Source organism: Hippopotamus amphibius, chromosome 16, assembly GCF_030028045.1.
Source record: "Hippopotamus amphibius kiboko isolate mHipAmp2 chromosome 16, mHipAmp2.hap2, whole genome shotgun sequence".
Classification (NCBI taxonomy): Eukaryota; Metazoa; Chordata; class Mammalia; order Artiodactyla; family Hippopotamidae; genus Hippopotamus; species Hippopotamus amphibius.
Genome location: NC_080201.1, coordinates 59,646,178 through 59,771,054, shown reverse-complemented (window position 1 = coordinate 59,771,054; position 124,877 = coordinate 59,646,178). Strand labels below are relative to the sequence as shown.

The 124,877-nt window shown below is 50.2% G+C and overlaps 10 protein-coding genes across 21 annotated transcripts; all 10 read left to right on the top strand.

Annotated features, from left to right (window-relative positions):
- The first annotated feature begins 7,597 nt into the window (after window positions 1-7,597).
- On the top strand, window positions 7,598-15,652 carry CTU1 (cytosolic thiouridylase subunit 1). Its single transcript, XM_057710672.1, has 3 exons — window positions 7,598-7,649; window positions 11,141-11,685; window positions 13,901-15,652. Exons 2-3 carry the CDS (start codon window positions 11,178-11,180, stop codon window positions 14,428-14,430), a joined length of 1,038 nt encoding a protein of 345 aa, XP_057566655.1. The 5' UTR covers window positions 7,598-7,649; window positions 11,141-11,177; the 3' UTR covers window positions 14,431-15,652.
- An 11,847-nt stretch (window positions 15,653-27,499) lies between these two features.
- On the top strand, window positions 27,500-31,991 carry KLK14 (kallikrein related peptidase 14). The gene is made up of 6 exons (XM_057713001.1): window positions 27,500-27,627; window positions 27,768-27,829; window positions 28,660-28,831; window positions 30,301-30,554; window positions 30,795-30,931; window positions 31,488-31,991. The coding sequence occupies exons 2-6, from the start codon at window positions 27,790-27,792 to the stop codon at window positions 31,641-31,643; spliced, it is 759 nt and encodes a 252-aa protein (XP_057568984.1). The 5' UTR covers window positions 27,500-27,627; window positions 27,768-27,789; the 3' UTR covers window positions 31,644-31,991.
- A 4,480-nt stretch (window positions 31,992-36,471) lies between these two features.
- KLK13 (kallikrein related peptidase 13) lies at window positions 36,472-48,682 on the top strand. 5 transcript variants are annotated; one of them, XM_057712986.1, is made up of 7 exons: window positions 36,472-36,648; window positions 36,910-37,016; window positions 41,488-41,575; window positions 44,738-44,921; window positions 45,237-45,505; window positions 46,926-47,062; window positions 48,476-48,682. In XM_057712986.1, exons 2-7 carry the CDS (start codon window positions 36,930-36,932, stop codon window positions 48,662-48,664), a joined length of 954 nt encoding a protein of 317 aa, XP_057568969.1. In that variant the 5' UTR covers window positions 36,472-36,648; window positions 36,910-36,929; the 3' UTR covers window positions 48,665-48,682. The 5 variants fall into 5 exon arrangements, with proteins under 5 accessions (XP_057568969.1, XP_057568971.1, XP_057568972.1 ...); XM_057712988.1 differs by lacking the exon at window positions 36,910-37,016; XM_057712989.1 differs by lacking the exon at window positions 36,472-36,648 and having other exon boundaries at window positions 36,733-37,016; window positions 44,738-44,947; window positions 45,237-45,294; window positions 46,879-47,062.
- A 7,388-nt stretch (window positions 48,683-56,070) lies between these two features.
- On the top strand, window positions 56,071-66,838 carry KLK12 (kallikrein related peptidase 12). Of its 4 annotated transcripts, none has more exons than XM_057712996.1 (7): window positions 56,071-56,202; window positions 61,919-62,153; window positions 62,344-62,399; window positions 63,189-63,369; window positions 64,259-64,518; window positions 65,430-65,563; window positions 66,456-66,838. In XM_057712996.1, the coding sequence occupies exons 2-7, from the start codon at window positions 62,125-62,127 to the stop codon at window positions 66,609-66,611; spliced, it is 816 nt and encodes a 271-aa protein (XP_057568979.1). In that variant the 5' UTR covers window positions 56,071-56,202; window positions 61,919-62,124; the 3' UTR covers window positions 66,612-66,838. The 4 variants fall into 4 exon arrangements, with proteins under 4 accessions (XP_057568979.1, XP_057568978.1, XP_057568980.1 ...); XM_057712995.1 differs by lacking the exon at window positions 56,071-56,202 and adding an exon at window positions 58,081-58,294; XM_057712997.1 differs by lacking the exon at window positions 56,071-56,202 and having other exon boundaries at window positions 61,691-62,153; window positions 64,262-64,518.
- Window positions 66,839-67,628: 790 nt separating this feature from the next.
- On the top strand, window positions 67,629-72,384 carry KLK11 (kallikrein related peptidase 11). 2 transcript variants are annotated; one of them, XM_057712990.1, is made up of 6 exons: window positions 67,629-67,841; window positions 69,569-69,643; window positions 70,081-70,237; window positions 70,576-70,841; window positions 71,376-71,512; window positions 71,920-72,384. In XM_057712990.1, the coding sequence occupies exons 1-6, from the start codon at window positions 67,784-67,786 to the stop codon at window positions 72,070-72,072; spliced, it is 846 nt and encodes a 281-aa protein (XP_057568973.1). In that variant the 5' UTR covers window positions 67,629-67,783; the 3' UTR covers window positions 72,073-72,384. The 2 variants fall into 2 exon arrangements, with proteins under 2 accessions (XP_057568973.1, XP_057568974.1); XM_057712991.1 differs by lacking the exon at window positions 67,629-67,841 and adding an exon at window positions 67,850-68,748.
- Window positions 72,385-73,909: 1,525 nt separating this feature from the next.
- On the top strand, window positions 73,910-77,865 carry KLK10 (kallikrein related peptidase 10). Its single transcript, XM_057712992.1, has 6 exons — window positions 73,910-74,056; window positions 74,505-74,609; window positions 75,240-75,423; window positions 76,139-76,413; window positions 76,602-76,735; window positions 77,313-77,865. The coding sequence occupies exons 2-6, from the start codon at window positions 74,519-74,521 to the stop codon at window positions 77,463-77,465; spliced, it is 837 nt and encodes a 278-aa protein (XP_057568975.1). The 5' UTR covers window positions 73,910-74,056; window positions 74,505-74,518; the 3' UTR covers window positions 77,466-77,865.
- A 2,854-nt stretch (window positions 77,866-80,719) lies between these two features.
- KLK9 (kallikrein related peptidase 9) lies at window positions 80,720-87,009 on the top strand. The gene is made up of 5 exons (XM_057713002.1): window positions 80,720-81,731; window positions 81,906-82,062; window positions 84,337-84,602; window positions 85,691-85,827; window positions 86,246-87,009. Exons 1-5 carry the CDS (start codon window positions 81,689-81,691, stop codon window positions 86,396-86,398), a joined length of 756 nt encoding a protein of 251 aa, XP_057568985.1. The 5' UTR covers window positions 80,720-81,688; the 3' UTR covers window positions 86,399-87,009.
- A 724-nt stretch (window positions 87,010-87,733) lies between these two features.
- KLK8 (kallikrein related peptidase 8) lies at window positions 87,734-92,834 on the top strand. 3 transcript variants are annotated; one of them, XM_057712998.1, is made up of 6 exons: window positions 87,734-87,861; window positions 88,291-88,368; window positions 88,873-89,032; window positions 89,235-89,494; window positions 91,348-91,481; window positions 92,638-92,834. In XM_057712998.1, the coding sequence occupies exons 2-6, from the start codon at window positions 88,299-88,301 to the stop codon at window positions 92,791-92,793; spliced, it is 780 nt and encodes a 259-aa protein (XP_057568981.1). In that variant the 5' UTR covers window positions 87,734-87,861; window positions 88,291-88,298; the 3' UTR covers window positions 92,794-92,834. The 3 variants fall into 3 exon arrangements, with proteins under 3 accessions (XP_057568981.1, XP_057568983.1, XP_057568982.1); XM_057713000.1 differs by having other exon boundaries at window positions 87,804-87,861; window positions 88,269-88,368; XM_057712999.1 differs by lacking the exon at window positions 87,734-87,861 and adding an exon at window positions 87,881-88,073.
- Window positions 92,835-102,319: 9,485 nt separating this feature from the next.
- On the top strand, window positions 102,320-106,710 carry LOC130838645 (kallikrein-7-like). 2 transcript variants are annotated; one of them, XM_057712060.1, is made up of 6 exons: window positions 102,320-102,478; window positions 102,787-102,910; window positions 103,379-103,538; window positions 103,663-103,904; window positions 104,128-104,264; window positions 105,914-106,710. In XM_057712060.1, exons 1-6 carry the CDS (start codon window positions 102,389-102,391, stop codon window positions 106,067-106,069), a joined length of 909 nt encoding a protein of 302 aa, XP_057568043.1. In that variant the 5' UTR covers window positions 102,320-102,388; the 3' UTR covers window positions 106,070-106,710. The 2 variants fall into 2 exon arrangements, with proteins under 2 accessions (XP_057568043.1, XP_057568042.1); XM_057712059.1 differs by having other exon boundaries at window positions 102,325-102,478; window positions 102,784-102,910.
- A 12,564-nt stretch (window positions 106,711-119,274) lies between these two features.
- Window positions 119,275-124,531, top strand: LOC130838669 (kallikrein-7-like). Its single transcript, XM_057712107.1, has 5 exons — window positions 119,275-119,375; window positions 119,837-120,002; window positions 120,267-120,508; window positions 120,732-120,868; window positions 122,499-124,531. Exons 1-5 carry the CDS (start codon window positions 119,303-119,305, stop codon window positions 122,652-122,654), a joined length of 774 nt encoding a protein of 257 aa, XP_057568090.1. The 5' UTR covers window positions 119,275-119,302; the 3' UTR covers window positions 122,655-124,531.
- The last annotated feature ends 346 nt before the right edge of the window (window positions 124,532-124,877 follow it).

Below are 124,877 nucleotides of genomic sequence, written 5' to 3'. Positions count from 1 at the left end.
GGCACAAAGTATATGCTGAACACAGGCTGGATCCCTGAGCTTTGAACAGAAAGGTCCTATTGGGAATTTCTCCTGACTCTGGAGGTGACCAGCATCAGAGCTCAGTCCTTGCATGCTGGTGTCCCTCCTGGAAATGCCCACCCACCCAGGCTTCACCTGACTCTGTCTTGGAAAGCCAAGCTCATCCAGTTAGTGCCTCATCCAGTTCTTTGATTTCTTTCCACCAAGGCTACTTTATGAAGTGATTGCCATGATATATTCCTTTCTTTGCTTCAGTGCTATTGGTGAATTTGGGGATCATGTTGTTTCACTCATCAGGTGGCCATGTGATCACTTAGGAACCTTCCTCAGTCGTTTGGTTTGTCTCTATGGGGGGGGGGGGGGGAGAACATGAGCTGCTGCTTGACCCCTATATCAACCCAGAAGCCCAACTTTTGAGTTCAGCTTTCAAAGACAGAGGCAGGTGAAGGCCAATTGGGAAAGCATTTCCAGGAGGGACAACCCCAGCATGCAAGGACTGAGCTCTGATGCTGGTTACCTCCAGAGTCAGGAGAAATTCCCAGTAGGACCCTTCTGTTCAAAGCTCAGGAATCCAGCCTGTGTTCAGCATATACTTTGTGCCAGCTGCTCTGATAGGATTTTACTCCTGTAAACTTGTTCACCCTCAGTGAAGATCAACTTGGCTAGATCTCTCAGAATTGGAACATATGAAGCAGCTACCATTTTGCTTTTAGGAACTTATCCCACAGACATACACATACATGTGAAAGTAGATTCCTTGCAATGTTTCTGTTAGTGGATTAAATGGATGCCATGACTTTCCACGAATAGATGATGCATGCAAAATCAGAATCCATCCATGTAATGGAATGCTCTACAGTCACAGAGAAAAAAGAGGTCAGTTTGTGCTACTGGTATCCATGAACTATTATCTTTTAGGTGAACAAACCAAGGCTCAGAGCAGCATATGGACACTGGTTATTTCCTGCCAGGGAACTGTGCATGTCAGGAGAGACTCTGCTGAGCATTTTGAATTTTGAGCCATGTGAGTATATTATTTGTTCTAAGGTACTTAAATAAACAATTATTAGGGAAAACAAAAAGAGGGGGCAGGAGAAGCCATCAAGACAAGGATGATAAGGGGCTTTGGGAAATGGGTTCTGCTGTGTGAATGTTGCCCTGTTCTTGGGGAGCTGAAGAGGGAGTGGACACGTCCTAGGGGAGTGAGGGGCTGGTGGGGACAGCTGGACACAGTGGCCATTGGGGCTGAGGAGGGGGAGGGACCACTGGGTTCCCCTAATAGGAGGTCTCTGGTCACCAGGGTGGACCCAGGATGAGGCAGGGACCCAGCCCAGCCCTGAGCTGGAAGCAGCCCTGCTCCCTACAGCCAGGGAAGGGACTCCTTCCTACCTGTGCTGTTTCCTTGGAAGACAGTCATGGTCAAGCTCAGTGGACAGTCTGAGACAGAAAGACATAGCAGATCCACGTCAATGGTGAGGCCTTGGTGGACATGGGCCCTGTATCTCCAGGAGCTGCATAAATGGGGAAAGGGTGGGGGTGGGCATCCTCCCGAACCCTTCCAGGCTGGATTCTGGGAGCTGTTGTCCAAGGCCCTGACACCCCCTTCCCCACTGCTCTTAGGACCCCTTCAGGGACCCAGGCGTCCTGGTCCAGTTCTCACAGGACATGCTGAGGTGGACAACCCTTGTTGTGGTCACTTCAGCTCCAGGCAAGTTCACCTAATAGGTGAGCTTGGTACCATGGTTCTGGGGCTGTGGGGTAAGTGAGCACTGAGGAGAGGAAGGTCCTGGGGATCACGGAGGTGAGGGCAGCTGGTGTCTGGGAGTAGATGGGGGGCATGCCCCACTCATAAGCCCAGGGCGCAGAGCAGGTCAGGTTCCCGGGGCAACCAGATTTTATGGTCCCAGAAACGAGGATGTGGGGCATGGGATTCAGCGCTGATGAGGAGAAGGGGAGACGGGTGGATTAAGAGGAAGGTTAGAGGTACAGCCCCAAGAGAAGCCTCAGGCTTTGGCCCGGCTCCTCCCTCTGAGCCCCCACCTAATTTACCCCTGACCCCCATCTCAGGATGAGTGTCTTATCCCAGCCCTGCCCGGAGACTTCTAAGGCCCTCCCCTGTGACGTCTCCTGGATCCTGCTCCTTATCCATTACATGCAAAGAGAACAGATTATACATGTAATTCCATTTCCTTACTCCTTTCTTCATCCTAAAAAAAATATTTTCCATTGTCCCTCCTCCTGACATCTCTGATGTCCAGGGAGCATTTGGTCTGGTGGTCCCCAAGGAGGAGGAATCAGCCCTGAGTTTCCTTCTGTACTTTATGATCTAGATTGTTTGTGGCCATTGGAACGCCCCAGTCTGTATCTTGGAACCAGTAGCCATGAACTCGGGTAGTCAGTCTAACATGGCCTGGGATAGGAGAAGGGGCAGGGCACGTGGACGCAAGCCCCTCCTGCACCATCACCAGCCCCCGTACTTGCAGTGTGTAATCCTTCCCCAGCTCCCTCTGGCCCTCAGCCCCCCTTCCTCCACCAGAGCAGAACCAGCAGCAGCAGCAGGATCTCCCTCTTGTTTCTCCTCCCCATCACTACACCCCACTCCCTCAATAAGCCCCTAGCCTCACTTTAATGCCATTTGGTTCCTTTTCTCTGCAGTTTTATCACCTGAGCATGCCACCGTTAGTACTATGGTTTTGCACTTGTTTTTCTTAAGACTTGGTATAAAGAGAAAAAATTGCCATCTGTTTTCTTCCATTCAGCTTCATGAATCTGACCACCCCGTATCATCCCCTTCCCAGAACCGTTACCCATAAGCTGTGGGTAGGGTCGGTCCTGGGATAACTGAGAAGGGAAGGTGTGGGGTCTAAGCATGCAGGGTACACCCACACCATCACCGATTCCTGCATTTTCAGCTGGTATCTCATCCTGCAGCCCCATCCCACTCCTGGGGCCTTGGCCAAGTTACTCTCTCCTAGCAGGAGTGGTTACAGCATCTCTGTGCTCAAAAGGGCTGAGCCATGCCCAAACTGTTTCCCATGGTCCCCAATTTGCAAAGAAAAGCAGAAGAATTGGAGGAGACACAGGGAAGCCACAGAGCATCTATGGTGTGTGAAAGAGGAACTTATGACCACAGGCCATCAGAGCTAGGAGGACTTTTAGTCCCACTTATTCAATTTGCAGAAGACACTGACGTCCAGAGTGGGCAAGTGAATTGTCCAAATCACACAGGGGCCCTTGTCTCATGCACCATGGACTGCAACAGGGAGACACTTCATCATCTTTGCCCAGGATTCATTGGGCTGGGTGATAGGAGGTGTATGTTAATATGAGAGGGAAGGGGCTTCCCTGGTGGTGCAGTGGTTAAGAATCTGCATGCCAATGCAGGGGACACAGGTTCGAGCCCTGGTCCAGGAAGATCCCACATGCCGCGGAGCAACTAAGCCCGTGTGCCGCAATTACTGAGCCTGCGCTCTAGAGCCAGCATGCCACCAATACTGAGCCCACGAGCTGCAACTACTGAAGCCCGCACACCTAGAGCCTGTGCTCCACAACAAGAGGAGCCACCACAATGAAAAGCCTGCACACCACAAGGAAGAGTAGCCCCTGCTCACCACAACTAGAGAAAGCCCGTGCCCAGCAATGAAGATCCAACACAGTCATAAATAAATAAATAAATAAATAAATAAATAAAAAACAAAAAAAACGAGAGGGAAGAATTGTCAATTCTTACCATGAGGCAAGGGAAGAAATTTCAGTCATTCATCAACCATCTACACTATGCCTTCAGGTTTCTAGTAAAGATTCAGCTCTTGCCTTTGAGGAAACTAACATCTGGTTGGGGGACAACTGGGGTTACCTGACATTTCCAATGCCATAGAGAAAATTCCTGGGATGGGCGAAACAAAGGCAGGGGATGGGTGGGGCTCTCGTTCTTCTGGACTAGAAGGTGAGTTTTCAAAGAGGAATAGGCCAAGTAGACCTAGTATAGACTTCCAGACACTCACAAGGGATGTGACTACTTCAGATGATCGTGGACTTTCAGGTACTATGTTATCAATCTCACTCCCTCTCCCACAGTGCTGAGGATCCTCCACCAGCTACCAAGTCCTGTGCTCTGTTTGTGATCAACCTTACCTCTGCCCCAGCAGGGGTCGGGCCTCTGCCCAGGACGTGCTGTGGCTCATGGGGACCACGAGGAAAGGGCCATGCCGCTGTCCGTGGTGCTGATTCAGAGTTGCGCGCTGCTGACTCGAGACGTCTGCAGCTCTGGGGCGGGTGGAGCCGGGGAGTTGATTACAAAGCACAGGGACCTTAGGTCTGGATTCAGGAGGGTCAATAAGTCAGATATGCTGGGAAGGGCCCAGGTCTACCTGGGAGAAGGGACTCCAGGGAGAGGAAGATGCCTGTTTCTCCTCCTTGGCCTTCTAGCAACCCTCATGAATGTCCTACGGAGAATTCTAGGCTGTTGACACCGGTCCAAGCACAGGGAAGGTGAAAGCTTTGTGCTAACCCTTTACATTTATGGTCCCACTTCATATTCTGAACATCCCTGACAGAAATGGGTAATCCCCCTCATCAGACAGAGGGTTCAGCTGACAGACAGATGAGTAGCTGTAGGTAGTAGTCTCCAAAGACCACTCTGAACAATCCTGCCACTCCCTTCTGCAAATATGGTTATCCTTTTATTACATAATGGAATTTATTATGTCTTCCTCTTGAATCTGGATTGGGCTCATGACTGCTTTTACCAATAAAATGTGGAGGACAAGATGTCCTGAGACTAGTATGGCTCAGATATTAAGAAGGCCTGGCAGCTTCTGCTCCTGCGTCATGGATCCTTGGGTGTCTGTGTAAGCAATCCAGCGGGCTCTGATGGAGAGAGATGCTACACAGAAATTCACAGAAATTCTACAGCCAGAGTGTGGATAATTTTTGACTCACCCTCATATAATAATAGTGAGAAGTATTCATAATTCTAATTTACTACTATATTTTGGGAAAAAAACGTTAAAATGTCTTCTCATAAGACCTTACTAGCTATAATTTGTACTTATTAAACAGAATGTTTATATCTAGGTCTTGGGGAGACCAGCTGACTTTCTCTCATTCTTGAATGTTTTTTAAAATTAATTAATTAATTAATTAATTAATCTGCTGCATTGGGTCTTCATTGCTACACACAGGCTTTCTCTAGTTGCAGCGAGCGAGGGGCTACTCTCCATTGTGGTATGAGGACTCCTCATTGTGGTAGCTTCTCTTGTTGCAAAGCATGGGCTCTAGGTGCGCAGGCTTCAGTAGTTGTGACATATGGGCTCAATAGTTGTGGCTCACGGGCTCTAGAGTGCAGCCTCAATAGTTGTGGTCACGGGCTTAGTTGCTCTGCGGCATGTGGGATCTTCCTGGACCAGGGATTGAACCCCTGTCCCCTGCATTGGCAGGTGGATTCTTAACCACTGCACCCCCTAGTAAGTCCCTTGAATGTTAATTAAACACCTACTCTATGCAAAGCACCGTCCCACACATGAGGTTACATGGTACCATAGTATGGTCTATAACACCATCAATACCAGGTCCAGCTTCCCAGAGCCAAGGACATTTGATTACCATCTTGGTACACTCCTTTATTTTTTTTTTTTCTGGGCATTTGTTTCCCCTATTATACTGGTCCTATTGGAAGTATGATTTTCTGTTGTTCTATTTTATTTTTCTGGGCAATTGCCTAGTCTTCTAAATTTCATTCTCACTTTTTTTTTAAAAGAGGAAATGTGCTATATTTAATAAATCTTTCAAATGAGATTGAGCAAATTACTTTGCTTCCACTTTATCTTGAGTGAAAGTGGGTTGTTTTTGTTTGGTTGGTTGTTTTTTGTCGCACCACGTGACATTCGAGATCTTAGTTCCTGTACCAGAGATTGAGCCTGTGCGCCCTGCAGTGGAAGCAGAGTCTTAACCACTAGACTGCCAGAGAAATCCACGAAAGTGCTTTAAATTCACCACCTCTGGAGATTCATTTTACCAGTTCTTTCTAACTTGGCAACTGGAATAAACTTTCTAGAACAAAGATCACTCTTTGTGGGTGTTGTTAATTCAATTTGACTTCACGTAAGCCCTATGAGGCGGGTATTGCTATTATCATCTCCATTTTACAGATGAGCAAACTGAGACAGTGCATGTAAAGTGCTAAACACGGTGTCTAATAACTTCTGGTTGAATTTCTTTTTCCTGATGCCCTGGTTGGCAGTGATTGAGGTCAGCTTCCAGAGTTCCTAACACCCATGTCAAGCTTTGCCACCTGTATTAACTATGTCTCTCTCATCCCCACCTGGAAGAGGGCTCAGAGGACCGTGACTTCGTTTGTGTCACCAGAACCTAGCACAGGGCCAGCCTGGCACAAGGAGACCTCAGGAAATGACCATTCAACAAATGAACCAACGAACCAGTGATAACCAGAACTGGCCCATGAGCACCCTTGACGGTGCCTTCATGGAGGCCATCTCATCTTAAACTAAGGCATCATGGCTCCCCTGCCATGAGGAAAACATGGCCTCCACCGTGTCTGTCATGTCCCTCGTCTCATCACTCAGCACAGACCCGCACACTCTGGGGCTGTGCACCTGTCTTGGGATTCCTGAGGCTCCGGTCCCGTCACAGTCATGACCTTTGTGCTCCGGTTTGGGGGGATCTGGGTTTGGAGGGGATCTGGGTTTGGGGTCCCTGAGTTTCAGTTTCGGAGCCCCAGGATCTCTGGTCTCCTGCGTCTCAAAGATGTGAATCTTTGGACCCCCCTTGGCCCCCAGATTTCAGTTTCAAGGGCCTGGGGGGATGGAGTCTCCAGGTTTCTGGGTTGCGGTGGGGGAGAGGTCTCGGGGGTCTGGGTCTCTGGAACTCTGAGTCTCTATGACACCGGGCCCAGGGACTAGTAGGATTCAGGAACTGAGTCTTTGGAACGCTCAGTCTCAGCGGTCGGAGTCTCTAGGGCTGACGCACGCGCATAGACCTCCGCTCGCACACGCTGCGTCTCAGCATCCGACACGCTCACGCGCACGTTACCACCCGTGCGGGGCGCGCGTAGATCCGCTCCGAACCCCTACCCTCAGACCCTTTGCCCTGCGCATGCGCTCTCTCCTCCTTTTACACACGCGCGTAAACCCCGCACTCCCACCTTCAATTCCCAGCCGCAACCCCACATCAAACGGTAAAAATAATATGCTCTATAGCCTTTCTAAAACCCTATAAGAATCCCACAAAAGCAGGTAATCCGAATACAGCCACTTCCCCTTTTAAGCGTCCTGCAAGTTAACATCACTACCACGGCAAACAATACACGACCGGGGCCCCGCGTCCATGCGCAGGCGCAGAAAGAAACAAGGCAGTGCATTTTGGGAGCGGCAGGCGGTGCAGGAGGTGGAAAAGGGGCCGCAGGGACTTTTGGGAATTGTAGGCCGAGGGCCCAGTAACCAAGTAACCACTTACGCTTCGGGTGGAGCTGTTGCATGGGGTTCTGGGAGCTGTAGGCAAGACAGACCCCAAAGCCTTGTGGGAGTCGTAGTCTTCGGAGCCACTTCCGTGCCGGAGTTCCGCGTGCTAGGCAGTTTGGGCCATCCAGCACCGTACCGCGTTCTACCCAGGTGAGTATTTCCTCCCCAAGTTGGTCGGCTCGTGAGCGCCCGCTCTTTGTTGAGGTGCCGTGTGAGGGTTGAGGGTCTCTCTGGGGGTGGTGACACTCGCGTCCGATTTCCCAACGCTTGTATCCCAGAGGCCTTCTGACCGGGATTCCCACTTTGGGCACTGCAGTCCGGCCTGTCTCTTGCCCGCCCACCCCCTCCCCCAGGTTTAGATTCGAACAGTTCCCTGCCCCCGCCTCCAGCTGAGTACGTCCGGGAGGTCCCTACTCTGTCCTGGAACCTCTGTCTTGATAGAATGGTGTTACACACTACCCGTCCTTCTGACAAGGCTGCGATTCGGAGGCATCCCTGGGGGCTGGGTCCCGTCTTCCGGGCGCATTTATTATTCCCTCAGCCTGCACATCTTTACTGAGCACCGATCCTTTGCCAAATCCCGTGCGAGGCAAGGGAAGTCAGTGGTGGCCGAAGCAGACCCTGTGTCTGTCTTTGGTGAGCTCACAGTACTGCGGGGGAGACGGGCCTGTCACCATGAAGGGCACCGTCATGTCCGGTTGGGATGCAGGCATGCAAGGGACTCTGCGAGCCCAGAGGAGGGGCCTGACCCAACTGGGGTCTGTAGAGTCTTCGAGGGGAAGCTGCTTAACAGACACTTCAAATCTGACATGTCCAAATGGAATTCTGGTCAGCGTGTCGTGTCGTCCCCCCACCCCACCCCCACCCCCTCGCCTAAATGGTCCCATTATCCTCCCAGGTGCTCAGGCTCAAAGCTCCAAGTCATCCTTCCTTCGTTCCTCTCTTTCTTCATGACCCCACCCTCCACCCCAATCCAAGTCTTGTGCAAGTCCCGTGGACCCTATCTTCAAAATAGATCCAAAATTCCACTTTTTCTTGTCATTTTCACTGCTAGCACCCCAGTCTAGGCCACCATCATCTCACTGACTATTGCCACAGCCTCCTCCCTGGCCTCGCTGCCTCTGCTCCTGCCTGCCACGCCTGTTCCCCACACAGCAGCCAAAGGGAAACTTTTAAAACCTAAGTTAGATTGTATCCCTTCTTTGTACAAAACCCTCCCATGGCGCCCATCTCTCTCTGAGTAAAATTAAAAATGTATCGTGGCTTATGAGCCTCTGACAATCTGCACAGACTCATCACCTGCCAGAGTCCTCCTCATTCAGAAGGTTGACTCCCAGGACCAAGTGACTGTAGATTTAGGGGGAGAAGAGAGAGGAGTCCAGGGTGACTTTATGTCCTGCCCTGGGGAGGAGCTGGGAGGAAGTGGTGGTGCTCTCAGGAGACAGGAAACAGCTGGGCAAGAACAGGTTTCTCCCTGGGGGAGGGGTGGCAGGTGACTGGGCAGCTAGGATCCCAGAGGACCAGCAAGGATCCTCAATGGGACATTTTTGGGACCTGCCCGATGGACATCATGATTCAGAGTCACCCACAAGGAAAATGAGCTGGGCAGGACCTGAGAACCATGGAGAGGGCTCTCCAAAAGAGACTGGAGGCTGAGCAGGAGGCAAACCAGGGGAGGGAGGGAGAATAAAGTCAAAGCTGGGGTTGGGATGGCGGGAGTGGGGGGGGAGTATTTCAGTGGTGCATTGCTCAGCTGTGACAGACGTGCTGAATGATCGCAGCTGATGGGTCCTGAGGGCCAGGACACGGAAGAGTACTCTGGGCAGAGGGAAGAGTAGTGCTAACACTTTGCTGGGTAGGTGTTTCCTGGGATGTTGGAGAGTAGAGGCCAGAGTGGCTGATGGAGAGTGGAAAGTGAGGTCATAGAAAAAGGGAGAGTCATCAGCCGTAAGCTTTTACGAAAGTGAGATGAGATGCATGGGAGGATTCAGGGAAGATACTGGCATGATCCCACTGGCTGTTTTGTGGAGAATTGTGTGTGTAGAGGAGGGGAGGGCAGGGAGACCAAAGAGGAGCCTCCTGCAGTATCCAGGAGAGAGACATGGCTCAGACTAGGAGTGGAGATGCTAAGGAGTGTTGGGCTTCTGGATCTGTTTTGAAGCTACAAACAGGATTTGCTCCGTTCTGGTTGGGCACATGGGGTTTGGGGTTTGAGGTCTGAGGACGATGTCCCAGGTGCATCTTCAATGGCGCATTTGGAGAAAAGGTTGGGACTTGACATTGCAATTGGGAGTCACCCCCAGGGAGAGTAAGAAGAGGGATGAAGAAAGAGCAGTTCAGGGTCCTGGACCACAAGGCTCCTGCCCTGAGTAGCTGGAGGGATGGAGCTGCCCTTTACCGAAAGAGAAGCCGTTTGGGAAGGGGAGTCAGGAATCTGGGTTTTGAGGTGCTTGTCAGATGTCTGAGTTGCACTGACCCCTAACTGGTGTTACACACAGTAAGCATTGCAAGTCACATAAAATGATTCCACACATGGTGGTAAATCCTAGAAAACAGGGTGACCTGCTCAGAGGCTACTGCTCTAGTCCAGCCTGGAGGTGATGGTGTTTTGGGGAGGAGGGACTCAGTGTGGTGTGTTTTTATGGGTTCCCCAGGCAGGTGGGTCCAAGGAGAGATGGCTGGAATTTTAGCTGGGTGGGGAAGGAGGAGGTGAGAGGGCAGAAAGGAGTCAAAGATGGGCTGATCCACATCTTGATAAGGCCACAGAAGCTTTCAGGAGATTCTGAGACCACAGGAATCGTGGAGGCTCAACCCCCTGCCCCAAACAGAAGCAGCTCCAGTTGACCTCCTTGGAGGTATGACCGGTGCTGCCTCTGTGTCTCCCTGGAGCAGATGACTGCCCTCAGGACACATTTCTAGAGACAGTATCCCACCCCCACCAAAGTGAAATCCAGTTGGTCTTTCTTGTTCTTCCCCTTCCCCTAGCAGAGCTTCAGTCCCCTTGCCTCTCTCTGTTCTTAGACCACTGACGCCTCCAAAGCTCTCTGAACAGCCCTGGAAGCCCAGGTCAGTGGTAACGACCCTGTCCTTCTGATCAGGGCTGTAAGAGGGATGGCCTCCCTGGAGACTGTGAAACTGGTCCTTGATATGCGTCTCCATCCCTCCAAGCAGAATCCGACCTAATTCTGAGTATAACTTGCCTGTCTCTCCTTCTCCCCTCCACCCCGCCAACCAGCTCCCTCTCTCCGTGGTGTGTAATGGGTATAATCTAAGAAGGCTTCCTGGAGGCACTAACCTCCTTAAGCCGGAATACAGTTGATCCTTGAACAGCATGAGTTTGAACTGCTCCACTGAAACTCAGGTTTTTGTTTTTCCCCAATAAGTACCTACAGTACTACACCATCCGCGGTTTGGTTGAATCCGAGGATGTGGAACCGGGAGGATATGGAGGGCCTACTATAAAGTTATGCAGATTTTGGCTGCGCCCCTAACCCCCGCGTATAACCCTCCCTTACTCTGGAAGAAGCCTACTTGGCCCGCACTATTTCTGGCGGGGACACTACCGGGGCAGCCTCTCTGTAGACAACGACCCCGCAGTCCGGAATCCACGTGTAACCCGCCTCCCCTCTCTACCCATCCAGGAGAAGCCGACCCCGGCCACCTCGCCAGGACCCCGTGATGCCCGCACCGCAGTGCGCCTCCTGCCACCAGGCGCGCGCCGCCCTCCGCCGTCCGCGCTCGGGCCAGGCGCTGTGCCGCGCCTGCTTCTGCGCCGCCTTCGAGGCCGAGGTGCTGCACACGGTGGTCGCGGGCCGCCTGCTGCCGCCCGGCGCCGTGGTGGCCGTGGGCGCCTCGGGCGGCAAGGACTCCACGGTGCTGGCGCACGTGCTGCGCGAGCTGGCCCCGCGCCTGGGCATCTCGCTGCACCTCGTGGCCGTAGACGAAGGCATCGGCGGCTACCGGGACGCGGCGCTGGCGGCCGTGCGGCGGCAGGCGGCGCGCTGGGAGCTCCCGCTCACCGTCGTGGCCTACGCAGACCTCTTCGGGGGCTGGACGATGGACGCCGTGGCCCGCAGCACGGCCGGCACCGGCCGCAGCCGCTCCTGCTGCACCTTCTGCGGGGTGCTGCGGCGCCGGGCGCTGGAGGAAGGGGCGCGCCTCGTGGGAGCCACGCACGTCGTGACCGGTGAGCGCAGGCGCCGCCCGGGAGGGGTGTGGGGGGAGGGACGGGCACTGTAAAGGGGCTGGGGCGCATGCCCCAAAAGGGGTCATGGAGACTAGGGGAAAGGAACCCAACAAGGAACAGGAAAAGGGGTGTGCGCATGCTCCGGCATGGGGTGGGAGCCGGCAGAGGGTTCATGCTGGGGTGGGCTGGGCTGGGCTGGGCTGGGGCCGGAGGAGACCGGACGGGCTCTGTCAGGGATGGCGCTAGGCAGGGCATCACAGAGACTTAGTCTTGGCCACCATCTGGGTCTACACGGATCAGCAAGGAGGGTGGGAGATGGGAGAAGTGAGTGGGTAGGAGTTAGTCTCTGGGGATTAGGTCTTTGGTTCTTAACTTATTTTTAATTGTCTCTAATACTCTTCGTCTCACGGCCCCTAACTGTCTCTCTTCAGAATCCATCTCTCTCTGCAAAGTATCTCTCTGCCTCTTAACTCCTCTTTCTTATTGGCATCTCTTCTCTTGATAACTCTCTTTTATTCTCTCACTTTCATCCATTCCTTCAACGAACCACCGGGTTTCTACTAAATGCCAGATCCAAGCTGTTATATATATATACACACACATATAAAATATGTATTACACATATATATTATATATGCTGTCATCATCGGACTAGGACTGAGAATACATCTATGCACAAGACAGACCGGACATAAGCCCGAACCTTTGCACAGTTCAAATATAAAATGATAAACAATCATAAATGTTACTGAAAAAAATTACATGGACTATGTGAGCAAAAAGAGGACCTTATGACGTGGAGAGAGGCGATCAGGAGGTTTTCTGAGATGCGAGGGCTCAGGGTGAGAGGTGAGGAGTGAGGGTTGGGGCGGGGGGGTGTTATTCCAGGCAGAGGGAACCATCTGTGCAGAGGCCAGTCTGAGATGCCCCAGGAAGACCAGAGAGTAGGGGAGGTGAGGCCCGAGCAGTGGGCGGAGCTTGGCTGAGGGCCCTTGTGGCTGTGACGCATTAATACCTGATCCTTTGAGCAGTGGGGAAACCAGTGGTCCTGACAAGAAGACTGTTTGAAGTTCACTCTGGCAGGGGTGAGACGCTTGAGTTGGAGGGGCAAGGGTGGAGCAAAGGAGATGACCTCAGAGGTAGGCAGCTGCAGTGGTCCAGATGAGAGATGATGGTTGTGAGAATCAGTGCATTTTTTTATTGTGTGTTAAGTATTCCCTTGCTTTCTCCCTGGTCTCTCTAGACAAAGATAACACAAAAACACTGCAGTGCTGTCAAAGGCACTTGTGTCAACAACTGCTAGTTTTTGTGACTGCTGTAACAAATTACCACAAATTGAGCAGTGTAAAAACAACACAGATTTATTAGCTTGCAGTTCTGGAGCTTAGAAGTCAGGCAGTGGTCTCACTGGGCTGATAGCAAGGAAGGTTGGCATTCCTTCTGAAGAGTCTACGGGAGAGTCCATTTTCTTGCCTCTTCTGGGTTTGAGAGGCCACCTCCTTCCTCGACTCCTCCCTCCAGCTTCAAAGCCAGCAGCCAGGGGCTGAGTCCTTCTCCCCTTGCACCATGTGAACTTGCTCTGTCCCCACATCTCCCATCCTGACCCTTTCACTGTAAGGACCCCTGCCATTACCCTGGGGCCCAGCTGGATAACCCAGGCTGCTCTACCTATCTTAAGGTCAGCTGTTTCGCAACCTTCATCCTGTCAGCAATCTTTATCTCTTCTGCCATGGAACCCAACATATTTTCAGGTTAGGGGGTGGTGGAGAATTCTGCTTACCATGAAAATCCTCTTTCCAGTCTCCATTAAATGCTATTTTGATTTCTTTTGGGGGGTAGAGGGGTGCGGCTTGTGGGATTTTAGTTCCCCCGACCAGGGATTGAACCCAGGTCCTGGGCATCGAAAGCGCTGAGCTCTAACCACTGGACAGCCCTGAAGTACACTTTCAGTTGAGAGTGAAATGATACTTGTAGCGTAAAGCGCTTTTACTCACCGCAGGAAAGGGCACCTAACAGGGGGCCCGGTGTGCAATACGTGGGGGGCAAATGAGGGCACCCCAGGTTGCTCCACGCGAGCCCGGGTGTGTTCCCCTCTCCCTTCTCGCGGGGCCCACCCGCAGCCTCCCCCCGGCCGCCCCACGGTGCCCCGGGGGCTCGTCCCGCGGCCCCGCCGGCCCCCGCGCCCCCTGCTCACCGGCTGCCGTCTCTCCCCCAGGACACAACGCCGACGACATGGCGGAGACGGTGCTCATGAACTTCCTGCGGGGCGACGCGGGCCGGCTGGCGCGGGGCGGGGGCCTGGGCTCGGCGGGCGAGGGCGGCGCCCTGCCGCGCTGCCGCCCGCTGCAGCTGGCCTCGCAGAAGGAGGTGGTGCTGTACGCGCACTTCCGCCGCCTCGACTACTTCTCCGAGGAGTGCGTGTACGCGCCCGAGGCCTTCCGCGGCCACGCGCGCGACCTGCTCAAGCTGCTGGAGGCGGCGCGGCCGTCGGCGGTGCTGGACCTCGTGCACTCGGCCGAGCGCCTGGCGCTGGCCCCGGCCGCGCGGCCCCCGCCCCCCGGCGCCTGCTCCCGCTGCGGGGCGCTGGCCAGCCGCGCGCTCTGCCAGGCCTGCGCGCTCCTGGACGGCCTGAACCGCGGCCGGCCCCGCCTGGCCATCGGCAAGGGCCGCCGGGGGCTGGGCGAGGGGGCGCCGCCGCCGTCCGGACCCCCGACGTCCCCGTCCCCGCCCGGCCTCGGCTTCTAGAGACTCCGGGTCTGCGCTGGGATCCGACGACGTGGGAGCGCGGGGCCGCCCGAAAATGACACCGTGAAGGAACCCGGGTTACCTTAGCCCGGGCATCGGGGTGAGGTTGGGAAGGGGACGGAACCCGCTGCCTGCGATCCTGCAGAAGCTGGGGCTCTGGGCTCCTGGGGATGAGCCCGGGACTCCTGGGTGTCGAGAGGAGAAGACTGAACAATTCCTGAGCGAGTTGGGAGTTAGGGGGCTGTTTGCGTGTACCTCTGTGGGATTCTGGGCGTGCTCAGATAATCCTGACCTTCTGGAGCGCCTACTGTGTGCCCGATGTTTCATGTTTACCTGTAGTGGGGTAAACAAAACCACATAACTTGATGGGCACGTCAGTTACAGCAGTCATGATGCTTCTGTGTGAGCACCGTGCATACTGTAGGCGCTGGGCCATCTCATTTCAGCCGCACCACGATCTCATTGGCTGTAGCCTGAGGCCCATAACTGGCCTGAGGTCGCCTCGCTGGAGCCCCGACTGGAGGCTCACAGCCAGGTCTGCCTGGGGCTCTTCAAGACGGTGGATTTAGTCCTTACCCCCCCACCACCCGAATCCCCGTGTGATGGGTGGGGAAACCGCTGGGTGGCTCCCCAGACCTCAGATTTCTGGAGGCAGAGCTGGGTGAGCCTGGGTCAGTGACTTAACCTCTCTGCTCTTCCATTCCTCTGCTGAAAATGGAATCAAAGCCCCCTACCAAAGCACTGTTGTATTTGAGAAAAGTGCTCAATAAATGATCTCCGACTTGGTTGTTCATATTAGAGTTTGGCCACCAGGGGGCTCTGGTTTCAGGGTTGCTTCCCTGCCCATCCAGACAGGTGTGAGGCTCCTAATCTTCCTGCCTGAGACCTGGGGAGACTTGGCCTCCTCAGTCCCTCCTCAAGCTTTGCTGGGCTGGTCCCTTCTCAGGAGTGCCCTCGTTTCCCATCTTCCAGCTCACATCCTGGATCCAGGGGCCTCCTGGAAGTGTCCCTGATTCCTCCCACCCTGCCCAGCCCAGAACATTAAGACTTTCCCAAACCCCAGCCCCTGGGTCCTGTTCTCTGGCCACCCCACACTCTTTGGGTCTCGCTTTTCCTAATTAGATTGGGCTGGAGGGCAGGGACCAGCTGCCCCGCCTCCCTGTGAGTTAATTGAGCATACGGTCCATTATTCATTCAATAAACGTTTATTGAGCACCTCATCTGTGGCCCACGTACCAAGTGCTAGGAATACTGCAGTGAGCAAAAGACAAAAGCCCCTGCCCCCGTGAAGTTCATAATCTGGAAGAAACAGACAATAAGCCAATAAATTTCTATAATGTCAGGTAGTGATGAATGCAACCCACAAAAACAAAGCAGGATAAAGAGAGAGGGAGACAGCAAGAGCCAGGAACCATAGGGGTCAGGGCAACGCCTCTTTAAGGAGGTGGCATTTGAACAGAGACCTGAATAAAGCAAAGGAGTGAATCATAAGGCCATCTTGGGGAAGAGCTTTCCAGGCAGAGGGAACTGCCAATGCAAAAACCCAGAGGTGGGAATAAAGTTGCTAAGTCCAGGGAACAGCAAGGAAGTGTGTCCAGAGCAGAGCAGGCAGGGAGAAGAACAGCAAGAGTTGAGATGTGGTGGTAGCCAGGTTGGGTCCTGCAGGGTCTCAAAGAGGCAGGAACTCATTTACATTTTCTAAAGATCCCTGCAGCTGTGGTGGAGAGAACGGGCTCTAGGGGGTGCTAGACGATCACCGTCAGTGGGAGTGATTCTAGTGCACCAGCACTGCGGAGCACTCCTCCGTTGCGTTAGCTCAATGTTACGATGGACTGCGTTTTGATCCCCAACTTTACAAAGGGTGAATTTTGGCTCAGAGATGTGAAGTGACTTGCCCAAGGCCACACAGCAGAAAATCAGTCAAGGAGCTAGGGCTCTTGACCCTTTTTCCTATGCCGCCCGCTGGAAGCCAGGGGACCTTGTAGCCACTGATTCACCATGTGGTTTTGGGCAAGGGACTTCTCTGTAACTGAGTTTCTCCCTTCACACCAGGAGGTGGGTGGGTGGTTAGATTTCTGTTGTGGTTTAGAGTAGCACTATCCAATAGAAATATAATGTGAGCCATATGCATAATTTAAAACTTTCGAGTAGCTATCTTTTTATGGGGGGGAGGGGAACAGATGAAATTTTAATAATATATTTTATTTGACCCACTATATCCAAAATATTACTATTTTAACATGTAATCGATATTTTAAAACCGTGAGATATTTTACCTTCCTTTGGTACTAAGTTTTCAAAATCCAGTGTGTATGTTACACTTAACAATCCACCTCCATTCAGGTTCGACCACAGTTCTGTCTCAAGTGTGACAAGAAGGCCTCGAGTGGAAGCTGGGGAAGATGCTGTTCTCGGCTCCAACCACAAGGGGTCACTGTTAACACGCCTTGCATCGGGTGGCCATGGCCCGACCGCAGAGCAAGATCTCTTCCCTTCCGCTGCCTGGTTGGGGAGCTCTGCTCTTTCCTCCCACCTCCCCACTGGTCCCCCCCCTGGCCTGAGCCAGCCTCCAAGGGGGAGAGACACAGCCTGGCAGAAACCTGAAGGTCCCCTATGAACACTGGAAACCTTCCGTGACCTCAAGATCCATGTGTCCATTCATTCATTCATTCTGCAGATATTGATTGAACACTCGATTTGTGACAGCAGTGAACAAAACAAAAACCCGCCCTCGTGGGAGAGGCCAGAAGAGGAGGAGAATAAGTAGAATATGTAGTATGTCAGATGGTAATACGTTGATAAAGCCAGGGATGGGGAGCATGCCACGCATTTTAGTAGGGTGAATAGGGAAGACCTTGAAGAGAAGGTGACATTTGAGCAAAGACCCACACAAGGTGAGGCAGCTTTGTAGGAAGAGCGTTACTGGCCGAGGAACAGCATGTGCAAACTCCGAGGGAGGCAGGGGAGTGGTGGAGCGGGTGAGTGGAGGAGAGAGGTAAGAGGGTGCAGCTGTGATTTTGAGGCCGAAGCCACAGAGATTTCTGAGCAGAGGAGTGATAAGAATCATCCCTTCATTCATGCCGCAAACATTTGCCGGCACCTCCCAGGAGCCAGGCCCTGCACGAGGCAGGGGGAACACAGAGCTGAGTCAGCCCCAGCCCCTGCCCTCAATGGGCTCCCTGTCTGATGGGGGAGGTGGCACGGACCGACACTGGCAAATCAAGACCTGAAGGGATACGTGTCACCACGGGGATTAGTAAGGGCACAGGGGAGCCCAGAGGTGGGGCGGGTAACTCAGCGTGGGGCGTCACGGAATGCCTTCTGAAGGCGGTAGTGTTTAAACCAGGACCCAGAAGGTGAGTAAGAACGAGCACTGGGAAAGGGGTGGGAAGGGGACAAGCGTGCAAGTGTGTCTGAGCCCAGCGAAACTGCTGCTTCCGGTGCCCGACGCCTGGGGAGGAGCTGCTGGAGGTGGCCAGTGCCCTCCCCCACCCCAGGAGGGCCAGGATGCCATTGCACAGGGCAGATTTTCCGCTGGGGTGATGGGACACCGGGAAGGGTTTACAGCAGACGGGCCTCACCCCCGGTGTCAGAAGGAGCCTTCTGGGGCTGTGTCTAGGAGGACTGGATGGGGGGGGCGGGGGGTAGGGGGGCGGAACTTAAAGGCCAGGAGGCCAGGGAGAAGCCAAAACCATAAGGGAGTGGGAATGGTGGGAATAGATATGAAGGCTATTTAAAAAGCCTGGAAATCCTACTAAACTCTAGGGTGTGCTTTCTAAGTGTAAGAGCTACTGCATAAACCCCCCAAAACTGTCAATACAAGAGAAACCTCTCCTACACAGACTGAACAAAAACAAAGATGTTTGCCACTTAGGCAGATGGCCATCGTGAACACAGGAGAGTCTTGTTGAGGGAGAAAGCCATAGTAAACGTGGAGGGTGGGGCAGGGCTGTTGCTGAGGCAGGATGCCCTAGTCAGCATGGAGCAGGGCTTTGGCTGAAGTCCAAGGCCTTGGTGAAACACAGCCTCTACGTAAACACAAGGGGTCCTTTATACTTACCGAATGTCTGTGAAAGGACCAGGGAGGGTTGATGAGGCGGGAAGCCCCACACCTTAGGGTACCATCCCCTGGAGTCAGGAGCATTCTTCCCTGCAAGGATTTGGAACCTAAACTCAGAAAGATGGGCTTCCCCATCTTCCCACTGTGTGTACTCTCCCAGGGCTAGGTTATTAGAGATGACTGTCAGGTCTGAAGATGCAGGGGCACTGGGTGCAGAGATTCTGGGGAGAAGAAGCCTCCCGATAATCTCACTCTCATTCAGCCTGTTTTCATAGAGCCTGTGCACATGCCAGGTGCCGTGGGCTCCAGGGATTCAGCAGTGAACACGTTAGACAAGGTCCCTGCCCTAATGAAGCCTCAGTTTGAGGGAGAGAAATGTTTCTTTGTTCCATAAATGTTTACCGAGCACCTACTATGTACCAGGGAAAAGAAGCAGAGAAAGCAGGCAAAACCCCCTGCCCTGTCAAAGTTGGCACTCGAATTGGAGATAGACTACACAGAAGAGGAAGTAAAACACAAGAGCCATCTGATGGTGATAAGTGCCATAGAGAAAAAACAACAGCAATAAAAAAGGAAGCAAACACATAAAGCAATTATAGATTGAACTGAGGCATAGAAAGAAAACCAACAAAGGGCGGAGATAGAAACTAGAAGGGAATGTCTGCTCTAGAGAAGGTGATGGGTCATGGGCAGAGTGATGGGAAGCGTGTCCAAGGCAGAGGGAACAGCAAAGACAGGCCCTAAGGTGGGAAGGCACCTACCAGGTCACGAAAGTCAAGGAGAAAAAAATATATTAAAAAAAATTAAAGAAAATCAAGGAGGGACTTCCCTGGTGGCGCGGTGGTTAAGAATCCGCCTGCCAGTGAGGGGAACACAGGTTCGAGCCCTGGTCCAGGAAGATCCTACATGCTGTGGAGCAACTAAGCCTGTGTGCCACAACTACTGAGCCCATGTGCTGCAACTACTGAAGCCCACGCACTGAGAGCCTGTGCTCTGCAACAAGAGAAGCCACTGCAATGAAGCCTGTGCACCACAACGAAGAGTAGCCCTCACTCCCACAACTAGAGAAAGCCTGCGTGTAGCAATGAAGACCCAATGCAGCCAAAAAAAAGAAAAAATAAAGGAAGTCCAGGGGGCATGAGAATGGTGAGGTGGGAGAGATGGACATAGAGCCAGACGCAGAGTGCCTTGGAGATGTTTAGGTTTTATTATAATTGCAGCAGGAAATCATAGATGGGTTTTAAGCAGGTTTTAACATGATCTTTTTTTTAAAAAAATATTTATCTTATTTTTGGCTGTGTCGGGTCTTATTTGCAGCACGCGGGATCTTTGTTGTGGCATGCTGGCTCCAGAGTGCATGGGCTCTGTAGTTGTGGTGCATGGTCTCTCTAGCTCATTAGTTGCCCCATGGCATGTGGGGTCTTAGTTCCCAGACCAGGGATTGAACTTGTGCATCCCCTGCATTGGAAGGCAGATTCTTAACCACTAGACCACCAGGGAAATCCCTTAACATGACACTGTTTTATATTTTAAGAATGCATTGGCTGCCAAATGGAGAATGGACTTAGTGTGGGGTGGGAGTAGGATGAGGAACGGGGTTTGACTATGGAGGCAGAGAGACTAGCTTGGATGCTATGGCACCTGTCCAGGTGAGACATGGGGGTAGTTTGGACAAGGGTGAGTGAGAGGAAGTAAGCGGGTGGATTCCATGTCTATTTTGGCACTGAGGTGACAGGAATTGTCAACGTGGGAACTGGGAGTGCGGGCTTTTGACAGAAGGAACCAGGGAGAGGATGGTGTCATCACCAACAAAGGGAAATAAGTGATTGATGATGGAGATGGAGGGAGGTGGGGCGGAGATGTTCATTGGCTGTTGCTGGGGCATCAGAGGCATCCAGCTGTGCAGGCAGCAGCTGCCTGGCACGTAGCAGATACAGGTGCTGACTCAGAGCCATCTGAGAGGTTACCCGGAGAGAGACACATGAGATCAGCAGCAGAGGGACATAGAGTCAGGGGACTGGGGTTCGAATCCAAGCCCCACCACTTGCTTGTTGGGCAACTGACCTCATTTCTCTTTCCTCATCTGTAGAATGGGAGTGATTGTGTGCACTTCGCAGGGCCAATGGGGGAATTCAGCAAGACGTGGCACTTGGGAGGTACTAGAGAAACTGCCAGCCAAGAGCTGACAGGGGACAAAAGACAAAGGTGAGGGTCCGCTGGGGTTTTTTTGTTTGTTTTTGTTTTGGTTTGGTTTGGTTTTGATTTGTTTGGGGGCTTTTTTGTCTTTTTGTTTTTTTTTTTGTTTTTTAGGCAGCCTGTGGGATTTTAGTTCCCCCGCCAGGGATCGAACCCGTGCCCCCTGCCGTGGAAGGGAGAGTCCTAACCACTGGACTGTCAGGGAAGTCCCAAGGTGAGGGTCTATTTGCACATCCCGGAAATGTTCTCTGCACGAACTCTCACGCCGGGACTATTCCAGGGGACAAGGATCCAGCAGAGAACTCCCTGCCCTTGATGGCATGGAGACAGATTTGGAGACAGAATGGTGTGGCGTAGAACAGCCCGATAACCCAGGTTCCGATCCCGGCTAATGCCATTTGCACAAGTGACATCTGTCTGAGACCCAGTTGCCTCATCTCTAACGTGGTACCAACGCTAACCCTAATCCAGCCCTAACTTCATAAAGCTCTTGTGAGGATTAAATATGATAATGTATATAAAGTCCCTAACAACCTGCCAGATTGCACGGTCAACGGAGATGGAGACAGGCATTTGCTGACAGGGAGTCAGGAGCCCCCAGGAGAGAGGACCTCCTGGTTTCACAGTCGCTCAGCCTCGAGGCGGCCAGAGACCACCTCCCCTATCACCCATTCCCATGCTCACACCCTGACCCCTATCTCCATCCAGAAGAGCTCCACCTCTAAAACCACAAGATCCCACATCCCACTCCCTGACCACAGCCTCCGATGCTTCCAGAGCTCTGCCATACCTGTTTTTCCACCTCAGACACACCCTGACCATCCTCCTGCAGCCCCCCCCACAAGCCCCTTCTGTTTGCACTTCCTTTACCCCCACAATCCACCCCTTTACCCTCCCCCCCTACTATCCTCATCTCCCCTGTCTCAGCATCCCTTCCACCATCACCCAGCCCTGCACGTGGCTGCTGTTTGCTGGAGGAAAACAAAACAAACTCATCCAGGTGCTCAGAGGATGCCTCTTTAAATTCCTGATCACCAAACTCACCTAGGACCCTACTGGCCATCCTCATCTCCCCAACCGGGTGCCCCTGGAGATAAGCTGGCCAGGGCCTCCAGGTCTCCCTGGCCTGGCCCCCCCCCAACTTCCGGCCACCTGACCCACACCCCACCTGCAACCTCCCCCACCCTTTCCTTCTTCCTTTCTGGAACAATGGAAGAGGCGTCTTTCCTCTTGTCTGGATTAATCCCACCACTCCGCTGGCAGTTGCACCATCCGCCCCTTTGTTCTCTGGCATCCCTGCGGTTGTTAAGAGCTCTCCGCCTGGGTTCCAATCATGGTGCCACCACTCAGCTTTGCGTAACCTTGGATGGGCGTCTCCACTTCCCCATCTGCACATGGATGATAATAAGAGTACCTTTCTCACAAGACTGTGGGAAGGGTTTGGTGAATTCATTTATGAAAATGAGTTAAAACAGTGTTTGACACATAAATTAGTGCTCAGATGGAATTGAGGCTCAAATTACCTTGGGAGGCAATAGAGAGGATTCGGAGAGTCCAGGAGTTTGTACGCTTCTTCCTTTGCTTACCAGCTGGGTGACCTTGGACAAGCCACTTCCCCCACCCCCAGCCTCCGTTTCTCAGGCTGTAAAATGGGCACAAGATGGTACCTAGCCCATGGAGTCTGGACTTTCCATGACCTCACCGCCCTCATTTCTATCTCTTCTCTCCCCTGGCTCATGCTGCTCCAGCTACACTGGCCTCCTCACTGGTCCTCAGACACATCGGACTTCCTTCCACCTCAGGGCCTTTGCACATGCTGTTCCCTCTGTCCGTAACAGCCTTCCTCCGATATCCCTGACGATCTGTAGGTCTTTGCTCAAAGATCATCGCAGTCAAGATTCCCCTGACCCTGACCTCCTCCCTGCTTTCTTATTCTTCTTAGCACTGGTAGTTTGTAATATTATACGTTGTATTTATTTAACTTTCTCATGCTTGATTGCCTTTCTTTCCACAATGTAAGCATCAGGAGGGCAGGAATCTCTGTCTGTTTTGTTCATTGCTGTATCCTCAGCACTTAGAACCGCGGCTGATACTTAGTAGGTGCTTAAGAAATATTTGTTGAATGGAAGGAAGGAGAGGGAGGAAGGGAGAGAGGAAAGGAAGAGGGAAGGAGGAATAAAAAAAGCTAATCCACATAGAGAAGTTGCCTGAATACACAAAATGTGGCCTATCCATACCATGGTGTATGATCCAGCCTTAAAAAGGAAGGAAATTATTGGAACTTCCCTGGTGGTCCAGTGGTTAGGACGCCTTGCTTCCACTGCAGGGGGCATGGGTTCGATCCCTAGTTGGGGAACTAAGATCCCGCATGCATGATGTGGCCCAAAAAAAAAAAAAAAGTTGTAAACAAAGGAAGGAAATTCTGACATGAACCTTGAGGACATTAGGCTCAGTGAAATAAGCCAGACACACAAAAAGTAATCACACAATTACTACATGATTGCACTTATATGAAATACCTAGAGTAGTCAAATTCATAGAGACAGAAAGTAGGATGAGGGTTACCAAGGCCTAGGGGAGGGAGGATGGGAAGCTGGTGTTTCATGGGGCAGAGTTGCAGTTGGGGAAGATGAAAAGGCTTTGGAAACGGGTGATGGTGATGGTTGCACAACCAAGTTGAATATACTTCATGCCTCTGAACTGTACGCTTAAAAATGATTTAAACGGGGACTTCCTTGGTGCCGCAGTGATTAAGAATCTGCCTGCCAATGCAGGAGACATGGGTTCGATCCCTGGTCTGGGAATATCCCACATGCCACAGAGCAACTAAGCCTGTGCGCCACAACTTCTGAGTCCATGAGCCACAGCTACTGAAGCCTGCGCACCTAGACCCCATGCTCCGCAACAAGAGAAGCCACCGCGATGAGAAGCCCGTGCACTGCAGCAAAGAGTAGCCCCCGCTCTCCACAACTAGAGAAAGCCCGCGTGCAGCAACGAAGACCCAAGGGAGCCCAAAGTAAAATGAAAAAAATAAGTGACTTAAATGGTAAATTTTATGTCATGTATATTTCACCACAATTAAAGATTTTCATTTTTAGAAAGTTTTGAACATTAAAAAAAAAAAAAAGGCAGAAAGAAGAACATAGCACAGCCCCCAGTAAACTTGAGTGGATTTTGTTTTTGTTTTTTGTTTTTGTTTTCTGACAATTTAAAGTCAGAAATTTATTTTTTTAACTTTTTATTTTATATTGGAGTATAGTTGATCAACAATGTTGTGTTAGTTTCAGGTGTACAGCAAAGGGATTCAGTTATACATATACATGTATCTATTCTTTTTCAAATTCTTTTCCCATTTAGGTTACCTAATGTTGAGGCGAGTTCCCTGTGCTATACAGTAAGTCCTTGCTGGTCATCCATTTTCAGTAAAGCAGTGTGTACATGTCAATCCCACACTCCCTAACGATCCCTGCCCCCAACCCTTCCCCCCCGGTACCATAAGTTAAATGTGAGTGTTTTTGTGTTTTCCTCCCTCGTAACCAGCCTTCACTGGTCACACACCCATCTCCTTGCCACATCTAAGAGTAATTTTTGCCCAGGGTCTCCTCTGCTCCATGCTCCTCTCCACCAACTACCCGGCTCCCACTCCATGAAAACTTTCTTTAAAACCTCCAGTCCCGGGACCTCCCTGGCAGTCCAGTGGTTAAGACACCACACTTCCAATGCAGGGGGCACAGGTTCGATCCCTGGTCAGGGAACTAAGATCCCATGTGCCCTGTGGTGTAGCCAAAAACAAAAACAAAAAACCCCCTCCAGTCCCAGTCGCCACCTCGCTGTGTCCAACCCCTGTGCCACTTCCTGCTTAAAATTTATCTCAACTTCCATGATGCCATCCTCTCCTGATTTCCTTCTAGCTCTTTCATGGCTCCTTCTTGGTCCCCCGCTCCCTAAGCTAGGGGTCTTCCTTGGGGTCCTGGGCAGACACCCCGGTCTTTCCACTCTATACAATCCCCCCATGTGAGCTCCACAGTGCTCTGGTTTCCAGCTCCATCATCTGTGTCAGTAACACCCCACCACTGTCTCTAACCAGACAGCTCTCCTAAGCTCTGGCGCTAGGTCTGCAGTGAGGACCCTAAGGGCTCTTCTCTCCCCTGCTCAGCATCACCGTTGGGTCACTTCTCCCTCTAGCACTCTGAGATCTGCACCATCCTCCTGTCTGAAGGTCTCTACTCAGAGCCACCCTCCTTCCTCCCACCTGACCTTACTCCAACCACCCCGCTCCCGGTGAACTCCTACTCATCTGCAATACCCGACTTAGCCCACCCTCTGGGAACCCTTTTCCCACCCCCGGGACTTCATCAGGCCCTTTGACACTGCCCCCCACACCCCCATCAGAGCACACATCACACCGGACTGAGTTTCCTGTTGCCTCTTAGGCCTTTCCTGCCAAACCGTGAGTTTCTTGGAGGCAAGGACTGTGGCCATATGTTCATTCATTCTTTCCTTCGTTCATCAAATATTTTTTTGAGGACCCCTGTCATGGCAAACAATGCTGTGGTGGGTGGAGTGGGGAGCAAGGCAGCCCAGAGTGGAGTCTGGTGGGAAGGGAGTGAATAGCCTGGCAGTGACACTATGGGGCTAGGGGCGGGGATGAAGAGGATAAGGCAGTTAACCGAGCCCTATTTGTGGCTGCATCCCCAGCACTGTTCCCCTTGGGCTCCCTGGGGTTCTCTGAGGCCTTCTGTTTAAGCCAAGTGTTCTTTCTAGGAAGAGGGAGGTCTCAGGTTTACCCAGGCCAGTCTAGGTCAGCAGAGGGTCCCCGTGAGTCCCTCAAATCACAGCCTTCTCCTCAAAAGGAGGAGGGGCGGGGCTTGTGCTTGCCAGGAATTTCTGTTTCTCTTTATTTTGAAATGATGATAGACTCACAGGAAGTTGCACAGAGAGTACAGAGTCCCGGTACACTCCCGCCAGCTTCCCCCAGTCCTGACGGCTCAGATAACTGCAGTCCAAAATCAGAGCCAGGACATCGACCAGCGCACCGAGCTACCACTGAGACTGCAGGTTCATTCCGTGTTCATTGTTTACGTGCATCTATTTGCCCACGTAGGTATGTGCACGTGTGTCTCTGTGTCATTTTATCCCGTGTGTAGATCTATGTAACCACAACAGCATCAAGATGCAGAGCTGTGCCCTCACAGAGCAGCTGCCCTTGCCACCCCATGCCTCGTCCCCAGGGAATTCTTTCTTGGCAGAGGGGCTTCTGTGTGTGCATCTCGCCCTTCTGGTTTACCAGGGCCTGAGCCAAGACCTTCGGCTCAAGGCAGCGAGGCCCCTCAGCAGACTGGCCCTCCCAGTTCCTGGGAGACAGACATGAACCGGGAGAGGCGGGCGTGTGGGTTCTGAGGCACAGAGCTACTCCCTAAGAGCACAGACCGGCCCAGAGGGAGAGGGGAGGAAAGTGATTTGGGAGCCAGCCCTGGGGTTGCTGAGAGAGAGAGAGCACAGAGAGGTGGCCTCCTGAGTCACTGTGTGGTGGTCCGGATGGGCTGCCCAGGCCCAGAGACAAATCGCAGTCATTAAGGCATTTAAGAGGCTGGGGGAGAGGCTGAGGGCGGCGGGCCCAGCCCAAAGCTAAGATGGGTCCCCTAAACCCAGGCCCGCCTCGGGCTGCCTGGACCCATTCCTCATCTCATCACTCTGTCTCTCCTGCTCTCTCTGGGTCCCTGTCGCCCTCTCTCTGGGTCCCTGTCGCCCTCTCTCTGGGTCCCTGTATCCCACTCTCCCCTGACCTCTCTGCAGAGCCTGAGTTGGGGGACACCAGTGCTGCCCTGACCCCCGCCCCCACTCGCTGTTGGGGCCCCTGCTCCCCCACCTCTCAGGACTGCGAGGACCACAAGTTAGAATTAGAGGGCGCTGGAGATGGGAGCGCCTAGCCCCAGCACCTCCAGTCTCCTGCCAGCTCCCATGCCCACCCCCTTGCCCCTCTCTCTTCCTGGGTGGCCGTCATCTTTCATCTCTGCCTCCTGGTCTCCTCTTCCGCAGTCTCCTCTGTGTCCCTGCCTCCACCTCCCCATTGTCCTCTGCCTGTTCCTGCCTTCCTCCTCACTCTTCCTTATTTGTCACGTCTCGCCCTCCTTCCATCATCACTGCTATTATTCTGTATGAGTGTGTTTGGAGGGAGGGGTACGTCTTCCTCTTTTTTCCTCTCTTCACTTTTTTCTCTTTCTCTGTGCTTGTTTCTATCCTGTCTTCCCCTTCTCCCCTCTGTTTTTCTGCTTCTGTCTCTCACTTTTCCACACTCATCTCTCCATGAGTCTCTGTCCCTGTGTCCTGCCCCCACCCATTTTGTCTTTTCCTGTCTGGCTCCCCGTACCCATCTATATTCATCTCCTGCTCTCTCTCCATCCCCCTAAATTCTCTCTGCCTCTGACATCTCTCTCTCTCTGGCCTGTACTTCTCTTACTCTTTCTCTGCCTCTCCACCTTCACATGCTACTTCTCTTACATTCCCTAGCCTCTCTCTCCTCCCGTGGCATCCTCTCTGTCTGCCTCTGTTCCTCCCTCTCTCATCCCCTCCTTGACCCCCACACACCCCGTCCACCCTGCCCTGGGGTCCCCCTCCCTGGCTTCCTACCAGATTGTAACACCTTCACCCACCAGGCAGGCAGGTTCTCATTAACAATTGTGGCTGCTTCTCTGGCCAGAGAGGAGAGGGAGGAGATGGGATGGAGATTCTGGAATGGAAACTAGGCAATAAAAAAAAAAAGTCAGAAGGGTGGAGGAGCAGGGCCAGCTACTCAGACCAGGGATAAAAGGCCTCCATGAGTGGCAAGGAAGCAAGACAACATCCCCACACCTCCAGACAGGAGACATCAAGGCAGGACCTGAACCCTTCTCAGCATCCTCCCTCCAGCCACCAAGGAGCCTCCAGACCCTGCCCTCCTGGTCTCAGGCCTCTCTTCTGTCCCTCATCCTTGTCTCTAAGGGTCTTAGTCTCTGTCTAAGAGGCTCTCTCTCTCTCTCTCTGACCTGTAACTTCTGGATCACAGCATCCTTAACTCTCACTTTCTCTCTGCATTTGCCAGAATCCAACCCCCAGTCCTCAGAATGTTCCTCCTGCTGACAGCACTTCAGATCTTGGCTGTAGGTAAGACAGCAGTGGGGCCTGGACTCTAAGAGATGGGGAAGGGCCCTGGGGACCCGAGATGCTCACGAGTGACCAGGTGAGAAGGGGTGGGGAGTCGTTTGGGGATCATGGCGGAGGAGCGTGCTGGAGGGGAGCCTAAGTTCTAAGTTGTGGAGGTGTTAGGAGATTGCAGGGTCCAGAGAGTTGTAGGAGATAGTGAGACGTAAATGAGGAATTGAGCAGAACTATCAGGTCTTGACTGGGTCTTATTAGAAAGGACCGCAGGACACTTCTTGATTGTGTTAGGGGAAGAACGAATATGGGAAAGGTAACCTGTTGTCAGAAAGGATGGTGGGAATGATGATGAGGTGGTGGGCTCCTGGCAGGGCGTGTGGCGTGGCATGCAGAGTGCGTGTGCAGAGAGCTAGTGGGTCCTGGGGGTGCATATTGAGGAAGAAGTCTGGGAAAGGGACAGGGAGCCCCCTGAAGGTGTTGGAGGATTACTGGGTGGAATTGTGGTGTATTGTGAAAACTAATGGTAGAAAACATTCGTGGGAAAGGAAGTAGATGTATCAGGACCGTGGATGAGGTGGCCCTGGGATCCAATAATAGATATTCTAGAGATGTCTGGGGGTTAGGGGGTGTCAAAAACTCCCTGGTTGTGTTGGGACAGTACTGGGGGCAATGTCGGGCACATCTCACATAGGGTGAGGTAGATAAAGGTGGGTGGTTTCAGGATTAGGCAAAATAGGGGGATCTGTGGATTCCGAATATCCTAGAGAGCTGGGGGTGGGTGGAGAGCATTCGTCCATCTGCGTTCCCCAGTCCACTTCACCCTTGCCTTCTCCTAGCCACGGCACAGAACCAAGCGAACGAGACCAGGATACTTGGTGGCCACCCGTGCGACAAGAACTCCCAACCATGGCAGGCAGCCCTACTGGCAGGTCCCTGGCGTAGTTTCCTCTGTGGAGGGTCCCTGCTGTCTGGCCAGTGGGTCATCACCGCTGCTCACTGTGCCCGCCCGTAAGTCACCCCCTCCTTATTCTTCTGTCAAGTGTATTCCAGAGTCTAGCCCTGTGTAGAACCCAGTGTAGTAGCTGGATCCTGGTTTGGGGTCTAGATAAGAGCCTAGCACCACAGACCTAGCTCAGAACATGGAATCCAGCCATAAATGTCGAACGCAGTTTAGATTCTAAAAGCAGATTAACCATTTAGAACCTATACACCAGCTTAGAGTCCCACACAGACTCTAGAGCCTAACACACAACCCGAGATCCATCCAGAAGCCAAGCCCTACATAGAGTCTAAGATGAGGAGCCCGTCCCAAAGTGGTAGTTGAATTCAGGACACAGTCTACCTTCAGAGACTCAGGACCCACCCCTCTCAGAACACTTCCTGGAATCCAGAGTCAGGTTCAGAACCCACAGTCCAGCCATAAATCCAGGAACATGCTTACAGCACAGAGCATAGGATAAAGACAGAACCTGGAGCTTGTTCTATGAGGGTGAGTCAAAAATTATCCACACTCTGGCTGTGTGACCAACAGAAGTTTTAATATAACTAGAGTGCAGATGATTTTTGACTAATCCTTGTATATCCAATGTTTAATCCAGAGTCTAATCTACAGCTCCTCTTTGAGCAGCCTAGAATCCAGACCTCAACCCGCATCCACATCCCAAAATAAAGACCGTAATCTAAAGCTTCATATAGAGCCCTTCCCAGATTCTAGACCTAAACCTGGACCCCAGACCCCAGACTAGAAGTCAAAAAGTCCAGATAAAAGCTCACTCAGTCCGCATAAACCAGATCTAATGCCATAAACTGAAGTTCAGTGTAGAACCTAGGGCCCAGAATCTAGAACATAGAGCCCAGAATTGAAACCAACATCTAGAACCTGGGATCCAGACTATAATCTGGAGCTCCATCTAGAACCCAGAGCCGATCTGAAGTCAAGTGCTCAGACCAGAGTCTAGAACCAGAAGTCCAGACTTTTGCCTCGAAACTGGAGCTCACACAGTATTGAAAGTATGCTATCATCCAGACTCAATCTAGAACCCAGCTCCTATCTTAGAGTCATAAGTTCAGGATGTCCAGAGCTCCAGGGCCAGGCTAGAACTCTGAAGCCTACTTGAGAATATTCATTCTGATTTAGAGCCTAGAGCCACAGCCCAGAGTCTCACTTAGGACACAGAATATTGATCCAGGCACAGACAGACCCTAGGATGGAGCCAAGAATGCCCACCCATCATCTTATACCCAAGTCAGGAGGCAAAGCATAGCCCACGAGGGGAAGGGGAGGATGGTAAGACTGGATCCAGAGAGAATGCCCAGGCAGGGGGAAAGGGTACAGGAGGCCAGGAAACAGTCTGCAGTTAGAGGGAGGGTTAGACTTGAAGGAAACTCATCACCAGGGAAGGCAGTGTTGCTGGAGGGCGGGGAGGAGTCTCCGGGTCAGAACCTGAGCCGCACTACTCCTGGGGGTCATGGGCCAGGATTCTTCGAGTTGCCCTGGGCAAGCACAACCGGAGGATTTGGGAGCCCACAGAGCAGGTGCTGCGTGTGGCTCGCCAGGTGCCACACCCCCAGTACAACTCCCAGACCCACAATAACGACCTGATGTTGCTGCGGCTGGAGCGGCCCGCGCGGCTGGGGAAGGCAGTGAGACCCATCGCCGTGGCCAGCGCCTGTGCCAACGCGGGGACCTCCTGCCTGGTGTCGGGCTGGGGCACCACATCCAGTCCCATCGGTGAGGAGTCCTGCGTCAGGAAAGGGGGCTGGGGGCCTGAGTCCTGGGTCTGAGGGGGGAGGGGGCGGGGGCCTGAGTCCTGGGTCTGAGGGGGGAGGGGGCGGGGGCCTGAGCCCTGGGTCTGAGGGGGGAGGGGGCGGGGTCTGAGTCCTGGGTCTGAGGGGGGAGTGGCTGGGGGTCTGAGTCCTGGGTCATGTTGGAGGGTAGACTCCATTGTAACCCCTCGGTGCCCCCCACCAGCCAGGTACCCCAACATTCTGCAATGTGTGAACATCAACATCTCCTCGGATCAGGAGTGTCGGCGGGCCTACTCTGGAACCATCACCGACGGCATGGTCTGTGCGGGGGTCCCCGAAGGCGGGAAGGACTCCTGTCAGGTGAGGCCCAGGAGACAGCCTGGGCAGGGGGATTGTTTGGGGCTGGGACTTAGGTACGAAAGGACCACAGGAGCATGAAGATCAGGGGACCCCCCCCCCACCCAGAGACCTAGAGAGGTTGTAATAGCCAGTCTGCCTCCTCTCTGTTTGCCCTTGGGTATTGGACCTGTTTCCTCACCTGTCCCATGGGGGCAGCAGGTCTTCGTCGGGGGAATGAGATGAGCTAGTCCACTGCTGTCATCACATATGGGTACCTGGAAAGCCCTCTAGAGATTTTAATCCATTCCAAAACAATGGCTCCAGAGGCACACCTGGAAACACACACATAGTTTTCTAGAGCCCGAGATGAGATGAAGAGGGGCTCAGGAGACCCAAGGGACAGAGACAGAGAGGGAATGAGTGACCCCAACGCCCAGGGGCTGAGATCTGCAGAGCCCCTACCGGGGGGGCGGGGGTCTCAGCCCACCCCCGGCCCATCTTTGCCTCTCGGGTTCTCCATGCCCACAGCTCTGGCCGTCTGTCTGTGGATGTCTCCATCTCTGTCTCTCCCCCTCAGGGTGACTCCGGGGGACCCCTGGTGTGCGGAGGAGAGCTCCAGGGCCTCGTGTCCTGGGGGATGGAGCGCTGTGCCCAGCCTGGTTACCCCGGCGTCTATACCAATCTGTGCAAGTACCAAAGGTGGATCCAGGAAACCATGCAGAGCAGATCATAGCTGATGTGACAGAATATCACCTGCCCACATGCTTTCCAAGACATTGCTCCTCCCACTCAAGACCCAGAGATCCCAGCCCCCAGCTCCCCATCCCTCAGACCCATGAGTCCAGGCCCCCAGCATCCTGATCCTGACCCCTGGCTCAGAACTCCCCTCTCCCAGAGCAGTTCCTTCAGGGGTCCTCTCCACACCCCAAAGCCTCCCCGTCATTATTCAAGGCACCCCTAAGACACACAGAGCAGGAGCATGAGGGCAAAGGAGCTGATCTGGCACTATATTCCGAAAAAGACAATTTTCAAAACTTTTGATGTCTCTAAAAACCAGATAAGTACTACTAATAAAGTTTTAACAACCCTAAATTCCATTCTCCAGTCATTTAATTCACCCAACAGATATGCACGCAGAGGTCCAATGTTGCCCAGTGAGGAGCCATGTTCCAAGGTGCGTGGTGTCCCCTGAGGGTCTGCCCCCTCACCACCCACTGTACACGGTATGGTAGGAGGAAAAGCCCCAGCCTTGCAGTGTGACCCTGAGCAGGACTGCCCCTCCCCCAGCCTCCCCTGGGAGGCCTGTGAGCAGGGACTGCTGAGGTCCAGGACCACGAGGGCAAAGACCTACCTTGTTTCGTGGAAAACACTATGTGGATGAAGAGGTCCTCTTTTTTTCCTAATCAGATCTCAAGTGAGGAGAGTTAAGTTAATCACCCTCTTGAGTTCAGGTCCTGACAGAGCCCTGCTCTCATTTTACTTATTTCCATTTGTCATCCCTGGCTCTGGGCCCCCTCCCTCCGCACAGGCACCAACAGAGCTGGCCTTGAATCCTCGGAACACCTGCGTTGTCACACTGTGTTGCTTGTGATTTACATGAAATCATTGTGTTATGAACCTCATTCTCTCTCTTACTTTCATTCAAGAATGACTGTTGGGCACCTACTGTGCGCAAGGCATTGGTCTACTTATAGGGTACCTGCTATGCACCAGGCATGGATCTAGGTACTGGAAGTAGGGCTGAGAACAAGCCAGACAAATCCAAATGCTTTCATCCCAGAGCTTACGTTCTAGCAGGAGGTGACGGACAAGAAACAGTAAACATAATTGAAAAGTAAAGTAGAGAGTCCCTATGAATTAAAAGGTCATTAAACTTGGGCTGGGTGGCAGCTCTTGTGGGTGTACCAGAACCAGCTCATACTAGCCCATGGGAGCCTCTTGGCAAGTTTTCAGGAATTTTGAAAGCCGGTTGCTAACCATAGCCACTATTGGAAATTAAATTACATAAACTTACAATTAAATAATGTATACTTTATAAAAGTCAATACTCAAAACTCATCAATTCCTAATTATTTTTACTGATATCTATGCTTTGAGGCTATTTATGTCTGTCATGTTACAGCTGTAACGGTGAGCACCTGCGCATCCCTTCCCGATTCCGTGTCCATCTTCTTGTGGTTCTGTGCGTGGATACTGCGGGACTCAGATACAGTAGAAGGCTGTATGGCCATGTGTGGTCACCTGCTCTGCTGTGGGGGACAGCCCAGGGTCAGAGAGTTCTGAGAGGGCAGGTCTGGAACCCGCCTGACTACAACAGCTCAAAAGATTCCTGGAGGGGGAGGGGGGGGACGGGGGTATAGAGCCAGTGTTTTATAAAAACTATAAATGCAGCATAACCTTTAAAAATTGTGAATCACTATATCGCATACCTGTAACTTATATAATATTTTACATCAACTATCCTTCAATTAAGAGAAAGAAAAACAGACGGGAAAACAAGACTGCTGGGAAGTGGAGACGGTACCTTTCGTCTATCACCATGAGAGCCAAGGTGACACAGACACACCTTGGGTCTCATGTGTAGCAGCCACACAAGCTCTGCGGAGGGAAGGAGTTGAAAGCAGCCGTGTCCTTGAGTCGCTCTGAACCCCCAGACAGATGAGGACACAGACCATGCTGTAATTCTTGGCCTGCAACCTTCTATCAAGCTAAGGACAAACAGTTTAAAGATGACTTTAATCTGATTTCCAACTCACCTTCCCAGCTGCGACAGTTGCATACCCTGTTTTATTACTTCTCAGATGCACATCCCTTTCCCATTTTTACCTCCTCTGAAAGCAGGGAGGCATCTTATAGCTAGCTGAAAGCGTTATGTCTCAGCATGATGCCCTAATTTAGTTGACAGCTCCTTTTCCTTTCTCAGTGGTATACAAAATAATAGCGCCAATACAATCAAGGCATTTTAGATCTGATGAAATTGGGTACAAAGGAAGGTGGGTGTGAGTGAGGAGTCAGGTTTCGGTCTTAAGGCGATCTTATTCCGCCAAGGGTGATGGGATGTTATTTCACACCAAAATAGTGTGTTAACAGCCTATCCACGTGGCGGTCTGCCCATCTGTTCTATTACCACTCACCACAGTGTCTCCTCAACCTGTGCTGTCCAAGGTGGTAGCCACTAGCCACACGCAGTCATCTAACTTTCAAACTAAAATTAGCTAGACTGACTATGCATAATGATTGCATTCCTCGGTCGCACTCAACACATTACTGATGCTCTGTAACTGTGTGTGGCCGGTGGCTGCCACATTGGACTGTGTAGATGAATAATTTCCACCACTGCAGAAAGTTCTACTGGCCGGGGCTGCTTGAGTCTATATACCCTTGCTCATAGCGTGGTCCAGGCAACAGCAGTCTCGGAATTATCAGGAACTTACTAGAAGTCAGAGTCTAGGACCCGACCCCAGACCAATTGAACCAGAACCTGCATTTTAACCCCCAGCGGATTCAACGCTTATTAGAATTTAAGCAGCACCACTCCATGGTATATGTCCACCATGTTTAATGACCCAGTCCCCCAGTGATGGACACCTAGTTTCCTTCCGCTACCCAAGCAATACTGCAATGACCATTTGGGGGCAGGCCCCTTATATAACTATAGAACACTTCTCTGGGATATTCACAGGAGCAGGACCACTGGACCAAAAGCCTTACTCTTAATCAATTTCACCAAGTACTGGCAAGTTTTTGCCCAGATAAGGATTCATATCTCTCTGCACCCTCAAAAATGCCTGTAGTTCATTCATTCAGCAGAATATTCATTGAACCCTATTATGTGCCAGTTACTGCTCTAGGAACAAAGCAGATAATATTGTTGCCCTCTGGGAGCTCACTTCTGGAGGAGAGGCAAACAAGGGACACGTAAATAAGTAAAACATGAAATATTGGGAGTTCCCTGGTGATCCAGTGGTTAGGACTCAGTGCTTTCACTTGCTGGTGCCTGAGTTCAATCCCTGGTTAGGGAACTAAGATCCTGCAAGCCTCATGGAGCAGCCAAGACACAAAAACAAAATAAAAGAGAAAAACAAACATGAACTATTACAGATGGAGTAAGTTCTCTGGAGGAAAACAAAGCAGAATAAAGGGATAGAGAATGTTAGAGGAAAGTTATAATTTTCAGTGGGTTTTGCAGGGGGTGGTTAACTCAGCAGGACTATGTTGTCCAAACCCTGCACATTACAAAGAAAGGTTTGGCCCTTGCCTAGCCTCTGGGAGATGACCTCTAAGTTCTTGGAATATTCTGTCTAATAACAGTGTCTTTCTTTACCTGAGTGCCTTGGGCCATGCCAGACAGTCTATCCCAAAAAGGTGATTTATGATGGAGGTCTTGGGGCATGTTTCACCTGTGGAGGAGGTGGAAGCCGTGCAGGCAGACAGCCATGTGCCTGTGTGACCAACACCAATAGAAAACACAGACACCAAGGCTCAGGTGGGCTTTCCTGGTGGGCAATACCCTGTACGTGTGGTCACGCGTTGTTGCTGGGCAAAGTAAGCGCTGTCTATACCACTCCACTGGGAGAGGACGGTTGGAAGCTTGTGCCTGGTCTCCCCTGAACTGGGCCCTGTGTGCCTTTTCATTTTGCTGTAATAAACCAAAATCGTGAGTACAGGAGCTTTTCTGAGTTCTGTGAGTCCCTAGTGATTCCCTGAACCTGTCTCAGGGATCCCCAACTACAGAGGTCAAGAAAGTCTTCACGGAGAGAATGACAAGAATGGAAGAAACCAGGCAGACATCTGGTTTGGAAGAGGGCTCCAGGAGTGGGAATTAAAGTTTTGAAGTTCTGAGATGGGATTGTGCCCGGCATGAGAGGGGCAGGAGAAGAGGAGGGGGAGGGAGAGATCAGAAGACTACTGGGGCCAGATGATCTAGAGCCTTGTCGGCCACCATAAGGAAACTTGACTTTCACTCTGCGTGAGGTGGGAGGCACTGCAGGTTTTCAAGAAGAGGAGCGACCGGCTCTGACTTACATTTTAAATAAAAGGTCACTCTGGCTGCTGTGTCGTAAACAGAGTGTAGGCAGACAAGGACAAAAACAGGGAGACCAGACAAGAAACTTGCAATAATCCAGGTGAGAGATGATGGTGGCTTGGAGGGACCATGGTGGCGAGGGCGGAAGGCATTGAGAAATGGTCCTATTCTGGATCTATTTTGAAGGTAGAGCTGGCAGGGTTTGGTAACAAAATGGATGTGTGGGGTGTGAGAAAAGGAATTCAAGGGCGAGACTGAGGTTTCGACCAAGGAATAAAAGGATGAAGAGACTATTTACTGAGAGGATCAAGGTTGTAAGAGGAGCCCATTTGGAACGTGAGAGGGGTGGAGGACAGGAGTTCAGTTTTCAATGTGAATTTGTTGAGTAGGCATTTGGATGTGAAGTCGAGAGTTTCAGAGCAAGGTCTGGCTGGAGACATAAAATTTGGGAGTCGTCAGCATGTAGTTGGTATTTAAAGCCACGAGAGCAGATGAGATCACCAAGGGAGTGTGCGTAGACAGAGGAAAGAAGAGGGTCAAATGCTCCAGCATGTAGAGATTGGGGACATGAGGAGAAAACAGCACCAGGCACGGACGAGAAGCAGTCAGTGAGCTATGAGGAAGACCAGGCGGGGGTAGTGTCTCAGCAGCTGAGGAAAGACTTTGAAGGACGAGGGAGTGATCTGCTTGCTAAACACTGCTGATAACTCAAGTAAGATGAACCCCAATGAGCTTGCTACTGGGTTCAGCAACATGGACGTTATTGGTGCCCTTAAAAGAGGCACAGCTGGTGGAGCAGTGGGGGCGGAGGCCTGCGTGGAGTGGGCTCAAGAGAACAGGAGGAGAGGAATGCCAGACGGGACGTGTAGCCAACATTTTGGAGAACTGCAGCCAAGGGGAGCAAAGATTGGGCCAGGGGCTGAAGGAGAGCGTGAAGGTTGAGAGAAGGTTTTTTAAAAAATTCTTTTCATAGAACGTGGGAGAAATGGTAGCATGTTTGTATGTGAATGGGGAAGAAAAAAATTGATGATGCAGGCGAGGGAGCAGAGAACTGCTGGCTGGAAGAGTGTCCTCGAGGAGGTGAGAGGGGATGGGGTACCTGGCACAGGTGGAGGGGTCATCTATGGAGGTACATCTATAGAGATGGGAGAGGAGGCAGAGGATGTGAGCACAGATGCAGGTAGGTGGCAAGACTGACCTTTCTAGTTTTTGCTATTCTGATGGGTGCAAAGGGGAATTTCATTGATGTGTGAGAAAGATGATGACTGGGGCCAATAGCCTTAATAACATGGACCCGGCTCTAAAGAAGAACTCTCCTGTCTCAATTTCTTGGGCATCTTTCTCTCCAAAAGCCCAAGTCTGATTTCTCCCCCAGGTATCTCTGTGTCTTTCTACTCATACATCGTCTTGCCTTTGTCTCTCCCTGCATTTCCTCTGCCCTCTCCCATCCACCTTGTTTTTCTATCTCTGTGTGTTTATCCTTTTGGGTCTTTCTCTTCTCCCCCTCCCTTCATGCATCGGGGCTTCTGCTCTGGGCCTGGGTGTGGGGCCAACTTTCTCGTCTCAGCCAGCACTTCCAACCAGAACTTCCAGTTCCTGCTTGACAAAGAACCCCATTTTCAAGCCAAGCGAGGGTGGGGCTCCCGGGAACCTCGGGCTGCCTCCATCTCCAGCTTTAGTTATTTAACAAGCATGTTTGTGGCCCTTGATTGGTGTCAAACTCTCCTCTAAGCATCTTCAAATATTAACTCATTTAACCCTCCTCTATGAGGCAAGTGCTATTGGTAGCACCATTTTACAAATGGGACACAGTGGCCATGTCACTTGAACTCAACTCTGAACCACGAGGAACACTGTCTCTTTTTCCAGTCCTTTCTCTTTCTTTCTCCAGCCCTTCTCTCTGAGGGGGACAGACGCTGATCTATGAGCCAGTACCCCTGGATTTGGTTTAATTGGCATGAAACTTTCAGCCGCTCACTGCCCCACACGAGCTCCAGTCGCCTTATTGATCAAGTGAGGGGATGGAACATCCCCAGTCCTTGGTGGGTCTATGACCTCGCTTCAAAAAGCATCAGCCAATCATAAGCCGTAATATCAGTGTGGATCTGATACTCACCCCTCAGCAAATACCAAACCCCTACTCCAAGTTCCAGCCCTTCCCAAGTGAGAAAGGCTTTTTCTGGAAGTGTGGACCCAGGTCACAAGAGGGCACAGGAACCGTGACTTCCCACACAAGCCTGTCACCTCACTTGACCTGGCATCCTCCCTCCTGCCACTCAGCCTGAACCCAACTCAACTCAAAAAGAGTGAACTCAGTCCCTTCTCTGGGTCCAGTCCTGGGAGGTGGGGTAATTCCAAGGTGGGGGACGACAACAGACTTTCTGTCTCCTTGAGAGGCACTCACAGCTGTGACCCAGCCTACTCCCACCAAAACCCTACCCCGACACAGATACTCGACCTCACGTCTAGTGCTTATTATCAATGTCAACGCACAACACCAACTCAACTGTATTTCAACACTGCCCCATCCAAATACTCAATCTTGGCCTCATCTCCAGCCCCAACCCAACTGGACTCTGTCAACAACATTATTCCCAGACCCTCCCATCTACAACTTAATCCTATCCCCAAAACCAACTCCCGCCCCATCCTCACCCCAGGTCCACTCTCTTCCCCAAACTCACCTGCATTCCCAGTGAAGTCATCAGACATCCCTCCCACTACCATCCTAAGCCAGACCACAAACTTTTCTTCCTAGTGTAGGGAAAAATTGTGAAAGACTTTAAGATGGACCCAACAGATATCATCAATGGAAAACTGGATAGCTTATCTGATTATATGGGGTCTCAGCTTCTTTTACTGTCCTTGAGCTACTTTATAACTCTGAAAATGATAAGTAGTTGATAGCAGTGCAAATGATTCTTGTCCGTAACCATGCAAATGTTTTGTCAGGTGAAAGTACAATTCCCTCCCCTCCATATAGAATAAGCCAGTTTTGCATCTATTTGTTAATTCACTTCAGCACTTCTTACTGCCTCTATGTGTGTGGTTCTTTGTAACGTCTTACTAGCTCCGTCACTTATTAATGAATCCAAATAACATCTTTGACATACGTTCATTTTATCTTTTTAAATTTTTTTCAGTAAATTCATTTTATTTATTTATGTATTTATTGGCTGCGTTGGGTGTTTGTTGCTGCGAGCGGGCTTTCTCTAGTTGCGGCAAGCAGGGGCTACTCTTTCTTTGCGGTGCACATGCTTCTCATTGCAGTGGCTTCTCTCATTACAGAGCACAGGCTCCAGGAGTGCGGGCTTCAGTAGTTGTGGCGCATGGACTTAGTTGCTCTGCGGCATGTGGGATCTTCCCAGACCAGGAATGGAACCTGTGACCCCTGCATTGGCAGATGGATTCTTAGACATATGTTTATTTTATAGATGCAGGAGCGTCCCAGTTAGATACTATTTAAAAAACTTTTAACACTAGATTTGACCCTTATGTACAAACTTTATCTCCCCCAGTATGGACCACACCAGTTTTGAGAGGAATCCTTACTCCACCCATCTTAATCCCTTATCCTTATCATGATACCACTGCTGTCTCTCTTTCCAAATTTCATCTGGTCCCCATCTCTGGCTCTCTTTCAAATTCTGACCCCACCTCTGTCCTCTCTAATCCCTAATCCTGCCCCCTCCACTCCCTAGGATTAGCTCACAGCTCCACCCAGTCACTGTTCCAGTAGCCACCTACTCACTCCTAAAACACTGTCTCTTCCTCCTTCCTCTTCCCCCTCATCACGGCCCCCAGAGCTTTCTGATTCCTGCTTCTCCCCCTCCACCTACATCCCCATGAACTGTCTCACCCCATCTGGCCCTGCTCCTAAAAGGCCATTTATCCAAAATATTGGGACCTTCCTGGTGGCGCGGTGGTTAAGAATTCTCCTACCAACGCAGGGGGCACAGGTTCCAGCCCTGGTGCAGGAAGAACCCACATGCCGTGGAGCAGTTAAGCCTGTGCGCCACAACTACTGAGTCTGTGTGCTGCAAATACTGAAGCCTGCACGCCTAGAGCCCATGCTCTGCAACAAGAGAAGCCATCACACTAAGCCCACACCCTGCAAAGAAGAGTAGCCCCTGCTCGTCACAAGAGAAAGCCCTAGGGAAGCAACAAAGACCCAACGCCCAACACAGCCAAAAATAAATTTAAGAAAAGAAGAAAAAAAAAAGAGAGAGAGAACAAAATATTGCTTTCCCAGGTCCAACCTCTGGCCACATCCAAGTCTAAGTTGATGTTCTATCCACCTATCTGAAGATTCCCTTCTTGTGTCTGACTAGGGGAGGAGGGACAGGTAGAATAAATTTGGGCATCCCTGCGTTTTCCAGAAGAACTAGGGCTGGAGACGGAGTTGGGGCTGGAGATGAGGCTAAGAACTAGAACTTAGGTGTGTTGAGTTTGATGCAGAGAAATAAACGAAATAAGGCTGTTGAAGGGGATGGGTCTGAGGGATAGGTTGACGGTAAGGGGAATCATTAAAATTAGTTGAGAGATGGTAATAGGGTGGAAAAATGGCCAAGTGGAAGCTGATGTATATTGAGAATATGCATAGGGTTGGCGGGGGGCAGGTGAGAAAGTGGGCTGGAAAATAGGTTGAGGTTAGGGAGGGCCCTAGGGATTTTGGGTGGGCCAGGGGTGGGAACTGGGCTTTTCCCTTCCCTCCAGGTGGGTCTTGCTGCCTGAAAGTTCACAGTAGGCTCAACTCGGGCTTGGGCAGAACCAGACCTGGGTCCCAGCTTGTCCTGGAAGCTCCGCCCCACGCGGAGGGCCAAGCCCAGGCTTGGGGGTGCCTGGCAACAACCTGCTGAGCCATTGAGGGTGGAGAGGGGACGGCCAGCAACAGGGAAATGCTGAAGGCCCTGGGGGAGGGAGTTCAGGGGTTAAAAGCCATGGGTCGAGGCTGAAGTTGGAGGCAGCTGGCAGCCGAAGCTCTTCACCCGGGGTCCTTACCCAGGTAGGATGCGCCTAAGGCAGGAGCAGGAGCATTGGAAGGGGGGAGTGGAGGGGAAAGAGGGAGACAGCTGAGTCAGGGAGATGGAAACGGACGCCAGGGACTCAGTTACAGAGACAGAAATCTGCAGAGATGTTCAGAGGTGAAGCATGGCAGAAAGATACGATGCTCAGATTTAGACCGAGCGCCTGGGATCCACCCTGAGAGGGGAGAACGGGGACGGAGACGGTGGAGAGGGGCGCGAGAGTGCACCAAGGACCTAGCTCGCTGGAGGGCAGGGGCGGAGAAACTGACTACCCTGGGTGAAGGGCTGCAAGCAGGAGCCCCGGGTGAGGGAGGTGTGCAAGCTGCCCCTCCCACCGCTTTCCTGGGACCACCCCCGCCCCCTCCCCCCCACCGCACCCCCCACCCCCGCCAAGAATGGAACTTGGGGAGGGGGTTGCAGATTCCAGGGTCAAGGTTTTCAGAGTAAAGGAGAGGACATTCAAGACTGGGAAACGCAGAGCAGGGAGCTCTGGCCAGCTCTTAACACCCCCTCTAACTTCCCAGGCTCGGCCTGCCCTGCCCCCCCATCACAAAGTCACCATGTGGTCCCTGGCCGCCTCCATCGCTTTCCTGACGGCGACCTTGTCAAGAGGTAAGAATGCGCGGGGGTGTAGGCGGGGTGGCGGCTTCAAACAATGGGAGGAGGGGTGGGAGGGGGAGTGGCAGCCGCGATCTCCGTCCCCCCGCCCACTGGGGCCGGTCCTGCGGGGACACAGGAGAGCTTCCTGCTTGTCCCTGCGTGACCTGGTATCCCAGCTGGGGTCAGTCCCCTCTCCCTACCAACCCCAGACCCCTCCCAGTTCAGATGGGCTCGCCCTATTTTTAAGGCTTCGAGATCTTCCGCCCCAGCTGGTCGGCTGCTTGTCCTACTCTGCACTGGAAAGCCCACCCCCAGAGACCCTCCCACATTCAAGGCCTCCCCAGAGTTAGAAGAGACAGACACGGGTTCAAATCCTGACGCTGCTACGTCGAGCAAGTAGCTTGGCTTCTTTCTTTCATCTGCAAAATGGGAAGGTTAGGTCCGTACCACAAAGGGTAGTTGTGAATATTGAAATGTAATGCAGGTCATGTGCTCAGTACGTGGCAGCTAGAAGGGACTGGAAAGTTAGTCGTTATTACGACGTTATTGGTAGTATTCTGGCTCCATTCTCTAGCCTTTCCAGAACCTTCTAGATTGTTCTTTAATCCCTGAGGAGACCACCCCCCAAGCCTATCTGATTCTACCCAGAGTTGGTCCCCAAAGATTCCTCTCTTCACATTTAAGTCCCCTTTCCCTACCTTTGCAGGCACGTTCTCTGCAAACTCCACTCACTCATTCATTCATTCAACAAACATCTGAGTACGAGGCACTGAGCTGGGTGCTGTACAAACAGAAACACTGTTCCTGCTCTCAGCACCCAGAGCTTAGCGGAGACGTATGAAGGCATCATTCAATTACCCAAATAATTAGATAATAACGAGTTAGAACTGTGACGCGAGGTGATGGCTTCAAGGAGCCAAGCCAAAAGCCCAGAGACGTAATGGCAGCTCCTGGCCAGGAAGGGCCCCCGAAGGACTTGATCCTTGAGCTGGGACCCGAAGGAGGATGGAGGGGTTCTCAGGCACCTATCGCCACCCTTGGCCTGAAGGTGGGGTGGCTTCTCTCCTTTGGGGACCCTCCTAGGACTCGCGTGTCCCCACCAGGGTGCCACGCCCTGGGGCTAGGACCTCCACATGCATCCTCTCGTGGAGTCCTTAACAGCCTTATGAGGTAGGTGCACTACGATTAGTCCAGTTTCACAGCTGAAAAACCCGAGACTCTGAGACAGCAGGGTCCTGCCCCCACGTCACCGGCAGTGCCTGAGTCAGGATCCTAACCCACGTCGCCTGCCCTGTCCTCCACACCCTGGGCGTTACGCTCTGGCAAACTACCTGAGTTATTTTCACCCTGATGGTCTTCGTAGAGGCAACTTGTTTTCTTTTTTAGCTTAAAACATATTTGAAGTTTATAGCACTGTTCTAAAGGAAAAACAGCATCTTTTGCGATAAATAAGAGGTAAGAGAGAAAAATCAATTCTGCACAATGAACAAAAACAACGTCTATTGGATTGGACCACCTGAAATTGCCTATAGTTGACCCTTTTTGAGCCCCCCCAAAATAGCAGTTGCAGATGGTTCAACTTAATGTTGGGGTTGCCAGCTGAAGGCAACCTTCTGCTTCCTCCTGGTTTTAAAAGGTGAACTCAGCAAGACAAGAGAGGTGTTAAAAGGATGTTAGCACCATCGTGAAACTTTCTCCTGACAGAATCAGGTTTGAAAACCCTCAGTTTCTGAGGGTGCAATTAATAGCCGTCCCCGCTTACTGAGCGCTTGCTCTGTGCCAGGTCCTGTTCGTGTCTTGGATGTAGGATCTTACTGAATCTACAGCTACCCAAAGAGAGACAAACGATTACTTTTTCTTCTTTACAGCTGAGAAAACTGAGGCTGGAGACTTGCACCCAGCCAGAGAGTGGCACATTCAGGATTAGACTTTCTCTGTCCCTGTGCTGACCGCTGTGCCTCCAATGCGAGGCACAGTGCCTGGTACACACAACATTCATTGCTTGAGTACCTGCTGTGTGCCAGACATTGCTAGGTCCTGGGAATGCAGCACTGAATAAAGCAGTTAAGCTGCTTGTGGTCAGTGCAGATTACAGTCAAGGTGAGGAGATTAAATGTAAACAAAGAGAAAGAGAAAGGAGCTGTGATTGTAGCTATGATGAAACTCAACTGGGGGGAGGTCATAGGGGATGACAGGGGGCAGGGAGGTTAGGAGGAGAAATATTAGACCAGGTAACCAGGACTCTGGGATGGCCTCTCTGAGAAGGTGACATTTGAGCTCAGCTCTCAGAGTCAAGAGGGACATGCAACCTTTAGATTCGGAGTACCATCCAATAGAATATTTCACATATATAATGTCCTATATCTGTGCTGTCCAATGTGGTAGCTACTGGCCATGTGGGGCTATTGAATATTTCAAATGTGACTGGTGTAACTGAAGAACTGAATTTTAAATTTCATTCTAATTAATTTAAATTTACACAGCCCTATGTGCCTAGTTACCATATTGAACAGGGCAGGTCTAGCGAAAGAGCTGACTGGAAAGAAGCAGCAAGCACAAGGGATGCTGGTGTGTTTGAAGGACAGGTCCATGAGTCTGGAACAGAGTGAGTGAAGAGGAGAAGTGGGAGAATGGGAGATGGGGTTAAAGAGACTAGCAAGGGTCAGATGATACAGAGTGCTGCAAACTTTGAATCTGGGAGTGGTTAGCCTATGAATGGTATGTAAAGTCGTGAAGGCACTCAACAAATGTGTGTTGAACGGAAGGAGGGATGGATGGATGGAAGGATGGATGGAAGGATACTGCCTAGATAGATAGGTAGGTTAGGCTCACTTCTACCTCCAGAAATCAATCCCCATGGTGGACCAAGAGAGAAAATTCAGGTAGGAAGAAAGTCAGGCTTCTGCCTACCTATCACAAGCATCCTCATTCCATGAACTCTTCTTTTAACCTCCAGTGGAGGCTTTGGCACTTCTACAGAAAAGGACGTCACCTCTTTGCCCTGACTCATCTCTACTGCATCGAAAATGGCAACTCCCAGAGGCCAACAAATGAATCATCTGTTCCTGGTTACCCAGAGCAAAATTCTGACTCTCTTCCCAAGCCAGGAACCACACCACCAGGCCTCCTTTCCCCGTGAACCCCAATTCTCTAATATTTCCTCTTCTTCATCAGGCATCTCTCAAGAGTATCTCAAGATTCTCAATAATGGGACCGATAGACCGCTCCCTGGTGGCTACCCCTGCAAACCCCACTCTCAGCCCTGGCAGGCAGCCCTATTGGTGGAAAGGCGGCTGCTCTGTGGAGGAGTCCTGGTCCATCCCAGATGGGTCCTCACTGCAGCACACTGTCTAAAGGAGTATGTGGGGGCCAAGGAAACATGGGGTAGGGATGCAACTGAAACTGGGGTAGTGGGTGGGTGGAGCTGAATTTGAGGATGAGGTTGGAATTGGTTTGGGATGGGCGTGGGGGTGAGAATGAAGTTTGGAGTGGAGATGGGGGGGGTTGTATGGGAATGGATTTGAAGTAGAGGATTTGAATGCAGCTGGAGTTGAGGATGTGGAAGGAGACATGGCTGGAGATGAGGAAGGTGGGATGGGGAAAGGTTAGATGGGGGATGGGAATGGAAATGGGTTCCTGGGCTCCTCTAATCCCTCCCTTCTTGCACCTACAGTGGGTACAGAGTGTACCTGGGCAAGCATGTCCTGGGGCGTGTGGAAGCTGGAGAGCAGGTGAGGGAGGTAGCTCGATCTATCCCCCACCCTCTATACCAGATCAGCCCCACCCACCTGAACCATGACCACGACATCATGCTTCTGGAACTGAAGTCCTCGGTCCAGCTCACCAACCACGTCCAAATTATGCCCCTCTCTCACCACGACTGGCTCCCCGAGGGCACCTGCTGTCGGGTGTCTGGTTGGGGCACCACCACCAGTCCCCAGGGTATGCACCCACACAGGTGGCCTGAGGTCTCATAGAGTGGCCAGGGAAACTGGGGGAGACATGGGAGGGTAGGTTGGAGGAGGAGTTTTTATAAATAAATATAGATTTAGTTGTACTCGTGATAAGTCAGATATCACATATATAATATATAAATTTATATATATCCTTTATGTAAATATAACAATATAAATATATAAATATATAGAGTTATACAATTTTATATATAATATATAATATATAGTTTTATATATCCTTCATAGAATATATAAGTATAAATGTATATAAATATAGTCACATATAGTATGTTATATATCACATATAGGATATAGTTATATATCCTTTATATACATATACATAGATTGATGAATATAAAGTTATAATGACATATAATGTTATATACTGTATATAAAATTATGTTTCCATTATATAAATATATAAAAATTTATAAATATATAAAAATATATACTATATAGTATATGTACGTGTTATATTTATATGGACATGCACAATAATACATCTGTATATAAAAACATAAATTATAGAAATTAGATTTATTTCCTAAGCTGTAATGATATATTTATGTATTTATTAAATAGATTTGTGGGATGTCCCTGGTGGTCCAGTGGTTAAGACTCTGTGCTTCCACTGCAGGGGACACAGGTTCAATCCCTGGTTGGGGAACTAAGATCCTGCCTGCTGTGCGGCATGGCCGAAAAGAAAAAATTTACATTATATGTAAATGTGTATTTAAATATATAAATATATCATTTATAATTTAGAAAATAAATTTAGTATATTGGTTATATTTATTAAATATAATAAAGTGTAAATAAATATATCTTTTGGATATAAATTTTATATATATATATGAATCTGAATATAAGTTAACCTCTATAGCAACAAGAGCCCTTTGCATCTACTTAGCGGTACTTAGCTCTCCCCTAATCTCATTTCCATTTCTTTCTTCCTAACATGTTCCATCCTTCTTCCCACCACTCCTTCCTACTCTGCCACATCTCTTTTCATCCCTCCTCCTCCTGATGTTTTCCCCATCTCCAATTCTCTCTCACCACCTCTGCCTTCCTGTCTCTTTCCAACACCTTCTCTCTGTCTTTCCCCATCACTTGCTCCACCTCTCTTCTCATCTGCCTCCCCATTCATGTCTCTTAATGAGGTATATTTATTTATTCCTATCCCATTCCTCTCCATCTTTCTCTCTACTCCTCATCTTTTCTCCTACATCTCCCCCATTCCTCTCCACATTTCTGTCTTCCATCACTTTGCCCAGATACATATCCCATCTTTTCTCCCATCTTTCTCTTCCCATCTTTATTTTCTACAAACTCTCTGCCCACCCAACTTCCACCCCATAGCCTATCGAGAACAGACATCCTTAGACCTTCCTCTCTCTCCTCCTTAGTGAGTTACCCCCAAACCCTCCAATGTGCCAACATCGAGCTACACTCAGATGAGGAATGCCGTCAAGTCTACCCGGGGAGGATCACACCCAACATGCTTTGTGCCGGCACAAAAGAGGGTGGCAAGGACTCCTGTGAGGTGAGGCCAAGGGGCGGTGGATTGCCACGCCAGGATGTGGGGACAGATGCTTGGGGGGAAGGATTTGTTTCCAGTCTTGGATGAACCAGTCTTCGTGAGGTGAGATATCCCCTAGCATAGAGGGTCAAGATAAAAAGGGGGTACCCATGGCTGGCAAAAAGAATTCATCTTAAGGCTGGGCTTTGACTGACAGTGGCTGCCCAAGTCCTTCTCTTGAGATATATAAACGTTGGGATTCCTTTGGTTGCAAGTGACAGAAACCCAACACAAACCAGCTTAAGCAAAACCCCGTCTTTTGTGAGTGAAAAGTCCAGGGTGTCTTGTTTCAGGCTCGGGTGGATACAGGTGCACAGTTTGAGTCTGTCTCTCTTTAACTCTCAGCTCTTCTTTCTTTTGTTTCGGCTTCATTCTCAATTAAACTTTGCCCATGCCATAGCAGGATGACTCCAGCAGCTTTGGGCTTACATCCCACCCTCTAAGGAACCATCTTTGAAAGAGAGGACATCCCTTTTCCAACTGTGTACATAAACTGTTTGAACATGATTCTCACCAGGCTGACTTAAGTACAGCTGACCCTTGAACAACACAGGTTGGAACCGCATAGGCCCACTTATACTTGGAGGTTGTTTTCAATAGTAAATACTACAGTAAATACACAATTCAAGGCTGATGGAATCTGCAGATGCAGAACCTCAGATACTGAGGCACAGTGTATGTAGAAGGCCAATTATAAGCTGTAGGGGGAGTTTCACTGTGCAGAGGGTCAGAGTGGTTGAGAGGGCATTCCCCAAATGAAAAAATCAGGAGGCTGTCATCAAAATAAGGGGAAATGGTTACTACATGGGCAAAACAAACAAAAACAACATATGTCCGATAGTGGGGGCTTCTTAGATTGAGTTTCGGTTTTGTGGGAAAGATATGATAATGAACTAATGATATGAGACTTATCAATTAGTAAGGCTCCCTCTCCCTGTGCCCAGAGGGAGAAGTGGCAGTACCAGTGTGTTGCATACCCTACCAGGAGCGTGGCTGGATTAACTCAATAGTAAGATGACACCAAGGAACCATAAAGTTGAAGCAGGGTTGGGAGGTGAGGAGGGGTACACGGAGGGATTTGGGGTCAGAGAATCAAGAACAGGGGTATGAGGTAAGCCACCAGCAATTTAATGAGACTGAGGAACAGAAAAACAGGGAGAGGCACAGAAGTGTCTGTCTGTCTGTCTCTCTGTCTCTCTGTGTCTATCTCTATCTGTCAATTTCTCTGTCTCTCTTTTCTTGTCTCTCTGTGTTTGTCTCCTTATATGTGTTTCGTTGCTGTCTCTCAACCTCTCTCCATTTTCCTCTCTTTATCTCTGCCTCTGTGTGTCTCTGCTGTTGTTTAGGACCCCCTCCCTCTCTCTTTCTCCCACGCAGGGCGACTCCGGGGGTCCCCTGATCTGTAACGAAACACTCCATGGCATCATCTCCTGGGGAGACTTCCCGTGTGGACAGCCCAACCGGCCTGGAGTCTACACCCGAGTCTCCCGGTATATTACATGGATCCAAGAAACAATACGAAAACGGAAAACTCGGGAGCAGAAATGGACCAAGGGCCTACAATAAAAGTCGGGTTGGCTTACCTGCCTCCTTGCTTGGTTTGCCTAGCCCGTCTCTGTCCCTCCCAAAGTGTTCCACTTGAACCAGTGACCCATGTTCTCAAAATACCCAGTCCTAGCTGACATTACGTGTTTCAAAAGCATTCAGTCACTTTCAGCATCGTGGTCTCCTAGATGTTGCATCCCTGAAACATCCCATTCCCCTGAACGTCCCAACCCAGACAGAGTTCCAGATCTCCCAACTGTTTCAGCATAAACCTAGACCACCATCTGAATAGTCTATCTGTAGAACACGTAAATACTTCCATCAGCCCACCTCAACAATATTCTATGTCCCATAAATGAAACTTCCTTGACAACACCCTATACCCCTTCAAGTATTTATTTGTTGCCAATATTCTAGATCCTTCTATGTTCTGTGCTGAAGAGGGATCTAGACTCCCAAGACATTTCTTCCTGAAAATATTCTCTTGTGTGCAGGATCGTCTGCCCTGACAACAGTATATGCGCCTATGAGTCATCACAACTAATGATGGAGTCTCATAATGGTTCATTCTTTCAAATGAACATGGGGAAATTCCTGGAGACATTTCTGGGTCTCCCAAATTGTCCCCTTCCTACCTACATTCCACATTCTGCCAATGTTCCCTATCTCTGAATCCTCATGCCCACTAAACATCAACAGCACTCTAAACTCTAGGGTGCTGGGGTTGAGTATCCCAAAGGCCCTCCATGCCCTATTGTACACCAAATACTCTGATCTTTTATCTTATCCACAATCCTTTTTCAGGACCCCGTGCTGCTGCATCTCTGTCTATGACTCCTAAACGGAGTGGATAAATGCCCAGCCATGGGAATCCCTGCTTTGTGTAAGTCATAAAACACAACCTCTGTTTTCTCATCTGTAAAATGGGGCTCATAATTTTCTTCACAACATTGTTATGAGGATAAATGTTGAGCACTTACCACTATTATTATTTGCACGGTTCCGTATAAAATATTTCCTTAGGCTATTAACAGCCCCTCAAATTCACAGTGCCTAAAATGCTTTTCTCAGCAGACATTTATTCAGTGTTGATCATGTGCAAATACTCTCCTGGGTGTTAGTAAATATTATTTTGTTTATTTATTCATTCAACATTGGTATCTATCACAAGTCAAGCACTGTTTGCAGACACAGATAATAAACAGTGAATTAAACAGACAAAAACTTCTGCCTTTGTAGAGCACACAATCTTTGCAGAAGCACACAATTAAAAAGGGTGTATAAAGAAAAAGACAGTCAGGTGGTGTTACAAGCCATGGGAAAAAAATTAAACAGGGACGAAGAGGGGGGAATATTGAGTTTGGGAAGTGGAAGGAGTTGCTATTTTAAATAGGATGGTCCAGGGAACTCCCCTGGAGGTCCAGCGGTTAGGACTCAGCGCTTCCACTACAGGGGGCATGGGTTCGATCCCTGGTCGGGGAACTTGGATCCTGCATGACACATGGCATGGCCAAATAAAGAAATAAATAAATAGGATGGTCTGGGAAGAAGACCTAACTGAGATGCTAAAGTTTAAAGAAAGACTGAAAGGATGAAGAAAGATAGCCTGGTGCATATCTGGGGAGCAGCGTCCCAAGTGGCAAGTATAGCAAGTGCAAAGGCCCTGAGGCAGGAGCCTGACTGGTGTAGCAGATTAGTGAGGATGATGCAGAGGTTGGTGTGGAGTGACTGCAATAACCCAGGTGGAGGGGATGGTGCTTGAATCAGGGTGACATCCTCGGAGGAGTGAAGAGTTCAGATTCTGGATCTGTTTGAAGGGATCGCTACACAGTGTCCGCTGATATCAGTTGGAGAATGTGAGAAAAAGAGGAAGGTAGAGGATGACGCCAAGGCTTTGGCCTGAGCAACCAGAAGGATGGAGCTGCCATTTGCTGAAATGAAGGTGGGGGCGGGGGAGTGGGGATTTGGAGGGACAGTTTTGCAGGGAAAGGTCAGGAGTTTTGGTTTTGAACTGTTTATTAAATAGCCAAGCAGCAATAACCTTGGCCCTCAGGGGAGTCACAGAAAGTAAACAAATACACAAACTAAATAACTGCAAATTGTGGTGATTTATGTAATAAACGTGATCCATGAAGGATATAAACAGGGCTTTGGGTTAAAGAATTAGGGGAGAAAGCTATTTTGAGTACTGGGGTCAGAGAGAGCTTCTTGAAGGAGGTGGCATTTTGGCTAAAGATCCTGAAAGGTGAGAAAGAGCCACTTTTGCAAAGAATTGGCTGGGGGAGGAGGGGCTACCCCTGAAAGGAGGAGCCACTAGGGCAAAGTCCCTGAGGTTAACCTATTCCAGGACCTGTGAAGAGGCCAGTGTGATCTTAGAATAATGGCCTCAGTAGGGAAGGAGATTGGAGGATTCAGCAGAGTCACATACAAATGCAGGATCTTTTTAGGCTGTGGCGCAGAGTTTGGTCTTTCTTCCAGTGTGATGCTGAGCCCCTGAGTGTGGCGAACGTGGGAAAGAGCGTATCCTTGTCGACCAAAAAATAATCAGTCGATCTAAGAAAGAAATGGAAAATCTTATTCGAGCCAAATTGAGGATTATAACTCTGGAAGAGCCTCTCAGAAAGCTCCACCCATTGGAGGTCAGAGCACATTTATATAAGGTTTGGAGACAGAGGGCTGTATGTTAAATGACTTATTATTGACAGTTCACACAATCCAGATCTACTGTGCAAAGCAGTCGGTCATGGGTCATCCTGGTCCCTTGGAAGATTAAGAAGTAAGGTTATCTCCTAAGGAGGCCTGGTTAATGCAGATGCAAAACACACACTAAAGGGGAAGTAGGGGACTTCCCTAATGGCTCAGCGGTTAAGAATCCACCTGCCAGTGCAGGGGACACGGGTTCGATCCCTGGTCTGGGAAGATCCCACGTGCCTAGGAGAAACTGAGCCCGGGTGCCACAACTAATCAGCCTGTGCTCTAGAGCCCGTGAGCCACAACTACTGAGCCCACGTGCCACAACTACTGAAGCCCACATGCCTAGAGCCTATACTCTAGAAGAGAAGCCACCACAATGAGAAATCCATGTACCACAAGGAAGAGTAACCCCCACTCACCATACCTAGAGAAAACTCACGTGCAGCAACAAAGACCCAATGTAGCCAAAATAAATCAAACAAATAAATAAATAAATACATTTTAAAAAATAATAAAGGGGGGGGCCCAAATGGGCAGAAACAAATTTTATGTTTAAATTTTTCTCATCTTGTCATAAAATGTGAATTTTATTTCATCACAATCATCCTGGCTTTGGGGTGGGTGAGGAAGACAAGGGGGTTGGGGGCATGGAAGCAGGGAGACCAACCCGGGGCAGACAGCAATGATTGGGTGGGCACGGGCCATGGCAAGGCAATGGCTTGGATCAGGAGAGATGAAAAGACGTGCAGGGATTGGAGAGACAGTTTACAGGAACATCAAAGAAGCCCAGTGCTACAGCTGATATTCATAATAGTTATGTGTTGTAAAGTCACCGTGAGCACTGAGTTAGGGATACCAAATCAGTGCTCCCAGGGGACATACCAGGTTAGTTTCCAGTGAACCTCTGGTCAAAATGTTTTCGTCAACCAATCAATACATCAACTGGCTTTATGTGTGTTTCTGTTTAAAGACACTTTATTTACTATATGCATTGTTGTTTCACTCACATTAAACTCATGGCCAACAGCACGATAACTTGTGCCTGAAGGAAGTTCACGTAAGCCGTGTATGTTTTCTCTGCAAGGCACATCACAGCCTTCTTGCACTTAGGAGCACTAGCCAGTGAAATCACCAAGAAAAAGCAGAAAAATGTAAAAACATGGCACTAAGTAGTGAAAAGGACACTTGGTTGTGGTGTGAGAGCTGAACTGAAAAGGCAGAGTGTTACTTTGTTCAGTCCTCGGTGGACTCAAACTTTCACCACTCTGGGAGTGTCTGCAAATGACCATAAAAATCCCTCGAGTACTGGTTTTGGGTTTACCAATAGATTTTAGTGAGTAGACAAGTTCACAAATACGGAATCCGTGAATCTGAGGATCAACTGGGGGTGAAGGTGAGGGACATATCAAGGGTGGCTCTTCCATCATCCCTGGTTCCTTCAGGAGACTGTATGTTTGTGTTTAAAAGCAAAAGAAGGTGGGACTTCCATGGTGGTGCAGTGGTTAAGAATCCACCTACCAATGTAAGGGACTCGGGTTTAATCCCTGGCCTGGGAAGATCCCACATGCTGTGGAGCAACTAAGCCCGTGTGCCACAGCTAATGAGCCTGAGCTCTAGAACCCGTGAGCCACAACTACTGAGCACACGTGCCACAGCTACTGAAGCCCACGTGCCTAGAGCCTGTGCTCTAGAAGAGAAGCCACTGCGATAAGTCCACTTACTGCAAGGAAGAGTAGCCCCCACTCGCCACAACTAAAGAAAGCCCGCCAGCAGCAGCAAAGACCCAACACAGCCAATAAAAATAAATAAATAAATTTATTTAAAAAAAAAAAAAAAAGCAAAATAAGGTGAAGTCCAAAGGATCTGGTTTGGGATGGAAGGATCTTTATCTTTCAGGAGCTTCAGTTTCCTCATCGAATCCTAACAGGACCTACTGTGCAGAGCTTTTGGGTCGACTGAGTGAAAGACTGACATCTAAAGGCTTTGCACCCAGCAACTTCTGAATTAAGGAGCTTTGTCGATGGAGAAGAAGCATGATGTAGTGAACCACATTGTTCTGGGGCCAGATTGCCTGGGTTTGAATGCCAGCTTTGCCACTTCTTTAACCATGTATATTGCCTTCTCCATGCCACAGTCTTCCTGTCACTCAAATGGGCATGACAGCGGTGCTGAACACCAAAAGGCTTAAAGACCTAAAAGCTGAAGGTCAAACTATAAAGTTAATAGAAGATAATGGCCGCAAAAAAATTTTATGGCTCAGGGATGAGGCGGGACTTTTTTAAAACTTCATGTCTAATCACAAGCAAAACTTGTTTACTTTGGTTATGTCAAAGTTAAGGATTTCTGTTCAACAAAAGACGACATGGACAAAGTCAATAAGTGGGTGACAACCTGGGAGGAGAAATTTGCAACCTGCAATATTGATCCAGGATTGCTATCTCAAATAGCAAGGAAGTCCCACACATAAATAAGAAAAATGTTTGAGAATATGAATGAGATTTGTAGAGGAGGAAAGCCCCCAAAAAATGATATGAAAAGATGATCAGAGTCATGAGTTATCTAAGAAATGCAAAAACAAATATCACTTTATATTTATTAGATGGATTAAAAATCTTTAAATAACCCCAAACATTGGCAGGGATTTAGAGATACAGGAACCCTGGTGCACAACTGGTGTGAATGTAAATTGGTGCAGTTATTTTGGAATGTAATTTGGCACGCCTTGGTCAAATTAAATGTATGCGTACCCTAGGACCCAGCAGTTCCACTCCTGGATGTCTGTCCTAAGGCAATGATTGTCACAAAGGGGCAAATACAAGTGGTCCATCACTGATCTGTTTGCTATGCTGTGAATTGGAGGAAAGCTGAGTGTCCACTAAGGGGGTTGTGGATGTCAGGATGTGGTGGAGACCAAGAAGGAGGACTACACAGCACTTACAAGCAGCAGATTAGATGTGCACATAACAACACAAACAGAATCTTAAAGGTATAGTGCTCCCAACTACAATGGTAAAAGGTAAAAAGAATGACTATACTAAGTGCTAGTGAAGATGTGAAGCGACTGGAACACTAACACCTTGCTGGTGGCAGTGGAAAGTGGTACAACCAATTTAAAAAATTTGGAGTCATTTCTTATCAAATTAAGCATACACTTCATAGGTCATCCGGCAATTCCACTTCTAGGTGTGTGAACAAGAAAAATGAAAAACATGTCCACACAATGACTTGTACGTGAATATTCACAGTGGCATGATTTGTAACAGCCAGAAACTGGAAGCAACCCAGATATCTGACAATTGGTGAGTGGATAAACAAATTGTGATGTCTCCATACTGTGGAATACTGCTCAGAAATAGAAAGGAATGAATTATTCATAGATAAATGCAAAGACACGGATGAATCTGAAATGCATTATGCTAGTGAGAGATGCCAAATAGTTGTATGATGTTCTAAAAAAGGCAAAGCTATAGTGGCAGAAAGTAGATCAGTGATTGCCTGGGGCTGGGGTGGAGAGGGGAGTTTTTGCAAAAGAAACGCAGGGCAGCTTAAGGATTAGGGGGGTGGCGTACTTCCCTGGCACGGGTTCCCTGGTCAAGGAACTAAGATCCTGCATGCTACAGGGCACAACCAAAAAAAAGGAAAAAAAAAAAAAAAAAAGGATGGGGGAAGGTGGGTGGGACTGTTCTATATTTTGGTCATGGTGGTGGTTACGTGATTGCATCCAATTTCCAAAATTCACCAAACTGAATAGCTAAAATGAAGGATTTTATTTTATATAGATAATATTTTATTTAAAAATTAAAAAACCAAAAAAAAGCACAGTTCTGAGCTAAAAAAAAAAAAGCATAAAAGTATAAGCTATGTACCACAACACCATTGACATAAACTAAAAGTACATAAAACAATTACGATTTGTTTTGTACACAAAACTATACATGATTTGTAGGAACACATACTAATGAGAAAATACACGACAGTATGACTGTACTAAATGCTACTGAACCATACACTTTAAATGGTTAATTGTACAATGTGTAAATTTCAAGTCTTTTAAAAAAGCTATATGAGAATAAATACAGTAAGAAAAGATACACAATAATAAAGATAGTAACAAAAGATACACGATAATAAAAGCAATAGCGAAAGATACATAGTAACAGAAATAATAGCAAAAGACACAATAATAAAGACAACAGCAGAAGGAAATGAGAGTAAAAGGAAATAAAGAAGGAAAACAAGAGACGGGCCTAATGCATTCAGTTCTCTCCATCTGAGGATTAGGAACTACCTCAGTATATTAATAAACAAAAAAACATAGCACCTACTTCAGAGGGCGCTTGGAAGGATTAATTTAATATGTGAAAGCACTCAGAAGAACACCTGGTACTAAGTGAATGCTTACTAAGTGGTAGCTGTCATTAATGTTATTGTTAATCCTATTATTGATGTCATTGTTATGATGTGGTCTCCAAGGCCCCAGTGCCAGAGCAAGATGCCTTGGGTGGCAGCTGGGTATGTGAGAGAATGGAAGGCAGCCGCCCAAATCCTTCCGGTGGAACAGAAGATAATGACATAGCTGAGCTGGAGATTCTGACTGCCAACAGAATTTTAATCCAAGAAGCCAGCCAGGTAGGAGGCTTCTCAGACCGCCCTCCTCCCTCCCGCCTCCAGGGACTTTGCAGCTGCATGCCTTCTTCTTCCTGTTTTTGCCCAGGGGAGTTTTAATAACAATGGGATCCTTTGCAGGAAGGAATTTGGAGGCTGGTGGAGGGAGAGAGGAGGTGAAAAGTCTGGGGAAGAGACCAAAGCAAAGAGAGAGAGAAGTGTCAGAGACAGAACAATACTTCCTGTCATTGATCCAGCAGGTAACGCCCTTTCATGTCTTTCTCCCAAGATCCCTGTTGGGGGAATAGTAGCTCCCCATTGTACAGAAGTGTAGACCTAGACGAAGGAAAATCCGCTGGTGAGTTGAATCCACCCAGGCTGATGGAGACACATTCCTGTACCTCTCCTCTGAGACTATCCCCAGGGACATCCCCCTCGAGTCCGGAAGGAGGGTCCAGACCACGTGGAGCCGCTGCCCCATTTCTGAGGCCTTGTTCAAGGGACTAGGCTGGACTTAGCAGGTGAATGGGAGCAGTGGGCCCACAGTTCCATTCTAACAAATTCAGTGCTAAGATGAAAGAAGCAGACAGGTTGTGAGAGGGTTGAGGAGGTCAGAGACCCAAGCTGGGCTCTTTGGAGGAAGGGATAATGAAGGATAATGTTGTAGCCATCCCACAGAAAGAGGATGGACTCCCCCATCTAAGAGTTGGTTCAGATGTTGAGATTCGTGATGCCACACGTGGGGACTTCCCTGGTGGTCCAGTGGTTAAGACTCCACGCTTTCACTGCAGGGGGGCACAGGTTCAGTCCCTGGTGAGAGAACCAAGATCCCATATGCTGCACGGTTGCCCCCTGCCCCGCCCCTGCCAAACAAACAAACACAAAATGATGCCACACGTGCACCAGAGGGTCCGTTCTGCCTTGGTGGGGTAACTGCAATTGGCACCATGAGTGGGCATCTAGGTAGGACCACCCCCACTTTGCCCACTGGAAAAAAAGAACGCACAACCTAAAAGTTGAGAATTATGTTTGATTCAGCAGACATACTGAGGACTTAAGCCTGGCAGACAGCCTCTCAGAGAGCGCTGAGGGACTGTTTCAAAGAGATAAGGGAGCAGCCAGGCTATACAGGAGTTTTTACAACAAAACCAGGCAGTCAGAACATCAAGAGATGACTGTTCATTAAAGAATGAAAACAAACATCCCCCGTTACTGAATTTAATGCTTTTCTATGTATGGGAAGATGCAAGAGTCTGGGCTCATTGAAATCATTCCTTTGATAGGCACCTCAGCTATGCAGAGCCAGTATTGTTTTTGTCCATCCTGATCGCCTCGGGGTGCACAGTTGGGGGGTAGGGGGGTGGGGGGTGGCTGCAGTGGCTGCTGGCTTGATGGCTTGATGGCTGCAACATCCTTTGTTTTCTTACATGGCAGGTGACATTTTTTGTCCACACCCTCCAAGGTCTTTCTCATCTTGCTGTCTGGCTCACTGGCCCTGCTGCCAGGCATTGGGAGCTGTGCTGCTTGGTGCTATATTTGCCGAGAACTAAGGAGCTTCTGTTGTAGACTTAACAGACCTAAGTCAGAAGTTTCCATAGTTGGAGTTCAGGAACAGGGTACGGGGCCCTCCTTCAAGGGGCCGTATGGTGTGCGTCTCTCGCTGGGACCTGTGCGCCTCTCTGCTCCCCTGAGGTCAGAGGGTGGGACTAAGTTCCCACCCTCCAATCAATTGGTTTGTTCCCCTAGCAACCAGCCCCCCCCCATTTCCTCCCCCATCACATCACTTCATTAACATAAACTCAGATAGGGGTACTGAGATTCATTATGAGTAACAAAAGATGCTCCTCTTTCCCCTACCACTTGGGACATTCCAAGAGTTTTTAAAAGCTCTGTGACCAGAATCCTGGAAGAAAGCCAAATATATACTAGGGACCCACAGGAGGGCTGTGAGCCAGAGAGGTGCAGGGTTGGCTCTGGATGTAGAAAGACCGCTCTGGGGCTGTCTGGGGTGGGGGTGGGGGGGGTAGGTTAGAGGGGGAGGGAGGCTGGAGGCTGAGAATCCAGGTAGACGCCTTTGTTGAGGGTCCAGGAGGAGGGAATGAGGCCAGCTGGGGCCAAGTTGGGGCTTGAGAGAATTGGAGGCAGGAGGAACAGGGCTGAGGAGCGGTAAGGAGGAGGGTAGTTTCTGGATTCAGCGTAATCAGCAGGTGGTGGAGCCTTCTTGAGATGGAGAAGCCGGGGGAAGATGTAGAGTCCATGGAGGACACAGAGTGGGATGGGCCCAGGAGGTGCAGGAGGACAATGGCTGCACAGGGCCGGAACTCAGGAGACAGATTCCAAAGACGGGGAGGGGTAAGTGTTTGAAGCCATCTTGGGGGAGGAGAGGGCATCCCAGAAGAAAGAAAAGAAGCTGGATCCTAGAGAGAATCAGTCTCCCAAGGGTCTAGACAGGGACTAGGTGGATGGTGGAGAGTGTGGGGTCTGAGAACAGGTCGGTGGGGACAGACGGTGAAGTAGGTTTAGATCATCCAGGAGGCTGTTGGATGCCCAGGAATGAAGCTGGGGAGAGACCTGAGAACCAGTCTGCCCCAGATGACAGACAAAACTGTCAGGTGTATACAATCCATGCAGAGGAAATGGCTTAGAACAGAGCCCTGGGAACACCCTTGTTTGTAAAAGACACTGATGGAGGAAAAAGAAGGCTTATTCGTGAAGGAGGCCGTGAAGGAGAGTCGGGAGTAGGAAGGAAACCAGAAATGCATGATGTCCCAGGAGGAAACCGGGAGAGGAGGGGTTGAGTAAGACAGGGACAGACAGGGGACCGTTGGATTGCTCAATGTGGAAGTCTCTGGAGACAAAAAAGACTGTGGCTGTGGGGCGCAAGCCGTGGCAGATCTCTATGGAGAAGTTTTGCTGGGAAGGATGGTTGAAAAACAAGGCAGTAACTGAGAGGGGGTGTGGGCTGCTGGTTCTGCTTAAACTCTATGGCCCCAGCATCACCCAGCAAAGTATTAGGTACACAGGGCACCGCAAAATGTTTACTGAGTGAGTGAATGAATGAACGAGACAGAAATAGCGTGAGAGAGAAGCGAAGACTTAAGACTGCAGAAAGAAAGATTCTGCTGTCCAAGTCAGCTTTGAAAATTCCTTCTCTGTAAAGCAACAAATGGAAAAAGGCAATTTTAGTCATGTCTCCATTTAGCATACATGCTAACCCCACCCATCTTTTTGTTTGTTGTTTTTCTTTTTTTTTTTTTGAAGTGTAGTTAATTTACAATGTTGTGTTAGTTTCAATTGTACAGCAAAGTGACTCATATATACAGTGTGCTTACGTTATACAGTGTATATATTCATGTATATAGTGTGTGTATGTGTTAATCCCAAACTCCTAATTTATCTCCTCCCCTCTCCCCATGCATTTTTTTAATTTTTTTATATTTTTTAAATTTATTATTTTTGGGGGGGTACACTCCCCATCCATTTTTTTTATTTTTTTATATTTTTTAAATTTATTATTTTTGGGGCGGTATACTCCCCATCCATTTTTTTAATTTTTTTATATTTTTTAAATTTATTATTTTTGGGGGGGTACACTCCCCATCCATTTTTTTTATTTTTTTATATTTTTTAAATTTATTATTTTTGGGGGGGTACACTCCCCATCCATTTTTTGTTGCTTTGTTTGATGACCCTAAGAGGAAGGGATGGGTAGACATTTAGCTTCCTCCCAGCCCCATTTTTCAGATGAATAAACTGAGGACAGAACAAGAGCGTGTCCCAGTGGCCCCCAGTGAGTCACAAGATGAGCTGAGGTTTCAGACCCAGTCTCTATGTTTCCAAAAGCGATCCTCTTTCTTTGAAACCTGCAGCAACATTTATACATTTGTCATTCACACATATACTTATTTGTTAGTCATTCTCTCGTTCATTTATGTATGTGGGTAATGATTGACGATACAAGATTTGGAGCCCGTCTGCTTGGGTTCAAACTCCAGTTCTGCCTGTTACCAACTGTGTGACTTTTGACAAATGGCTTCATCTAGTTGTGTCCCAGTTTCCACTGATACCTATGACAGTATCCATGTTCTGGGACATCACCCCATGTATTGGGATGCCTGAGCTCTTTTTAGGAAAGGGCCTTCACAGTCAGCTTTTTTTTTTTTTTTTTAATATTTATTTATTTATTTTGGCTGTGCTGGGTGTTAGCTGTGGCACACGGAATCTACATTGCGGCATGCAGGATTCTTAGCTGCAGCATGTGGGATCTTTTAGTTGCAGCGTGCAGACTTCTTAGTTGCTGCCTGCCGACTCTTAGTTGCAGCATGCATGTGGGATCTAGTCCCCCGACCAGGGATCGAACCTGGGCCCCCTGCATTGGGAGCATGGAGGCTTAGCCACTGGACCACCAGGGAAGTCCCCATAGTGATGATGCCCAAGGGTAAAGCGTGAGGCACAGGGACTTGAGAGCTCTGGGGGCTCCCTGGGGGAGGTGGCAAAGGTGCTCTGGGCTTTTTCTGAAAGCAGGAGGTCTGTCATTTTTGAGTCTCCAGCTACAAAAAGGGATTGACTTACCCAGAAGCCACAAGCTGCAAGTCTGTGTGTCAAAAGAGAACCATGAAGCAGTCACTCCCATTCCCACTACCTGCAGCCCCAGGCAACCAGTAACCTGCTTTCTGTCTCCAACAATTTGCCTTTTCTGGATATTTCATATAAATGGGATCCTACAGTTTGTGGTCCTTTGTGACTGACTTCTTTCACTCCACACAGTGTTTTCAAGGTTCATCCATGTGTAGCACACATCAATACTTTGTTCCTTTTATAGCTGAATAATCCTCCATAGCTTGGATAGACCATATTTTATTTATCCATCCATCAGTTGATGGGCATCAGCTTAACGGGTATGGGGTCTCCTTCGGGGGTGATGAAAATGTTCTGGAATTAGATGGTGGTGATGGTTGCATAACATTGTGAGTGCAGTGAAATTCACTGCATTGTAGGCTTTGAATGGTTCAAAGGGGACTTCCTAGGTGGCACGGTGGTTAAGAATCTGCCTGCCAATGCAGGGGACACAGGTTCGATCCCTGGTCCAGGAAGATCCCATGTGCCATGGAGCAACGAAGCGCATGTGCCACAACTATTGAGCCCATGTGCCACAACTACTGAAACCCTTCCCGTGCTCCACAACAAGAGAAGCCCGCACACCACAATGGAGAGTAGCCCCCACAACTAATAAGTAAATAAAAATAAAAAATTTTATTTTAAAAAATAAATAAAATGGTTCAAAGGCTGGATTTCATTATGTGAATTTCACTTAAAAAAGAAAAAAAAAAAAAGGATAACAGCAGAAAGAGAAAGGGATTCTGTCCTGAATCTCTTTCATTCTCCCTGTTTCCTGTCCCCTGTCTCTGTCTTCCTCGGTGGAAGTCCCTATGCAAAAAACTTTCACGGAGTTAGATAAATTGACCGCATATAATAAGACCTGTGCTCTGAAAGCAGGGACCAGAGTTGATCGCGCATTTAAAAACTTCAGTTAGAACCAGGCTTCCGTGGATCCCAGTTTGGAAACGCCTCCATCTCCCCTATTTGGAAACCTCTTCCATTTCCCCCTCTTATTTTCTCAGGCTCCGTCTGCCCTTAGTTTCCCTGACTTTCACTTTCACCCTCTCGCCCCTTCCCTGCACCACTCGGGGAGGAGTCCCAGGTATCCACCTTCCCCACCCTCCCTGAAGCTTCGTCACTGGAGTCGGGGACGATCCCAGATCACCTTGAGTCATTGTTCTCTGGGCTGCTGGCTGGTTTGGAAAGGAGGGGAGAAGGAGAGGGGCTGGGTCTTCCCTCCAAAGTCTTCCTGGGCCCGCCTCCCCGCTTCCCCTCCATTTAACTGCAAATCTCAATTGTGTCATTAGCTGAGAAGAGTTTCTGCGGGATTAAAGGGTGCCCCACCCCATTCTACCTTTTACCCTTCCCCCAACCCAGAAATCGCATGAGCTGGCACAAAGAGTTAAAAGCTGTGTCAGCTGCCGGTCTGGGACAGACAGACGGAAGAAAGCTTGACCGGTGACTGAGAGGTGGACAGTGGGAGAGCTGACTGGCAGGGTGGCTGACAGATGAAAAGACAAGCAGGTAGGTGGCCAGGCAGACAGACTGCAGCGAGACCGACAGGCTGAGACTGCAGCAGCCACATGGAGGAACCAGCAGGCAGAGAGACAAGGTAAGGAGGGGGCAGGCAGTCACCGGTGAGGGGGTGACACTCAGGGGATGGGTACAGACAGGGATGGATGGGTGGACCATCCCCTCCTCAAAGAGTTGCTGGTGGAAGGGATGGGGAAAGGGAAGGTCCATTCCACAGGGAAAAGGAGGGTCCATTTGCTATCCCTGAGATGCTCCATCTTTTCCCCCAGAACCTGGAGGTGGCCCACTATGGTGTCCAGCATCTTTTTGTTCCTATGTTTTATTGGTGAGTTCCCCAGAAGGCAAGGAACCCTCACGAGGATGCCCCGCACTGAGGAGGGGAGGGAGGCTGCCTGACTCTAATGGCTCCATTCACCTCCATCTCCAGGGGTCCTAGGCACCTCTCTCCCTGTATCCTCTGATCCATCTCCCTATCTCTCCCTGTCACTATGTCTCTGTGCGTTCTCTCTCTCTCTCTGAATCTCTATTTCTCTCTGATCTTTAAGCATCTCTCCCTCTCCCTGAGTCTCTTTAGGTGTTTCACTGTGTCTTTATATATCACTGGCTCTGTGTCTCCCTGCCTCTGACTCTCTCTCTTTTTCCTGCCTCTTTCTTGCTCTTTCTGTATCTCTCTTTCTAACTGATCCACAATCTCTAGGTTCCTGACTCTGTCTCTCTGGCTCATGCCCCTGTCCTCAGGGCTCAGCCACAAGGACACAGGGAAGATTTTTAAACTTTATTATGTTTAATTATTAATTAATTAAATTTTTGGCTGCGTTGGGTCTTCATTGCTGCGCATGGGCTCTTCTCTAGTTGTGGCGGGCAGGTGCTACTCTTTGTTGAGGTGCGCAGGCTTCTCAGTGAGGTGGCTTCACTTGTTGCAGAGCACGGACTCAGTGTGCAGGCTTCAGCAGTTGCAGCATGCAGGCTTCAGTAGTTGTGGCTCGTGGGCTCAGCAGCACGTGGACTGCAGGGCATACAGGCTTCAGTAGTTTCGGGACACGGACTTAGTTGCTGCACAGCATGTGGGATCTTCCCTCACCAGGGCTCAAAACCGTGTCCCCTGCATTGGCAGGAGGATTCTCAACCACTACACCACCAGCAGATTTCAACACAGAGAGGATTTTTAATGGTACAGTGTGTGTCCCTCACTCGCAGCCTTGGCAGGTGGCGCTGTTTCAAGGTACTCAGCTGCGCTGTGGGGGGGTCCTCATTGACCGCAGGTGGGTTCTCACAGCTGCTCACTGCAGTGGCAGGTAAGCCCCCACCTGGGTCCCTCCCTACTCAGGGTAGGAAGGGAGAGTGATGGGGAGGGGAGCTCTGGGGGAAGAGGGCTCACAGGAGTAAGGAGATGGTCTTGCAACAAGAGGATCTGACATTAGACAAGAAGTAGGACTTCCTCACGATGGGCCTGGGGTGGACCTGGGTGGGGAGCGGTGAGGTGGAGGGCAGGGGAGGGTCCTGGAATCTGCCCACCCACCCCCTACGTTCCCTCGTGTCCCACTTCCTTCCCATATAGCATGCATCAGCAGTCTAGCATCCCCTGACCCAGCCTGAGCCGTGGGCCCTTGTCTGACCCAAACTCTTTGTGCAACTTCAAAGGCCATATCTGATACTTATCTGGGCCTCAGTGGTCCCATCTGTAAAATGAAGGGATTGGGCTTTGTAGGTCTGATGCTCTGAATTTTTTTTTTTTTTTTTTTCAAAAGGGAAGTTTCAGACATGGAGAAACAGATTTGGGGACAGGGAGAGAGAGACATCAGCAGGACAGACAGAGTCCACTCGCTACTCCTCCATTCATTTAGTTGACAGTGCTGACAGCCCAGGCCACCTGCTGGGTGGTGGGAACAGGGCAGTGAATAGGACTCACGGATGTCCCTGCCCGCGTGGACATCACCAGCTAAGAGAATCAGAAAGAGGCACAGATGCAGTGGCATGGAGAGGAGAAATAGGACGAACACTAGAAATGGAAAGATGGCAATGGAAATAAAGACCAAGAGATGGGAAGAGACGGAGAGAGTGGGACCAAGGGAATGAACGAGCGAGAGAACAGCCATCAAGGAACAGAGCAGCAGAGAGAGGCAGGGGGGTCTGGGAGCCCCGGGCCAGCCCACCCGCCACCTGCTGAGGTGCTGTGACCCCCAGCAGGTACTGGGTGCGTCTGGGGGAACACAGCCTCCGCCAGCTGGACTGGACGGAACAGATCCGGCGCAGCGGCCTCTCCGTGACCCACCCCAGCTACCAGGGAGCCCAGCAGAACCATGACCATGACCTCCGGCTTCTGCGACTGGGCACCCCTGTCATCTTGACCCGCAGCGTCCAGCCCCTGCCCCTGCCCACGACCTGTGCAACGGCTGGGACCAAGTGCCTCATCTCGGGTTGGGGCACCACCAACCACCCATGGAGTAAGGGGCTCCCAGGGTCAGATGTTAGGATGGGCAAAAGTTTGGGGTATAGGGTGAGAGGTCAGGAGCCACGCCATCTCAGGGGAAGGATGGGTAAAGGGTCACACATCAGGACTCATGCTTTGGGGTCTGAGATCATGGTGCATCAGGAGTCTTGGGAGTTAAAGTGGTTAAGTGGTTGGGTATGGAGTTGGAAGTCATAGGCCAGGGATGTGGTTAGACGTCAGGATGATGTCAAGGGTCTTCTGACTGGAGCAAGAGACATATGTAAATAGGATCTTGGGGTCATGGGTCAGGGACTCTGGTGTTAGTCACTGTAGACTCGAGATCACAGGATCTAGATGTTGGCCACAATCAGAGGATGGAAATTGGGATTTGATCAAGGATCACTGGTCTGGGACTGCCATAAGGTTTGGTGGGTGGAGCCAGAGGTTAGGGGTCTTGGAGTCTGAGGTCAAATAAACTAGGATCAGAGGACACTTTGGAGTAGTGGATCAGTGGTTTGGAGGATACAGAGCTGAGGTTGGAGGTTAAGGTGAAGACAAGGAACATGGGGCCAGGAGAAAGAGAGAGAGAGAGAAGACACGAGGCCAAGTTGGGATCAAAGGGCAATAAGATTGAAGGTCAAGGGTCACGGTAGCTGGGATTGAAGGAGAAAGTCAGGTCTGGGTTCCTCGTATCTGAGTTGTAGGCTAAAGGTCAGGGACACTGTGCCATTGAATTGAAATCAAGAGCCACTGTGTAATCAAGTCATAATCTGAAATTTAGAGGTTGGAAGATTGCAGTGGAGGTGATAGGGAGAGGTGGGTTATAGACTTGTATTGGGCTTCCCTGAGAAGAGGGAAGTGGCCTCTTTTGGGGAGATGAGGGAAGATTTGGGGGATCCTGCAGCATCCATCTTCCATCCGCAGACCAGTTGCCAGACCAGCTCCAATGCCTTAACCTCTCCATTGTCTCCAATGAGAACTGCCAGGCAGCGTTCCCCGGGAGAATCACCCAGAACATGGTGTGTGCTGGCGGCATCGCTGGGGAAGATGCCTGCCAGGTGAGCGACTGCAGGCAACACCCAGGACAGGAAGTGGGGGGGGGCGGGGCGGGGGATAGGGGCGTGGAGAAGCCAAGTCAGGGAGTCAGGGAAAGAGGATGGGGCGAGAGATAAGGTTCGAAAGGAGAGGCATAGAATGAGGGAGGGAGAGCCAGGGAGTGGAGGACAGAGAGAGGGAGGGCGGAAACAGAGAAGGAAAGATGGGTGGGGCACAAAAGGAGGCGAGGAAGAGACAAAGAGAGGCGATGGGGGAGGGAAAGAGGTAGCCGGCATTTGGAGCTCAGGCAGGTAACCGGCTGTCTCTCCAGTTCGGAATCTTCCCCATACCATCCAGTTGGTGCTGGCCCAGGTGAGAGTGAGAGATTCCAGGATGGAGGAGGAAAGGGGGCTGGAGGACTCTCTCACCCTGTAATTCTGCGACCTTGTCCTCTTGGTCCTCCGGAGAGGTGGTTGGCCAGGGACCCAGCCCTTGTCCTGGAGAGAACTCTTAAGGAGCCCCACCCTCCTTCTCTAGGATTGGTCACTGGTACCGGTGCTCTCTTCCCTCATTGGTCAGGGGCCCAGCCATTTTCCATGAGCCTGCATGGAGTCCCGCCCTCCTTCGCTGGGACTGGTGCCTGTGCTCTCTTCTCTCGTTGGTCAGGGCTCAGCCATTGCCCTTGGAGGGAACCCTCTACCCTCCTTCCCTGGGATTGGTCCCTAGGGACAGTGTGTTCTTCGCAATTAGTCAGTCATTGCTGTTGTCCTCTGGGAACCTGTATATGGTTTTTTCTCTGATGACAAGGCTTGGAACCAGGGTCCTCAAGGCCCAGGAATAGGTGAGGGGACAGGAGACTGTGGAGAGAGGATTTCTCCCATATTCAGACCATGGTCCTTCTCCTCTGCCTTCCAGGGTGACTCTGGGGGTCCCCTAGTATGCGGAGGAGTCCTTCAGGGTCTGGTGTCCTGGGGATCCGTGGAGCCTTGCGGGCAAAAAGGCATCCCAGGGGTCTACACCAATGTTTGCAAATACGTGGACTGGATCCGAACGGTCATGAGGAACAACTGACCTGCTTCCTCCCCCTTCGTGCCTGAGCTTGGGGGCCGCTCTGACCCTCAGAGTGCCAACACCTCCTCCATCATCACCCCTAGCTCCCACTCTTCTTGGACTGGGGATCTTCTTCCCGGAACTCCAACTCCAGCTAGCCCTTCTAAGACCTACGGTTGGAGGAGGAGGAAGTTTGTGACTGTCTGGAATAAATATAACTGGAGGACGGGCTGTGTCTGTCTATTTGATATCCTCCTGCTGGTCGAGGTGGGAGGGAGACCTCATCAGTCACCCTATCCACAGGTGTAGAAATAGAGATCAGAGAGGGTGAGGGTTTTCCCTCAGGGGCCACACAAGAATGGATGAGAGAAAGTCACTTATAACAGTAAAAATAAAGGCCAGGTTTCTCCATCTTGCACAACAGGAACACTGCCTAGCGCTTATAAGCTTTTCAAGGGCCCATGAAGGACTTGAAATGGGGTGGTGGTGGGGACAGGATTGTTGGCTACAAAACACCAAATGAAAACTGCCGAATCAAAATTCCCTCCCATTCAATTAAATGTCTATAAAATGTCACATTCTTCCAACTCGCCCACTGCACCTTGGCTCAGCTGGAGTTGAGCATGCATTATACGTAATGTGGGATGTGGGTTTGTTTTAATGCATCTGCAGTGATGGAGGGTGAGGTGCAGCCTTGGATAACATGAGAACGCAGCCTAAGTCTTAGAATAGTTCTGCCCACCTCTTAGGTTCTGTCTTCCCAGCCTCTCCCAGGAGTTGCAAAAAGAATTTCTTCTACCCAGTGAATGGAAGGGAAATTTGAGATGGGAGAGGGTGAGGGGTGACCATGACAGCCGTGGGAGCATTTGCGGTGCCTGGTGCCTGCTGTACGTGGCTCTCCTGGAGCCCTCATCCCACCCCCCTGAGGCAGGGCTGTCACCCCCATCTCACAGATGAAGAACCTGAGCCTCACCTCACCCTCACGAGGGGTGGAGTCCCTCGTCCCACGTCACTATGGTAGGGAGAGGCAGTGCCGGCGTTTGGGGCCAGGGCTGGCTGCTGTCAGAACCCAGGCCTACTCCATGGTCTTGCTTCACATCTCATTAGGGGAGAGAGGAGGGCAAGACGGGAAAGAGATCTCACTGATAACCAACAAGCCGGGAGAAGTAGGGATCGTCACTTGAGTTTTGCAGATGAGGAACCTGAAGTGGCTCAGGTTCAGGAAGTCATCGGAACGAGATCACAGAGCGAGTAAGTTCCGCGGCTGCATTCTGAGGACCCTGGGGTTCCTGGCAGCGTAAGGGGCTGGGAGAAGGGAGCAGGGGGAAGGTCTGGCAGAGAATTGAAGCCCCAGAGGAGCCCTGGGGGTGATGGTACCTGCCCAGGGCCGACTTCCCTTTCCTGGGCTTAGATCCCGCAGGCCCCAACCTGCCTCCCCCACACTCCTGCCTGCCCCTTGGGCCTGGCAGCAGCCCCACCTGTGTGGCACCTGCGTCTCCCACCCTGCTCCTTGGAATGGTGAAGGGTGCGGGAGCCCAGAGGGGCCAGGATCCCATCTGGGCTGGGACTGTGGGGAGGGAGCAGCAGGGACAGGAGATCAGAGAGGCTGGGAGATGAGGAGGACAGAGAGGGATTTAGACACAGAAGTGGAGGGCGGCAGAGCAAGAGACAGAGATGGAGGGAGACAGGGACAGAAAGACACAAAGAAAGATACAAAGAATTACAGGAGACATGCACAGAGAGACTGGGAGAGAAAAACAGAGTTAGAAAAAGAGAAAAGGCACAGAGACACATAGGGACAGAAAGAAAAAGGACACAAACACACACGCACACAGAATTATAGGAAGGCAGGAGAGATAGAGACAGATTCAGAGTAACAGGGAAGGATGCAGACAGACGGATGGACACAGAGGTGGGGGGAAACAGAAAAGCAGAGAGAAGAGGGGCTTGGGGAGGTGACAACGGCAGGTGGACAGCACCTCCAAGGCCTCGGGAGGGAGGGCGCCCCACACCCCGCCCCGGGCAATAAGGCAGGGCTGGGAGGTACCGTCATCCTGGGCCTGTCTGGGTCCACCCCCTGCCTGCTCGCCTTCCCGGTGCCTCCCCCTCCGGGACCCAGCCTGCCTCATCGGCCACCACTGCAGGGCCCCCAGAGCCCGTGAGTTGGGGAGGGGAGGGAAGGTTCCCCTCCAGGCACCTGCCCTGCGGAGTGTGCCAGGCAACTGGCCGGCATCATTTCTTCTTCTGCTCTGCATTTCTTGTGTCTGCTCTGTACTTCTTGGGGCGGGGGGACTGTTTCTCTCTGCCATGATCTGTGTCTCCAGCAGGCTGCCCCCGCAACCTCAGTGTCCTCTGACCCCAGCTTCCGTCACTGAGTCCAACCCTCCACCCCCAGCCGCACTGGCCAGAGCAGCCGAGAGCACTGGCCCTTGTGGTGACCAGCCCTGCCCTGCTCTCTGACTGTTCTTCAAAGGAGCAGGGGTTCGGCAGGGTGGGGGCCCGAATGCTGTCCCAGGCTGAGCCCCCTACTGTACGCTAGGTAGCCCTCAAAGGGCTCACACCATCCTGGAGGGGTTCCTGAATGGGACCCAATTCCCTTTAACCTCCCACCCCCAAGCTCCTGGGGCCTGGCTAAGTCTCGGGTGGGCAAGAAGGAAAACATTTCCCAGACTACACCTATGAGGTCCTGTGGCTGACTTAAACAGGGCCAGCCTGCCGCCTGCCCTGGGCAGAGCCCTCCCAGCAACGTGGCTAAGGGAGGTTCTAAACCGGATTAGGCCCCTGCAAGGCCACCCTCCGTACCAAAGATCTATTTCAGAAGTTTGGAGGTTGGGGTGCTGTGAGAGCCGGAGTATTCCCCAAAGCTGGTTGTTTCTCCCTGCGGGCAGCCGGAGCAGGCAAGGGGGAGAGAGAGGCTGTGAAGCAGCCCTCAGTCTCCCCCGGAAGTGATTTGGCCCCTTGCTCCTCCTTGTTCCCAGAGGAACCTGGGGCCTGCCCTCCCTCCCTCCAGGCCACGATGGCTCTGCGGTGGGTCACGTTTGCTCTGCTGACAGGTATGCTGGGGGATGGGATGGGCAGGGACCTCCCTATGGAATCTCTAGGATTCCCGACTTTCTATGTCTAGACACTGACAGAACTGATATTAAAAACATAGAATAGCCCATAGGGCATCTGAACGGCTATATGAGCCGTAACAAGGGCGTGGATGCCCCTTGCCATCTAAAGGTGTAATCCCTTTAGATCTAGAATGGCCAGAGGTCAAGGAGGGTCCCAGAGCAGGGGATGGGGCAGCTGGGGTGGTGTGGGAGACACTTAGAGAGCTCAGGACAGTGGCTACTGACCAACCGGGGTGTGGAGGGATTGCAATCATCTAACACCTGGCCTGTCCGTTCAGTGCATCCCCGTGGAACACCAGGCTGTGGTCCTCCTCCCCCATTTCTGGGAGTCCTCTCATGCCCGAGCCCCCTTTTTTTGCCTCCACCCCCTCTAGGGCACGTAAGGGGAGAGACCAGGATCATCAAAGGCTACGCGTGCCCTCCTCATTCCCAGCCCTGGCAGGCGGCTTTGTTCCAGAACACACGGCTGCTTTGTGGGGCAACCCTCATCGCCCCCAAATGGCTCCTGACTGCAGCCCACTGCCGCAAGCCGTGGGTGCGGGGGCTGGAGATGAGAGATGGATGGAGAGGGGCTTGGGGATGGGGAGAATGTGTATGGGGTGGGGAACGTGAAGTCAGAGATGGGCACTGATGATGGGGATTGGGTGGCGATTGAAGATGGAAGGATGAATGATGTCAGAACTGGGATGGTTTTGGGAATGGGGTTGGATGCTGGGCTGGGGATAAGGTTTGGGTGGGAGATGGGCATGAGGTTGGACGTGGGGCTATGTTTCTTCATTCTCGTCATCTCTCCCCCTCCCCCCATGTCTCTCTCCATGTCCTGTCTCTCCTTCCCCTTCCATCCCCAACCACCGTCTCTCTCACTTCAGCCGATATGTCGTTCATCTGGGAGAACACAACCTCCGGCAAAGGGATGGCTGTGAGCAGATTCGAACAGCCACTGAGTCCTTCTCCCACCCACACTTCAACAACGGCGTCCCCAACAAAGACCACCGCAACGACATCATGCTGGTGAAAATGGCAACCCCAGCCTTGATCACCTGGGCTGTGCGACCCCTCACCGTGTCATCGCACTGTGTCACTGCTGGCACCCGCTGCCTCATGTCTGGCTGGGGCACCACGTCCAGCCCCAAGTGTAGGGGCTCCAGACGGGAACATGATGGGGCGGGGGTGTGGGGTGGGGAGGTGGTTATGATTGTAGAAGGACATAGGGAACCAGAGGAAACTTCAAAGATGAGATTCATAGTGATATAAGGGGGCTACTTGGAGGTGTCAGTAGTGGGATAAGTTGAAAGGAAGAGTGGGAAAGTGAGGGCTGGGGAGGGTGGAAAACAAAAGTCTGGGCCTTGGATTCAGACAGGCATGGATGTGTAATTTCAGATCCACAACCTGCTAGTTGTAGGACCTTAGGCAAGTGGCTTGACCTCGCTGAACCTTGGTTTTCTTCTAAAATGAGAATAATCACACCCACCTATAGGGCTGGATTAGAGATAATGTTTATAGAGCAACTGGCATAAAGAATTTTACTTGATCGCATTAATGTTGCTATTGTTGCAGGCAGAGAGGTGAGTTGGCTGCAAGCAAGAAGGACAGGACCTGGATTCAGAGCGAGGTCCCTCGTTCTCTGCTGGGCACTTATTTTCTGTACCCCCTCATGTCATTTCCACAGTACACCTGCCCCATACCTTGCGATGTGCCAACATCTCCATCATTGGGCACAAAGAGTGTGAGGCCGCCTACCCCGGCAACATCACAGACACCATGGTGTGCGCCAGCGTTCGAGAAGAGGGCAAGGACTCCTGCCAGGTCAGAGGTCAGGGCCTGGCTCTCCAATCACATTTCCATTCCCATCTCCAGCCTCCACTGGGTCTCCATCTACATCCACAATCTCACCCACAAGCTCAACGCCACATCCCCCTGCAACCCCAAATCCATCTCCACTCCCAGTTCCCATTGCTAACCTAAACACAGTTCCCAGCTCCATTCTCATCCCCACCCTTATTTACAACCCCAGCCATCCCCAAATCAATTTTCGAACCTAACGCCGTCTTTATTTGCTCCCATAACTCCAACCTCATCCTCAATCCCACTGCCGACCCCATCTTCAATCTCTGCCTCACTTCCAACACCATCCCTAAGGCCGTGCCCAACGCTTTCGCCTCTCCTGAGGCCCCCTCTCCGCTCTAACTGGTTCTCTTCCTCCCCGTCTCCAGGGTGATTCTGGGGGCCCTCTGGTCTGTAACGGGTCTCTTCAGGGCATCATCTCCTGGGGCCAGGACCCATGTTCTGTCAGCAGAAAGCCTGGTGTTTACACAAAGGTCTGCAAATATGTGGACTGGATCCAGAAGACTATGGAGAGCAATTAGCCAGGACCAGCTCATCACAGCCCAATCCCTTCATCCCTACTCGGGGCTGTGGTTCCTGTTCATTCTGTTAGTAATGAAGCCTGATCCAGGACCCCTTTATGTACCTTTCTGGGGGCCTTCTTGACTATGAGAGATGCTGTAGCTTAATAATCCATTTGGAGTTTGGAGTTAGGAGACCTGGGCTCTACTCCTGCCTCATACGAACTTGTGACTCTGGGAGTGAAAATTGTTGTTTGGTTCACTGTTGTACCTCCAGTCCCAAACACAATTCCTGGCACACACCAAGGTTTCAATAAATATTCACTAAACAAATGAATGTTTTGGATGCTTACTATGTGCCAGACCCTGGTCCAAGGGCTTTTAGATGTATCAACTGACGTAATCTTCACAAAACCCTATGAGGTTGGTACTATCATTATTATACCCATTTTGCAGATGAGGAAACTGAGGCACAGAGAAAGGGAGCCACCTGTTCATGGTCACACAGCCAGTAAGTAGAAGAGCAAGGAATCTGAAGCAAGGTGATTTGTTAACTACCAAGCAATATTGCCTTGATTATAACTCCTTTCCTTATCTGTAAAATAGTGCCTTGAAAGGTATGATAGCACATTAAGTCAGTCAGCCTGCACACAGTTAAGACCCAATAAAAGGGAGCTACCATTGTTTTCTTTCCAACCTCTGCAATAGGCATCAAGACATGTGCAGGTCAATACAGTAGACACTAACCACATCATCAAGACATGTGCAGGTCAATACAGCAGACACTAACCACATATGGCTATTTAAATTAAAATCTCCTTGGGACTTCCCTGGTGGTCCAGTGGTTAAGACTTCTCCTGCCAGTGCAGGGGGTGAGGGGTTGATCCCTGGTTGGGGAGTTAAGATCCCACATGCCTCACAGCCAAGAAATCAAAACATAAAAAAACAGAAGCAATATTGTAACACATTCAATAAAGATTTAAAAAAGTTAACAAATACAAATAAAAAAATAAAATCACCTAAAATCAGAAATGTAATTCTTCAGTTACACTCACCACATATCAAAATCTCTAGAGCCACAAGTGGCTGGCGGCTACCTTGTTGGATAGCACATACAGAGCATCTCCATCCTGGCAGAAAGTTCAACTGGATGGCGCCGAGCTGGACAACTTCTGGAGTTAACTCACTTCTCACTGAAATGAAGGAGTCAGCTGAAGTGATGTGGATGCCCTTGTAGCTTTTGGCCTCCTGTGATTCATGGGCCTGCGTGTCACCTGAAGACATGCAGATGGCAAGAAGGATGTGAAGTGACCAGACATGATGTGGAAACTCCCCCAATACACATGGGCTAGTTGCTGGGACACACAAGGACACTGCTCCGGCTGTGGATGTGGGCTCACGCACAGAGCATCCCTCTGGGTCTGCATCTGCCTCTCCCCTCTCTGTGTTTTCTTTTCCTTTTTTGTGTGTGTCTCTTGCTCCTACTCTTTCCTTTAATCTGTTTTATCTCTCTGCCTTCCTCTTTCCAGATCAGCGTTCTGGCTTTTCTCATTATGTCACTCTAGGTATGCATTTCCCTGTTTATTTATTTTCCTCTCTCTCATTTACAATCATCTGTCTCCAACACTATCCCCGTGACCCCAAGGGTCCCTGGGGGTGTGGCACCCCCTCTCCCTCTCTCCCCATCTGGAAAGACTTCTCGGAACAGGGGACCTGATGGGGAATCCCCATGAAATCCAGCTCCTAAAAGGGTGTTTCAGGCACTGGGAGAAGCCTGTATTCCTGGGCCCCTCCCAGAGTAGGAATCTGGGGCCCAGGTTGGGTGCCAGCCTCACCCATGGCATAATTAGGGAGAAGGAAAGGGAGGGGATAAAGCCCTAGGGGGAGGGTGGGGAAACGGTCTCTTGGGGTTAAAAGGGAGGGCCTGGCCAGGGGTCCCTGGGCAGAGGATTCCGGCGGCCCACTCGGCAGGGCTGAGGCACTTCTCCTCCTCGACAACTCCCAGGTGAGCGACAGGCACCGCACCTTGGTTGGGGTGGGTCGCGAGAGCATAGGGGGAGACCCTCGGGGAGCGGGCAGGAGACTTGTTCGAGCCTCAGTTTCCTTATCTACGGGAAGCACCTCTGAGCCCCGAATCCCCAGCCCACCTGGGAAGGAGGGCGAAACCCGAAGTGCTGAGAGGCTGGCCGCTGGGACAGCCCCGGCTGGGAGAGCGCTCCCCTCGGGCGTAGGGAGGGCAGGAGGACGCCAGAGGGGCGTCGTTAGGGTAATTGCGCCCATGACGGCTCTTCAAGCCCGATTCGCCCGGCCGCCCACTCCCTGCGCTGGTCGGCCGCAGGTTAAAGCGTCCCCGCGGGCCGGGGCCGCCCAGGGTGGATGGACGGGCAGGGCAGGGTGGGGTCTCCGACCGGTCGAGCGTTCTGAAGCGCCCCCCGTCCCTCCCCCTCCCCCAGCCCAGGTCCCAGCCATGAGACCCCCACGCCTCCACCTCCCCGCGGCCTCCGGAGCTCGGGGCCTCGAGAACCTGCTGCTACCGCTCCTGATGGCTCAACTCTGCGGTGAGGCGGGGGCGACAGGGCTTGGAGGGAGGCGCCGGGGACCGGGGGCGATGGGAGGGTGGGCTCTTATCTCCAAGCCCGGCTCTCTTCTCTCCCCTTGGGACCCCAGCACGCACCCACAGATCCCGAGAGGCCCAGCCCCGTCAGACCCGCCCCTCGTCTAGCTCCGCCCAAGGCATCCCGCCCCCTTCACTCCTCCAGGATCCCTACTCCCCCTTTCTCTTCGCCGCGTCCTTTCCCCGCCCCTTCTTACCCCGCCTTATTTTATCCCAAGTCTTGCCTTATAGCTTTTTTGCCCTCGCGCCTTTGTCCAGCGGGTCGCCTTATTCCCACCCCTACTTTCACTCACCCGGCGTGGTGTTCTATCCCCGCCCCGGACACGCCCCTTCAGTCCCGCCCCGTTCTAGCCCCGCCCCCTCGCAGCCTAGCTTCTTTGCATTCCAGACCTCTTCAGGCTTTCGGTTCCATCCCCGCTCCTCCAGACCCAACCTGTTAGGTCTCCTTACCCCATTTCCACACACACCCTCGGGTTCAGGCTGTGCCCCGTCCAGTGGTCCCACTCGGATCCCAAACCTAGTGCTTGGCCTGCTGTTCTGCCTGCTCTGATCTCCACCTCCTTTCTTTCTCCAGTCGCGGAGGCTCTGCTGTTCCCCAGAAACGACACGAGCTCGGGCTCCGTGGCCTCCAGCGCCCCGTGCGCTCACGGCTCGCAGCCCTGGCAGGTGTCCCTCTTCAATGGCCTCTCGTTCCACTGCGCCGGAGTCCTGGTGGACAGGAGTTGGGTGCTCACGGCTGCGCATTGCTGGAACAATAAGTAGGGGGAGCTCCTCAGGGACGCTACGGAGGGGCTGTGGAGGCAGGCCCCGGGGAGCGGACGGGAAGGGCTGGGGCTCTTGAGGGTATGGAACTGCCAGCTCGATGTGGGGTCAGTCCTGGAGGGCTGCCTGTAGGAAGAGTGGTGGGATTGTGCTGTGGCCACGAGGGGGCAGTGTGGTCTTTCTCAGCGTTTCTGGGCCCATCCAGAGCCACTGTCTAGCTGATTCTGCTAGGGTTCCATTTAGATGTAGATAGTTGTGGGCACCAGACAGAAGTCAGGATCTGGTGTGGCTAGGACTTTAGAACTAAAAGAAATTGTTCACCTCATGAGTACCCACCGAAGGAGGAAGAAAAGGGTAGGTTTACCCAGGTAGACCCTGTGCCCTCAATTCCTGCAGAACTTAGGGACCCAAAAACTTGATCACTCCTCCCCATGTCCCCGCAAATCAGGTCTCCATCTCCCTTCTCCCCTACGCACTCCTCCCTCAGACCCAGGAGTCTGGGTCCCCAGCCCCTTCTTCCAGCAGATCCAAGAATCTAGGTCCCCAGACCCTTCTCCCTCAGACCCAGGAGTCCCAGCCCCCAGGCCCCTCCCCTGCCAGGACCCAAGTGTCTACCCCGACCCCACTGCCTGTACCCTCCTTCCCAGGGACTCAGGGTTCAGTCTCAGTCCCCATGAAGGCTTTGCATCCATACGGCTCTTCCCTCCCCAGGCCTCTGTGGGCTCGAGTTGGGGATGACCACCTGCTACTTCTCCAGGGCGAGCAGCTCCGCCGGACCTCTCGTCCTATTATCCATCCGAAGTACCACCAGGGCTCAGGCCCCATCCTGCCACGGCGAACAGACGAACATGACCTCATGCTGCTGAAGCTGGCCAGGCCTGTTGTGCTGGGGTCTCGAATCCAGACCGTACGCCTGCCCTCCCACTGTGCCCGGCCCGGAGACCAGTGCCAGGTCGCTGGCTGGGGCACCACAGTCTCCCGAAGAGGCAAGAGCTGGGGGGCCCTGGAGCCTGTATCTCAGGGAAGGAAGACGAGGTGCCCAGACTCCTGGGCCTGAGGGAGAAGGGGTTGGGAGCCTGGGCCCTGGGATGGGAACAGTCTGGGGATCTGGACTCCTGGGTCCTGGAGGATTGTGGGCTGGTCCCCAGGATTACCTGATGTTTTCTCCCATCAGTGAAGTACAACAAGGGCCTGAGTTGCTCCAGTGTCACTGTCCTGAGCCCTAAAGAGTGTGACGTCTTCTATCCTGGCGTGGTTACCAGCAACATGATTTGTGCAGGACTGAACAGGGATCAGGACCCCTGCCAGGTAGGAATTGGCCAGGGAGGGTCCCTGACTCATGGGAGCAGCATAGGGAGATTATGGGAAAACAGACATCCCCAACCCCATAGCCACTCCCAGCCCAATTTCATCCCCATGTCCAGCACTATCCCATTTCTACCCCAACGTATATCCCATGTCCAACTCTACCTCCTCGGGTCCACCTTCTCATACCCAACCCTGTCTCCATCTCCAGCCCACTCCCAAGCCCATCTGCAGTCCTAACCCCCTCCCCACCCCATCCTCCACCATATTCCCATCCTCAAGCTGTTCCTAAACCCCTACCCCAGCCCTGTGTCTAGATCCAGTTCCAGCCCTCACTTACCATGAACTACAATTCCAGCTTCATCACATCTCCATTCTCACCCCCATCCAACACCCCTAAACCCCAAGTCCAACTCTATCCCCACCCCATCCCACCCCCAGCCCCACCCCAATCTTATCTTTATCCTAACCTAGCTCCATCCCTACCCAACCTCTCCCTTCCCCATCACTATCCCAGACTCCCAAGTGGCAGCCTTTCCATCTATGTATTTATTTGATGTGTCCTTTCTCCCTCCCCAAGAGTGACTCGGGTGGCCCTCTGATCTGTGATGAGACTCTTCAGGGCATCCTTTCATGGGGCGTTTACCCCTGCGGCTCTGCTCAACGTCCAGCTGTCTACAGTCAGATCTGCAAATACCGCTCCTGGATAGAGAAAACCATCCGTGCCAACTGACCCAAAGGCCTTAAAACTCCTTCGCCATCTCCCCTTCCTCCTTCCTCCCCTCCTTCCTCCGCAGACAGCTGGACTCTCCCCCTGCCCCACTCAAACTTCTGCCACCCATCCACACCTGCTAACATCTCTCTTCTTCCCTCATGCCCCCTGCCCACTACTGTTCTCTGCCTGCATTGAAGCCAAGATGCAGAAAGTGGTGGCAAAGTTTTGTTCATGAGAAACGAGGAAGCCAGTGGTCACTAGTCTCTGAGAGAAGTTATCAGTCACCGAACCTGGCTTCCTCCGCTACTCCCTGCGGTGTTACCTTGGGCAAGCCAAGCATCTTCTCTGGGCCTTAGTTTCCTCACCTGGAAAATGGGAACAATGAAGTGCCTACCTCATAAACGTACTATGAAGAGACTGTAACGTGCGTGTGTAGATTGTTACAGTAATTGTCATGGAAAGTATTAACATGGTGGGTGGTGAGCTCTGACTAAATAGCAACAGCTCCTGGTGGGAATGTGTGTGATTTTTTTGTCCTGGGGAGAAAAGCACAGGGGTAGCCTCCAATCCCAACCCCCCATACCATCCCCAACCCCCCCATACCATCCCCATCCCCATCTCTTGGGGCTGATGGGAGCATTACATGCCTCAGCCTCCTGTCAAGTTCCATGAAGAACCTCTTAACCACTTCCTTCTTCCGTCCCACTGTTTCCCATGTCTGGGTCCACCCAACACCCGTTCCTCCTGTCCCAGGAGGAACTGAGCTGTCTCTGAGTCATCTGGTACCTTCTGTGCCTTCCTGGGGCCACCGGAACCCAAGGGACCTCACCCTGCATCCATCTCAGCCTCTAAGACTAGAGGACCTCACCCACCTCAGTTGCTAAGTTTATGCAAAGAAGCTCTCTGGAATTTAGGGGAAATCTTTTGGTTTCTTTGTTAGATCCATCCCCATCCCCTCACCTACAACCAGCTCCAATTCCAGCTCTACCACATCTCCATTCTCATTCCCCGATCCGGCACCAAGACACCCCAAGTCCAACTCCATCCGTTCCCCCATCCCAAATTGGCTTTGAGATTTTGCCCTGAAAATTTGGGAGGAGAGGTTCTTGTCCTCTCCCTGAAACTGTCTCTGTGTAAATATTCCCATGCTAGGGGCTGTTATACACAGAATCCAAGCAAAGCTAACAGAAGTTTGGGTGTCTCTACTTAGCCTGGACTTTGGACCAGTAACATAAACAGAACACATGCACAACAGAAATTTTCCATCCAACACAGGTTGTTTTTGTTTGTTTGTTTTTTCTTTTTTTCTTTCTTTTTGGCTTAGGTTTGTTGGATTTTAGTTCCCCGACCAGGTATCGAACCCAGGTCCTCAGCAGTGAGAGCACAGAGTCATAACCACTGGACCACCAGGGAATTCCTTGTTTCCCCTTTCAAACACCAGTTTATTGAGCACCTGTTGTAAGGCAGACCCGGTGCTGGGTGATGGGAACACAGTCGTGACCACAAGGTCTCTGCCACCACAGAGCCTACAGAAGACTGGGGCACAGGGTTTGAGCAGAGTCTACACAGCTCTCTTCCACTGACTATTCCCCCACCCCTATTAGCACACCCAGGAAATGTCAATCAGGCATAACAGCTGAGTTTATCATGCAAGAATCAGAAGCAAAGTAGGTGGGAACTCGACAACTCGATTCACTTTTAAAGGCAATTCATCCTTTCCTTTAGTCACATCATACGTGTTTATTGAGCTGTGTCCTACGTCAGGTCCTGAAGATGAATCAGACTGGGCCCTACCCTCAAGGAGTTGCCAGTCATGTCAGGGAGACAGGCAAGCATTACATTCTTGTCATTCAGGTCTCAATTCAAATGTCACTTCCTCAAGGAGGCCTTCCAAGATTGCCCTGGCTAAAGGGGTGTCCCCCTGTACTTCTCCACCCTGGCTAAATGGGTCTCCCTCTGTACTTCTTCTCCCTGGCCACTAATCCATTGCTCTGTTTATTTCTTTTGCAGCACTCATTATAGCAAAAATGATCTCATTTATATGTTTACTCCATAATGGTCTGTCCCCTCCTTCCCCTCACCCAGTCAATGCAGGCGGGGACTCTGATTTATTCACTGTGGTTTTCTAAGCACCTGGTCTGGTACCAGACACAGAGAAGGCATTCAATACATTGCTGAATTAACAAATAACACAAATTGTTCAGTGCTGTAACACAAGGAGGCACAGGGTGCCCCAAGAGGGCCTAAGGATTCCTCCTGAAGGAATCGGGGAAGGCTTCTCAGATGAGGGGACATACACATGGGGTTTTAAAGGATAAGTAGGAGTTCACCAGAAAGGAAATATATTTCTGCAACTCACTGTGTGACTTGAGCAAAATACTTGAATGCTCTCTCTACCTCAATTATCCCCACTATGAAATAGAGACTGGTTAGACTCTTGTGAGAATTAAATGAGAAAACATACATGAAATGTTTACCCAACTGCCAGGCTCAGAGTAAACAGTCAAAGCTAGCTATCAACATGTTCTATAAGGCAGTTAGTATGGCATTTAGCACATAGTGGGTATTCAGCCCCTGGTCTCAAGGACCCCCAGTCTGCAGACGGTATAAGGCAACTGAAGCCATGGGTGATATATATTGTGATGGAGGCAGTGCAGGGCTCTCTAGGAGAGGGACAGGCATATTTATTGAATATCTACCACAGTTGTGTTTCATATGTGTTAATTCACATAATCTTCCCACAACCCGAGTTATTATTGCCACTTAATACATGGAGCAACTGAGAGAGGTCCACTGACTTGCCCAAGGTCACACAATAATTACCAGCTTTGACGTTTGGACCCACATGGTCCAGTTCCAGAGTCCATGCTCCAAACCAGCTATATCATGGTGAGGTGTACACATTCAAGGGAAGCCCAGATCCAGCCTGATAAGCAGGCTTACAGCAACATAAAGTAGAAGAGGCCAGGGTGGAAGTGCCCAGGGTGGAAAAGATGGACTTTGCCTGGAGAAATCAGAGAAGGCTTCCTGGAGGAAGGGGCATTTGGGTTATATCTTGAAGGATGAGTAAGGATTCACTGGGGGTAAAAAAGGATATGGAGATCTCCTGAGGCCTCCCATGAGCCCAGCCCTGAACAGGGTGATACAAGGTACACAGAGATGAGTCAGATCTGGGCTTGGTCCACCAAGGGCTGCCCATCTGGTGAGAAGGAAGGATGGGGAGAGAGAGGCAGGGAGGAAGCGGTGATGGGAAGGACAATTGAGGGGAGGAGATGGGTGGAAAAAAGACAAAACAAGACCATGTTCTCAGGATTTAGCCAAGATCTGGTGGCATTAAGAGGATGGGGCAAGTGCTGGAAGCTAAGTTGGGCACCTGGATCCTTGGGGTGGTGGGGATGTGAAAAAGGAAGTAGGTTATGAAAAGAATGAGTTGGCCAATTGGAACCATATTTCTCAACCTACTAGGAGAGGCCTTTGTCCTCGTGGAAAGGGGCCCAAATCCCCATGGCAGGGAGGGTTCTGTGGGTGTGTTCACATGTGCAGCTCTCTTTGTAGTCTCTGCCACTCCAGGCAGGGTTTCTGTCTCTTTCCTTTTCTCACCCTGCATCCTTCAGTGTCTTTATCTCCCTCTGTTTTTTGTTTTGTTTTGTTTTGTTTTTTCCTTTCTTCCTCTTTCCCTGCCTCATGCCAGCCTGCCTGCTTGCTTGCCTTCTTCCTTCTGAGTCCTAACGCTTTCTTCCACTCCTCGTCTGATTTCTGGGAGGTCCGCCTGTGTAACCCTGCAGCCTGCCCAGTGCCTTGGTCCCAGCCCACTGCAGCTACATTCAAGATTAACTTGCTTCCATCTCAGGACTCCACCTTAGGGATCTTCCTCCTTTTCCTCTTCCTCCTCCAGACCACAGAATATCCTGTATCTAGAGGCCTGCAACCAGAAGTCAGGGTGAATGAGGGCTCCCCCCTCTGGAGAACCCCAGAAGGACTATACAGCCCAGGGCCTCTCCCCCATTTAGCCAGGGCCCTGATGCTGCAAGCCACCAGCTCACCCTGACAAGGGGTCCCCATGTACCGTTTTCCTTCCCAAGGCCCCCAGCCAAGGCTCCTGGGCTTCCCCCTCCCCCGGGACATTTCCCAACCCAGATTAATCACTGGGGCGGCCCCAGGGAGGAGGAAGATAGTATGGCTTACCATAAAGAAGCACTGAGGCGGAGTGGAGGCTCAAGGACCCAGGCACCCCAGAGGTCATGAGGCTGGGATTCATCTGTGCTCTGCTTTCTCTCCTGGAAGGTGAGGTTCCTGCCATCGCCCCATCATGCTGCCCTTCCATGGCCCCCCTGCACCCCTCTACCATGCCCTTTGTCCACCAGGCACCCATGCTTGCCCTCCAGGCATCCCGGCGTCTGTCCTCAGCCCTCCCACCTGGCTCTTCACCAACCCTTCTGCCTCCCACCCCCACCCCAGGGCAAAGCTGGGCAGACACCCGGGCCATCGGGGCCAAGGAATGCCACCCCAACTCACAGCCCTGGCAGGCTGGGCTCTTCTTCCTCACCCACCTCTTCTGTGGGGCGACCCTCATCAGTGATCGTTGGCTGCTCACAGCTGCCCACTGCCGCAAGCCGTGAGTGACCTGGGCGGGCCACTCTGGGGAGGGGGCTTGACTTGAGGTCAGGAAAGGGAGGGGGGCAAGCGGCCCCGCAGAGGATGGAGGGAGCTGTGGGCAGAAAGGGCTGAGCCTCCATTTCTGTTCCCCAAAGCTCAACTCTTTGGAATGACAAAAAGCCATCTCTCCAAATTTTGGCATCCTAAATAATCTGGTTCTAAGAGTGTAAATTTTGAAACTTGGACTCTTAGAAGCCTAGACTCTGACCCAGAAAAATGCAGAGTCGTAGACTCCTAAAACCTTGGATCCAGGCAATTTTACATTAGCTTCACTGAATTGTAGAATCCCAGATTCAGGGACTGGTAGAATCTGAAAAGCCAGGAGCAGCGCCATCCAGTGGAGATATAGCCCCAACCACATAGGAAAGTTTAAGCTTCCTAGCAGACACATTAAAAAGGGTAAAGAAGACATGAGTAAAATTAATTTGAATAATAGATTTAACTTGCCATACTCAAAATACTATTTCAACATGCAATTGATTTTTAAATATTTATGAATGACAAAGTTTAGTCTTTTTCTTATACTAAGCCTTTGAAATCAGACATGTATTTTACACACATGACACATCTCAATTTGGACTAGCTACTTTTCAAGTGCTCAATAGTTGTGCTGGATAGTGCAACCCTAGAATCTTAGATTCAAAGTAGTCTAGCTAGGCTCATTGAGTACAGAAGCTCATAGTGTTAGAATCTCTGAATGACAGTATCCTAGAATACTGTGATTTGTAGAATTCTAGAATCTTGACCCAAGAGAACTCTAGGAGCTTATATTCATACATGTCTAGAATCTGGTGGATTTAGTATCCTAGCATGCTATCATTCAAGATTTCTAAAATCCCCAAAGTTTTAATCAAGAGAATTCTAGAGTTTCAAACTATTTGAATCCGAAGTCCTTACATTTGTAAAATCAAAGATTTCTAGAATTCTAGAATGATGAAATTCTAGTCTTATTGCCCCAGAATATTAGAATTCTAGATTCTTTGTGTCCTAGATTTGATTCAGATAAGTTAAAAATCCTAGACTTTTTGATCCAGAGAAATGGAGAACTTTAGAATCTCAAATAATAAGATTCTAGAACTTGAGCCTCATAGAATTATAAAATCGTGGATTTCTAAGATGTCAGAATCTTAGAATTCCAGAATCTTAGGTTCTGGGCATTCTAATAGAATTCTAGAATCTACCTGATGCAGAAATCCTTTTTATCATATCTGGGGAAAGGGGCCATCCCTCCTTTTTGATATCATTCCCTCTAGGAATGAAGCACAGGGGCTGTATAGGATGCTGTGTGAGAATTTCCCATCATGCATCACTCCCTACTAGAGCCTCTTTTAGCTCAGGCCTGTACATCAGGCTAAGAAAAAAATGTTCAGATTGCAGCCCCAGAGACAAGGGGAGAAGTAAAAATATGGAGGTACAGGTGATTCAGGGGCATGGACAAGTTGGGGCTGGGGGTGCGGTTGAGACTGGTTTCCCAGACACAGAACCAAGGCAACAAGGTGACAGAGGGGGAAAAGATAGAACCAACACCTCATACGCCTCAAACCCTGAGTTCTCAGTCATTAGCCTGGTCCCTAATGTCAGAGTCAGATGCTGGGGGGATGGACATGTCGATCCCCTGAGGGTCCCTGGCTGTCTAGGGCATGAACCCAGAGCAGAACAAGTGGACTGGAACTGCAGTGAGAGGGCTTGAGACTAGACCTCAGGAAGACATGCATAGAGAGATGAGGGATTTGGCAGACAGATAACCCCAACTTGGGGATTTTCCACATGCCACCGCTTCTATACATACACACCAAAACACACAGAGCCACTCCCCACAGAAACCACCAGACCTGTGGGGGCAGGGGGTGGGGCTACTTATTGTTGGGTGGTAGGTGGAGCCTCCACGTGCCTTTATGGTTCCAGGGGACTCAGGTCAACACAAAGGCTCTAGTTGGGGCAGAGAGGAAGGTGGTTTACTTGACATGGACTAGGAAGAGGTGTGAGCTTTGGGGGAGAGCTATGAAGGTAGAGGCAGACAAAGGGATGGAGTGGGAAGCAGGGGCTCAGAGAGGGTGTGTGCCTTGTTTAAAATCACACAGCTCTCTGGGTCACATATAGAGGATAGTGGTCCAGAGAGGGTGTGTGGCTTATGGAGAGTCACACAGCATCCTGGCGGACAGAAAAAAAAGAGGATGGGGCTGAAAAGATACCTCACCTTCTCCCACCTTGACCTCTGAGACCTGTCCAACAGGTATCTGTGGGTTCGCCTCGGGGAGCACCACCTCTGGAAATGGGAAGGTCCAGAGCAGCTGTTCCGGGCCACAGACTTCTTCATTCACCCTGGGTTCAACCAGGACCTCAGTGCCCAAGACCACAATGATGACATCATGCTGATTCGTCTGCCCAGGAAGGCATTTCTGGGACCTGCTGTGCAGCCCCTCAACATCACCCAGACCTGCGTCTCCCCTGGCACCCAGTGCCTCATCTCAGGCTGGGGGGCCGTGTCAAGTCCTCGGGGTACAGCCTCACCCACCACACACAACCTTATGTTTCATGCCAGGGGTCTGAGTCCCCTCTCTATTTCTGTCTCTGCTTTTTCACTCTGCTTTTTCATCTCTATGTTCTATCTATCTATCGATTATCTATCTATCCATATATGTCATCATATCTAAATGCTATAAATTATAAGATGCATCATTATTTTACAACCCACTAAGAACGAGAAAAAGAAGAAAAGGTCCCATCCATCCTTGTATGACATCATTTACTGGAGGGCACATCCTGATTTCAGAGATGTTTCCATATCAAAATATATGCATCTTAGAATTGAAATAAGGTCTACTTCACTCAGTCACAAATTAGCAAATCCATTAGTCAAATTTGGCTTCCCACAGCAGTACTGGTTTTCAAAGTGCCTTGAAAAAAAAAAAAAGAAATCCTCAGTTTGTTGCTGCCAGCATTAAAACCTGAGAGGTTTTACATAAAAGCCAAGTTACAGGATTCGCTTGAAAAATTCAAGACTGGCAATGCTGGGTCCATATCTCTAAAATGATGATCATTGTTGGGCAGAATTACTGGAGGCTGCTCCCTTCAGACAAGATACAGGTTCTTTGGTCCACTGCAGTTCACCCCAAGGGCTGCTGTTTCCCTACACAGCCCCTCCCCCCACTTTCCCTCTATCTCTATCTAGTCTCTCTAAATCTTTATCTCTGTCTCTGTCAATGACCATCTCCCTATAAATGCCCCCTCCCCTTTATTTCACTGCTTTCTCCCTGGATACCTCTGGGTCTGTTTCTCCCTATTTCTTCATTGCCTCCTCTGAGAATCTCTTTCCCCTTCAAAAGGTCTCTATGTCTCACCAGGGTCCTTCTTTGACCCCCTGATATCTCTTCTTGTCTCTTGGCTCTCTGTGTCTTCCTCTTTCTCTCTCTCTTTGGCCCTCTTCCCCTCATATCCATCTGTTTCTCTTCTGTTGCTTTGTCACCTCCTCTTGTTTCTGTCTTTGAGAGTCTTGTGTTGTGGCTGCATGGGTCCACGTGGGGAGGGGTGTGCTGGGTGTGATGGAGACAGCTGCCAATCTTTTACGGACCTCCTTCTCCAAACAGTGCAGTACCCACTCACGCTGCAGTGTGCCAACATCAACATCCTGGAGCTCAAGCTCTGCCATCAGGCATACCCAGGCCACATCTCTGACCACATGCTCTGTGCCGGCCTTTGGGAAGGGGGGCGGGGCTCCTGCCAGGTGAGACCTACTCTGGGAAGGAGGGGGATGGGCATCCTGTGGGGATTCTGGGGTCCTGGGGGAGAAGGGAGTTGGGGCCCCAGACTTCCTGGATAAGAGCAAGGAAGGAGCTGGGATACCTGGGTCCTGGAGGGGGTGGGACCAGGGCCAAGATTGCTGGAGCTGAGGGAAGAGGGGACTGCTGTTTGGACTCTATGTCCTGGGGAAAGAGGGGTTAGGAGTCCACAATACAAGGTCCCTGGAGGAGGTGGGGACTTGAGCTTTTACTCCTGGGTTTGAGGGAGGAGGGACTGGAGACCTGGACACCTGGGTACTGGAGGAGGAGGGAACTGGGAGCTTCCTTGGAGGGAGAAAGTGCCTTGTGTCATGTCATGAGTAGACGGACCTAACATTTTCTCTGCTTTTCTTCGGCTCACAGGGTGACTCTGGGGGCCCCCTGGTTTGCAATGGGACCCTGGTTGGTGTGGTGTCTGGGGGCTCGGAGCCCTGCTCCAGACCTCAGCGCCCTGCCATCTATACTAGTGTGTGCCACTACCTGGACTGGATTCGAAAAACCATGGAGGACAACTGAGCCCTCGCTCCTTGGACAACCAGCAGAGGAGAGTGGGCTCAGGGTAGGAGGGTTTGCAAGACTCCAGTCTCAGTGGTCTCCGTCCTTGGCTTCAGATGGCCTGGAGAAGCCTTCTGGATATTCAAGTTCCCAACTTCTGGATATCCAGGCTCTGGCCCCCGACGAACTATATAGCCGTGCTCCCCCTTGAAAGGAGCAGGGAGACAACCTCTGCCCCCCTTGGCCCCCATCTCTATGACGTCACCAGAACTAGCACCGCCCTGATGGAACAGCATGACTGTGGCTCTACCTAAGTAAATACATCCACTAAAATAGCTCCTCCCTTCCGAGCTTTGCCCAATGAGATTTCTCCTCTGGACGCCACCCCTTGTGGCCCCGCCTCCTTCTTCGGAGATCCCGCCTTGTGACGTCACCGGAGGGTAGCTTCCCCGCCACGCCCCACCCCGCCCCTGGGTGGAACTCCTGCAGTGTAGGTCTCTGCGCCGCGTGGCCTTGTGCTAGGCTTTTCCAGGGTTTGAATCCTGGCGGGGACCAGACTGGGAGAAGTTGGGAGAGGGTCTCGGTCCCTTCTGATCCAAGGGATGATTTTACATTAAACGTATGGAGCAATATCTTCCTTCTGCCTGTTTTGTGGGATAAAGGATGGGCAACGATTGGGCGGTGGAGGGCAGAGATGGAACCCCACTGCGTTGCAATTCCTCATAAGCCCTGAGTAGGTCCTGAGTTAAGTCTGTCTCCATCAGCCTTATTGCAGCAAGGCTCCTGGGTTCTGCTTGGGCTGGCCGCATCGCCCCCAGGGGAAGGGAAAACCAGGTCACAGAGCCTCCCAAACCTGCCTTCCCAGAATCTGGACCTCTCAGCGGGCAGCCAGCGGGCGGGGCCGACTGCCCCCAGAAGTCGGGATCATTGGCTTGTCCTCCATTCCTGGTTACTGGCTGCCCCCTCCTCCCACAAAAAACCAGGCTCCAACTTACTCCTTCCAAATTCCTTAAGAATTCAGCTGTCAGCCCCTTCTCCCTCACACCCCAAATCCAGGCCCCAGCCCCCTCCTCCCTCTGACCCAGGAGTCTGGGACCCTAGTCCCCTCCTGCCTCAGCTCCAGGAGTCGGGACCCCTAACCCCCTCTTCCCTCGGACCAGGATGTCTGGGCCACCAGCCCTTTCTGTTTCAGATCCAGGAGTCACAGCACTAAGCTCCTTCACACCCAGGCCTCAAGAGTTCGAGATTCCAACCCCACTTTCTCAAGATTTCCCATCCAGCTCCTCAGCCTCTCCTCACTCAAACCCAGGGTTCCAGTTCACCGCTGCCAAGCTGTCTCCTGAGTGGGAGGAGGCGGAGCTGGAGGCGGGCAGTCCCAGTCAAAAGGCTCCAGAATCTTGTACCAGGCAGGCAGAGCTGAAGTACTGGGCGTTCTTTCTCTGGGTCCCAATCAGTAGGCGGCCCCACCTCCTGAATTCTGCAAGGTGAGATGCCAGTGTTCTCAGACACAGGCATCAGGCCCCCTGAGCTCCCTCCCCCAGGGCCCAGGACCTCAACCTCAGATCCCTTCCTCCTTTGAGAAGCAGGAATTTGCACCCCAGCTGCCAGCTCTCCACAACTTAGGAGTTTCAGCTCCCAGTTCCCCCTTCTTTCAGACCCAGGAGTCAGGGACCCTACCTCCCTCCTTCTTTGGAATGTAAGAATCCAGCCCCTGAACTTTCAGCTCCTTAGATTCAGAAATCTGGGGCCCCATCCTGTTCTTCTTCAGACCCAAGAATCTGGGTCCCCAGCACCTTCCTCCAGTAGGACCCAGAAGAACAGCTCCTGAGGCTCTGCTTCCTCCCCAATCCCCAAATCACTGATATTTTGGTCTCCTCCCTCCTCTGCTCAGCCCTGTTCTCTCCATCTCCTAGACCCCACTATGGGACACCCTCCACCTGCTGCAGCCTGGGTCTGGATGTTCCTGCTCTTGCTGTTGGAATCCCAGACAGGTGAGGTTAGGGGGCGGTGGGGTGTCAGAAAGCGTCGGTGGAGCACCTGAGCCTGTGGGAATACCATGGCGGTGGTTATGTGGGCGCATGTGATGGCGTGGGGGGAGATGGGACGCATGCAGTTACACATGGGAGCTTCTGTGGGGTTTCCGAGGGTGGGTGGAGGCATGGTACACGTGGCGGCAGGTAGAAATGTGTTAGGTACTGCTGTGTTTTGCATGAGTGTACCAAGCCAGCAGGGCTGCCTGCTGAGGGGTGCAGATACACAGGCGAGTATACGGGGCATGTGGGTGCATGCTCAGGTGTGTGACTGTAGGTAATGACTCATGGGCTTCCATGAGTGTACATGTGTATCTGTGTAGCAGCATGTGTAAGCTGGGAGGCAAGCACCTGAGGGTGTGTGTGTGTGTGTGTATGTGCATAGCCGTTTGAACCCACAGTAGTTTTCCTGGCCTCTGCACTGCCCCAGAGGATGGTGATCCAACCCTCTACCTCCTGCCGCAGGATGCTTGGCAGCACAGGAGACCAAGGTGTTGAGGGGCCAGGAGTGCACACCCCATTCGCAGCCTTGGCAGACAGCCTTGTTCCAGGGTAACCGGCTAATGTGTGGGGGTGTTCTCATAGATGACAACTGGGTCCTTACAGCAGCCCACTGTAAAAAACCGTGAGTGGATTCCTGGGGCAGAGGTGGGCTGGAGCCTGGGGAAAGAGGGGGCTGGGGCTTTGCTTCAGGAGGGGAGAGCTGGGGACCGGGTCTCTGAGAATGAAGGCTGAGAGAAGAGGGGACTTGGACTCCTGGCTCTTAGAGAGGAGGGGTCTGGGAACCCAGATCCTCACCTGGGTCCCAAACTACTCCATCACTACAGGAAATACACAGTCCGCCTGGGAGATCACAACCTACGGAATAAGGATGGGTCAGAACAAGAAATGGCTGTGGCTCAGTCCATCCCACACCCCGGCTACAAAAGCAGCAACAAGGACCACAGCCATGATCTGATGCTCATTCGACTACGTGGTCAGGCATCCCTGGGACCCAAAGTGAAGCCCATCAACCTGACGGATCACTGCCCTCGAGTTGGCCAGAAGTGCATCATCTCAGGCTGGGGCACTATCACCAGCCCCCGAGGTAGTAGGAGGGAGTTGAGGAGCTGGTTGTCTCAGTGGACCCCAAGCCAAAAGCCTTGCCTGTAGAGTAGATAAAGAAGGGAAAGTGATTGTGATGTTGACGTTCACAGGTGGTCCATGTTGGAAACCTTAAAGACCAGAATATTAACAGGAGTGGTGGGAGAAAGGAAACAAACTAACAGATTGTTAACAGGGCTCAAAAAAGTGGATGGATGAATGAATGAGTGGATGAATGGATGCATCCCTGCTTTAAGGTGGAGAGTTGTGAGACATTTTATGGGTATAGGATTTTACATAATCTTCACAACAGACATGGGATACATGGGCTCCTCAGTGGCCCAGGAAAACAGGCTCCCTCTTCTCCCTCTTGAACCCAAGATTCCTGGCCCCAGATCCCCTCACACCCAGGAGTCCAGGCCTTTCCTCCCCTCCGGACACACAGTCCAGGTCCCCAGCTCCCTCCTCTTTCTGGACCCAAAAGTCTGGACCTCCACTGAGGTCCTCCCTCTGGGGCTTCAGAGTTCAGGTAGCCCCTTGCCAGGCTTCACAATGAAAATATTGGGGCTCAGCTCAAAGAGGTGATGTGATTCGCCAGGAAAGCAAAATCAGGATTCAGGTCCCTGCCTGTCTGACTCCTAAGAAGACAATGGGATGCTGTGGAAATCTACTTGCTCATGAATCAGGCAGGTCAGTTCAAACCATGGCTCTGCCCTTTTTCTCTGGGCAAGCCCCTTCCCATCTCTTGGCCTCACTTTCCTCATCTACAAAACAGAGGGAATTATCCAATAGATTTTTAAGCCCCACGAGGGCTCAGGTTATACCTATTTTCTTCATTGTGTGTTCCTAGTGCTCAGGGTGGTGACTGGTATACAGTACCTGTTCAATAAACATTTGTTGAAGGAACGCATGGATGAAGGAATGAATGCATCCCACCTTCAAAGAGCTGTTGTGCAGCTTAAATGAGATTGTGGGCATATGGCTTCTGGCACACAGAGATACCAGACAGAATTTTTTTCCTCTCAAGTCTATTCTTCAAAGTTTAATAAGAAAGATTAATTCTGCTGTCAATCATCAATCCAACACATCTTGTGAGCATCTGATATGCCCCAGGTACTGTGCTGCACAAAGACTTATGAGTTGCATGCTAGGTGGGGGAATAGACAATAAACAAATACATATAAAATGAAATATTAGGTAGAGTCAACTGCTATAATGGAATATCATGGAGGGTAAGAGAATAGGGGATGATGAAGGTGTGTTTATTTTTTAAAGATTTTTTTTTTAATGTGGACCATTTTCTTAAAACCTTTATTGAATTGGTTATAATATTACTTCTGTTTTATGTTTTGGTTTTCTGGCCCTGAGGCATGTGGGATCTTAGCCACACACCCCCACCCCCACCCCGCAATGGAAGGCGAAGTCTTAACCACTGGACCACCAGGGAAGTTGTGAGATGTGGTGTTTTAATTAGAGTGGTCAGGGAAGGCTTCTAGGAAAAGGTGATATTTGGTAGGATTTAGCTGAGATTGAGGACCTGGTGGTCTGGGAATGGGAAGATTGGAAAAGGTCAGGGATGCCACAAAGGGGCACATCCAAGTCCCCCAGTCACCTGATCCTTAATTTGAAAATGACTCAGGGCAAGAAACAAAAGGTAGGATCCAAAGGTCCTTGAGGTGGAGAAAAAGAAACAACAGGGGCCATGGCTTTGTTTAATGTAGTGAGAAGTGATGTGTCCTATGAAATGTGTCAGAAAACACTGTGCAGCTGTGGCTGCATAGAAGGAAGGTTAGACCCAGACAGGGATGGAGGGAGAGCGGTGCTGTCTCTGGGAACTTACAACCTCTGCTCCCTCAGAGAATTTTCCTGACACTCTCCACTGCGCAGAAGTAAAAATCATTCCTCAGAAGCAGTGTGAAGACGCCTACCCCGGGCAAGTCACAGATAATATGGTCTGTGCAAATGGCAACAAGGGGGCTGACACATGCCAGGTGAGTGACTTCTGAAACTCCCTTCTTCCCTCACTTGCCCTGTAGACTTGGCAGTGGGGTGATCCCCAAGAGTCAGCACCCCTGTCTCTACAGAGTGGGAAGCAGGTTCAGAGAAGGCACACTCTTCCTGCAGGTTACACAGCCCAGGAATCAGAAAAATCCAACTGTCCTTGTCGTTTTCTTGGGAACCCTTGCCGGCAGGGTGGGGTGCAGGGAGGGGGTGGGGATTAAGGGGAGTGAGAGGATAAATCCATGAAGGAGAGAGTCTGCGGCTAGAGGGTATGCAGGTTCCCTGCCCTCTTTCTCAGCACCTGGAATTGCGCTGACTTGACTGACGATTAGGTAGTCAGCTACTTTCCTTCAGGTCCTGATTAGGTGTCCTAGCATAGCTGCCTTCTCCTTTGATGGGTTCCTTGGGGAATAATGCTGTCTTCCCAGATGGCCAGGGAATGGAGCCATTAACGTCAATGCCCCCTCAGGGAACTCCCCATCCCCTAGATGACACATCCTGGGATTTGCCTCGGATATAACACTCTCTTTCCTATTGGCTGCAACTTCAGTCCTCATAGCTCCCCTTGGATTTGTCCCCTTCATGGAAACCCCACCCCCTTTGTTAATGATTGGTCCTTGAAGATAATGCTTCAATGGGCTTCCTTTCCTATTGGTCAGGAATAGAATCATTTCCATTAGTGACCCTGCCATGGAATCTAATCTCTTTGGAGGATTCCCTAGAGACAACGGTTTCTTCCCACATATTCCTTCCATTGTCCCTTGGGTGCGTGTGAATCCACAAGAACGCTGCTCCTTTCTCCTATGTTTTGTAACTGAATTCAATGATCTCTTCAAGATTGGCCAGAAATGCAAGAGCTCATTCCCCTCCGTGTAATTCCTACTCTCTTCTCTCTGGATTGGACCCTCCAGACAGCATTCTCTTCCCTCATTGGTCAGGATTTCCTCCATTGCCCTTAGACATCCTGTCTGCATCCCCGCTTCCCAGCCCCGCCCCCCCCACATGGAAGCCCCACCCCTCTCTCTCACCATTTGTCCCAGGATGCAATGCTCTTATCCCAAGAGAACCAATCACGCTTCAGAGCTGGTACTAAATGCTGGTACAGCAGGGCATCTTAGGTGAAAGTCTTCTATTCTCCTCTTCTAGGGAGATTCTGGGGGCCCGCTGGTATGTGATGGCGTTCTCCAGGGCATTACATCCTGGGGGTCAGACCCTTGTGGGCAGCCTGAGAATCCTGGCGTCTACACCAATATCTGCCGCTACCTGAACTGGATTAAGAAGACCATGGACAGGAGGGGCTGATCTCAGACGAGCTCTAGATCTCCCTCAATAAACTTGCAACATCAGCCTGGCTCCCTGCCTGTCTGTGTTTTGGCCCTCCTGGGAGAGGTGGAAGGACAGATGGTCTGCACCCTGCTGGGAGGGGTGGTGGGAGATAGAGATCAGGCCCCCTATGGCCACTCGGGCCATCACCACTGGCCAAAGTGATCCCCTTGTTTTCTGGAAGGACTTAGAGGAACAGGAGGTTAATTTCAGGGAAGAGAAGATGTAAGGATTTCCAAATATACAGTGGGCTAGCCTGCCAAAAACATAGTTGAAGGGGTTTCTGTTTAGATTTTCTGAGCAGCTAAACTGTATCCAAGCTTTGCGGGGGAGAGTTCTCCTTAAAAATTGTGAGATATGCAGTGTAGGGTGCAGGACATGTATGGATAGCTTGAATATGTACCAAGAACATCCATGAAATTGAGGCAGGAGATAAACGGGCCCCCGGCTGAGCAGCTGGAATCTGTCCCCTGTGGACAGATACTCCAAGATAATGACAGGAGCAAGGAGGAGCTGAGTCCTGATTGGATAAAAGATAAAGAGACCACATCTTTCTCATTCTTGAAATCAAAGAGAACTCCTGACTACACATGCACAGAAAGGCTCCTCAGGGAGGGAGCACCACCCCATAATAGGTGGTGTCAACATTCCCACAGTCCTCTGCGTTGGAATCTATCTTTGCTAAGAGATGCACATGCACACAGGGGAGGCCCCTGAGTTAAACCAAATATGGACTCAGGGCCAGTCAAAGCAAGATGATTGGCCAGAGGAAACTCAAGAAATGCACCATATAAGTGATTCAAACTACCACAAAGGCACAACTCTTTCTCTGAGCCTGCCTGCATGTATCTATTCATACGTACTTTTTTTCCTCCTAATAACACTTTACTTAATATCCCAATACCCAAGTGATATTTAAAAGTCCCCAGGGCTTCTCTGGTGGCACAGTGGTTAAGAATCCACCTGCCAATGCAGAGGACACGGGTTCGAGCCCTGGTCCGGGAAGATCCCACATGCCATGGAGCAACTAAGCCCATGTGCCACAACTACTAAGCCTGTGCTCTAGAGCCCATGAGCCACAACTACTGAGCCCATGCTCCACAATTACTGAAGCCTGCATGCATAGAGACTGTGCTCTGCAACAAGAGAAGCCACTGCAATGAGAAGCCTGCGCACTGCAACGAAGAGCGGCCCCCATTTGCCACAACTAGAGAAAGCCCAGGTGCAGCAAAGAAGACCCAATGCAACAGAATACATAAATAAATAAATAAGTTTAAAAAATAAAAATAAAAAAATAAAAGTCCCCAATGGAATATAAACCCAGAAAGGACTTGAAGATTAATTTATGGTATGAAGGAGAAGGGTGACTGAGGTCAAGGAAGGACTTGTTCAAGGCCAACCAGAAATTCAGGAATAGAATTGTGGGTTTGGAGTCTGGCAGGAGATCAGAACACCAGGCATGCACAAAAGCTGGAAGGACCCATTTATGTCATGGAGCTATTGGATACAAGTGGCTGAGCCCCAGTTCAAACTGGCTTATGCATAAAAGGGGATTGGTTGGTGTAGGTGCCTAGGGGGACCATGGAGATGATTCATAATGTTAGAGGAAGTGACATGGGTATCAGAGTCTCAAGGACAGTAAGTCCCCTACATTCAAATGAGTTCCATTCCGAGAGCACATCTATAAGTCCAATTTGTTCCTAAGTCCAACAAAGTCAGCCTAGGTACCCAACTAACAAAATTGTCTATATATTACTGTTCTTCAATAAATTTATAATACTTTTCACACAAATAATACATAAAAATAAACATTTTTAGTCTTACAGTACAATACTTTGAAAAGTACAATAGTAGAGTACAACAGCTGGCATATAGGGGGTGGCATCGAGGGACCAGGAAAGAGTTACTGACTGGAGGAGGGAGAGGAGGTGGGAGATGGTAGAGCTGAAGTACCATCAGCAATAGGAGATACCAGCTCCATCACCACTGCTACATCATAGCAGTACGAGCTACATCACCACTGCTTTTGTGCTTGCTTCTGGACATCCTGGGCTTGAAATAAAGATAGTGTACTACTGTACTCTATACCTTACTGTGAAGTACGCTAAAGCACAACCACCTGTAGAGGATGCACGCACATGACAATGCGTGCCAGACAGGTGAACTAACTTACATGATTGGACATGTGAACACATGCTTGCATCTTTGAAAGTTCTAACTTGAAGGCTCATACGTAGGGGACTTCCTGCACCTGAATTGGTGACTTAAGCCGATCACCTCTGTCTCTCTGTGACAATGTCTCTCTCTGTTTCTCTGCCTGCTTCTCTCTGTCTCTGTCTCTCTCTCTCATACGTGTGAACTGTGTCTCATCTCTGTTTGTCTCTTTCATTTTCCTGTGGATCTCATTCTAGCCTCTGGAGACAAGCTTCCTCACATGGAGGGAGCAGAGCAGCTACTGACAGCCCCTGTACAGCAAACCCAGCAGAAACAAAGATCCCTTTTATTCATCCCAGGGAAGAACTCTGATTGGTCCTGCTATAACCGAGCCCACACATCTGATGAATCATTATTTCTAGGGAGGAAACAATGATCTTGTCGGCTTGACTGGGTCATGGGTGCATCCCAATGGGTGAGAGAGTTTGGAAAACTATGATTGACGGTTTCACCAGAACTGTATGACATGAGGGGGACAGCTTCCTAAAAGAAGTGGGAGCTGTTCTTGGAAAAAGAGTGGAATAGAAACCCAGAAATCAGAAACTATATGCCTTCAGAACCCAAGGAGCTGAATCAGGAGGTTCCAGAATCACAATGCCCAGGACCCCTTAGGGCAAGGCACACATGCAGGACAGCAAGGTACCAGCTCTCAGGTGTGATCAGGAGCTGAAAGATGCGTCATCAGGCCAACAATCAGGATATAAATGTGAGGGCAGAGGAAGTAGGAAGCTGGGTCTCTGGGTGGGACTTAGGAACAGGACGAAACCCAAAGGGCCTGGGAGGGCTGGGACTTGGGGCTCTCCCCAACATCATGAATAATAAGCCTATGGGGTTCCGAGTTCATTCTGAGCCAAAAGAGATTCTGAGCATATGTGACGGGGTTCTAGGGAAACTACCTTCCAGACTGTGGGTTTGTGCAATGGTGAAACTGTGGGCAACCCTCAGCATTCGAATCTGACCTTTCTGCCTCCTTGGCTGTGGATTTTGCACAAGGGTTCTTACTTCTTTTAAATCTCCCTATTTTTGCCTATCAAATGGGGAAGACAGTCCTCACTTGGACCCATGAGAGCAACAGAGATGAGGTTCTCAAAGCACCCGACACATCCCACAGTAGGTGCACAAGAAAGAGAAGCTGCTTCATCCCCAGGATGACGGGGAAGGCAGCTAATATGAATCCAGTGCCTGGAACGTGCCCATCCATGTTCCTTTCATAACTATTTAATTCTCCCATTTGCCTTGAGAAGCAGACTTTGCTGTCCTCCACTTTAGAGAGGGGCAACTTGGAGCTCAGAAATATGAAGTCGCTTACCTGAGATCACTAGGGGGCAACTAGGGTTGGTCAAACCTGAGTTGGTCTGACTTGTGAGGCCAAGTTCTTTCCATCATGCCCTGTGGCTGAATGGCTCAGGGATCAAGGAAGGACTGGCTCTAAAGTTGACTGATCCGTGGATGACACTGGGCTGCAAACAGGTATTTATTTACGTCCCTCCTATGCTCCCTCATTTTGGCTGAGTGCGTTAAAAAAAACACCAAATGAACACCATACACATTTCCTCTCCTCGTGAAGACCAGTATTTAGCAATAAAATCAGATTAAATAATCAAAAATATACAAAGACAGATGTGCCAAGCACAGCAGAAGTGCTGGTGATTCAGGAGTGAATAGCAGGGCTCCAGACTAGCGTAGCTGCTTTCTTCTTTTTAACAGTATTCTGGGACTTCCCTGGAGGCAGAGTCGTTAAGAATCTTCCTGCCAATGCAGACGATGTGGAGATATGGGTTCAATCCCTGGTCTGGCCAGATCCCACATGCCACGGAGAAACTAAGCCTGTGTGCTGCAACTACTGAGCCTGCACTCTAGAGCCCTGAAGCCACAGCTATTGAGCCCACATGCCGCAACTACTGAAGGCTGCCACCTAGAGCCTGTGCTCTGCAACAAGAGAAGCCACAGCACTGAGAAGCCCACGCACCACAACACAGTAGCCCCTGCTTGCTACAACTACAGAGAAAGCCTGTGCTCAGCCATGAAGACCCAATGAGGACAAAAAACAAAAACAAAAGCAAAAACAAAACAAAACAAAACAAAATAACCAGTATGCTGAGGAGACAGGGGGCTGAAGAGGGAATCAAGGGATGAAGATTTGGACAATAGATAACAGATTGGAAGTCTTGCCAAAATTCCTCTCTTTGGGAAGCCAGGAGGCAAAGATACAGATTGCTGACTCACAGAGCTGTGAGGTCAAGTGGCCTGGCATCTGCCCCGACATGATTTCGCAGCCCAAGTCAAGAGGGTGACACCTCTTATGGCCAGGGTCCTGGTGTGGAATTAGAGGGGTCAGGATCTGAATTCTGGGCTCTGGTTTGGGATTTGATGAGAATAAGTGTCTCAGAAGTTTTGGGGACTTCACTTGAATTCAGTCCGTGTGGGATGAACACTAGTATGGTGATAATGGGTGAACTTTATTTTCGCGTGTGTGTTTGAAATGCAGGGTCAAGGTGGTGTGCGGAGTTGGGAAAATGAAGATGGGGTGAGGGAAAGAGTTTGGCATGGAACTGGGATGGGGTTTCACGTAGAAATTGGGTTGGAGATGAGAGTGGGGTCGGGACTGGAGTCAGAGTGTTAGGACTGGTGTGACTGGGGATGGGCTCATGGGGAGGATGTCTGTGTGGGCTTCCCGGCATGTGACAGGGATGGAGACTATAGTCTGAGTTGTGGGTAGGTCAGGTTTGGAACAGGGGCTATGGTGACATTCAGTGTTTGGGTCAAGGTTGAGTGTGGGTTGTGGTTAGGGATTGAGGGTTTGAGTCAAGAGTCAGGGTCAGTGTTGGTGGAGGTGTGGTTCCCAGCCTGAGTGATATTTGGAGGCAGGAACTTGGTCAGGAACTAGATTCCAAGTTGAGGTAAAAGTTTAGAAGCAGTCAAGGATATAGCAGAATTGAGGAGTAGGTTTCGATGCGAGCTGAAGTTTTGGGCTAAGTCCCGGGCTTGCATCAAGAATGGTGTTGAGCCACTCAGAATGGACATCATAAAAAATCTAGAAACAGTAAATGCTGGAGAGGATGCGGAGAACAGGGAACCATCCTACACAGTTGGTGGGAATGTAAATTGGTACAGCCACTATGGAAAAACAGTATGGAGGTGTCATAAAAAATTAAAAATAGAACTCCCACAAGACCCAACAATCCCACCCCTGGGCATATACCCTGAAAAACCATAATCCAAAAAGAAACATGTACCACAGTGTTCACTGCAGCAGTATTTACAATAGCCAGGACATGGAAACAACCAAAATGCCCATCAACAGATGAATGAATAAAGAAGATGTGGCACATATATACAATGGAATATTACTCAACCATAAGAAGGAATGAAACTGAGTTATTTGTAGTGAGGTAGATGGACCGAGAGTCTATCCTACAGAGCCAAGTAAGCCAGAAAGAGAAAAACAAATACCGTATGCTAACTCATATATATGGAATCTAAAAAAATGCTACTGATGAACCCAGTGACAAGGCAAGAATAAAGATGCAGTTGTAGACAAGCTGCTGTCTAACACAGGGAGATAAACTGGATGATTGGTGATGACTTAGAGAGGTGAGATAGGGAAGGTGGGAGGGAGGGGATATGGGGTATATGATAAACAGAGCTGATTCACTTTGTTGTACAGCAGAAACTGGCACAGCTGTGTAAAGTACTTATACTCCAATAAAGGGCTTAAAAAAAATCAAAGATTGGTATTCAGGACTTCCCTGGTTGCGCAGTGGTTAAGAATCCGACACGGGTTCGAGCCCTGGTCCGGGAAGAACCCAAAGGCGGTGGAGCAACTAAGCCTGTGTGCCACACATACTGAGCCTGAACTCTAGAGCCTGGGAGCCACACTACTGAGCCCAAGTGCTTCAACGACCGAAGCCCACAAGCCTAGAGCCCCTGCTCCTCAATAAGAGAAGCCACTGCAGAGAGAAGCCCGTGCACCACAACGAAGAGTAGCTCCCGCTCTCAGCAACTAGAGAAAGCCAACATGTAGCAATGAAGACCCAATGCAGCCAAATAAATGAGTACATTAAAAACAAAAAAGAATGGTGTTGGGCCTTTAGTATCTGTATCTTCCATCATCAGATAACAAGCTTGGTCAGAATTCAAAGTGAAACCTCTCTGTTACCTTTTTAAAATTCTATCATTGGACTGTATCCTTTATCAATGTTAGCGGGGGATGAGAAGGTAAACTGCCATCTTATTTACTCTTGTTCCCATGTGTAATTTACTCTTTTTGCCATACATAATTGTCTAGTTTTGGAATATGTGTCAGGTGATGTTCAGGCTTATAAAAAATCATTGTATTATTAAAAACAAAAGACTGGTGTTCAAAACGGTGTCAAGGCAAGGATTGGAGTTAGAATTATGCCTGGAGTCCCTGGATTCTCTCTTCAGCCCCCTGCCTCCTCAGCATTCTGTTGAAAAGAGTGAGACCTTTTTCACTCTCTCATAAGCCCTTGATCATATCCAACTGTTTCTTCTCAATGAATGGTACCACCATCCACCAGGAAGTGACCTTGAAGCCTTAACATGTGTCTCCCTCACCACAACTTCCATCCACTCCATCATCAAGGCCTGTTGATTCTCCTAAGTGCATCCTGAATCCATCCACGTATCACCATCTCCGCCTCCCAAATGGCCTTATCCAAGTCATCACCATTTCTCATCTGAACAATAACAAGAGTCCTCATGTCTCCACGTCCCCTTCAAATCCATCCTTCATATAGCACTCAGAGGGAGATTTTGAAATACGGATCTTGTTATGTCACTCTCTCTCCCTGCTTGACCACCTGTGGTGTGTTGTCTTGGTACACCAGCCACGTCTCTCCCCAGTTGCTGGAAGGCTGCCACAGTTCCACAATTGACATCCAGAAGGGGAACCATCCAGAAGAAAGAAAAGAGACGTCTTCCAGGGTCTCCTTTTGGAAATAAGAGAGTCTTTCCGAGAAGTGCCCCAGTGGTGGTCCCCTCCTTCCTCATTGGCCAGGACTGCATCCCATGTTCATTTCTAAACCAATCCCTGGCAGGCAGAATATGGCTTTGCTGCTTGGGGCAGTAAAGCTTACAATCATGATGAGGATGAAAGATTATCCAAACAAAATCGAGGTTCTCATGGAAAGGCAGAAGGAATGAATGTGTGAGTCGGCAACAATAATGTCTGTTATGGGCCAAATGATGGGACCAAAATAGAGTTGGGTTAGGGGTCAGGACTGAGGTATGATTTGGGCTCAGGGCAGAGGAAGAAATCACATTTTGAGGTCTGATTTAGAAGTTGGGGTTAATTCCACTTTTAGGAACTTGTCTTCAGTTGTAATGGTTCCCATCTTACAAAAGGTAAACGCCAGTCCTACACTGATCTTCAAGGTTCTATGTCATCCTAGTCCTGTTCTCACTCTGACCTCATTACCTGCCCTTGTCCCCCTGCTCATTCACCTCCAGTCAAAACGGCTCCCCTGGGCTTCCTAGGTGGCGCAGTGGTTAAGAATCCTCCTGCCAGTGCAGAGGTCACGGGTTCGATCCCAGCTCCAGGAAGATCCCACATGCCGCAGAGCAACTAAGCCCGTGTGCCCAAAAAAAAAAGGGCTCCCCTGCTAGAATATTCTAAGCAAGTCCCCTGCCTAACTTACCTGCCCATTTGCTCTGCCGAGAACTCACTGAGCAGCTACATGTATCCATCCACCATCTCCTTTAAGACTTTGTTCAAATGTCATCTTCATGTGGAATCTTCCTTATATTATAATTCTACTGGTTCCTGAGAGTGGAGGAAACCAACAACTCCTTATCTCACTTCCATACTTTCAAAAAAACAGTATAGAATACCGTAAATGATCCTTGGCTTAGAAACAGTGCCCAGATAATTCAGAAGCCAGAAGCAACTCTAACCTAGGGCTCAGCTTTTGAAGGTACAGTATGACTCAGATAAACTCCATGATGTTCTTTCTTGTTCCCAGGTTCTCCACCTGACATTTCCAATGTTTCCTTTTCAATGCACATTTTTCTCATTCTTGTATTTTTAATGCAGAGCTTTTGCTTTGAAAAAGCACAAACTGGAACAACGCAAGTGGATACGCCTTAAAAGATTGGATGTGAGAAATAATCGTGGATGACTGCTTGCTTTCCCTTGAAAATATACTGAGAACTGAGTTCTCCTTTCTGTTCATTATCAGTTGCAAGGTGACTCAAAAAAATAGGTCTGTTACTTTCTCATACAGTCTGGTGATGTAGCAAAGAAGCTTTTTGACCCTGGGATGCATAATAGTAAGTTGCAGGCACATAGGAGTGATACAATGTTTGTTAAATGATTGCTAAATGGCTGAATGGTGGCATTGACTTAAATATCCTCTTCCCTGTTTTTATTTTTCTCTGTCATGCTTACCAACATCTAACAAACTATATATTTTATATACTCAATTTTATATTCACAGTCTCCACGCACTAGAAGAAGAGCCTACATAAAGGAATTTTTGTTTGCTTTATTGACCACTGAGTCCCCAGGAATCAGAATAATTTCTGGCACAGAATAGATGCCCAGTACATACTTCTTGAATGAACACAACTAGCAAAGATGAATGTACAAGGAAGTTTAATCTAGCATTATCATAATTAAAACTATGCAAACATACTCCAATTTGAAACAGACTACATAAATCAGGGTACAACTGTAGTACGGAATATTATGCAGCCCTTAAGAATGAAGGAGACCCCATTTAAATAAACTAAGAGGAAAAACTGTTCAAAGTAATTTATAGAGTAAAGAAAAAGGTTATATTAGATACTGTTCAGTACAGATGTTTTTATTATTAATACATAGTATGCACAGAAATTGATGTGTAATATGAGAAAGACTATATTGCTAACAGTAAGCATTTATCGGGGGGAAGTTAGGGAAATGTTTGCTTTTTAATTCCTACCCGATATTAGGATTGGGAATGGGTTCAGGTTCAAAGACATGACTGGCTTCCAGCCTGAACACATTCTCACAAGCTGCTCAGAATTAGCCTATAGGGTCTAGGTCATCCCTGAGAGGGCATGAGGGCGAGACAATGGCCCCAGAGGAGGACCCCAGCCAGAGCCCGTGTCCTGAGCTCTGCGGCTCCTTGAATCCTGCTCCTGCCCCTCCGAGCCAGAGCCCCCGGCCCCTCCCTCGGCAGCAGCCACCAGGGAGGGTGGGGCCAGGATGTGCGGGGGCGGGAGCGTGGAGAGAGGAGCGTGCGGCCAAGTATTCTAGCTGCCTCTGGGGTTGGAGATACCAGAAATGCAGGAAGGGGTGTCCCAGAGCCGTCTCCACCTGCACCCCAGGGTGCTGAGGGCGGGGGCGGGGGGTTTGATGTGGTATAAGACGGCCGCCCTGCGCAGGTCTGGAGAGGCTTGGCTCTTAACCGAGTCTGGAGCCCAGGTCAGATCAGAGCCTCCGAAGGTGAGAAGGGGCCTCATTTAGGGTGGGGGGATGAGGCTGGCGAGAGAGCTGAGTCCTGTTTCTGAGGGGAGGGGGCAGTGGGAAGCCTGGTTCTGACAGATGAGAGGCTGGAGGTCTGGAAATTTTGGTCTCTTAGGGAAAAAGGAACTGGGGATACAGACTTATGGATGGGGAGGGATGGGAGCCCAGATTCCTGGGTCCCAAGGGAAAGGGAGTCTGGGGGCCTGGACTGCTGGATCTGAGGGAGGAGGGAGCTGGCGGCCAGCACTCCTGCTTCCTGAACTCTTTGTCCTTCTCCGCCCCAGCAGAAGAGACCCTTCCTCTGCCTGGCAGCCCCTGAGAGACTCAGAGAGGCCCCCATGGCAGGTTTCCTTCTTCCACCCCTGCTGATCCTACTGCTGTCCGCAGCCCTGGGATGTGCTGCACAGGAAGGTGAGGACCAGTCAGGGAGGGCTGCCCTGTCCTCTGCACCCCCCATCATCCCCACGGACCCTCTCAGGGGCCCCTGTCTCCAAGGGGTCCCTGAGTCAGGAGCTCCCCCTGCTCCAGCAGCTTCCTCCCTCGGAAGACAAGACCCTTCTGCCTCCTGCCTGCTTTCTTCCTGCTTTCTTATGACTCCTGGGGTCTCTGTGCTCCCTGGGACCTCTATTCGGTACTCAGGGTCTCTCCCATTAGCTTCTGAGGTCACCCCAAGAGCAGATCCTTCTCCTGGGTTTCTGAGCGGGCTGCCTCTGTCTCTCTCCATCTCTTGTTTTCTCTGCCCTGTTCTCCATCTGTGCCTCTGCATTTCTCCCTGTCTCTCTGTCTGTCTGTCTCCATCTCTGTCTCCACATCCCTCAGCTGCTGACTCAGCCTTCCTCGAGGCTTGCTATCCAGTTTTTTCTCCATGTCTGTCTCCAGACCAGGTTAACAAGAGGGAGAAGAGGATTATTAATGGATTCCCATGTCCAAGAGGCTCTCGGCCCTGGCAGGTGGCTCTGCTCAAGGGTAATCAGCTCCGCTGTGGAGGCGTGCTGGTCACCGAGCAGTGGGTGCTCACCGCTGCCCACTGCAGGCTGAGGTATGTGGGCAGATGGCCCTCTGAGCACTTCCAGCTCTCCCTCTGGTTCCCTGCCTCCCTCCTCTGGGTGCCTGTCTCACTCCTCACTCACAGAGTCTCTTTGAATGTTGCCCCCTTCTCCCAGTGCGTACAACGTACACATGGGCAGTGAACAGCTGGGAAGAGGCCAGAAGATCAGGGCCACAAAGTCATTCCGCCACCCTGGCTACTCCAAACAGACCCACGTTGATGACCTTATGCTGGTGAAGCTAAATAGCCGGGCCAGGCTGTCACCCAGTGTGAGGAAAGTCAACCTGCCTTCCGGCTGTGAACCCCCTGGGACCGAATGTACTGTTTCTGGCTGGGGCACCACCAGCAGCCCTCTTGGTGAGGCTGCCTCAGTGACCCAGGAGCCCTAGACCCTGAACCCCTCCTCCCTCAGACCCAGGGGACCAGAAGTCAGGCCCCTTTTCATGATCCTAATGTCGAACCCCCAGCCCCCTCCTCCTTCAGGATCTAGGATCCTGGACCCCCACCCTCTCCCCATCAGGACCCTCGGTCCACAGTCCCAGGCCTCTGACTGACAAGCCCTCCCACCCTCATCTTGCAGTGACCTTTCCAAAGCAGCTCATGTGCACAAATGTCACCCTCATCTCCTCTGAAGACTGCAGGGAGGTTTACGGGGACGCGCTGGGAAATTCCATGCTGTGTGCTGGCAACCACGACTCCAGATCCAGCGCCTGCAGTGTGAGACCTCCTTCCTCCCCTGCCCTGGGTTCTTGGCTGCTTCATCTCAGCACAGAGCCCCATCCTCACCCTCTATCCAGAATCTTTGCACCTGACCTTGGCACTGAGACTTCCCTCATCACCCTAATCCCACCCCAGGCCCAGCCTTCCCAGCTCCCTCTGCCCCATTCTCTGCTCAGGTCAAGAGTGGGGGCTCAGTGGGGGCTGCTGTGGCCCTGAGTATGAGGCAGAAAGGTGAATGGGAGGGGCTGGGGCTGGGGAGCCTGGGGCCAGGACTAGGGGAGGGCAAGGGAACCCCTGGCTTCAAACCCAAATTAAAAGGAGAGGGGGGTGCTCCAAAACCCGGTGATCAAGATAAATCACATTCTAATGCAATAGTTTTGAAAACCCATGCAAAAGTCCACGATGAACAAGATGTCAGAATTTTCAATAAAGAGCCATTAGTCTCACACATTTCCCACGTACCTCTGACTTCAATAAGCCCTGTACTGACCCTTTATGTAAAATTGGGATACCGTGTTCATCATGGACTTTTTCATATTAAACTCAATTTTAAGGTATTGCATTAAAATGCTATTTATTGATTACTGAGACTGTGTGGCCGAAGTTCGTGTCTCACTCACCTCCCTTGGGTGCTGGTCCTGGGCAAAGAACTCTCTCTCCCCTCCTCCTGGTGACCCCTCCCTGTCTCGGAACATTGTCTTCCCACGTCTCTCTTCACCCCCAACCTCATTCCATTCTTTCCATCTGTGTTGCCACCCCCCTGCCCTGCCCCCAGCCCCATTGGCTGTCTGCTGCTGGGACTCATTTTATTTGCCTACATCTCTGCCCCTTTCTCCAGCCCCTACACTGCTGTTTCTCTGTCGTGTTCCTCCTCCACCTTTCTTCTCTCCATCCTCTGCTCTTCCTCTCTTCTGCTTCTCTGTGACTCTTTCCCTCTCCTTGTCTCTCTCCCTGTAGCCCCACTCCCTGTGCTCTCAGCTGCACCCTCAGCTGTCAGGGATGGTGGGACTGTATGTGTTAGGATGGGGTGTCGGGACAGGAATGTGTGTCCTGGAGAATGGGGCACCCTTCTTTTCCCCTAGTGAGGCCCGGCTTCATGAAGGGGCAGGTTGTACAGTGACACAGGGTCCCACACTCGGGCGAGTCCCACGCTTGGTTTAACAGCACTCTTTTTGCTATCTTGAAATTCTTAATACCTTTTGAGCGACGGTATTTTCATTTTGCACTGGGCCTTGTGAATTATGTCATGGGTTTGGCCCCTGGTTTCCAGGACCACCCTGTCCCCCTTCATGAGCTTGTATCCATTGCCTGGAAACAGTGCTCCTTCTCCCAAGGGCTTGGCTCTGAGTTCTTACAGGTGGGGAAGAAGTGGGGCTCTGATCCCCGGAAGCCCCGCCCCTTCCCTCTGATTGGTCCCATTGGCCGGGGCTCAAGCAAGCTTTGCAGACAATGTGGTTTGTCTTCTCCGTGATGGTCCTAATTCCTGCTTTTCTGTTCATCCCCAGAGACAATGAGTCTCTCCCCATTGGCCGGGGTGGAAGTTCAGGGTCTGGCAAGACAGAGACTAACAACTGTGGAGTTTATGAGAATGAGTGGGGAGGGGGCTTCACTCTGCAGCTGAAGCTAATTTGCTTTATCCCCTCCAGGGTGACGCAGGGGGACCACTGACGTGCAGAGGTACTTTGCAAGGCCTGGTGTCCTGGGGAAGTGTCCCTTGTGGCGAAACCGATCACCCAGGTGTCTATACCCAAGTCTGCAAGTACATCAATTGGATAAATGACACCATGAGAAAGCATCGCTAATATATCCATACTCCCATCTCTCCATCCCTATGCCCTGAACAGGAAATTCACAGAAATAAGGATATCGGTGATGTACGGTCATACTTGACTTTACCTTTCCTCAGAGACCTATCAAAACCTCAACGATATGCCATGTGTGCAAGCCAATCAAGTCAGCAAGAACCTAAAACCAAAACAAGAATCACAAAAACCTCTGTGCTGGTAAAGAGGTAGTGAGACCAGCACTGTTGGCCCTTGAAACTGTAAATTCATACAACTTTTATGGAAGTCGATTTGCAATGTGTATCAGGAGCCTTGTTCTCCACATTTGACCCAGTAATTCTAGGTCTGGGAAGATACTATTTAAAATAAAATATGTGCAGCAAGGTTTGAATTTATGACGTTATTATAGCAGAACAGTGGAAACACTGACTGTGTCCAGAATCAGTGGCATGTTTAAGTATACAACAGGCTGACTTGAGCCAAGGATATTGTGAAGCTGTTAAGGATAATAATTGTGCAGAATTGTTAGTGTTATGCAGGGATGTTTGTGCTATGTGATATTAAATGAAAAAAGGAAGATACAGAAATATATGTGCATGTCATCCTCACTATGTAAAATTAAAACTTTCAGAAAATAAAACCTGAAAGAAGAAGTACCAAACTGCATACAGTGGTGGTCATGGGGTGCCTGCTTCCTTCCACTTACTTTTATTACTTGAAACACAATGTAAGGTGGAGGAGAGGAGGCCCTTAGGGAGACAGGAAAGAGCAATGAATCTGATTCTTGGTCCCTTGCCAAGCCTCCTTACCTGGAGGCATATTTTTCTCCATTTTGTGGGTCTCAGTTTTCCTCATCTGCAAAATGGAGAAGAGAGAGAGGGTAAGGGAAGGTAGAGAGAGGGAAAGGGAGGCAGGAGAGAAAATGCCTACTTCCTCAGAGTGGAAAGGGTTGTGAATGTGTGTCTGGGCATTTCACAGGTGATGAACTAAGAGAGTGGGAGAAGGTTTGGGGGAAGCAGAGGGCTGGCAGAAGACAGGACCCCTGTGTCCCACCAGGGCTTGCCAGCAGTGACCACACAGCCTCCCAGGTGCCAGAAGAAGCTAGTGGCTGGGAACCTGTGTAGGTGGGCTCCTGTGCTCACGAAGACAGGGAAGGGGCCTCAGAAAGGGAGAAGGAAGGAATCCCAGTGACTCAGCCTGGCCACACCCCTGCTCCTGCCATCCAAGCCTCCCTGGGCAGTCACACCTCAGAAGCTGCTGACAAAGGGATCCTCTCGTGCCCAGGACTCACCCCTCCTACCTGTCTTTCTAGTGTCTCTCCGAGAATTCCCTCCCAGATAGACTGGGACCCAGAGGGAGACAGGGAGATAGAGACACAAAACAGAGGAGAGAGAGATGGGCACAGACAGAGGCCAAGGCAAAATGACACATAGAGAGAGGGATTATTTAAGCATCCTGGAAGTCTTTTTTATTTTCTTCTTATTATTGATTTTTTATAAAGTATTCATTTATTTGGCTGAGCCAGAGCTTAGTTGCGGCACTCGGGATCTTTTTAGTTTCGGCATGTGGGCTCTTCGCTGGGGCATTCAGAATCTAGTTCCCTACCAGGGATTGAACCTGTGCCCCCTGCATGGGGAGAACAGAGTGTCAATCACTAGACCACCAGGGAAGTCCGTGAAAGTCATTTTAAAACAGACAAAAGGTGGTTTTAACTTCCCCCAACTTGACTCAACTCTACCCCCCTCCCCCTTAAGTGTCATCCCATTCACAGAGCCTCCTTGATTCTTTTCTTGGTTGCTCGCTTACAGTTAATAATAGCTCTTTGCACTGCGACAGGAGTAGGGAACTTAATTAACGAATTACTTAATATTGAATTAATTGTAATTACGGCAAGAGCTCACTCTGGCCCTATTTTAAGTTGTTTATGTGTAATAACTTTATCCATCACAACACCATATGAAGTTTTATATTAAGTGTATGCAGCTGTGGAAACTGAGGCACAGAGAGGTTAAGTCATTTACCCAAGGTTGCAGAAGGGCTAAGGCAGAGATGGAGAAACAGGCAGAGATGAACCGATACAGAGCAGGGGAGAGCTGGCAACATAGTGAAAGGTGGACGCTGAGAGACACACATCTCAGGAACCAGGGTGAATGATGATTAAATCATAAAAAGACAGAAGATCCAACAGTGATCCATCACCCACTTGTTTTCTAGGTGCCTTCTTAACAGCTTATACACACTGATTAGTTGTAATCTTCGTAATAACCCCATGAGGTACCTAATATTATGCCTAATTGATGATAGTGGAAAGGGAGGCACAGAGCAGTCAATCAACTTACCCAAGGTCACACAGCAAAATGGCAGTGAAGCCAGGCATCCAGTTCCAGAGCCCATATCTGAGCTCTCTGCTAGGCAGCCTCCTTCATGCATATTAGGAGACAGAAGCAGAAGCTGAGGGACAAGGGAGCCATCTCCACAGGGACACAAGTCGTGAGGGTCCAGGATGCACCTGGGTCCACTGCCCCTCACCTGAGCCACCTGCCCTCATCCCCACCTGCAGGTGAGGTACAGCCTTGGCCACAGAAGACACGGAGCACTGCTGGGGAGGGGACGAGGTGAGGCCACCCTCAGCCCCAGCACCCACTCTTACTGCGTAAATGGAAGAGCAAGCCCCTCCTCCCTCCCCCGGACTGAGCCAGAAAGAGAGTCTTAAATCTCCTGGACACGGTGGAGTGGCTGCCTTCTTAGGAATGTCATCTGCCCAAAGGCCCAAGGTGGGCCTCTTTTTCCTTTTTGTAATATGGTGTAAAAAATTAATAAACAGAAATCCCAATTAAATAGAGTTGGGAGGCCAGAAGGGGGAGCTCTCCCCCCCACCCCGTGACTGTAGCAGAGCCCAACAGGAAGAGGAAAGACTCCTCTTTGTTCCTGGCAAGGACTCAGCCAATGAAAAGCCAGGGACTCATTTACTGCAGCCCCAACCTTCTTCTTCCCTCTGTAAAAGCATTCTCCTTGCCTCGCCATGGGGCAACTTGCAGGTGGCTCCCATGGTGGCCGACTCCAGGTTGCAGTTCTCTGCTGAGCCGGAGTAAACCTCTCTTCGCTGGAAAAATATCTGGCAGTCCATTTGCTTCAGGCCAACCGTGGGGAGTATAAAAATTAAAAGTACACATGCAGCTCCTGCTATATTTTGATAGGACAGTCCTGATGTGGAGGAAACAGGAATCAAAGCTTGGCGAAAAAAAAAAAAAAAAAGCTGAAGTGGTGTTAAGTGGTCTTAAGTGGAAACTGGCAGGAGTACTGTGTAAAATGGTTGTGGCTGGGGACCAGTGAGAGGATTTTCCTCTCCCCCTGATTCTCTTGGCACCCAGGGGTGTCACTGATCTCAATAAAGAGCTCTGGAGATGGCAAATCTTTTGTCTGGGCTGATCTACACATAGTCTTCTGTTGTAAGAGAGACCTACTTAACTCTGAAACCTGATCCAAAAGACTTCTGATCATACTCCAAACAGAAATTAGAATCCTCACCTGAGCCAAAGGCCCACACACAATCTGCCCCGCTCTGTTCCTCCTCTGACCTTATCTCCCACCCTCTCCCCCTCCATTACTTCAGCCACACCTGCCCCCTGGCTGTCTCTTAGATATGTGAAGCCTGTTCTTGCCTCAGGACCTTTCTACCCAGGATGCTCTATGCCCAGATATCGACCTGTCTTAAGCCTTACTCAGGTTTTGTCTTAAAAAGCTGCCCTCCCTTGTCTCCCCCCCCCCCAACCCCCCATGTAGAGTGGCTCTGAAACAAGAGGGCAGGGGGCAGGGCACAACCTTTAAAAAGAATGACACAGCCCTTGGTGAGAAGCACCTAGGTCCAAGATGGCAGAAGATTCAGCTGCCGGTAGACCTTGAACCTCATTCTACACTCACTGTAATACATTAGCATCTGATAAATGACACACCCACCGGTACCATGACAGTACCAAGGCTGACAAGGAAAGGCCAAGAAGTGGGTGGTGGCTCAATTTCTGGAAATCTGTGCCCTTTCTCGAAAATAGTTGGAATAATCCTCCCACTCGTTAGCCTAGGAAATTACCCAGCCCAGAAACATTAACCGCCCCATATTTCAGGCCCTCTCACCTTCTGAGCTGGCCCACACCCTCTCTGTGGAGTGTGTTTCTTTCAGAGCTGCTCTCACCTTTTGAGAAGGACAGCATTCTGTGTATCTCTCTGCATAGATTTACTTCTTATGTATCACTTTGTCTCTCACTGATTTCTTTCTCTACTGAGATAGAAAGAACCTCAACTTCACTAGGTCCTGAGATTAGGTGTGTGATTTTAATTAAAAGGCAGTGGGTTCAAGTCCCAATTTGGCTTGTGTGGTTTCAGCTCCGTGACTTTACCCTTATTGTCAGTATAGATATTCTGATTACATACACCCTTATATATTCACTACATATATGTGATATGGAACCTGATATGTCTCCTGATTGCAGTATATATGCTCTGATTATCAGTGTAAAGCTTATGAGCAGCATATAAATTTGCATTCATTTCCTATTGCTGCTGTAAGAAATTATCACACATGTATTGGGTTACAACAACACAGATTTATGCTACTACAGTTCTGGAGGTCAGAGTCCGTAGTCAGTCTCACTGGGCTGATTCCTTCTGGAGGCTCTTGGGGAGAGTCCATTCCCTTGCCTTTTCATTTTTTAAAAAACTGGCCACCAAGGAAAGATCAGGAGATCTTAAGCATGGCGTGAAAAGGCCATGACATGAGTCAACAACGCATCTGTATTCTCAGGTGGCCAGAATCCATCCTCTGCAGGCTCTGAGTGCCCGCTGTCCTGGGCATCCTGTGGTTTTCCTTGGCCCACACCAGGCGGCTTCCCTTATTCCCTGCCTGGCCCCAGGAGGCAGCAGATCTGTGACCCCAGAGAAGAAGAAAAGTGGGACATGGCTGTGGAAGCATGTGGACACAAACAGATCACAGAAAAAGCAGGTCACAAATAGCAATACTATTCATGCATCACTATTTTTGTCATGGAGAGTACTTAGATACAGACTTACTTGTAGGCTACAAATAGAGTGCTTTTGTTCTAGACACTCTTGTATGTTCTCCACAAATGTTAATTCAATCTGCTCAACATCCTATGAAATACAAAGTATTATCACCCCAAACGTTACAGATGGAACACTGAGGTACAGAGAAGCGAAGAGTGATTTGCGGGTGACCAAGCTGGTATTTGTGAGGGCTGAGATTTGGACATCACCACTCCCAAACCCAAGGCCAACTCTCTGCCTAACTACTGTGTGGCACTGCCTCTTTCAGGATCCAGAGAAACACACAGGGAGAGAGTTAGAGGTTGTGAAGGATGAGGGACAAAGGAGGGGCCGCAGGAGGCCTCAGCACCTACCAGTGGACTCAGACGTGGGAGCAGAGGAGGCGAGTGCAACCCGGGCTGGTGACAGTGACAGGAGCCGCCAACAGAGCGTTGCACCTGGTGAGCTCTGAGCTCTGCACCTGGTGAGCTCAGGTCTTTTTTTTTTTTTTTAATTAATTAATTTATTTATTTATTTATTTATTTTTTGGTCGGGGGGGTACACCAGGTTCAATCATCTGTTTTTATACACATATCCCCGTATTCCCTCCCTTCCTTGACTCCCCCCCCTCCAGTCCCCCCCACCCTCCCTGCCCCAGTCCTCTAAGGCATCTTCCATCCTCGAGTTGGACTCCCTTTGTTATACAACAACTTCCCACTGACTATTTTACAGTTGGTAGTATATATATGTCTGCTGAGCTCAGGTCTTGATCCTGAACTTGGGTCTCTCAGGTGAAAGGAAGGACTGAGAATGTGGCCTCTGGAGTCAGACCTATTCCAGTGAGACGTTGGATGAGGGGCTGAGTGTTTCTGGCCTCAGAGCTCAGCCACTGGTATCTCCATTTATTGCTACTAATACAAGGATTTAATAAGTCCGATTGGTCACCATTATCTCTGTTTATTCTTTTTATTTTTATTATTTTCCCCCACGCCCTGCACCACGCATCTTGAGGGATCTTAGGCCCCTGACCAGGGATGGAGACCCGGCCCTCGGCAGTGAAAGTGCCAAATCCTAACCACTGGACCGGCAGGGAGTTCCCATCTGTGTTTATTCTTGCATCACGGTGACCTTGGGTGTCTTCCAGAACCATCTCCTCTGTGCACCCCGGTGCCCCCCACTTGGTCCTGCGAGTAATAATATTGATGATGGTGATAAATCACTCACGTGCACTGAGCGGTTATAGTCACCCTTTCCCTGGTGTTATTGCTCCTCATCTCAGGGCATAAAACTATGAGCATGCTGTTTAAAAAGCAGAGAGAGCAGAGCACAGGGATCAGCTCGATGCTCTGTGAAGCCCTTAGAGGGGTGGGACAGGGAGGGTGGGAGGGAGGCTCACGCTCAGGACAGAGGGGATGTGGGGATACATGTATACACATAGCTGTTTGTTTCATTTTCTTGTACAGCAGAAACGACACAATACTGTAAAGCAATTACATTCCAATAAGATGAAAACATTTGATGGGCAATGAGTTTGAGGGGTGGGATAGGGAGGGTGGGAGGGAATCGAGGGCGGGTGGTGAAACGGGGATATATGCATAAATACAGCTGATTCACTTTGCTGTACAGCAAAAGCTGGCACAACAGTGTAAAGCAATTATATTCCAATCAAGAGCTCTAAAATGTGAGAAAAAATAAAAATAAAATAAATATAAAACAGATAAATTCAGAAATGTGATGTTTCCCATTGTAAAAGCAAATGAGTTTTTCTCGGTAAAATCCTCACTGCCTATATTTGTTAGGGTGCTGGGGGAGGTGAAAAGAAAGCACTTGTTGTTTGTTTTTACACAGGGGAGAATGCGAACACTAATCGATAGCATATGCTGAGTGCAGGCTCTGTAACACTGTTTTAACAGCTCTATGCAGATTAACTGGCTAATATTCCCATAAACCTTAAGAAGTTGCTACTACTGCTGTCTCCACTATAAACAGGAGGAAAGCGAGGCAAAGAGAGATTAAAATCATTTTCCAAGGCTGCACAGTAAGAAATAGCTGGGTTTGAACCCAGGGAGAATTGCCTGAGAATCTCCACATGTGTATGTGTGTGAAACATTTCTCCTTTATTTTTTGAATAGGTATTATTTCCACGTGGTACAAAAGCAAGTAAGTTTATTAAAAGTGTAGCGAGCGATAAATCTCCATCGTGACCTTGTCCCCCTTCTGTCCTGCCCTTGCCCCTTCTTCCAAGCGTAACAACTAGAATATAATTCTTGGGTCATCTTCAAGGGTTTCACTGCACATGAACAAGCAAATGTAAAGAAGTGTTCTTTTTTTAAAATAAATTTATGTATTTATTTATTCACTGTGTTGGGTCTTTGCTGCAGACGGGGTTTCTCTAGTTGTGGACAGCAGGGGCTACTCTTCATCATGGCGCGTGGGCTCCTCATTGCAGTGGCTCTCTTGTTGTGGAGCAAGGGCTCTAGGTGTGGGGGCTTCAGTAGTTGCGGCACACAGGCTCAGTAGTTTTGGCTCCCAGGCTTAGTGGCTTCCTGGCATGTGGGATCTTCTTGGACCAGGGACCGAACCCATGTTCCCTGTATTGGGAGGCGGATTCTTTTTTTTTTTTTTTTCTTTTTTTTTATTATTTTTTTGGGAGGTACACCAAGTTCTATCATCTGTTTTTATGCACATATCCCCGTATTCCCTGGGGAGGCGGATTCTTAACCACTGGGCCAACTAGGAAGTCCCCAAAGATGTGTTCTTCTATTTCTCTTGCCTTTAGCCACCAGGCTGGGCTTCTTGAGAAGTAATGTGTCTCTTGGTGTTCAAAACATTTGGTGAATTCTTTTTGCTGTTATAAGCGTCAAAGAACCTGTAATGCCTAGTTAGTTTCAAGGTTTGTGAAACACTGTTTAGTTACATAAGTTATTAAACAATGGCTAGTGTGAAAATTACAGATGATACATAATTATATCTATGACTGTAAAGCTCTGTGCTGAGAAGACTTCCAGTCCGGGAAAACTCACTGGGAGACATTTATTTATTGGCTGCCTTGGGTCTTCATTGCTGCCTGCAGGCTTTCTCTAGTTGTGGCAAGCAAGGGCTACTCTTTGTTGTGCTGCATGGATTTCTCTGTGCAGTGGCTTCTCTTGTTGCAGAGCATGGGCTCTAGCTGCATGGGCTTCAGTATTATTGGCGCTTGGACTTAGTTCCTTTGTGGCATGTGGGATCTTCCTGGCGAGTGATTGAACCCATGTTCTCTGCTTTGGCAAGCTCATTCTTAACCACTGCGCTGCCAAGGATGTTATGGAAACAATGATCTTGTTGGCCTGACCGGGTCATGGGTCCATCCCAATGATTTTCCCCACCATTGGAGAACTATGATTGATCGTTTCACCAGAACTCTATGAAATGAGGGGGACAGCTTCCTAAAAGAAATGGGGGCTGTTCTTGGAAAAAGAGGGGAATAGAAACCCAGAATTCAGAAATTATGTGCCTTCAGACCCCAAGGAGCTGAATTAGGAGGTTCCAGAATCGCAATGTCCAGGGCCCCTTAGGGCAAGGCACACATGCAGGACAGCCAGGTGCCAGCTCTCAGGTGTGATCAGGAGCCGAAAGATGCGTGATCAGGAGCCGAAAGATGCGTCATCAGGCCAACGATCAGGAAATAAATGTGAGGGCAGAGGGAGTAGGAAGCTGGGTCTCTGGGTGGGACTTAGGAACAGGACGAAACCTAAAGGGCCTGGGAGGGCTGGGACTTGGGGCTGTCCCCAACGTGGGGGCATGAATCATTTATAATAAGCCTATGCGGAGAGCATACGGGGAGTGTAAAGCAATTTTATTCCAATAAAAAAAAGATAATAATAATAAGCCTATGGGGTTCCGAGTTCATTCTGAGCCAAAGAGATTCTGGCATATGTGATGGTGTCCCAGGGAAACTCCCTTCCCAGACTGTGGGTTTGTGCAATGGTGAAACTGTGGGCAATCCTCAGCATTTGAATTCTGACCTTTCTGCCTCCTTGGCTGTTGATTTCGCACAAGGGTTCTTACTTCTTTTAAGCCTCCCTTTTCTTGCCTATCAAATGGGGAAGACCGTCCTTGCTTGGACCCATGAGCGCAATAGAGCTGAGGTTCCCAAAGCACCCGACACATCACACAGTAGATGCAGAAAAATGGGAAGCTGCTTCATCCCCAGGATGACGGGGAAGGCAGCTAATATGAATCCAGTGCCTGGAACGTGCCCATCCATGTTCCTCTCATAACTTTATTTAATTCTCCCATTTGCCTTGAGACACAGACTCTGCTCTCCTGCACTTTAGAGAGGGGCAACGTGGGGCTCAGAAAAATGAAGTCACTTACCTGAGATCACGAGGAGGCAACCAGGGTTGGTCAAACCTGAGTTGCTCTGACCTGTGAGGCCAAGTTCTTCCATCACACCCTGTGGCTGAATGGCTCAGGGATCAAGGAAGGACTGGGTCAAAGGTGGCTGATCCGTGGATGACAGTGGGCTGCAAACAGGCATTTTTTAAACTACCTCCTATGCTCCCTGGTTTGGGCTAGGTGCTAAGGAAAACACCAATGAACACCAGACACATCTCCTCTCCTCTTAAAGACCAGTATTTAGCAATAAAGCCTGATGAAATAATCAAAAACACCGAATCACAGATATGCCACACACGGCAGAAGTTCTGGTGATTCAGGAGTGGAAAGCAGCGCTGCAGAGCAGCGTAGCTACTTCCCTCTTTTTAACGGTATTCTGATGACTTCCCCGGTGGCTCAGTGGTGAAGAATCCTCCCTTCAATGCAGGAGATATGGGTTCAATCCCTGCTTTGGGAAGATCCCATATGCCACAAAGCAAGTAAGCCCATGCTCCACAAATATTGAACCTGTACTCTAGAGCCAGAGAGCCACAACGATTGGGCCCACGTGCCACATTTACTGAAGCCTGAGCACCTAGAGCCTGGGCTCTACAACAGGAGAGGCCACAGCACTCAGAGGTCTAAGCACTGCAACAGACGGTACCCCTGCTTGCTACAACTACAAAGGAAGCCTGAGCTCAGCAAGGAAGACCCAGTGAGGACAAAACCAAAACCAAAACCAAAAATCAGTATGCTAGGGAGACAGGGGCCGAAGAGGGAATCAAGGGATGACGATGTGGACAATAGATAACAGATTGGACATTCCTGCCAAAATTCCTCTCTTGGGGACGCCAGGAGGGAAAGATACAGATTGCTGACTCACAGAGCTGTGAGGTCAGGTGGCCTGGCATCTGCCCCTGCTAGATTTTGGAGCCCAAGTCAGGAGGGTTGACATCCCTCATGGCCAGGGTCCCCATGTGGAATTAGTGGGTTCAGGGTCCAAATTCTGGGGTCTGATTTGGGATTTGATGAGAATGTGTCTCAAAAGTTTTGGGGACTTCACTTGAATTCAGTTCTTGTGGGACGAACACTAGTATGGTGATAATGGGTGAACTTTATTTTCACGCGTGTGTGAAACCAGGGTCAAGGTGGTGGGTGGATTGGAAAAATGAAGACAGTGAGGGAAAGAGTTTGGCATGGAACTGGGATGGGATTTCACGTAGAAATTGGGTTGGAGACGAGAGTGGGGTCGGGACTGGAGTCAGAGTGTTAGGACTGGTGTGACTGGGGATGGGCTCATGGGGAGGATGTCCGCGTGGGCTTCCCGGGATGTGACAGGGATGGAGACTACAGTCTGCGTTGTGGGTGGGGTCAGGTTTGGGACCGGGGCTATGGTGACAATCAGTGTTTGGGTCAAGGTTGAGTTTGAGTTATGGTTGGAAATCCAGGGTTTTTGTCAAGATCAGGTTCAATGTTAGGGAGGTGTGATTCCCAGCCTGATTGATATTTGGAGGCAGGAACTTGGTCAGGACCTAGATTCCAAGTTGAGGTAAAAGTTTAGAATTGGTCAAGGATACAGCAGAATTGAGGGTTAGGGTTGGGTAGGAGTTGAGGTTTCATGTTAAGACTCGGGCTTGCTTTAAGACTGGTGTTGAGCCTTTGGTAATTCAAAGTGAAGCCTATGTGTTATGCAATTGGATGTATCCTTTATCAATGTTAGGGGTGGATGAGAAGGGAGACCGCCATCTTTTTAATTTGCTACGTGTGGTCTTCGTTGCTGCAGTTGGGCTCTTTAGTTGCACCGAGCAGGGGCTACTCTTTGTTGTGGTGGGTGGGATTCTCATTGCACTGGCTTCTTTTGTTTTGGAGCCTGAGCTCTAGGAGCTCGGGCTTCAGTAGTTGCGGCATGTGGGCTCAATAGTTTTGGCTCTCGACCTCTGGAGTGCAGGCTCAGTAGTTGTGGTGCCTGGGCTTAGTCACTCCGCAGAATGTGGGATCTTCCTGGACAAGGGATGGAACCTGTGTCCCCTGCATTGGCAGGCGGATTCTTAAGCACTGCACCACCAGGGAAGCCCCTCAGTCTTGTATTTTTAATGCAGAGCTTTGGCTTTGAAAAAGCACAAACTGGAACAGAGCAAGTTGATACGCGCTAAAAGGTTGGATGTGACAAATAATCACGGGTGCCTGCTTGGTTTACCCTGAAAATATACTGAGAAGAGAGTTCTACTTGCTGTTCATTCTTAGTCGCAAGGTGACTCTATAATATATACAGGTCATTACTTTCTCATATGGTCTGATGGTGGAGCAAAGAAGCTTTTTGACCCTTTGATGCATAACAGTAAGTTGCAGGCACATAGGAGTGATACAAACTGTTTGTTAAATGATTGTGAAATGGCTAAATGATGGCATTGATTGAAATACCCTCTTCTCTGCTTTTATTTTTCTCTGTAATAATGAGCAACATTTAACAGACTATGTGTTTTATATACTTATTTTTGTATTCACAGTGTCCACTCACTAGAACAAGAGCCTGTATGAAGGAATTTTTGTTTGCTTTGTTGACCACAGTGTTCCCAGGAGCCAGAATAATTCCTGTCACAGAAGAGATGCTCAGGAAATTTTTTTTGAATGAACACAATTAGCAAAGATGACTGCACCAGGAAGTCCAACCCCACATTATCATAATTAGAACTATGCAGACATACTCCAATTTGAACCAGATTACATAAATCATGGTACAACTATAGTATGGAATATTATGCAGCCCTTAAGGAGGAAGGAGAGCATTTAAGTATACTACGAGGAAGAATTGTTCAAGGTAGCTTATACAGTAAAGAAGATAGTTATATTAGATAATGTTTAGCAGAGACGTTCTTGTTATAAACACATAATATGTAGTGAAATCGATGTGTAATATGAGAACACAGACTATATTGCTAACAGTAAGCATTTATCGGGGTGGAGTTAGGGAAAGCGTTTTCTTTTTCATTCCTACCCGATATAGGGTTGGGAATGGGTTCAGGTTCAAAGGCATGACTGGGTTCCAGGCTGAACACATTCTCACAAGCTGCTCAGAATTAAGCTATAGGGTCGAGGTCATCCCTGAGAGGGCGTGAGGGCGAGACAATGGCCCCAGAGGAGGACCAGCCAGAGCCCGTGTCCTGAGCTCCGCGGCTCCTTGAATCCTGCTCCTGCCCCTCCGAGCCAGAGCCCCCGGCCCCGCCCTCGGCAGCAGCCACCAGGGAGGGTGGGGCCAGGATGTGCGGGGGGGCGGGAGCGTGGAGAGAGGAGCGTGCGGACAAGAGCTTGAGCTGCCTCAGGGGGTGGAGATACCAGAAACGCAGGAAGGGGGTGTCCCAGAGCCGTCTCCACCTGCACCCCAGGGCGCTGAGGGCGGGGACGGGGGTGCACCTGGTATAAGACGGCCGCCCTGCGCAGGTCTGGAGACACTTGGCTCCCAACCGAGTCTGAAACCCTGGTCAGATCAGAGCCTCCGGAGGTGAGAAGTGGCCTCATTTAGGGTGGGGAGATGAGGCTGGCTGGAGAGCGGAGTCCTGTTCCTGAGGGGAGGGGGCAGTGGGAAGCCTGGTTCTGACAGATGAGGGGCTGGAGGTCTGGAAATTTTGGTCTCTTAGGGAAAAAGGAACTAGGGATGCAGACTTATGGATGGGGAGGGATGGGAGCCCAGATTCCTGGGTCCCCAGGCGAAGAGAGTTTGGGTTCCTGGACTGCTGGGTCTGAGGGAGGAGGGAGCTGGGGGCCAGCACTCCTGCTTCCTGAACTCTTTGTCCTTCTCCGCCCCAGCAGAAGAGACCCTTCCTCTGCCTGGCAGCCCCTGAAAGACTCAGAGAGGCCCCCATGGCAGGCTTCCTTCTCCCACCCCCGCTGATCCTACTGCTGTCCGCAGCCCTGGGATCTGCTGCACAGGAAGGTGAGGACCAGTCAGGGAGGGCTGCCCTGTCCTCTGCACCCCCCATCGTCCCCACGGACCCTCTCAGGGGCCCCTGTCTGCAAGGGATCCCTGAGTCAGGAGCTCCCCCTGCTCCAGCAGCTTCCTCCCTCGGAAGACAAGACCCTTCTGCCTTCTTTCTTGCTGCTTCCTTCTGACTCCTGTAGTCTCTGTGCCCCCCAGTCCCTGTCTCCTGCACTCAAGGTCTCTCCCATTATTTTCTCTGATTGCCCCTGACCAGATGCTCCCCCTGGGTTTCTGAGCGGTCTGCCTCTGTCTCTCTCCATCTCCATCTCCTGCTTTCTCTACACTGTTCTCCATTTTGCCTCTGCATTTCTCTGTGTCTGTCTGTCTGTCTCCATCTTTGCCTCCAAATCGTCAGCTGCTGACTTAGCCTTCTTCTGAGGGTTGCTACCCATGTTTTTCCCCATTTCCCTATCCAGCCCAGAGTGACAAGAACACGAATAATCATTTCATTCTTAATGGATCCAAATGTCCCACGGGCTTCCAGCCCTGGCAGGTGGCCCTGCTCGAGGGTAATCAGCTCCAGTGTGGAGGCGTGCTGGTCAACGAGCAGTGGGTGCTCACCGCTGCCCACTGCAGGCTGAGGTAGGTGGGCAGGGGGCCCTCTGAGCACTTCCAGGTCTCCCTCTGGGTCCCTGTCCCCCTCTCGCTGGGTCTCTGTTCTTCTCTCTCTGAGTGTCTTGTTCCCCGTGCCCCCCAGCCCCCACTCTCTGCATCTCTGTCCCTCTCTCTGGGTCTCTGTCCCCAACCCCACCGGGCACCATCAGCGATCTCTGTTCTTCTCTCTCTGGGTGCCTGTCCCACTCTCTTACTCACAGAACAACTCTGAATGTTGTTCCCTTCTCCCAGTGCGTACAACGTGCACATGGGCAGTGAACAGCTGGGAAGAGGCTGGAAGATCAGGGCCACAAAGTCATTCCGCCACCCCGGCTACTCCAAACAGACCTATGATAATGACCTCATGCTGGTGAAGCTAAATAGCCGGGCCAGGCTGTCAGACAGTGTGCAGAAAGTCAACCTGCCTTCCCGCTGTGAACCCCCTGGGACCGAATGTACCGTTTCTGGCTGGGGCACCACCACCAGCCCTGCAGGTGAGGCTGCCTCAGTGACCCAGGAGCCCTAGACCCTGAACCCCTCCTCCCTCAGACCCGGGGGACCAGGAGTCAGGCCCCTTTTCATGATCCTAAGGTTGAGCCCCCAGCCCCCTTCTCCCTCAGGGTCTAGGATCCTGGACCTCCACCCTCTCCCCATGAGGACCCTCGGTCCACAGTCCCAGGCCTCTGACTGACAAGCCCTCCCACCCTCATCTTGCAGTGACCTTTCCAGAGAAGCTCATGTGTGCAGATGTCACCCTCATCTCCTCTGAAGACTGCAGGAAGGTTTACGGGGACGCGCTGGGAAATTCCACTCTGTGTGCTGGGAACACCGACTCCAGCTCCAACGTGTGCAAAGTGAGACCTCCTTCCTCCCCTGCCCTGGGTTCTTGGCTGTGTCATCTCTGCACAGACTCCCACCTTCCCCCTTTATCCAGAATCATTGCACATGACCTTGGCACTCAGACTTCCCTCATCACCGTAACCCCACCCCAGGCCCAGCCTTCCTAGCTCCCTCTGCCCCATTCTCTGCTCAGGTCAATAGTGGGAGCTCAGTGCGGGCTGGTGTGGCCCTGAGGATGCGGCAGAAAGATGAATGGGAGGGGCTGGGGCTGGGGAACATGGGGCCAGGACTAGGGGAGGGCAAGGGAACCCCTGGCTTCAAACACAAAGTTTTAAGGGGAGGGGGTGCCCAAAAACTTGATAATCAAGGTAAATCACAATTAATGCAATATTTTTAAAAACCCATGCAAAAGTCCATGATGAACAAAATGTCATAATTGTCAATAAAAAGTCGTCATTCTTACTGAATTTCCCACACTTCTGGCTTCAATAAGCCCGGTACTGACCGTGTAACTAACATTGGGATACCATGTTCATCATGGACTTTTTCATGTTCCATTCAATTTTAAGGTATTGCATTAAAATACTATTTTGCAATTACTGAGACTGCGTGCCCAATGTTAGTGTCTCACTCACCTCCCTTGGGTGCTGGTCCTGGGCAAAGAACTCTCTCTCCCCTCCTCCTCGTAACCCCCTCCCTGTCTCTGAATACTATCTTCCCACACCTCTCTTTACACCCAACTTCATTCCATTCTCTCCGTCTGTGTTGCCACCCCTCACCCCCGACCCCCGGCCCCATTGGCTGTCTGCTTCTGTCACTCTTTTTATTTTCCTACATCTCTGCCCCTTTCTCCAGCCCCTACATTGCTGTTTCTCTGTCCTTCTCCTCCTCCACCTTTCTTCTCTCCATCCTCTGCTCTACCTCTCTTCTGCTTCTCTGTGACTCTTGCCCTTTCCTGTCTCTCTCCCCGTAGTCCCACTCCCTTTCCTCTCACCTGCACCCTGAGCTGTCAGGGCTGGTCGGACGGTATATGTTAGGGATGGGGTGACGGGACAGGAATGTGTGTCCTGGAGAATGGGGCATCCTTCTTTACCCCTAATGAGGCCCGGCTATATGAATGTGCAAGTTGTACAGTGACACAGGCTTCCACACTCGGGCGAGTCCCACGCTTGGTTTAACGCACTCGTGTTGCTGTGTTGAAAGTCTTATTCCTTTTTGACCTAGGGAGCCGGTATTTTCATTTGCACTGCGCCTTGTGAATTATGTCATGGGTTTGGCCCCTGGTTTCCAGGACCAACCTGTCCCCCTTTCATGCGAATGTATCCGTTCCCTGGAGGGAGTGTCTTTCTCCCAAGGGCTTGGCGCTGCATCCTTACAGATGGGGAAGAAATGGGGCTCTGATCCCCGGAAGCCCCGCCCCTTCCCTGTGATTGGTCCCTCTGGCCGGAGCTCAAGCCAATGTCTATAGAGTTCGTGATTTGTCGTCTCCATAATGGCGCCAATTCCTGCTCTTCTGTTGGTTCCCAGAGACAAGGAGTTTATTCCCACTGGCTCGGGTGGAAGTCCAGGGTCTGGCAAGTCAAGACTGAAGTGGGGGTGGGGATTCACTCTGAAGTTGAAGCTAATTCGCTTTATCCTCTCCAGGGTGACTCAGGGGGACCGCTGATGTGCAGAGGTACTTTGCAAGGCCTGGTGTCCTGGGGAAGATCCCCTTGCGGCCTTATCAACGAGCCAGGTGTCTATACCCAAGTCTGCAAGTACGTGGATTGGATAAATGACACCATGAGAAAGCATCCCTAATCTCTCCATACTCTCGTCTCTCCATCCCTATGCCCCGAACAGGAAATTCACAGAAGTAAGGACATCAATGACCTACAGTCATACTTGACTTTACCTTTCCTCAAAGACATACCAAAACCTCAACAATATGCCATGTGTGTAAGCCAATGAAGTCTCAAGGACCTAAAACCAAAACAAGAAACACAAAAACCTCCATGCTAGTAAAGGGGTAGTGAGACCATCGCTCTTGGCCAATGAAACTGTAAATCCATACAATTTTTATGGAAGTTGATTTGCAGTGTGACTCATGACCTTGTTCTCCACCTTGGACCCAGTAAGTCTAGTTCCTGAAAGATGTTACTAAAAAAATTAAAAATAAAAAGCAAAACTGTGGAGCAAGGTTTGAATTTATCACAACATTACTTATCATAGCAGAACAGTGGAAACACTGACCATGTCCATAATGAGCGAAGTGTTTAAGTAAACAATAGGCTGGCTTGAGCCAAGGATATTGTGAAGCTGTTAAGGATAATAATTGTGCAGAATTGATAGTGTTACACAAGGATGTTTGTGCTGTGTGATGTTAAATGAAAAAAAGAAGATACAGAAATATATGTGCGTGTGATCCTCACTATGTAAAATGAGAATATTCACAAAATAAAACCTGAAAGGACGTGTACCAAACTGCATATGGTGGTAGTCACAGGGTACCTACTTCCTTCCATTTACTTTTCTGTGGTTGTGCACTTTTACAGCCTGAAGAACAAAGGTGGAAAAGCTCTGGAGATGTAAGGTGGAGGAGAGGAGGCCCTTAAGAGAGGGAGACAGGAAAGAGAAATGTATCTGATTTTTGGTCCCTGTCCTGCCTACCTATACAGAGGCATATTTTTCTCCATGTTCCGAGTCTCAGTTTTACTCATCTGTAAAATTGAGAAGAGAGAGAGGGAAAGGGAAGGTAGAGTAAAAGGAATGCAGGAGAGAAAATGCCTGCTTCATCAGGGTGGAAAGGGTTGTGAACGTGCTTCTGGGCATTTCACAGGTGGTGAACTAAGAGAAAGGGAGAAGGTTTGGGGGAAGCATAGGGATGGCAGGAAGACAGGATCCCTGGGTCCCACAGGGGCTTGTTGAAAGTGAGCACCCAGCTTCCTGGGTGTCAGGGGAAGGTAGGGGCTGGGATCCTGGGTAGGTGGGCTCCTGTGCTCAAGAAGACAGAGAAGGGGCCTCAGAAAGGGAGGAGGGAGGAGTCCCAGTGACTCAGCCTGACTACACCCCTGCTCCTACCATCCAAGTCTCCCTGGGCAGTCACACGCAGATGTTGCTGACAGAGGGATCCTCTGGTGCCCAAGACTCGCCTCTCCTACCTGTCTTTCTAGTTTCTCCCCCAGAATTCTGTCCCAGACAGATTGGGACCCAGAGGGAGACAGGGAGATAGAGACACAAAATAGAGGAGAGAGAGATGGGCACAGACAGAGACAAAGACAAAATGACACACAGAGAGATTATTTAAGCATCCTGGAAGTCTTTTTTATTTTATGTTTATTATTGTTGAGTCTTTTAAAAAGTACTTCCTTATTTATTTGGCTGCGCCGGGTCTTAGTTGTGGCACTTGGGATCTTCTTTGCCACGTGCAAGATCTTCACTGCTGCATGCAAGATCTTTTTAGTTTCGACATGAGGGCTCTTCCTTGTGGCATTTGGGATCTCGTTCCGTGACCAGGGATTGAACCTGAGCCCCCTGCATTGGGAGCATGGGTTCTTAATCACTGGACCACCAAGGCAGTCCCTGAAAGTCATTTTTAAAATAGGGACAAAAAGTAGTTTTAAGTTCCCCCAATTTGACTCAACCCTACCCTCCCCCTGCCCCCCAAAAAGTGTCATTCCAGTCACAGGTCCCTTTTGATTCTATTTCTTTTAAGAACTTTTATTGAGGGCTTCCTAGGTGGCGCAGTGGTTAAGAATCTGCCTGCCAATGCAGAGGTCACGGGTTCGATCCCAGCTCCAGGAAGATCCCACATGCTGCGGAGCAACTAAGCCCGTGTGCCCCCCAAAAAAAAAAAAAAAAGAACTTTTATTGAGATACAGTTAACATACAATAAAATGCATGTATTTAGAGTGTACAATTTGGTATACCAGTCTCCCAATTCATTCCCCTTTCCCCACTTGGTGTCCATATGTTTGTTCTCTACATCTGTGTCTCTATTTCTGCCTTGCAAAACGGTTGACTTGTATCGTTTTTCTGTATTCC

Coding starts and splice junctions, on each gene's coding strand:
- LOC130838645 (XM_057712059.1), top strand. CDS start 102,389: ATGTGGTATAAGACGGCCGCCCTGCGCAGGTCTGGAGAGGCTTGGCTC. Junction 102,479..102,783: donor TCAGATCAGAGCCTCCGAAG/GTGAGAAGGGGC, acceptor TCTCCGCCCCAG/CAGAAGAGACCCTTCCTCTG. Junction 102,911..103,378: donor GGGATGTGCTGCACAGGAAG/GTGAGGACCAGT, acceptor GTCTGTCTCCAG/ACCAGGTTAACAAGAGGGAG.
- KLK9 (XM_057713002.1), top strand. CDS start 81,689: ATGAGGCTGGGATTCATCTGTGCTCTGCTTTCTCTCCTGGAAG. Junction 82,063..84,336: donor GCTGCCCACTGCCGCAAGCC/GTGAGTGACCTG, acceptor CCTGTCCAACAG/GTATCTGTGGGTTCGCCTCG. Junction 84,603..85,690: donor GGCCGTGTCAAGTCCTCGGG/GTACAGCCTCAC, acceptor TTCTCCAAACAG/TGCAGTACCCACTCACGCTG.
- LOC130838669 (XM_057712107.1), top strand. CDS start 119,303: ATGGCAGGCTTCCTTCTCCCACCCCCGCTGATCCTACTGCTGTCCGCA. Junction 120,003..120,266: donor GCTGCCCACTGCAGGCTGAG/GTAGGTGGGCAG, acceptor CCCTTCTCCCAG/TGCGTACAACGTGCACATGG. Junction 120,509..120,731: donor CACCACCACCAGCCCTGCAG/GTGAGGCTGCCT, acceptor CTCATCTTGCAG/TGACCTTTCCAGAGAAGCTC.
- KLK8 (XM_057712998.1), top strand. CDS start 88,299: ATGGGACACCCTCCACCTGCTGCAGCCTGGGTCTGGATGTTCCTGCTC. Junction 89,495..91,347: donor CACTATCACCAGCCCCCGAG/GTAGTAGGAGGG, acceptor CTGCTCCCTCAG/AGAATTTTCCTGACACTCTC. Junction 91,482..92,637: donor AGGGGGCTGACACATGCCAG/GTGAGTGACTTC, acceptor CTCCTCTTCTAG/GGAGATTCTGGGGGCCCGCT.
- KLK11 (XM_057712990.1), top strand. CDS start 67,784: ATGAGGAACCTGAAGTGGCTCAGGTTCAGGAAGTCATCGGAACGAGAT. Junction 69,644..70,080: donor CACGTTTGCTCTGCTGACAG/GTATGCTGGGGG, acceptor CACCCCCTCTAG/GGCACGTAAGGGGAGAGACC. Junction 71,513..71,919: donor AGGGCAAGGACTCCTGCCAG/GTCAGAGGTCAG, acceptor CCCCGTCTCCAG/GGTGATTCTGGGGGCCCTCT.
- CTU1 (XM_057710672.1), top strand. CDS start 11,178: ATGCCCGCACCGCAGTGCGCCTCCTGCCACCAGGCGCGCGCCGCCCTC. Junction 11,686..13,900: donor AGCCACGCACGTCGTGACCG/GTGAGCGCAGGC, acceptor TCTCTCCCCCAG/GACACAACGCCGACGACATG.
- KLK14 (XM_057713001.1), top strand. CDS start 27,790: ATGTTCCTCCTGCTGACAGCACTTCAGATCTTGGCTGTAG. Junction 28,832..30,300: donor GCTGCTCACTGTGCCCGCCC/GTAAGTCACCCC, acceptor GTCATGGGCCAG/GATTCTTCGAGTTGCCCTGG. Junction 30,932..31,487: donor GCGGGAAGGACTCCTGTCAG/GTGAGGCCCAGG, acceptor TCTCCCCCTCAG/GGTGACTCCGGGGGACCCCT.
- KLK12 (XM_057712996.1), top strand. CDS start 62,125: ATGGAGGAACCAGCAGGCAGAGAGACAAG. Junction 62,400..63,188: donor TTTGTTCCTATGTTTTATTG/GTGAGTTCCCCA, acceptor CTGCATTGGCAG/GAGGATTCTCAACCACTACA. Junction 65,564..66,455: donor CTGGGGAAGATGCCTGCCAG/GTGAGCGACTGC, acceptor TCTGCCTTCCAG/GGTGACTCTGGGGGTCCCCT.
- KLK13 (XM_057712986.1), top strand. CDS start 36,930: ATGTTTGTATGTGAATGGGGAAGAAAAAAATTGATGATGCAGGCGAGG. Junction 41,576..44,737: donor GACGGCGACCTTGTCAAGAG/GTAAGAATGCGC, acceptor CTTCTTCATCAG/GCATCTCTCAAGAGTATCTC. Junction 44,922..45,236: donor GCAGCACACTGTCTAAAGGA/GTATGTGGGGGC, acceptor TTGCACCTACAG/TGGGTACAGAGTGTACCTGG.
- KLK10 (XM_057712992.1), top strand. CDS start 74,519: ATGAGACCCCCACGCCTCCACCTCCCCGCGGCCTCCGGAGCTCGGGGC. Junction 74,610..75,239: donor CCTGATGGCTCAACTCTGCG/GTGAGGCGGGGG, acceptor TTCTTTCTCCAG/TCGCGGAGGCTCTGCTGTTC. Junction 75,424..76,138: donor GCGCATTGCTGGAACAATAA/GTAGGGGGAGCT, acceptor TTCCCTCCCCAG/GCCTCTGTGGGCTCGAGTTG.